Consider the following 126,501-nt stretch of genomic DNA (forward strand, 5'->3'; position numbering starts at 1 on the left):
AAAGATGATTAGGGGACTGGAGGCTAAAACATGTAAGTTGCTGGAATTGGGTATGTCTACTTTAATGTAGAGAAGGATGAGAGGTGACATCATAGCAGTGTTCCAATATCTCAGGGGCTGCCACAAAGAAGAGGGAGTCAAGCTATTCTCCAAAGCACCTGAAGGCAGGACAAGAAGCAATGGATGGAAACTAATGAAGGAGATAAGCAATCTAGAACTAAGCAGAAACTTCCTGACAGTTAGAACAATTAACCAGTGGAACAACCTGCCTCCAGAAGCGGTGAATGCTCCAACACTGGAAGTTTTTAAGAAGAGCCTGGCCAGCCATTTGTCTGAAATGGTATAGGGTTTCCTTCCTGAGCAGGGGGTTGGACTAGATAACCTCCAAGGTCCCTTCCAAATTATTATTATTGTTGTTGTTATTGCCTAAATGGAGGACTATTTCTCATCACTGACTGCATCTTGTTGACTAATGGTTAACACTGTCAAGATCCTTCTGAATCTTAAGTCTATGTTCCAAATTCTCCCTAGCCTAGCTCTATGTCATCTGCAAATTTGATGAGCACCCCTTCAATCTAATCATCTAGGTCATTTATGAAGATGTTGAAGAGCACTGCACCGAGGACAGAACCTTGAGGAACTCCACTGCATGCTTCCCTCCACATAGATGTAATTCCATTAAGGACCACACACTGAATCCATTTGGTTGGTTGGTTTCTTTGTTAACCACCCATCTCCTTCAAGAGTTGGTTAGCCAACTGCAAATTCATCTTATAGTGGTATTGTTTATCCCACATTGTTCTATCTTACCAAAAAGTAGGCTATGGTCTGCTTTTATCAAAAGCCTTACAGATATCCAAGTATGCTATATCCACAGCATTTCCTTGATCTACTAATTTAGTCCCTTTATCAAAGAAGGCAATAATATTTGTTTTGCATCACCTATTCTTAATAAACCATGCTGGTTTCTAGTAATCACCTTGTTCATTTCTAAGTGCTCACAAACCTGCTGCTTGATTGCCTTTTCCAGCATTTTCCTACATATTGATGTCAGGCTGATTGGTCCATAGTTTCTCTCTGAATGATCTCTCCCACTGATACAATAGAGTTAGCCATCAATTTGCAGTTTTATTTCTTGTTCCTGTGACTGGAAAGATGGATGAGAATGCCACCCAATCCTGCAGGATCTTCCTGCCTAGGTCAGTAAAGGTCATGGTGATAGTTTTACATGTTCTTTTTTATGTGCTTTAATGCCACTTGTATCAGCTAAACTTTTGGAGTTGTTCTCTCACACCCCTGTTCTTGGCTGACAGTGTACTATTCAAACTGATACTCTTAAGAATTTGAACAAAACACGTTACTTAACGAATCATCATGTTCTGGCCTACAAATGTGAATACAGAAGTCAAAAAAAATAAATATATGGCAACTGTTTCTATAAGTTGCCAAAAATATATTACAACATACTGAAAGGAGCATAAATGTCTAAGGATTCTGTTATATACAATAATGGGCAGCTGGTTTGTTTTTGACTTAGTATGTCAAATGAATACTGCAACTGTTGCCACTGTAGTTCGTAAATCTTGATTTATAAATCAGTACAAAAATGTTCAACTTTTTCTGGCTGGAAGATAGATATTCTCTCCCTTTAAAAAAAATGGCCTTCAAGGATTGCAGAAGATACATTGACAAAAGGGTATGGTACTTGGATGGATAGTTTTTAAAATCCTAAAATAAATGCACTAAGCCTACTAGAGTTTAATATCACTATTGTGACGTTTTTGTCTTTAACACTAATTTTGAGAGTGTTGTATTAGTTGCCCGTGGGCTACCAGGCCTGTTCAAGATGTGGATATTAGTCTGTAAAGCCTAAAGGATCTAGACCAAGTACAGAGTCCTCAACTTACAACCATTTGTTTAATGACTGAAGTTACAATAGCACTGAAAAAGTGACTTATGTCTGGCTTTCACATGACCGTTGCAGCATCCCCATGGTCACATGATCAAAATTTGATGCCTGGCAACTGACATGTAATTATGAGAGTTGCGCTGCTCTGGGTTATGTGATCACCATTTCCGACTTTCCCAACCACCTTCCCACAAGCGAAGTTAATGCGGGAAGCCAGATTAGTTTAACGACCGCATGAATCACCTAACAACTGCGGTGATTCGCTTTAATGCGGGAAGCCAGATTAGTTTAACGACCGCATGAATCACCTAACAACTGCGGTGATTCGCTTAGCAACTGTGGCAAAAAAGATCATAAAATGGGGCACAACTCACTTAACTGCTTTGCCTAACAATGGAAAATTTGGGCTCAACTGTGGTGGTACGTTGCAGACTATCTGTATTTAAAAAGAAGGCCTCTCTGAACACCATCCAATGTATGCAGTATGATCAGCTAGAGAGGCTCTGCTCATAGTCCCTTCACAGTGACAACTCCTTAATTTTGTGGGTTTCTCCAAAGAAGTTCAGCTGTCCACTTTTGGAAAACAAATGAGAACATGCTTGTCACCAGGTACTTGAACAAGTTCTGTAAGTGGACAACAAATAGTCCAAGACCAGACTACTTACAAGTTTGTCTTTTATTTCTTTTTCCTGTTATTAAAAAAAATAAACTTTGCTTCTATTTTTTTAATTTTATTTTAAAGTACTGCTTTTGTTTTTGTAGTCACCACTAATAACTTGACAGCCCAAACCAGTGCTGACTCAGTAATATGACCTGCATAAAATTCTGCTTGAAATGGGCCAGTAAGATTCTTGGCTGATAGAAAAATAAGAAACGAGAAAGGACAACTCACCCAAAATCTAGGACAAAATAAAACAGGAGATATTGGATAAGAAATGGAACCAATCAAAGCATCACATGAATGGATTTTAAAATATTACGAGGATAGGTACCTTTCGGAGAATCTAGAAGAATGTCTGTCATAAGAGAACAAGTCTAGTTAAGAATGCCAAAAAAGGAAGAAGAGTTATGAAAGGGAAAGAAGGCAAAAGATTCAAATAAGTTCTGAAACTTATTGGGTTACCATTTATTCAATAACTGAAGAAAACAAAAAAACCTAGAGAAACCTGGGGTAACAAAAACAGCAAGTAAAGTCTTGCAAAGGATGGAAGCCGAGAGTGCTTAATTTCTTCTGAAATCATTGCATTAAATGAAGAGGAACTTTAAATAGCAATGTGTAAAAAATATAAGAGGCCAAGACATAGCAAAAAATGTCAAGGGGACTTGGCTTGAATAGATGTAAAATTTTGGCTTATTCCAGTAGTGCAAAAAATGAGTAACAGCTTTATGAAAGGAATCACTATAGTCAGCAAAGTATTTTCTATTTTTCTGTTCTACTTTATCAACATGAATTTGAAAATTTTATAAGTTTAGTGTCAGCCATGGATGAGAATTATTTTTTTCAGGTAGACTTTTTAAAGGGTGGAATCCAAAGATCAAGCACAGATCAAATGGCAAAATTAAAAACCGTTGTCAGCCCCTCGGGAGATTCAACTTCAGATAAAGTCAATTGAGAAGAAAGAAGAGCCAATACTCTGTCATAAAATGAACATAGAGAGAAGGGGATAGATATAGTCAAAATGGTTGATGAGTTGGAAAGGCAGGGTATAGCAGAAAAACAATAAAATGTTCAGATTGGGTTTCTTTGAATAAACAAATTATGAAATTTCAGCAGTAAATCCCTAGTTAATTTCAAAATGTTGTCCGGGAAATGTGTGTGAGAATTTCTAACATCTTTAGGTCAAAGTTTAGTGGACATCCTTACTAAAATTAGAGGAAATATTAGGGTGCTAATATCCCCAAACATTAGTACCTGGGCATCTAGCCTTAACATTCAAGAGCCATGAGGACAGTTGCTCAACAAACTAATTATTAGGGCAAGCTGGATGAAATACAATAGTACTTCAGCAATGGGAATAATGTCATTTATTAATTTCAGTTAATAGGAATTTAATCTCAACAACTATGAATGCAAAAGATAAGTGTCAAGAAAGGTTTTTTAAGAGACACGTTGGCAACAGGTTTGTGGAGGAACTTCCTATTATTCCCACTCTATTTGAATTCATAAAATGTAGTATTAGTTTAAGGGAGAGATTGCAGGGTAGTGGCTAGTTTCAAATATGGTCAAAAGATAAAAGTAAACAAACAAACAAAATCCCTATCTTATTTCTGTTCAATGGTGAAAAAAGTAAGGTTCTACATTTAGGCAAGAAAAACCAAATGTACAGGTATAGTATAGGCTGGGGGGGGGGGCGGTTACCTTGCTCAATAGTACCAGCTGTGAGAGGGATCTCGGAGTCCTAGTGGACAATCACTTCAATATGAGCCAGCTGCCAAAAAAGCCAACACAGTGCTGGGCTGCATTAACAGAGGGATAGAATCAAGATCCCGTGAAGTATTAATACCACTTTACAATGCCCTGGTAAGGCCACACTTGGAATACTGCATCCAGTTTTGGTCACCACGATGTAAAAAAGATGTTGAGACTAGAAAGAGTACAGAGAAGAGCAACAAAGATGATTAGGGGACAGGAGGTTAAAACATATAAGGAACAGCTGCTGGAATTGGGTATGTCTAGTTTAATGAGGAAAAGGACGAGGGGGGGACATGATAGCAGTCTTCTAATATCTCAGGGGCTGCCACAAAGAAGAGGGAGTCAAGCTATTCTCCAAAGCACCTGAAGGCAGGACAAGAAGCAATGGATGGAAACTAACCAAAGAGAGAAGTAACCTAGAACTAAGGAGAAACTTCCTGAAAGTTAGAACAATTAACCAGTGGAACAACCTGCCTCCAGAAGCTGTGAATGCTCGACACTGGAAGTCTTTAAGAAGAGATTGGAGAGCAATTTGTCTAAACTGGTATAGGGTTTCCTGTCTGACCAGGGTGCTGGACTAGATGACCTCCAAGGTCCCTTCCAACATTATTATTATTATTATTATTATTATTATTATTATTATTATTATTATTATTATTATTATTATTATTATTATTATTATTATTATTTCTAAGGCGGCAGCTCCCAACCTTTTCTATACCCCACACCGCTAGAACGCTTCTGATATATTCTTGCACCCCTTACAAAAGTTTGAAATAACAGCAACGAATTACGCATATACACTATAATTTTAAAAACCCATACACCCAGTTGGGAACCCCTGTTTGAAGGGGATGTACAATTAGTATCATGAACATCCCTAAAGAAATTGATAGCATCTTCCCTTATATTATTTGGATTCAGAAATGTAATTCTCCCATACAACTTAGCTTGTGTTGTTCATGCTATTCTTATTAAAAAAAATGTTTCCCTTTCCCTTTTAATTAATAAACTCTTAGATTTGTTTTAATCTGTTCCGGTTTAAACAGCCTTTTGACCATCCCCTCAATCCCATTAATCTATGTTTTCACACCCTTTGCTGTTCCCTCTCTGTAATTACCAATTAAATCCCTGCTCATTAATTACTGCCCTATCAATGCGTTCGCTGGTCTCTAAATACACCTCTAATTAACCTGCCTCTGTGTTCAATATTAGCCCCTGCTATTTATCAGGGTAGCAATTCATAGGAATACCTATTTAATTAGTCCTTCGTTTCCCATCAGCAATGAGGTGCGTATTAACGCTCCCCTCCTGTTCCACGGCTCAGCTTCCCCCTCGGCAATCAATGGCTCGCCTTACAACGGAAAAGCCCCCATTTATTCATCGATGAGGCGATCAACCGGTTAATAAACAACCCCTCGAGTGCCTCCAGACAAGTCCGCTACCCGCCATAAAAAAAAAGAGAGGCGGCGCAGCTCTGCCTGTATCAAGCAGTCCTTACGTCAATTCGTGATCCCTCATTGCTCCCCCCAGCCCCCGTCCAGCCAAAAGACGAAAAGGCAAAAAAAAGACGTATTGCACACACACACACACATATATATATGTAATATGACCCCCCCCTCCCTCGCATGCCAGTCCGGGGATGAAGCCCCTCGAAAAAGCGCGCAGATGTGTTCTCCTTGCCCGCGACTGTCACCGTCGCCTGCCATCCCGTCCGGGCTCCGGGAGCCGCTTTTTCCCTCCCGTCTCCAGGGCTGCCCGGCTCATAGTTGAGCAGGGGGAGGAGGAGGAGGAGGAGGAGGAGCGGGATTCATCAGGCCCGGCCCTTCGCCGCGCCTCGTTGCTCTTCGCTTCTCCGCCCTACGCTCCGCCGCCGCCGCCACCGCCACCGCGGCTGCTGCTTGTTTGGCGGGGGTGGCTTTGGCTACAGCGGGAGGCTTCGTTGTTTTTGTCCACCCGCGACCCGTGAGGGAAAGGAAGGCGGAGGAAAGGCCAGGCACGGCTGGGCGCGCTTGGCTGCAGGAGGAGGCGCGGCGGGGCTGTTTTTGTTCCCCGCCGACGGACCCACCGACCGACGGACCGACCCAAGCAACGCCGTCCCAACGCTCCTGTCAGTCGGTGACTGGCGCGGGTAGGAGGCGGGTTCCTTCTTGCCCTCGCTGGCGGGTATGAGAAGGCCCCGCCGAACGGCAGCAGCACAAACGGCGGTCCTGCAGAGCCTGACGCAAAATCGGGCCCGGAGCCTCGACTGCTCCTGACAGCTCAGCCCACAGCCGCCGCCGCCGCCGCCTCCTCGCCATGCGGTGGTGGTCGGGGCCGGCCCTGGCTTTGGCCTTGGCCGTAACTCTGGCTGGGATGGGCACCTGGAGCCTGGCCAAGGGTAAGTGCCAATGAAGAGGAAGGGGGTCGTGGTGGTGGTGGTTCGGGGTAGCATTTTTTGGAGCCCTACTTTGAATAGTAATAGCGGCAGAAACAGCGGAGGCAATAATATGCATGTTTTTTTTTAATTCCATTTATATCCCGCCCTTCTCCGAAGACTCAGGGCGGCTTACAAACTTAGCAGCATGTGTGGGTTGCTGGTTGTGTTGCTGTGGTGCAGCCTTTATATCACTTACTTGGGGTGAGGTTATTTGGAAGCGCTTACCTAGGGCTGCCAAAGGTATGTCTCTTGGTAAATAACTTGTTTGTCGGTACAAGGGCAAGTGTTCTGGGCGTCTGAGGGATGTCTGTCTGTCTGTCTGTCTGTCTATCTATCTATCTATCCATCTATCTATCATCTATCTATCTATCTATCTATCTATCTATCTATCTATCTATCTATCTATCTATCTATCTATCTATCTATCTTATCTCTCTCTCTCTCTCTCTCTCTCTATCTCTCTCTCTCTATCTCATTTTTACATCTCTCATCTTACTTAAGTGACTCAGAGGTTTATAGGATGTTTTGGAGTTTTTCTGACATTCGGGTTTAAGTTGAAAACTAGGCACATGTTACATATACTAAACAATTTCCTTCATGGGAGTGTGTGCTTTGAAAGTTCTCCAGTGAAATGTTTTGTCAGTGCAATGGCACAGTTACAGAGGTGGGGGGGGGGGGGTTAACCTATTGAATGAGACTAAGGCTGGGTTTTCTAGTCCATTTTTTCTCCAGAAGTATTTGCTCTGAGGCTTCTGTGGGTGTTTTATATTGTTATTATTTTGATCATTGTTACTGTAATGTATTGGTAATTTAGTATTACTAATATTACTTGTTAAGGAACTGGATGAGCCCTGTGTGTGTGTCTCTTTTTGCTTCCTAAGTAGAATGTGATAGTAATATGGACATCATATCCTCAGCTTGTGAGTTTTATGGTGGCAAAAAATCTTGTGACAATTAGTCAACTAACTTATTGTACTTTATAGTAACCCTATTCCATGCAGTTTGTAGAAAGTTTAAAACAAGAAGTATCTTAACCTGACACTGGCTTAATAATATCTAATATTTATTTACACTAAAATTTTATAGTTTAGTATCTTTTACTAAGAATTATTTAGTGTGAATCCCCTTCAAGCTTTTTCAAGATAGAAAAGAGTATATTGTCACTATCAAAGAAAAACTTTACTGTGTAAATTGTGATTGAATTCTGTACAAGAATTACTTTTGTATTTTTTGCTACTCTAAAATAAGCAGAAGTCTTAAAAGTGTTTATTGGATAACACCCTGGATGTGTAAGTATACTTATTTATTTCAATGTGTTTATATTCTGCTTACCCTCCATATAATCTAGATGTTAACTATTGTAAATATTGCCCTTAAACACATAAAGGATCACTTAAATGCAGAATAAATCCTCAGACTAAAAATGCATGTAACATTCTATTCTGAATATTTTTGCCATTTGATATACCACAGCATATATCAACATTAATATTACTCTTATTTAATCATGTGTTTTCTTAGGATTCATATTTGGGCCTTTCAGTGGTATCTAGTTCAAGCAACAGCTTTTTTTTTCAAGAAGTATCCTGGCTTAGATGGAATAATAATTTTTAAAATGTTACGTTATAGTCCAAAGTAGATCATTTGGCAGTCGATTTCTCATTCAAGAATGTTAACAACTCTACTGTTTATACTGTTGTTAATAGTAACTTACTGACATTAGTATTTATGACATGTTATGGTAAAGAAGCATTCTCTGTGCCCAGGATCTTGCATTTTCTGGGTAAAATTGGCCAAAGGGTGAAGCATGCATTTTTATCTTTTGCTACAACTGAAGAACATCATTGATTGCCCCAAAGGTGCTTTATTTCAAAAGGCAACTGGACTTTCTTCAAGCAAAACAAGAAAATCCAATTACCTTTTGAAAGCAAGGACCTTTGGGTCTCCTTGGTGAGCATAACCCAGAATTAAATTAGATTACAATAGTAGCGGTATCACATCATGCTTTTCTTCTTCTTTCCTTTGAACATCAGGAAGTAAGAAGCAAGAATATACATCTATATTTGAAATTGCAGTACTGGTTAGGAGTTCAATAATGTTTTCTGTGAAGTAGTGAAATTGTTTATTTTAATAGCTGTGTTTGTTATGATATGCGTACATGTATGTACCTGTGAATAGCATTAAAGACTTTTGCAGTTTTATTAATTCTTTATTTTCCACCCATTCTTCCAATAAATATTTCAAGGATTCGTAAAAGTAAATAGTATTGAACTGGATTACTTCCATAAAGACATGGAATTATTCATTGAAAATTTGTTCTTTTATGGGTCCACACCCCTCTCTCTGTCTCAATTAGCTTCCTTGTCTGTTATAATGATTATAAATTTTCTATTGTGAGGAAGTAAATGGCAGATTTGCTTGTCACAATGGGACAGCAAATTGTGCCCCCCCCCAATAAAGGAAGGGGACATGATGGCTCAGTGGTTAAAGACACTGAGCTTGTCAGCTGGAAACCTGACAGGGTGAGCTCCCATTACTTGCTCCAGCTCCTGCCCACCTATTAGTTCTAAAGCATGCAAATGCGAGTAGATAAATAGGTACCATTTCAGTGGAAAGGTAACAGCATTCTATGCACCTCAATGTATAGTCATGTTTGCACATGATCACTGAAGTATCTTTGGACAATGCTGGCTCCCTCAGCTAAGAAACAGAAATGAGCACTGCACCCTAGAGTCCGACATGACTGGAAACCTTTACAATATCAATTACTATAAGCTAAACCATTGGTGTAAGAAATAACGTGTTATGGTACTTTTATTTTTCTATGGGTAAAAAGTGCATCCTTTTTCTGGTTTCGTTGATTTGTATTGTGTTTAGGAAAATGAGCCAATTAATATGAGAAATATATTTGGCAATGTTAGATGGGACTAAAACTATTTATTCTGGAATTTAACCTAGAGAATTTTTGCATGCTGTGAATTGCGTTGGGTAAAAAAATAAAACATAGCCTTTTGCTTGGAGAGGCCTTCTATTTCAAGATGAAGTCTTTTTTTTCCTAAAGAAAAAGCATTGAGAGTTATTGAGGGAAAGTTCAAGGTCCAACAGGCATTTGAATATGATATGGTTACAGTTCTTTTGGCATTTTAGAGCCACTTTGTTCCCAATGTAAGGAAAACATTAAATCCAAATTTGTGTGTGTGTGTGTGTGTACATACACATACAGACACATTAAATTTAATGTTGGTTGTTGAAACATTTCACTTAAGGTTGACTACAATAATTCCAGGGCTTACCCAGACTGTTTGAATTCTACTACTTTTAATGTTTTGCCACAAATATTTTGAAATGGGTCCTAGTTTCTCCTTCCCAATGTTTTTAATTTGCCTTCTGCATCAGTTTCTAAAACTGTTTCTTTCAAATGTGGCATTGGGAACATGCAGAGGTATAATTGTACAATCCCTGTCTATATATTCAGGGCTGGCTATATATAAAATAGGAGGTCAAAATGACACTTTGCCAGAGAGGTTATGTTAGCATTCTTTTATGCAAAGTGCTGGTTAGCATTCTGGGTTTTTGAGTTGTGCCAAGAAAATACACAGTTCCATCTTAAGGGTTGTATATCTCTCTGAACACATACACAAAAACAAATATTTTACAGCATTTGCCAGCTGGTACAAAGTAACTTATTTTTAATGTAGTAAGCATTACCTTTAAATAAACAAAATATGTTTGTGGGTAGGTATTGGCATTTAAGCAAAATGAGGTAAATGAAAGAAACCCAAACACGTTCCTGCAGAAAATAATAGTAGTACTACTATAGCATTTGATGGCAGTTTATTAACTGAATTAGATTTATCTGTTCTATGTTGGAGTTTGGTATTTTTCCCCAAGCAAATATTAAGTTTCTTTCTAAAACTCAAAAGTCTTTTAAACCAGTCGACAGGCATGCATTTCCTTAGTTTCTCCAGTAATATCATATATGTGATTCCTTAATTAGAAATTTAGATAATAAAATGTTTTCCCTACTTCAAAAAAAAAAAGCCTTGTGTATGGAGAAAAGTCTTGATAGATCTAGGCTTAAATCTGAATTAAGATGACTCACACTTCTTCCAATGTTAGGGGTTTAATTATTATGACTTTGAAATATGTTAATGGAAAAAATGAAAAAAAAATGAAAACAGGCAATATGCTTCTCAAAAGGTTTTAATGGCCAGTGCATTTGTTTGTAGCTTTAGTGTAGTTTAGTAAGAATTTTTTTTTCATATTACAGAAGGAAAGTATAAATGATCAGGCAGGAAACTTGCTTTCTTAAAATAATTCCTTATTAATTGGATTTGTATGTGCATTTTGGATTGCAGTGAATTTACCCTAATTTTATTTGAATTAACCGAATGATAGGCAGCTTAACATGATGGTATTTGCTGGCAAGTGAAATTATAAATATCTTTCCCCCAGAATATTTTAAATATAAATAAAAGGTGTGCTTTGAGATGTTCATAGCCTGAGGTGTTCTGTTCCCTGTCTCCAGTGCTCCTCATACAAAAAGCCAAAGCTTTTTGAGTCATGAAGGTTTCTTACTCAGATTATTTACTGTAAACATACACTTGCATTCCAGAATTGCCCCAGCAAAGGGCTATTTTGATTTTACTCTTTGATAGCTGAAGGATATACTATCAGATTAGCTTATATAATAAATTGTGTCCCTCCCCCTTTCCCAGTTTCACTTCATGACTTTCTGGGCTTTCCAAGGGCTATCACTTCTATAGTTGAGTTGTATTGACAGACTTTGAACTGGATTCATTTTATACCCAGAGATGTTGTCCTGCTGATTCTGCTTCATTTGTTGCTCACAATTCAATATTTCTGTACAGCACAGAGATAATCTTGGAAAGAAATTATATAGGTTTTGCTCAAGGTTTAGAAAGTGAGCTTCGCTTCGCGTTAGACAAGTTAACCAGAGTTGCTTTGCAAGCATATTGTTTGCCTGCTATTTGAATTGGTTTGGCATTTTGGAATTGTTGGGGTTTTTGTAGTGTGGCTTGCACTAGGATAGAAACCCAGGCTTGATTCCTTTGGTTCCTTCAATATGTGCATTAGATTTTTGCTCGTTTAAACTTTTGTAAATCTGAAAGACATATGAAATTGGTCTGTATACCTAATTCAAAAAGCTTACACAAACAGATTGGGTATAAATTCAGCAATACATTATTTTAACAAGAAATTCATTACAGACACAGGGATTTTCATCCATCATTTATTTTTTCAGGTGGGAAATGTAAGTTAAACCTCATTTTGAACTCTTACTCTGCAATAACTTGGTTTTGATATAAAGCACCCTAGCCAAATAACTTTGTTTGCTGATTGGCTTATTTTTTTAACCAGCGAGTATTGGGGATGATCAGGGAGTGTGAACACAGTGAGAGAAATTTGTGTGGCCTAGTATTTCTAGAGATATCTTTATTTCCTTTTAAAACAGGTTAAAATACTAATAGTATTCACATTAGTATTAGTTAAAGACAATGAAGACAATGTGAGGAAGTGTTTTTTCAAATTAGAGGATCTGTTATGGGATTAATTTAATTTTGTAGCTATATATGCAATATAAAAACTTTATGTACCATTGATCCATTTATTGAGTACTTCTATTATTTATTGATAATGTATGCATTTTTCAGATGTATACCCAACGAAGTCCACATATGTAAAAAAAAAAGAATTACCAATTGGGTTTGGCTACTCTAAAGAAAAGAAGAAGTAGGGATGACATGCAGTATTCCAGTATTTGAGGGGCTGCCACAAAAAAGAGGGGATCAAATTATTCTCCAAAGCACCAGGAGGCAGGACAAAAAACAATGGTTGGAAACTGACCAAAGAGAGAAACAACCTGGAATTAAGGAGAAACTTCCTAACAGTGAGGACAATTAACCAGTGGAACAGCTTGCCTTAAGAAATCCTGGGCACTCTATCATTGGAGGTTTTTAAGAAGAGACTAGACCAGTGATGCTGAACCTTTTAGAGACCGTGCCCAAACTGCAACCCAAAACCCACTTACGTATCGTCGGGTGCCCAGTGGGAGTGGCCCATTGAGTGGGTGTGGCCAGTTGGTTGGGTGTGGCCAATTGGATGGGCGTGGCTGCAGTGGGATCTTTGTGAGATCTTTTTTTTTCCCACGAGAAGTTGAAATTGATTGATTGATTGAACCTTTTTTTTTTGCACATGGCGGCAAAGGCCTAAAGCTAAAAGGTTTTATAAAACCCAGCTGAAGGCCTAGGACTGGGGCGACGGCCACGGTTCGCCACCATGGGACTAGACAGTCACTTGTCTGAAATGCTATGGGTTCTCCTGCTTGAGCAGGGGGCTGGACTAGAAGACCTCCAAGGTCCCTTCCAACTCTGCTATTCTATTCTATTCTATTCTATTCTATTCTATTCTATTCTATTCTATTCTATTCTATTCTATTCTATTCTATTCTATTCTATTCTATTCTATGCATTGCATTGCATTGCATTGCATTGCATTGCATTGCATTGCATTGCATTGCATTGCATTGCATTGCATTGCATCCCATCAAAATAATCACTTCAGAATCTAAAGAGATATTAATAGTGATAGGTAAATATTTATGTAAATTAAAGTTAAAACATTGTAAAAACAAAAAATATACCCCATAGAACCAAGTTTTCAGGATTCTAGTACAAATATATAGACTATTACAGACTCAGCCGCACAAAACTTTTAAAGAACAAGTAATCTTGTCATATACAGTAGCATTTACTTAAGCACCTCTTTTGTATAATTTAGCTTTCAGTTGCACTTCTGTTAACACATAAAATGATTTGTGCCGAGTTGGAAATGAAACCTGAAAGAGAAGGAAGCAGATCATGACTTTTTGGGTATGTGTATGGAGAGATCCAAAGAAAGAACGAAATGGATGATAGGCTACTGCACTTTATGTCAAGCAGAGCTATCAGAATTATCTGCTGTTCTAATAAGGATTTCTTGGTTAGCGATCATCACTTTCTTAAAAATCATGTTTTGTTTTTTTTCATGCGTCATAATCCAGTTTCAGACTTGTTTATGGCCTTCTACCAGTTGCCTTAACAAATTTAAAAAGGAAAGTAAAACATTAAACTTATTCATTACTCTTGAAAGCTGAGCAGAACTGTCTTGATGAACAAATCCTTGAAGAAAGCACACTCCTTTTATCTAAGGAGATATTTGGTTCTGCTAGTGCACGGGTCGGCAACCCGCGGCTCCGGAGCCGCATACAGCTCTTTAAGCCATCTCATGCGGCTCCCAGGCCTCCTCTGCCGTTCTGTAAAAAAGTCCCATTGAGAGAATGGGGTGGCGGAGGTTTGGAGAGCTGATGCCTTTCGGGGCCAAAAGAAATGCAAACGAAGGCAGCAGCTCTCCAAATGGGGCAACGGCGGTTTGGAGAGCTGCGCAGCTCTCCAAACCGCCACCATCCCGTTTGCAGAGCTTCTGCCTTCATCCATGTTTGACGGTGGCAGCAGATCTCCAAACGAGCGGCGGCGGTTTGGAGAGCTGCACGCGCAACTGTCCAAACCTCAACCGTCCTGTTTGCAGAGTTTCCACCTTCGTCAAACATGATCTCCAAACCGGCGGCAGCAGTTTGGAGGCCCTGGGGGGAGGGGCAGGGCGCTTGGGCGGCTCTGGTGGTGCCCGGGCTGACAACGGCACCGCGACTCAGCGCCCGTCGGCAGGGAGACTCGCCGCCGCTGCCGCGCAGGTGCCTCCCAAGGCTGCAAGCTTCACATGGGAAGCCCGGCGTCCGGGGAAGCGGCAGCGAAAGGGACGCCTCCCTTTCCCCCCCCCACCCGGCTTCAGTTGGGAGTTTTGTGCTCTCGAAGTTGGCAAGGACTTTTCAGGCTAGCTAGCAGAAGAGAGGCCGGGCCCTTCCTCCTCGGGAGCCATGAGCAGGTGTGGGAAGTGGTGCAAGCGCGGCCTCATGAAATTTGCCCGCACCCTCTTCAAACTCATCACGGGCAGGCTTAGCAAAGGTAAAGGCGAGGAGTAAAGGTGACGTGGGAATGGCAGGCGGCAGAGGGAGGGAAGGAAAGGAGCGAGAAGACCAGCCGACGCCATTCACCAATCGTTGGGTTTAGGGAGCGGAAGGGTTCCCGATTCCCTTCGGAGAGGGCGTTTGCTGTGCTTGTGGCGTTTTGCAGGCCGAGAAAGGTGTGCTAACTGGGTCACTTCTGGGCGATCACGGGGGCCCTGGACGATGTGGGGTTTTGCAGCAAAGCCTGGTAGGAAAAGGCTTCATCAGGACACGTTTTCCTGCTTAGGGGGCTTCTGAAGCTACGAATCGCCCTTTCCAGTTTGCAGCAGTAGTGGCAGCAGCTGGAAGGCGGCATGAAAACCGGTCCGCGAAACTCTTGTTTCTTGGGGGGAAGAGTTGGAGCCTGTTGTTTTGCGCATGCGGGTGCATGCGCACACATGCGCACCCTTCTTTGCGGCTCCCAGTTTTTTCTTTTCTGAGGGAACCGGTTCCGAATGGCTCTTTCACTTTTTCGGGTTGCCGGCCCTTGTGCTAGTGGAATAGATTGCAACAACATCACTTCCTGATTATTTACAATTCCTTTAGTTGAACGTTTGGCTGTTCTGATGTCCTAATTCTTTACCATCTTCTTAGTTGTAAGGAAAGCTTTGCAAAGGATCTGGCCAGCAAAATTTACAATGTATTACATTTTTTGATGCCCTCTTTTCTTGCCAAGTAGACTGGTGAATAACATATTTCTTTTCTCCGAGTCATATTATGCAATTTTTAGTACATCTGGGGTTGGTTTTTTTATTTATTTATGTAAGTTGTATCACATACAGTAGTTCATCAGGGATTTCCCCCCCTTTCTTTTATCTCCAATATAGTCTTTACTATTCACTCTTTTGGAATATTCTGAAGAAATAAAAGTGATTAGCTACAATCTTGGTTGTCCCACCCTCTCTTTAGAGCAGGGGTGTCAAACTCAATTTCATTGAGGGCCGCATCAGCATTGTGGTTGCCCTCAGGGGGCCGGGTGGGTGTGGCCAGGGTGGGCGTGGCCTACTGGGTGGGCGTGGCTAGAGTGCGTATGGCCTACGCATCAAGGTGCCTATGGGGACCTGGGCAGGAGTGGGACAGATCTGAGGGTCTCTGGCGGAAGGAGGGTCTCTGGGCCAGGGCCAAGGCAGAGGGGGCCGTTCCCTCACTGTTTCCAGGATGGCTTCGCAGGCCATATGAAACCACTTCGCGGGCCGCATCTGGCCCCCGGGCCTTGTGTTTGACATATCTGCTTTAGAGAGAACCATAAATCATAGATGCTCCTCCCAAAGGATGTTAGACAAGAAAACCACATCTGTCTCCTTTGCCTATCAGCAACTCTGTGCTGACCTGCCTATTTTATAAATCAATTGTTTAGGCGGAAATACCTAGTCTTTCTTTTAGGTATTTTAGTGAATACTGTGGATGAAGCTTGACAAGTATATGTTGTTTGTTATAGGTTTGTTAAAATATTTAGGATAGAATAGAGCTGGAATGGACCTTGGAGGTCTTCTAGTGCAGCCCCCTTCAGTGATGGAGGGCCCAGGCGGCACTGAAGGCAAGCTGTTCCACTGGATAATTGTCCTCACTGTCAGGAAGTTTTTCCTTAATTCCAGGTTGCTTCTCTCTTTGGTCAGTTTCCAACCATTGTTTCTTCTTCTCCTTCTGGTGCTTTGGAGAATAATTTGACCCCCTCTTCTTTGTGGCAGCCCCTTAGACACTGGAATATTGCTATCATGTCACCCCTATTTCTTCTTTTCTTTAGACTAGCCTAACCCAAGTCCTGCGGCCATTCTTTATATGTTTTAGTCTCCAGGCCTTTGATCACCTTAGTTTCTCCAACTTTTTCCAAAGTCTCAACATCTTTTTTGTAGTATGATGACCAAAATTGGTTGCAGTATTCCAGGTGTGGTCTTGCTAGGCTTTTATAAAGCAGTACTAATACTTCACATGATCTTGATTCTATGCCTCTGTTTATACAACCCAGGATTGTATTAGTTTTTTGGCTGCTGCTGTATACTCATATGGCTCACATTCAAGTGATCCTCCACTAGGACTCCAAGGTCCCTCTCACAGTTACTGTTTCTGAGCCAGGTTTTTTCTTTAAGGTTTTCCATTAAGAAAATATGGATGACTTTAAAACAAGACTTGGAAAGGAGAATGAAGTCCAGTAGACATAATACCTGTGAGCACCAGCTGCAATGGCTACTTGTGGACTTCAGGAGCATCCAGTTGGTCAAAAAGGCAATAAAATGCTGACCTCTAAAAGGGCTTTGAAGGCTCTTTAATGAGAACAGGGCTGTTCTCATAGGCTTAGGCAGGCTTGGATAGAGGATGGAAGGTACTCTTGTTAACTGTGTTGGAACTGTGGTGCTAGGGTGGTTATTAGCTCTTGGGGTTTCATTTGTTTTTTACTATTGTTTTTTACTATTGTTTAACTGTATACCTACCTTACTCTGTACACCGCCCCGAGTCCCTCGGGAGAAGGGCGGTATATAAAAACAAATAAATAAAATAAATAAATAAAATAAATAAATAAATAAATTTCTTCTCCAGTGAAATTGCTTGTTTTTTGTGCTTTCTATTTTTTTTATTCTTTTTTTTTAACGCTGCGGAAGCCACTCAAAGTTGTCTGGTGGCTTTAGAATGTGATCACATTAAGATTTAAAATGTTTCATTATTTAAATCCAGGGAATCTTAGTCAGTTTTGATCTTATTACATCATTTGCTGTATAAGAAATCCATAAAATAATTACTATTTTGTCATCTCTATGTTTATCTTTTACAAAGTTTAAGCAGAGACAGTTATTTGTCCTGAGACGCTTTCCGTATTGCCTTTTAAGGCACCCAAAGTACGCTGTGTTGCTTTAAAACAGAGTAAAAAATTCCGTTGATGATTTATGAGACAACTTAGCTATAATGCCAGAAGAATCCTGTTGAGCAACCATATTGTTCCAGATTTCACAGTAATGTTGCCAAGTTAATATTTTTTTAATTAATGGGTCTTAAATGATTACTCACAAAGTGGCATTTGTAATTTAATTATGCTAGTATGCATCTATGAAGCTAGCTTTGCAATATTCAGAAAGGCATACTTAAGACTATTGATAAGAAGGTTGTACGTTTTGTGTTGTGCCAGTAGGGCTCCTGTGGTGGAATGAAGTCTAAATCTGGTCCAAGTTGCAGACTCAGCACTGAAGAAGCCAGGTTGCTAAATGTTTTGCAGTGACTGAGCTTATGGGCCCATTTCTGCTAGGAAAGTATTGTTTTCTTACGTGGCTTCTGTTCCCCCCCCCCATTTGTGAAAAGGGCGCATAGGACAGTAATCTAGCTTGTTAGATCAGGTTGGCATTGGCCACAGTGATGGCATTTGTCAGGACTAGGCATAAATGGCTTTTGTGGATACTGTATGAGGGAGTTTGGTTGCCTTTATTTCCCTTTCTAACTTAACTTATATAGCGCTAAAAGTTGATTTTGGAGTCAGAGGAGCTTGTGCACATTTATTTTACTTGTGTTTAATCAAGTGTGTTCTATTAAGTAAGACTCACTCATAACTAAAAGAACGTGTGAACTGACTCTTTAATATTCTATGTTTTGCTAGTCCCTGCTGTGAGATTTGTATTAGGGCCAAGATATACATTAAAAAGAGACCCAGAGTGTTGTAGATGTAATTTAACATTCTCTGCTGGTACATGTAATTCTAGCTTTGAAATTAATTAAGAAAGTTCTCTTTTTCAGTCATTGGAATGGCTGTTCTGTTGCTCCTGATTGCTCTTAGGCAAGCAACTGCAGTGCTTTCTGTTCCCTAAGATGACAGGAGGCTAATATGACAAATGGACATGTTGCTCATACTGTAGTAATGTAGATATTCAGATCTTCCTTTTGCTGCTTAAGAAATGTCCTACCGCCTTCTCCCATTTCAGTCAAATTGATGCAGGGCCCTTTGTTCCTTCAGTGGTAGAATGGATAGCACCAGCAACTGAACAATTGATTGGCTGCCATGTTACACACACATGAAAAAGTGAGCTCAAAGTGCATTCTTAATGCCTTGAGGCTCTTTCAGTTCATTTGAATGGGTTATAGTGCTAGATGTATCTTAGTTGCATACAGGGTTGTTAACTGAGATATTAATTTACAGAAGAGCAATTATGGACATCACTCTGTTAGGCGTTAAAATGGATGTTGTGGAAATATTAATCCCTCCCATCTGTTTACCTTTGTGGGTTTGATTGCATGTGATGAAATAAAATTCACATCAGATCTGAACTGTTCTGTTTACCTAGTGTAGGATCTTGTTGCTTCATGAATCGAATGCTACAAAAGTCTGTGGTTGTCTTACTAAAAGATTGTAACCTCAAGCAACACCGCAGAATTATGGTTTGACCTATATACTTTACCTCAACTACAGTGAATACATACTGTACACATTCCAAGTAATTGTAATAGTGATTATTTTGACAGTGAACATAATAGTCTGAGTAAGCCCCAAGTTGTAAAATCATAGTTTATGAATGTCTCATTCTTGTCATGAGGCAAGTAGGGTGTGTGTGTTTATGTATGAAATTATCACTAATTTTATATAATTTTATAGGACAAATAGCCACATTCTTCTATCCCCTCTGGACACAAATATTGTAGACAAAAATATTGTAGAGCTTTTTCTTGGATCTTAAGGAAAAATGCCATGTGTGTGATCAAACAAATGCTGCTTGCCATACTTGCCATAGGCCTGGAAGATAACATAATCTTAGTCTTCGATAAAAAAAAGCCTCTCTCTCCTACAGATGAATGTGCCTAAATTGAATTACAATGTGCCACTAAATTGAATTACAATGTGCCACATGGGGCATTGGGCCAGACATTTCCATGAGTGTCTGCAAGTGAGTGAAGTAAGAAAAAATAGGATAATTGTTAGGGTTATTAAGTATTTTAAGAAAGAGGATTAGTTGATCATCCCGATGATTACCCAGAACATATGCATTTCTAAGAAAGACAAGAGCTTCCCAAAACGTTTGTACCTTGGGCTCAATGTTTGGCATCCTGTTGATCACAATAAGAAGGGGAACACATAACTGGTGATTTCTACTCCCCGCCCCTGTATGTGAAGAGGAAAGGAGAAGCTGAAAGCAGTCAAATTGTTTTTTGCATTCCATGATTTGTCCTTTGGACTCAGCTACTGAGAGAACATGAAAGACCTGGCCCTTTTCTTTTTTATTTATTTTATTACCGCGGTGAAAAAAAATCAAGCAATAAAAGGATATATATTAAATCAACAAATTCATTACTTCATCAAAATATTTCTGCCACAAAAAAGTAAGCCCTATTAAAATCTCTTGTATACATGGATTCTCCTATTTTTTTTTAAAGTCAGTGAGTTATTAAATATGTTATTTATCTGTAAATCATTGAATAACCTTTACCCTAATCATAAACAGCATTTTAATTATTTACATGCTGTTTTTCAAATTGCATTTCCCAAACCTGTTTGTGTAGAATATTAATTGAAATCAAAGTCTGTGTGGTAATCTGATTTCTCTATTCAGACAAACAATTTGCCTACAAGGTAGCAAATGAAGCATGCTGGACATCTAAATATTTTCCTGCTTATACCAATATCTTCTGCTAGTGCAAATGATTGGTGGCTTTTGCCAGCAAAATCCTGCAAACCCTGTCATTCCCACTTATCCTTATTAAGACTAGGGATCATAGTTGTTGTTATACAGGCAGTCCTCAACTTAACAGTCATTCATTTAGAGACCATTTGAAATTATAACACCACTTTAAAATGTGACTTACAACTAGTCCTCATACTTAAACTGTTGCACCATCTCCAAGTCATGTGATGAAAATTTGGGTGCTTGGTAAGCAGCGTATATTTATGACAGTTGCAGCATCCCAGGCTCAGAAAGCTATCTATAGATTTTGCATAGATACTAGGTATCCTGGAGTTGCTTTTTATGGCATTGTAGTGTGTGTATAGGGATACGGTGGCTCAGTGGGTTAGGACGCTGAGCTTGTCGATCAGAAGGTCGGCAGTTTGGCAGGTCGAATCCCGAGTGCCGCATAACAGAGTGAGCGCCTGTTACTCGTCCCAGCTTCTGCCAACCTAGCAGTTCGAAAGCACATAAAAATGCAAGTAGAAAAATAGGGACCACTATGGTGGGAAGGTAACAGCGTTCCGTGCGCCTTTGGCGTCTAGTCATGCCGGCCACATGACCACGGAGATGTCCTCGGACAAGCGCTGTCTCTTCAGCTTTGAAATGGAGTTGGAAACGACTAGCACGCATGTGCGGGGGAACCTTTACCTTTACCTTTAGTGTGTGTATGCATGTGTATCTATGGAAATATGTGTGATGCTTGTGTTCTTAGAAATGGAATTTGTAAACTGTTCATTTGAAAACATTGAAATATGTAAACTTAGTAAAATAGATCTGTGGAAATTGGATTTTAAAAACTTATATCAAGTTCTTCAGCTTTAGAGATCTAAAAGCTTTATAAATTGAAAAATAGATAAGGCTATAGAGATAAATCTCAAATGCACCCTATATTTGTTAGAAGTTAAAACAAGAAGGTAATAAAGTGTTCTGTCTAGATTAAAAAGTAGGCTTTAAAAAAAATCCTCAGATTTCTTCAATCTTAAATTTACAACTAGCAACATATGGAATGAGAGCTAATTAGGTGTGGTTTCCTTTCTTGAAGATGGGAACTACATCAGCTTTTTTCCCATCCACAGGTACTTCCCCAGTACTCCAGGATTTTTGAAGGATATGGCACAATGTTTCTGAGATAACATGTGCCAGCTCCTTCAGTACTCTGGGATGTAATCTGTTGGGTCCTGCTGATTTGTATACACATCAAGACTAGATAGGTGTTCTCTTACCATTTTCTTGCTTATTTTAATTTTTGTTTCTAGTTTGTCTTTTGCAGTAAGGTTTTTTGGTATGTTGGGCTATTATTTCTCTTTGTGTGAGGACTGATGCAAACAATGAGTTAAGCAGCTCTGCTTTCTCCCTATTGCCTGTTACTTCCTTGCCATCTTCTATCTTTAGTGGACCTATAGTTTCCTTGACTTTTTTCTTGTTATTAATATGTTGAAAGAAACTTTTTAAAATTATCCTTGATTTCTGTTGCAAGTCTTTGTTCATTCTGAGTCTTTGCTTTCCTATCTTTGTCTTTGCATGTTCTGGCTGGCTGTTGATAATCAGCCTTAGTTATGTGTCCCTCTTTCTATTTTTTGTACTTGTCCTTTTTGTCTTTCAGTTGTCAGAGAGAGCTTTGTGCAGCCATGGTGGTTTCTTCTTGACTTTCTTGTTTTTCTTTTTCAGTGGTATTGTGCTGGACTGGGCTTCAATGATAGCATTTTTCAGAGTTTCCTACGCTTCTTGAGTTGTTTTCCCCTTTAGGATTGTCATCCATGGAATCTTTCCTAGGTTCTCTCTGAGTTTGTTAAAGTCAGCTTTTTTGAAGTTTAAGACCCTGGTTGAATTATTTTCTAAGGCCCACAATTCCCAACAATTAGAGACCACATTTATTTAGTGATATGTTAATAGTCAAGTTAGGAGGTATTTGTAGGCTGTATATGATGATCTATGTTTTCTGTGTGCAAATTATTTCATAGGCTTCAAATATCTTAAAATTATACTTCAATTCTAATACATTAGCTGTATATGCACAGCTAATGTACATGTACAGGGCTATATCAGAAGCATGGCTTATTAAAAACTATAATTGGCCAGCTTCCTACATCAAACAAACCCATAAGCAATGGTTTCTAAACCAAGTGTTAGAGCTACACTAATGCTAAGAACAAATCAAACAAATCAAAATAAATCTTAGTATAATATTTGTATCCATTTATTCAAACCAGGGAAAATAGATTTTTTAAGGTTTCATATTGTCACATACACATTCAGTAATCAATCATAATAAGATTGCCTTTTAAAATGTTGTTGTTGTTAGCTGCGAAGTCGTGTCCAGCCCATCGCGACCCTATGGACAACAGGCCTTCCTGTCCTCTACCATCTTCTGGAGTCCATTTAAGCTCACGCCTACTGCTTCAGTGACTCCATCCAGCCACCTCATTCTCTGTCGTCCCCTTCTTCTCTTGCCCTCAATCTTTCCCAGCATTAGGCTCTTCTCCAGTGAGTCCTTCCTTCTCATTAGGTGGCCAAAGTATTTGAGTTTTAGCTTCAGGATCTGGCTTTCTAAAGAGCAGTCAGGGTTGATCTCTAAGACTGACCGGTTTGATCGCCTTGCAGTCCAAGGGACTCACAGGAGTCTTCTCCAGCACCATAGTTTAAAGGCCTCAATTCTTTTGGCGCTCAACCTTTCTTATGGTCCAACTTTCACAGCCATAGACTGCAACTGGGAAGACCATAGCCTTGACTATATGCACTTTTTTTTGGCAGGGTGATGTCTCTGCTTTTTAGTGTGCTGTCTAGATTTGCCATGGCTTTCCTTCCCAAGAGCAAGCATCTTTTAATTTCTTGGCTACAGTCTCCATCTGCAGTGATCTTGGAGCCCAGGAAAATAAAATCTGTCACTACCTCCATTTCTTCCCCATCTATTTGCCAGGAATTGAGAGGGCCGGATGCCATGATCTTGGTTTTCTTAATGTTAAGTTTCAACCCAACTTTTGCACTCTCCTTCTTCACCCGCAACAAGAGGCTCTTTTGTTCTTCTTCACTTTCTGCCATTAGAGTGGTATCATCTGCATATCTTAGGTTGTTGATATTTCTTCCGGCAATCTTAATTCCAACTTTTGATTCATCTAGCCCTGCCTTTCTCATGATGTGCTCTGCATATAAGTTAAATAGGCAGGGCGACAGTATACAGCCTTGCCGGACTCCTTTCCCAATTTTGAACCAATCAGTGCTTCCGTGTCCAGTTCTCACTGTTGCTTCTTGGCCCACATATAGGTTTCTCAAGAGACAAATAAGATGGTCTGGTACGCCCATCTCTTTAAGAACTTGCCACAGTTTGTTATGATCCAAACAATCAAAGGCTTTAGCATAGTCAATGAAGCAGAAGTAGAAGTTTTTCTGGAAGTCTCTAGCTTTCTCCATGATCCAGCGTATGTTGGCAATTTGATCTCTAGTTCCTCTGCCTCTTCGAAATCCTGCCTGTACTTCTGGTAGTTCTCGATCCACATACTGCTGGAGTCTAGCTTGTAGGATTTTAAGCATAACTTTACTAGCATGAGAAATGAGTGCAATGGTGCAATAGTTTGAACATTCTTTGGCGCTGCCTTTCTTTGGAATTGGAATGTAAACTGATCTTTTCCAATCCTGTGGCCACTGTTGAGTTTTCCAAATTTGCTGGCAAATTGAGTGTAGCACTTTTACTGCATCGTCTTTTAAGATTTTGAATAGCTCAACTGGAATACTGTCACCTCCACTAGCTTTGTTGTTGCTCAGCTTTTCTAAGGCCCACTTCACTTCACATTCTAGGATGTCTGGCTTGAGGTCAGTGACCACTTCATTGTGATTATCAGGGATGTTAAGTTCATTCTTGTATAGTTCTGTGTAATTTTTCCACCTCTTCTTAATCTCTTCTGCCTCTGTTAGGTCCCTGCCATTTTGGTGCTTTATCATGCCCATTTTTGCATTAAACGTTCCCTTCATCTCTCCAATTTTCTTGAAAAGATCTTTGGTCCTCCCTCTTCTATTGTTTTCTTCTATTTCTTTGCACTGTTCATTTAAGAAGGCATTCTTATCTCTTCTAGCTATTCTTTGGAATTCTGCATTTAATTGGGCATATCTTTCTTTTTCTCCCTTGCCTTTTGCTTCCCTCCTTTCCTCAGCTATTTGCAAAGCTTCCTCAGACAGCCATTTTGCTTTCTTGCATTTCTTTTTCTTTGGGATGGTTTTGGTTGCTACCTGTTGTACAATGTTGCGAACCTCTGTCCATAGTTCTTCAGACACTCTGTTTATTAAATCTAATTCCTTAAATCTATTTGTCACCTCTACTGTATATTCAACAGGGATATGATTTAATTCATACCTGAGTGGCCTAGTGCTTTTCCCTACTTTCTTCAGTTTAAGCCTAAACTTTGCAACGAGAAGCTCATGGTCTGAGCCACAGTCAGCTCCTGGTCTTGTTTTTACTGACTGTATAGAGCTTCTCCATCTTTGGCTGCAGAGCATATAGTCAATCTGATTTCTGTGTTGACCGTCTGGTGATGTCCATGTGTAGAGCCGTCTCTTGGGTTGTTGGAAAAGAGTGTTTGCTATGCCTTTTAAAATACGTAAGGTAATAAATGTTTTATGGTAGTGCAAATGGCCTGGATATAGCAGGCTATTTCAGTTAGGGCAGTACATTAGAAGAAACAGATGCACTATGCTCTTTCATTCCACATTATCTGAGGCATTGAGGGAGAAGCAGAAATATGTTGATTTATTGAATTAAGTTGCTGGTGCTTTGTAAGTGAGGTTGGAGATTAAATTCCTTTGTAAATTTTAATATGGTTTTTATATTTAGAAATTGATAAGGACTCAGAATTGCATCCAAATACAGGACACTGGTTAGAGTTATTTTTTGTCAGGAAAAGACTGGTATCCTCCTCTCTTGAAAAGTTTGCTCTCTGTGGCCATGTTCACAGAAGAAGTCTAAGTTTGTAAGCACACATGGAAGTTTCATGTTGTTTTATTTGTTTATTTATCATATTTGTATAGCTGCCCACCTCACATGAAAATGACTCTGGACAACGTACAGCACTTAATTAAAAAAAATCAATTTATTTAGAAATAAATATTAAAAAGGCACACAAAATAGGAGAAGATTATATTAAGCACAGTGATCATAGCTATTGCAAAATCTCCCTGGCCTGGATGACAAAGCCATGTCTTGAGGGATCTGTGGAATGTTGCGAGGGATTGGGCCAATCTTCTTTGGGAGGTGGGGGTCCTCAAGGTGAGTGTCATGGCAGAGAAGGCCCACTTCCTGGGACAGCCAGATGTAATTCCCTGGCAGACAGGACCCACAGCATACCTTTTCGGGCAGACCTGATGGAGCAGGCAGATGTAATTGAGTAAAGGTAATCCCTCAAGATAACCCAGTCCCATGCCATGAAGAGCTTTAAAGATCAAAAGCAGCACCTTGAATTGAGTCCAGAAACAAACTGGTAACCAGTGCAGATCAGTAAGCAGAGATGTAACGTGCCACTTTAGAGGCCCACGTAACTGCCCACGCCACTGCATTTTGTACCAACTGAAGCTTCCAGATATTCCTCAAGGGCAGCCCCACTTAGATCACATTATTGTTTGTTTCTTCCATCCCTTCTCCATCAGTCCATCCAATTTCTACATAGTGTATCTCATCTAAGAGATTCTTGCTATAAAGACATACAGTTATGTATATACCCACAAAAATCATAGTTTAAAAAAGAAAGATAAAAACAGAATGAGCAATAAGGGTAAAATACTGTTTAAAAAAGGTAAAAGGGGCAAAGGGAATGCCCTCGAGTGACCAACTACCACCAGGGTTGCGTATCGCTTTTAGACTCCCAGGAGTCTAAAATGTCTTGATGCTCTTCTGGAAAGCCAGAAGACTGGAGGCCTGCCTTATCTCTGGGGATAAAATATTTTATAAGGCAGCTGCAATGGCAAAGGAGGCTGTCTTCCTGGATCTCACCATTCAACATTTTCTGACCAATGGATTCCATAACATACTCTCCCTATCTGAGTGGGTGGAATGGGTCAGTACAATTGGGATGAGAATCACAGCATTACAGAAGTTCAAATGGGAGGCAGCAAGGGAATGAGTGCTAGTTAGCAGAGTCCGCTGATGTAGGAACGAGTAGGACTGATGCCCGACGCAAACCTACGAGAAGGCCATATTTAAATTTAAACAGTCAAATTTGGGGAAAAAATGTGTACAATAAAATATTTAAAACGTAAGAAGCAGTATTTAAATTTTTTAAAAGGCAAGAGATGTTAAGAATTAATTAAAAGGTGTGGGGATCTGAATGTATCTTGATTTGTTATATTAGAACATCCAGATGACTTGAAACTGAAAGTTGTGATAAACTGGGAAATGGCGCTACGCTACGGTGTGTTCCTCAGAGACTTTGTAGGGAGGCTCACTCCCTCAGGGGAACTTCCTAGTACATGTACTTTAGTCTCCATCTAAAAGTTGAAAGTATAAGCTGCCACAAACTACTAGCCTCTGCAGTGAGAATCAAGCCAAAATGTTCATTCCTTTTTAAACAGTGTATGGTACATAGCACATCTACTGAAAAAAAAGAAACAAGAATTATGTATTTTTGCATGATTTCATTTGGTTTCATTTACAATATTGGGCACTGGCATATTACTGTATTGAAACTGTAAATCCCTGAGATGTTGGTTGTTATATTACTTGTTTGCTATGTTGTCTATCACAGAGTTAGCAGAGTGTAGTGAATTTAGTAATATCTTAAGTGTTACTACCTGACTTTACAAGAAAAATTGTAATTGAAGTTCAGGTAATCCTTGACTTATGACTGCTTATTTAATGACCACCTGTAGTTACAGCAACCTCATAGAGGATGATTTATGGCTTGTAAAGCACTTCCAGGCGTCATAAGGTTCTGCCCCCCACCTCCACCCATGTGATCACATAATTGCATTTCAGGCCCTTGGAATCAGGCTCACATTTTTACTTAGTTGCAGCTTTCCGTTATCCTATTACTGTAATTGGCTTTCTTTTTTATGCTATTTTCCCTCTTTTTTGTCAATTTCCAGCAAAAAATGCCCATTCAGGAGAATGGATTCGGACTTATGACAGCATGATTTGCTTAACAACTACCATAAAAATGGTTGTAAGTTCAGATCCAGTCATGTAGGTGCTTCAGCTTATGACTGTCATGACTTATGACCGAAATTCTGGTCCCATTTGTAGTCGTAAGACAAGGACTACCTGTACCTTGTCTTGCAAAGAAGCCTTTAAATGAGTAAGTTTGGATGGGTGGTTAGTTGTAAAGATGACTGTAACATTGAAAACAGACAAATCAGTGGAATATTCGTCAGTTTGAAAATAATACTTTTTTCTTTCTTTCTTCCAGTTTGCCCAAGTATAGATATCCGGAATAACATGACCAATTTCAGCATGCTTGAGAATTGTACTGTGATTGAGGGACATTTGCAGATCTTGCTTTTGTTCAGAACTAAGGCTGAGGATTTTCGAGATCTCAGCTTTCCTAGGCTGTTGATGGTAACCGAATACATCTTGCTATTCCGGGTCTATGGTGTGGAGAGCTTCAGGAAGCTTTTCCCCAATCTTACTGTGATCCGTGGGACTCATCTCTTTTTCAACTATGCTTTGGTCATCTTTGAGATGGTTCATTTGAAAGAGATTGGCCTTTACAGCCTGATGAACATTACCCGAGGGTCCGTACGGATTGAGAAGAATCCTGAGCTCTGCTTTTTGTCAACCATTGACTGGTCTCGGATTTTGGACTCCGTGGAAGATAATTATATTGTTCGTAACAAAGAAAACAACGAGTGTGGAGATGTATGCCCAGGAATAATGCAAGGGAAAAGCACCTGTCCTCAAACTGTGGTCAATGGTGATTTCACTGAGCGCTGTTGGAGTCATGCCCATTGCCAGAGAGGTAAGTGACGAATAACAAAATTCAGGCTATTGCTATATGTCATTTCTTTTGAAAACAACTTGTTTTGTAAAATGTTTTCTTAGTGGTCTCCCAATCCCAGCTGTCTTTGCCGCAATTCTAATCTCTTATTACCAGATACTGTATTTCTGCTCTACAGTTCCCTTCATCCTTCATCATGGGCCATGCTAGCTGGAGGCTGCTGCAAGTTATAGTTCCAACAATTTTTGGAATGCTATAAGTTGTGTGCTAATGATTATGCTAAATCTCTGAACCCTTTCCATCCTACTGCAAATGGATGTACTTCATCTGACTTTGAAGAAGAAATAATTGCATCCTGTGTGGGTAATATAGGATAAACATTCAGATTCTGTAGTTTTCTATCTTTAGCTGGAAGGATCATCTAATAAACCCTTGGAAACACCTTCATCTGAGATGTTGAAGAGTTGTAATAAATTAAATATCTTAAATGCTTGGGTTGATGAACAAATGTTATGACTAGCCCAGGGGTGGGCAACCTTGGTTCTTTTATGACTCATGGACTTCATTTTTAAAAATCTAAAAATTTTAAAATTTTAAAATTTTTCATTTTTATTACCATGCCACAGTGTCCTTTCCCCCAGTTTTAGCCCTGCATGTATCCACTGGGAAAACGATATCTATTCTGAAAGAATGAACATTCAGCCTCATTTGCCCACCTTATGTTTTTTGAGGTATTATCCTATGTATTTTATTTATTTATTTATTTATTTTAATTCCTTTTATATCCCGCCCTTCTCCGAAGACTCAGGGCGGCTTACAAGCTTAGCAGTAGCCTTCATTCTATGTATATGCCTGCTTATTAGGGCTTTCACACACACCCCAAGCGGCATTATTACAAAGTCAGCTTAATTGCTCCCAACAATCTGGGTCCTCATTTTACCTACCTCGGAAGGATGGAAGGCTGAGTCAACCTTGAGCCTTGTTTCAATTTCTCTAGTGCAGGGGTTTCCAAACTTGGCAAGTTTAAGACTTGTGGACTTCAACTCCCAGAATTCCTCAGCCAGCCAATTCTGGAAGTTAAAGTCCTCAGGTCTTAAAGCTGCCAAGTTGGAGACCCCTGCACTAGTGTAAAGACAACCATATGCTGAATTCATGGAACAGGAAGAGGAAATGGTCTACAAAAAACCCCTGGAAGAATAGAGTGATTGAGTGAATTGTTTCTACTTGGAAACCACTTCTGGACTTTGTGCTTGAGGTGGGGAAAAATGATACTGTGATTTTTTTATTTTACTGCTTAGATTGATTTTTTGATATAGAAATGGCTTGTTCATGCTACTATGGAAATGTAAAAAGTTGAGGTTCGATGTTAATGCCTTATTTTACTGCAACAGAGGGAATCTGTTTCCCTTTTCTTCCCCCCTTTCCACATTTCTCTTTTTCCCCTTCCCCTACCTTTGTTTTCTATTATTTGCTCTTGTATCTTTGTATTGTATTGTATGCTATAAGTGGATAAAAATAATAAATTTAAGAGAATATTCACTGTATTCAGGGCATTGATCTTTGAAGTCTGTGAGGAAGCTTTTGCCTTCTAGCACAAAAAGAGTTTCTAGCCCACATGATCTTAAATAGGCTTTCTTTGGTGAGTTTATAACTCTGGAAAGTCCTTCTTTGGTGGGTTCATAACTTTGGAAAAATTTCTGCTTTTTCTACTGACTTGTTTTTTAGAAAGTGACAAAGTTCAGAGGTGTGTGTATGTGAGAAACAGTGCTTTGTATTGTTTACTTAGGTAGAAATATTACTTAGCAACTGTTTCCAGTGACTTCTTGTTCTTTTTCTAAATGTCCTGGGAATTTCTGTAATCATAGGCCAAGTTTTATTGTATATGCTACTTCCGTCTCCCACCCAGCCCCGTCCACTCACAGTATGAGAAACCAAACTTAATGATAGCACTAAATATTTGTGATATTTATTAATCCTTTTGAAGCATATGCAAATGTATCCTGTTACTGGTATCGGAGGAAGGAAAAAGCATGTTTACTTTCACCATGAAAGTCAGATGAAGTACTTTCTAAGAGTTCTCAAGCAAACACTGGTTTGATGATGGAGAAGCCTCATTTGCTTTTTCCAGACCAGTACTTCTGTATTCACCTCTGTGTATAAAGAAATGGGAAGTAGCTCATTTCTCTGTGTGCTTTATGTTTCTGAATTAGGATATATTTGGATATATCAAAGAAGGATGCCTTTCTCACGGATGTCATATACCACTAAGGATATATTCCAGGAGAAAATCAAGCCTTTGGTTGAAACTTCCCATTCCTGCTGAAAAGCAACTACCATTTCCAACTAATTGATAAAGGAGAATATTTGTAGCTCAGGGTTGAAATGAAGGGTCCTTGTGCTCTCTAAAAAGTTAATTTGTTTTCTTGCAGATGTTTCATTGTGCAGTTTTGGTTACATCATGTTACCTAATGAATAGGTAATGAAATGCCTGCAATAAAACAACCAAGCTCAGAGAGCATCAAGGACCCATCACCTTACTAATCAATTCTATCCTATGTCGAAGATGCTTAGTCTTTATTTGAAGAATGGCACCTTTGGAAGACTGCTGTACTCAATACAGCATTTCTGATTTGTTTATCATAACAATCCAACAAGCTGAAAATTACTCTAAAAGTAAATTTCAAATTTTGACTTTGCATAATAGAAAACATAGCCTTGAATGTCAGAATACAGCCTTGGGTGAATTTTTATTCTTGCTTGTGAGCCAGGTATTCTATGAGCAATTCATAGTTTTGCAAGTTTTGGAAGCTAGAATGTGGGGAATGTGGAAGTGTGTGCTTTAATTCCTTTTTGCTGGTACATGTACTGTAATCCCAAATCTTGGCTTGGCATTAATATTTGGATTCATTTACAGTAATTTTTTTATGATAAAAAAGACTGAAAGCAATGAAGGAATTAGCATTATGGATCTTAATGTTTCATGTGAAGCTTTAGAAATAGTTGGTTTTATAAAAAAAAATATAGAATATAAAGGAACATTTTACCATATATTCTGTATATGAAAGAGTAAGCTGCTTATCTTAAAAACTATTCCTAATTATTAAATGGAGTGGGGCGTGGTCCACTATAATTAAACAGAAGAAAACTTACTGGAGGAAAAGTGAACATAATAAAATCTAACAAAACTGGAAAAGAACGGGAACAAAACACTGATCAGCCTTTCGTTCTCTGTGTTGTATGTATGTACCATATGTATACATGTATGTATGGTGAATCTGTGTGTATACGCATATACAGACATAGGGTACATACATACACACATACATATTCAGATTGCTTTTAAATGAATCAATTTAATACTTTTGCTCTTTTCCATGACAGCATAGGAGGACAAGTGTATATATATCAGTGAAAACTGGTGTTCTATTGAGATTACACAATTTTAATATACGTTTATTGGGACCATCCTGAAAGGCAGCTTCAGGCTATCAGAAAGAATTATGGTTGCCTGTTTGTTAATGACAGTCTTTCTTGAATCATGTCCTTTTCATTCTGAAACTAATTAGCTAGTGTGCCAGTCTATTTTAAAGCTCAGTTCTAAGCATTACTTTTAATCTTTTTAAAAAAATTATCATATTTTTAATCTGCAGACTCCCAGCAAGCTAGCCTAATGTAGTATAAGGTAAAGGTAAAGGTTCCCCCGCACATGTGTGCTAGTCGTTTCCAACTCTAGGGGCCAGTGCTCATCTCCGTTTCAAAGCCAAAGAGCCAGCGCTTGTCCGAGGACGTCTCCGTGGTCATGTGGCCGCCAAAGGCGCACGGAACGCTGTTACCTTCCCACCGTAGTGGTCCCTATTTTTCTACTTGCATTTTTACGTGCTTTCGAACTGCTAGGTTGGCAGAAGCTGGGATGAGTAACAGGCGCTCACTCTGCTACGCAGCACTCGGGATTCGACCCGCCAAACTGCCGACCTTTTGATTGACAAGCTCAGCGTCCTAATCCACTGAGCCACCGCGTCCCTTAATACAATAATTAATAAAGTTAATAAAACATATAATAAAAGCAATGCAATGAATTAACAATAAATCACATTTGTACCAAAAGAGTCATCAAATACAAGTCATAAATGTAAAGTATCAATCAAAAAGATGCAGCAGTTTTATAAAAACAGGTTTTCAAATTTCTTTCAAAAGTATTAAAAGAAGATGAAGCCTGTATCTCAAGGAATTCTATATTGAAAATGCCTCTGTTGAGAATGCTTTGGATCTGTTCTGTGAAGTACCTGAAGAGACCTGAATGGAACTCCTAACTCTTGAAATATTGTGGAAATCATTTAGTTAGGCAATATCCAAGTTGCATAAGAGAGGTATAAGTCAAAACTAGCACTTGATTTGGAAAATAATAGGAAGGCAGTAAAATATAAGCCAGAAGTGGTATTATATGTTCCAGCTAAGAAATAACAGAAACCTGGTCACTATATCCTGTTTTATTTATTATTGTTGTTGTTGTTCTAAACTTCTGGGAATTCTTGGGAGTCTGCTGCTACATAAATGAGAGGGAGAGGGGAGGGGAGGGGAGGGGAGGGAGGAGAGGAGAGGAGGAAGGCATACTGTAGCCTCTGGCTTTACCTCAGAGTATCCCCAAGTAAAGTGCGTTACAGGAATCTCTTTGAGAGATTACCATGACTTACAATGGGCAGATCAGAACTATTCACCAATGTCTGATAGTAAGTACAATAAATGCTTTAGAAGTTTCCCCTCAATTCCTCTCATTCAGGGGAATATAGCAGAGCAAGTAAAGTCCCACCAAAAAATAAAACCAAAACAAATAAAATGATACTCTCAAATGGCTTCATATAGATATTGATGAGTATGAATACGTGAATAGAACCCTATGGAAGTTTGCCACCGAGAGGCTGCAGGGTCGCCAAAATTACCATTTGCACCTATGCCCTTCAGAGCAGGAGTGGAACTACAACAAAGCCATGCCTCTCTTTTTCAAGTGGTTTCGGCAATTTAGTAAAATACTATAAGTGTTATCAAAGGCCAAGTGCTTGAGGAACACAAGCCATACATTCTCAACATATTGACCAACAAGGTGACCAAAATTGTTTCCATGTTACTCCTTGGTTTAAAAGCAGATTGAGAGAGCCCTAGATAATTAGGAGCATCAAGAGTTGCTAAATAACGTCTTCCTTTATGCTCACAAATAGGGAGGGGTTTAAGTACACTTCCCTCAATGGATACCTCCCAATCTGAACTACCCAGGACTGAGTTAGGTCCAGTCACCAAGTAATAGCTCAACCTTGTTCAAGCATCTTTTCCAAATACTCAAGGGAAACAAACAAATTGACAAATAGGACAAGCAAGTACATTGACTATCTCCCTGTTGTCATAATTAATGACATCTTCCATATGACTGTTGATATGGCTGACTTTATCTGCAAAATATTTCACAGAACCTTCACAGATCATCCTCCAAGGACTCAAGAAGGACTTCTCCAATTTTTACAGTCTCTGTCAGCATCTGAACCATCCAGAATAGCTTCCTCTGGTGATTTTCTGCAGATGCAATGACAAAGGAGAAAAAAGCTCTCTCTTTTTTTTTTACCCCCAATGCCAGAATGTAAGCTAGGCTTGGCCATAGTTACTTTGGATTTCCACCACTTTTGCTGTAGCCATCTGTCTGCCTACTTCATACAGTATTTTATAACTCCTTATACAAAGAAGATTTACACCTTGGTGGGAAGACAGAAATTGCTTAGGAGCCAAATAGTCTACAATCTAGACTGAGAACTGGAGATTTAAATCTGCCACCAAGGCCTCCAGCCAAACATTTGGTGCTGCAGAGGACAAATTCACCAGCAAATTTCTGGTAGATAGAAACTCAAAATCATCCCCTGTGCAACTCAAAATCATCCCCTGTGCAAAGGTGGGATATACAGCATTAAATGTACTTTAATTAAAATGGTGAGCTGCCCATGTCAAAGGATTCAATTCTAGCTTCTCCAGCTATGGGGTGTTAATCATGATGCAGGAAGCCAGATGTGCCCCACTTGATGAGTACAGCAGGTATCAACTGTGACAGGACAGGGTAGTTATGGCAGCCATGAACTCTTGAGCAGATCTTAAGAGGCTGGCCTTTAATAAATTGCCCTCTAGTCAGGATCTCAGGACGTACAGTATCTCTTGCTGCATGAACACCTTCTTCCCCCAAATAGCGTCAAAAGTCATTAATCATCTTTGTGTCTATGTGCCTAATTTCGATATTTCAAATTGGTCTGATCTTTTTGGGATCAGCTTATTGCTCATCATGCTTCTTGTAGAAGAGGGATACTTGTATGTTTGTTGTATTTTTTTTTGGATTGCTTGTTAATTTGTGATGTCACCACTTACATACTCTGATGTTAACGTTATGAATTTTAGAAATATTAGGAGTATAAAACATGGTAAGCAATATCTGTATGATGTATATATTCACATTGGAGGAGAGGATTCTGAAATGATATTAATAAATGTACCAAATTTTATGCAGCCCTCAAGTACATATATTTTTATATATGATAAGAGTATTTGGTTCTTGTTTGGGATAACCACGCAGGGCTTGAAGGACCATTTTATCCATTTAATTAATTATTTACCTCATAAGTTCTAGCATCAGTTACTGAAAAACTAGGCTCTGTAGCCAAGTAATCTCTCAGAGGAGTAGCTTGTGTTAGGCCTTTCAGCTGCTTTCCCCCCTCATTCTATAGTTTGTACTGTATCTGGCCGATAGTGCAAATTAACAATAGAGAGATTAATAATATGATTGATGTGCAATTCTCTGCTTCAGGGATGGTTTAGCGCATTCTTTATTCTGGTTTTCTTTGCAGCCTCTGCAGAATAGTGCCCATCACATACTTTTCTACTTATCCGAACATATATTTTATCACTCTAAATTCCTCTTGCTTGTATTACAGCCTGTTATTCTGTAATTCTTGTGGAATGTTGGTTATGTGGTCATGCTGGAATCACTCAGCCACAATGTGAGGCTATGTAATTGTCAGCTATGAGAAAAACTATGGCTTTTCCTTCTTTAAACCTGTGAGGTGGAAGTTCTGAAATTATTTGGCATCTAGTTCCTTAACATATAGCCGGAACAAATGAGACAAATTTGATTTAGGAGTCTGGATTGGGCCCTACAAGTTGTCTCCAGTGCTAAAGCTTGGGATATACAGTAAGGGAAGAGGAAGGCTTTCAGATTAGGAGAACTGGTTGTTGTTGGGGGTTTTTTGAACAAATGAGTTGGAACTGTTCTTGTCTTATATACAGCAATAATAGTCAGAGAGGGACCCAAGATTGTTTCATGTTTTGCAGACAAGCTATCCCCCTTTATCCACATAATAAGCATTTTTTAAACAAAGTAGGCTAAGTCTGAGACCACATTTCTACCTATAAAAGTCACTCATAAATCACTTTGCTTTCTATTTCACAGTAACTTCGAGAAAGCCTTTAATTTCAAGGTAAGCTTCAGTAAATGGCTGGTTGGTAGCCATTCTTCAAGATTTCAGGCACAGATAGGTTTTTTTCATCACCTGCAATCAAAGTTTGCCTTAACTGGAAATATTGGGTATTGCACTGAGGCCTTCTTAACCGAAGGAGCCGTTCTTGGATTAGACGCCTGTGCACTAGAATGTAACCAAGTGATTAATGCTTCCAGTGTTATGGAAAAGAAATGTGTTTGGCATTTAGTAGACCCAGAGGGATTTTTAATTAGTTTTAAGATATGCGGTAGATTATTGATGGAGATTAATAAAAATAATTGTTGATGCTTATCATTTCTTCATGCATCCTTGCTTGCGACGTGGATCTTCTCAGCTAAAGCATTAAGATTGCCAGGAAGTTTATTCTAAAATGCCTCCAATTTTAGAAAAAAATGTTCCGTAACTGCTTGGCCTTAGGTCAGTTGTTAAATTGCATTAATAAAATCCTTGAGGGGGACGCTGATGTAGCTTTGGCTTCTGATTCTTGTGGCTTTCTGCTGCTGCCTTCTGTGTGCACATGATTCTTTTGGCAGCAGGATCCCAACACATACTCTACAGGTCCAGTTCAAGCAGAACAGACCAGATGTTGTTTTGGAACTGTGTCTAAACTCAAGTCAGATCCAAAGTATAAATGCAGCTCTTTGAGGATAAACATTGCTTAATGGATTTTTCAGAATGAGTTGAGGAAAAATGTGTGCAAACTGGAAGAATACAATGAGGAAATTTCTTCATTTCTCTTTCAAAAGGATAGAATTTTCACTTGTTACAGAACCATGTGAGGAACATATGGAACTGTCATTCTCAAAAAAAGCTAAACTAAATTCAATGAAATAACTGCTGATATTTCAACTATTCTAACTCCCATGATTGCAGAGCCTTTCACTTGCTTGATTTTGCAATTGCACTGCATTGCATAAGAAAAGCCATTTATTTGTAAACTCTTAGTATTTTCCATAAAGACAGGTAGTCCTCGACTTACAACCACAATTGGAACCAGAATTTCAGTTGCTAAGCAAGGCAGTTTTTAAGCACACTGACTTTACTATCTTTTTTCCTACGGTTGTTAAGTGAGTCACAAGATTATTAAGTAATCCACAAGTTCGTTAAATGACTCTGGCTTCCCCCATGGACTTTGCTTGTTGGAATCCCGCTGGGAAGGTTGCAAATGATGATCACATGATTCTGAGATGGTGAAAGCCTCATAAATAGATGACAGCTAACAAGCAACTGAATTTTTATCACATGACTAGGGTTGCTGCGACAGTCGTGTGAGAATCAGCCGTATACTACATTTTTCAGTGGTATTGTAACTGAGCAGTCATTAAAGGAATGGTTGTAAATCAAGGACCACCTGTACTGTCTAAACCAGGGGTCTTCAAACTCGGCCCTTTTATGACTCATGGACTTCAACTCCCAGAATTCCTCAGCCAGTGCGCCTGACTGAGGAATTCTGGGAGTTGAAGTCCATGAGTCATAAAAGGGCCGAGTTTGAAGACCCATGGTCTAAACACTTCATTGAATGCAATGCAGAAAGCAGAATTGACATTTTCTGTTAGAGACATGTAAGAGTCAACAATAGGGATAGAGAACTGTTCAACATAGTATGCAGGTCTTCCCCAACCTGGGACTTTTTAGTTATTAAGACACTGTCAGAATTCATATCAGGGTCTGCTGGCTAAGAGAGTTGTAATTCCAAAGCATCTGGAAGGTATCAGATTGAGGAAGGCTACAATAAGTTGTCCATATGCAGTTCACCTCAGTCTTGAATATTTTTTTTTTTTTTTTTTTTTTTATTGAAAAGTTTTAAAAATACAGTTTTCCTTTAAAAAACCCCCTTCCCCCTCCCTACCTCCCCTCCCTACCTCCCCCCTTCCCCCCCCTCCCCCCCTCCCTCCTCCCCCCCCACCTCCCCCTAACCCCCCTCCCCCCCCCGGACTTCCCAGAGCTAAATACAAGGTATATATATATAAAAAGGCAATCATAAACAACCATATACTAACAACTATAAATTCTAAAATCCATCACTCTCTAACTTATATAGGATCAAACAAAACTTAGCATTATTAAATATATATAGAAGACAAAATAAAAAAAGAAAAAAGAAAACGAAAGAAGACTTATTCAAATGCTAGATAAAACTTCTTAACCCTATACTTATTCTGGATAAACTCAATCCATTTTCTCCATTCCATAATATAATGTTCTTGCGAGTAATCTTTCAAATAGGCCGAAATCTTCGCCATCTCTGCCAAGTCGGAAACCTTTAAAATCCACTCTTGTATAGTCGGCAGTTCCTCTTTCTTCCAATATTGACCTATCAAAAGTCTTGCTGCCGTAACTAAATTCAGCATCAACTTAGAGTCCACAACTGTAGCGTCAACAATTATTCCCAACAAAAAAAATTGCGGACAAAACTTTATCCTCCGTTTAAAAATCTTCTGCATATTCCACCAGACTTTTATCCAAAAAGCCTTGACCTTTTTACATGTCCACCATATGTGAAAATATGTTGCCTCTTCATCACCACACCTCCAACATTTAGGCTGATAATTCGGATACATACTTGCAAGCTTTTTAGGATCTAGATGCCATCTATAAAACATTTTGTAAAAGTTCTCTCTTAAACTTTGAGCTTGAGTGAATTTTACATTCCTCACCCAGATCTTTTCCCACGTGTCCATTGTAATAACTTCCTGAATGTTTTGGGCCCATTTTATCATACAATCCTTAACAAGCTCTGTTTCTGAATCGATCTCTATCAATGCAAGATATATCCGTTTAATATGTGCTGGTCCTTGATTTCTAATTTGCTTTATCAAATTTTCATCAGTCGTTGCAAATCCATTTTTTTGGTCTTCTTTCCACCTGGCCTGTAACTGAATATATTGAAACCAAGTCTGAACAACCTTCTCTTCTCGCAAGAAACTATATGATTTCAAGCACCAAATATTCCTTTCCAAACTTAAAATTTCCTTGTAAGTAGTCTCATCATGTTTGAAACCAGCATGTATATTTTCTATTGCGTGTTTTGGGATTGCCCACAATGGTATCTTGCTGCTTAACTTATGTCTATACTTCTTCCAAACTCTCAGCAATGCCTGTCTTAAAATATGCATCCTAAACACAGTATCTACCTTCTTATCATACAACAAATATGCATGCCAGCCAAACAACAGATCATGGCCCTCAAGATTTAATAACCTCGATTGTGTCAAATTAATCCAATCACTTATTCCTACTAGTGCAGCAGCTTCATAATATAATTTAAAATTAGGCATTTTAAGGCCACCTCTCTCACGAGTATCCTGCATAATCTTAAGTTTAACTCGTGGCTTTTTCCCTGCCCACACAAATTTATTGATACCACGCTGCCATTCCTCCAAGTTAGAGTCTTTCTTAAGAATCGGTATCATTTGAAATAAGAATAAAAATTTGGGCAGGACATTCATTTTCACTGCTGCGATCCGTCCCAACAAAGACAATTGCAATTTTTCCCAACTCTCCAGTTCTTTTTGAATTTTCCCCCATAACTTTTCATAATTATTTTTATATAGCTTTGTATTAGAGGGCGACAAAATCACCCCCAAATATTTAACCCTTTTAACAATCTCAAATCCAGTTAATCCTTCTAAGAGAGCCTTCTGCGAAACTGTCATATTTCTAGCCAAAATTTTAGTTTTCTGTATATTTACTTTAAATCCAGAAACCTTCCCATATTGTGTTATTATCTCCATCAGGTCCACAACAGAGTTCTCTGGCTGGGTCACTATAACAACCAGATCATCTGCAAATGCTCTCAATCTGTAATCCTGATCTCCAACTTGTATCCCCTTAATTTTTTCCGAATTCCGAATCTTAACCAATAGTATCTCTAATGTTAATATAAATAACAAGGGCGATAGCGGACAGCCTTGCCTTGTGCCCTTCTCAATATTACATACTGTTGTCAAACTATTGTTAACTATAATTCGGGCAGTTTGTTTTTGGTATAATGCCCTAATCGGTTGTAAAAATTTTTCCCCAAAATCCATTTTGTCTAAAACTTTCAACAAAAATTGCCAGTTCAATTGATCAAAAGCCTTTTCAGCATCTAAAAAGATTAGCGCAGCAGAGATCTGGTTGTGCCTTTCCAAAAACTCTAACACATCAACTATATGTCTCACATTGGTTTTCATTTGTCTTCCACTAATAAACCCCGTTTGGTCCCCATGAATCACCTGTTGCAGAACCCTCATCAGTCTATTAGCCAAAACCTTAGCAAATATCTTATAATCTGTATTTAAAAGCGATATCGGTCTGTAATTTTTAACTAAAGTAGCATCCTGGTCTTCCTTCGGAATCAAAGAGATAAAAGCTGTTCTCCAAGACGGGGGCACCTTTCCCCCCCTCTGGATTGTCTGGAACAGTTCCTTTAACGGTTTTATCATCTCTAATTGTAAGTTTTTATAATAGGCCGCAGTCAAGCCATCAGTGCCTGGTGCTTTATCCACCTTCAGTTCCTTAATAGCTGTAAAAATTTCTTCTTCTGTAATCAGTTGGTTAATCCCCTCTTTTTGTACTTGCGTAAGAACCGGGATGCTAGCCTTCTCCAAATACGTATCAATATCTTTTGCATTAATGTCCTCTTTAGTATATAATTTCGAATAAAAATCCACAAAGGCATCCTTAATAAGATTCTGTTGATACACAACCCTTCCTTTATGCTCAATCTTATCTATATTAGATGCCCTTTGTTTTTTCCTCAGTCTATAAGCCAACCATCTGCCTGGCTTATTAGCATTGCAAAAAGTATTATGCCTAGCAAACCGCAGATTGGTCGCCACTTGATCAGCCATTAATTTATCAAATTGTCCTCGTAACAGTCTAATAGCCTCCTTGATCTTCACCTCCTCTGGGTTCAAAATCAAAGCCTTTTCTTTTTCCTTTATTTCATTCTCCAGTTCTTTCCTTCTAGTTTCCACTGCACGTCTATGTCTATTATTCATATATATCAACACCCCTCTCATATAGGCCTTGCTAGCATCCCAAACCATATCCATAGAGGTACCCTTATTCATATTCATCTCAAAAAAATCCTTCATCCGCTGTTTGCATTCTTCCACATTTCTCTGATTTCTAAACAAATTCTCATTTACGCGCCATGAGCGTCTATCTCCTCTTTCCTTATCAATCTCCAACCACACTGGACTGTGATCAGAGATAATTCTTGCGCAGATTTTCACCTTTTTAGTTCTCAAAAGAAGATCATTAGTCAACAAAATAAAATCAATCCTCGAAAAAGATTGGTGTCTATCAGAATAAAATGTATAATCCTTCTCCCGCAAATGTCTCTCACGCCAAATATCTCGCAATTCCAGGTCATCCTTCATTTCAAAAAAAGATTTAGGCAGTCTAGCGTGACTTGGAATGCGTTTAAAGGCTCCAGCCTTATCCAACTGTACATCCATAACTCCATTCCAGTCCCCCATAAAAATAAAGGATTTATAATCCAACTGGGTAAGCTTTGTATGAAGTAAACTAAAAAAGTCAGCTTGTTGTTGATTTGGAGCATATAATCCAACTAAAAGCGTCTTTTTACCTTCAAACAACAGCTCGATCATAACATATCTTCCATGCTTATCTGCTTCAATTAGGTCCGCTGTTAAGGCACTTTTAACATAAACAACCACTCCATTTTTCTTATTCTCTGCAGAAGCAACAAATTGCGTACCCAGCCTCGAGTTCAATAAATACTTTTGATCCAAAACTCTAATATGCGTTTCTTGCAGGCATATAACATCTATCTTAAATTGTTTTAAATATTGAAAAACTTTCTTCCTCTTCTGCGGTGAGTTTAGTCCATTAACATTCCAGGTTAAAAATTTAGTTGCCATGTATATCCTCGAAAAGCTCTTGGACCACAGCTTTGATAGGACTGGTTACTTTAGGCCGTGCTCCTCCCACAGCTTGGCTATGAATGCGATGTGAAGAATCTGAAGACTTTTGCTGATCTTGTTCTTTTATTTTCTTTGCTCGTTTTAAAGCAGCACGCGTCACTCTTTGCTCTCTAGGATCATCCAAAGAGATTGTAGCTTGATCTCCTCCAGCACCATTTTCCGCTTGGGCGGCTGAAGGATCGAACTCCCCCGAAGCCTGGGTTGCTCCCAGCTGGCCGTCGTCTCTGCTCCGAACTTCCTGGAGCAGAGCCAGGCGTCTGCGAACCAGCCCTGCCTGATGAAAGGACTATGATTTAAAGGAGCAGGCAGAGCGGTACAAGAGGAAAAGGTGAAGAGGACTATTTTATTGTACTCTCTAACTTGTTGGACTTTTTAAACTTTAATTGAAAGTGCGTCATAATTGAGGATTAAAAGATGGCGGCTAAACCTCCCTCTAAAACTCTTCGGAGTGGAGGATCCTCGCCGGTGCAACAATCATCACTACAGGCATTGCACCCTCCTGAAGTGCTGACATCGAAGGATTTGCGAGATGCCTTGGATAAACATGCCCAGGTACTTTTGGAATCAATTAATCAATCAATTGCTGATAAATTTGCACAGATGGAGGAGAAATTGGAGAAATTTGAGGAAAGAATGGAAGAGAGGATGGAACAGAAGTACAGCGTGATGAAGGTAGACATTTTGACTTCAGTGCATAAAGTGGCGGAATGTGTGGAAGATTTAGATGAAAAAGTGGATGATTTGGCTCAAAGGAATGCTATACTAGAAGTAAAAGCACGGGAGAATGAAATTGAAAGAGGCAAGTTGGAAAGGGAGTTAAGCCATGCCCAACATTACCAGATGCAGTTTGCTGTCAGAATTAGAGGCTTAAAAGAGAATGTTAAAGAAGATTTAAAGCAGCTGATCTCTGAGGCTCTCGAAGGGGTATTGAACCAGCCAGCATCTGAAATAAGAGCAGCTATGGATAAAGTGTTTCGGGTGAATTCATGGATTGCCAGACAGAGAAAGTTGCCTAGAGATGTGGTGGTTTATTTTGCAAAAAGAGAAATTAGAGATCAAGTTATACAAGCTGCCTATGATGTTAAGGTTGTGATTGCTGAACAAGAAGTCTTGGTTTTAAAAGAAATTCCTCCAAGGATTTTAAGGGGAAGAAAGGACTATACATTTCTTGTGCAAGAGCTCAAGCAAAGAGATATAAGGTTCAGATGGGAGATTCCAGAGGGGCTGATGGTGATGTATGAAGGTAAAAGGTATAGGCTGACTACTGTGAAACAAGCACGTGATTTCTACAATAATGTCTTAAAAGCAACCTCATTAACGCTCTTGGAAGCTGGAAAGGGATCTGGAGAAGAAGAACAACAAGAGGAGGAAACCTCAGTCTTGAATATTAATCCATAAATAAAAGAAAGTCTCTTATTTTGTGTTTGGAAACAATGTTTTAAGGATCCTCCATGGCCATTAAACAGAACCAGTCCTGGAGCAAAGGCACCTGTGTGGAATAAATATATTAGTTTGGGGAACTGCTATGTCTGAAGAATTGGCATCTCTTTTTGAGATATAATGAAAGGTTTGGAAAAGTTGCTGGCAGGGAGTTGCAGATTATTTTTCCCTTTAATAATCAAACCACTTAAAGCAGCCCAGTAAATTCTTGATTTACTTTTTAGCTTATGGAGCTAAGACTAGTTCATCTATTCTATTTTTACTTTTTCCTTCTCTTGAAATGAGAAGATTTTTTTTGTAATCCAAGGAATGTATTTCTTTTGATTGTGCTTGTTTTATTCTTGCTTTGTTGTCCCTAGCTCATTGAGCAATCAAGAAGATGATATTGCTAAATTATTTCATTCCCTTGTGCTTTGTGTTGTCCTGTTTTCAGTTTGTCTTGTGACAGAATTCAGTCTTAAAATGCAATTATTGTGTTAGTGTCCTGTGTAGACTGGCAAAATTCTGTGAATCTCTTTAAGGATGGTGTGTATTTTAAACAAACAATTGTTTAAGTGTTCAAGCCATTTTACTGTTTCTTGTTCATCACATTTAAGGGTTTAATTCTGAATTAAGTGCCTTTTAATAGAAGCTTGAATTGTCAGTTATGTATCTTGCACTTGAAAAGTGCGGAAACTTTGCTGAGACAATGAAATAACAATATGCTTATTAAGCTTCAAGATATTGCTAAGCATAGAGTGTTCACATTATGTTATGTTATATAATGTTCTATAATTATATTCTACCATTCCTTTAAGATATCAAATTGATACATACAATATAATATTCCTTTCTTCAGTTTTTCCCCATAACAGCAATGGTGTTAGGCTAATGGAGAAGCTTAAATCAGTCAATGAGCTTCCATAGATTTCAACCTGAGACTTCATAATCTAACATCTTAATTACTATACAGGTAGTCCTCAATTTACAACCACAATTGCGCCCAAAATTTATGTTGTGAAATGATAAATTTGTTAAGTGAGTTTTGCTCCATTTTTTTGACTTTTTTGCCACATTTGTTAAGCAAATTACTGCAGTTGTTAAATTAGTAACACATTTGTTAAGTAAATCTGGTTTCCCCATTGACTTTGCTTGTCAGACGTTCTCAAAAGAGGATCACATGACTCTGGGACACAGCAACCATCATAAATGTACATCCTAATGTAGAGCTCGTGACCATGAGGATGCTACAGCGTTCATAAGTGTGAAAAATGGTCACAAGCAGTGGTGGGATTCAAATACCTGAACATCCGGTTCTCTGCATGGTTGCAGGCTTGGGCCTCCGAGGCCTAGAATGGGCTTCCGGAAGTGACATCAACGTACTTTCTTTGGGGTGTTCTAGGCCTGGGAGACCTCCTGGCTTTGGAGGCCTGATGTTAGGGTTTTAATGGGTTTTATATTGTGATTGTTTTAATTGGGCAATTATTTAATCCTTTTTTAACTTTTGTATTTCTATTTATATGCCCTGTTCACCGCCCTGAGTCCTCCGGGAGAAGGGCGGTATATAAATTTAATAAATAAATAAATAAATAAATAAACAGACTTCCAGAAGCAGCATGGGTTCAGCCGGTTCTCCAAACTCAACAAAATTTAGCTACACCGGTGCGAACCGGCTGAATTCCACCACTGTTCACAAGTCACTTTTTTTTAGTGCCGTTGTAACTTCAGATGATCACTAAATGAACTGTTGCACTACCTGTACCATTTGATTATAATTTAAGAGGTTTCAAAGCAGTATGGAAGTTTTAAATGCTACTTTTTATTGGAAAAGGTTCAGAACAAAGTCCCATTTAAATCTTCACATTATATTGGTCTGTAGTTTTAAATTTGCTCAAATGTATTCATTTTTAATATCTCCTAAAACTTTTTAATTATTATTGGAATACTGGTTTGTTTTTAATGTATTGAGATTTTTAAATTTTTCCTGTAATGGTTACTCTGTACTCTTTGAAATGATAAGAATTTTCCTATTTCTTTATGAAAACAAGACATTTTCTTCAAATCTTCCAATTTAGACATCAGCCACTTGATGCCAAATATAAAACCTGGTTTTAAGAAAAGTTCACCGACAGTTGTGTGTTCAGATCTGATCATCCCAGTTGAAGAAGGCTATCAGTCAACTGGAATATGCATGGAAGGAGTTGCACAGTATTTCACAGTATAAGAACTCAGGCTGTGTAAATAAAAGTTCAATGAAGAGAAGTCAAGGTGGCAGCAGGGTCCTGGAGAAGAATCTATTAAGAAGTGATGTGATAGCTTGCTTCAGTTATGGAGAGAGTTAACTTAAACGATTTGAGCAAATGTATCTTTGCTATTTTACGTATGTGGTAAGTTTTGAATCAGTGGCCTTCAAACTAGAAGGAGTTTTGACGTTAACTTTATGAAGATCTTCTTGATAATATGACCATTGGACAACGCACACTTATTTTGTAATGTTCTACATCATTGGACACTTTTAAACAATTTGACTGAAGGCAGTTTATCAGGGATGCCATATCTGCAGCCTTTATGCACTACAATAAAGTGACTTCTTTATGAGTTGAATAAGTGGTCACCGGTTCAAAGAGCTTTGTGGATAGCAATAGCAAAGCTCAGTTCACCAGCTTAACTTCTTTAAATTCTAAGGATACTCTCTAACTTTTTTCTAATGCTAGTTGCTAGGTAAAGTTTAGCCTTCAGCCCATCATATGATGCTTCCTAGGGAGTGAATAGCAGGTGCAAACAAAGAACCACTGCCTATAAATCTGATTGTAAGAGAGATGCTGCCAAATAGCCATATGATTCTTTTTATTTTCACTACTATATTTATTTTCAATTTCATGTTTTGACATGGTTAGATTGGATATCTTGTCTGTACATCCTGGCATCTTATTCTCCACCAGCTGACTCTTATATTCTTGTCTTGAGAAATAAATGTTACCCCCTAACTTTGGATTTTCTTTGGCTGTCAGATATGTTGAGGACTGTGATGCCAAGTAGGTTCAAAGGCCATCTTGGCTACTGTGGGTCAGTTTGTTTTGAATATCAGTTCCAGAGCGCTGGCTTTTCCTTCCCTTTATTTTTAGCAGGGGAACTCTAAAGAAGCCAGGCTTCAAACATTGCTTAATTAGGTCGTGACAGAAGATTAGGCAGATGTTTTTCCTTTTGCCTGATACAAGGTTACATTCTTGTGAAGAGGCTCCATTAACATCAACCTCTTCTTTTGATGACTTGGTGATGAACATGTGTGAGAAGAAAACTATTGGGCTTTCTTCCAGGACAATCTTGTCAATTTAACATTTTAATTCAGCTCTTCAGACAATAACCCGTGCTTTTGCAATTCCCTTTTATTGTTTACTTTAGGGTATGTGTATTCCCCCTGTGCAATTGCTTTGAGGAAATAATATTGTCTACATTTAGCAAGACAGTGTAAGAGAAGAGACAAGAGAAAATGGACATATACATTTCCCCCATCTATTATACTTGCATAAATCTATAGAGTTTGCAGTGAACTTGCAAATTACATAGTGGGTTCATAAGAACAAAAGTATGGTTAAAAAACAACAAAAAGAATGCCACATACCAAAGGGCAGACATGTCAAACTCGCGACATCACGTGACATCGTGCGACATATCAGAGCTTTTTCTCCATTGCTGGCAATGGGGTGGGCATGGCTTCCACGTGACACATCTGGCCCGCGGGGCGGCAGTTTGACACTGCTGCCGAAGGGGATTTAGTTTATCAGAAATAAAACTGAAATTACACTCATTTAAAAAGAAAAATATTTGACATTTACCATTTCTAATATTTTGTTTTCTCAACATTAGTATGATGTAGACAACTCTTAGCTCTCTCTCCTAATTCAGTAGCCACGAAGGATTGTATAGAAGCCTTGCTTAAAAATTCTTTTAAGAATAAAGGCAATTTAATACAATGTAGTATGTATTAGACTGTGGTATGACTTGGTTTAAAAGCTATGATTTCTAAGATAACTTCTGCTAATCCACTGCATGAAGTTTACCTTTGCATTTTTTTAAACCTTCAGACTATCTTCTTTCTCCGTCTTTCTCAGTCCATGGAAAAATAATATCATTCTATCTTGCTTGCCAGTTCTTAGTAGAGACCTGGACTAACATTTTGCTGCTGCACTACTATATTGTTATATACACTGTTATATTCTATATTACATTGGTATAGAATTGCGATGGGTGTTAGTATTTGCATCAGAGCATCTTGTTGTCGGTGTTGATTGCTTGACCTGAAATATTTCTGTGTTTAGAACTTTCTCCTTACTATTCCATTTCTTGACAAACTGATCATCAGATAAATATGATTGTTTTTGTGTCTATATGTGCATACTTTGATGTTTCTCGGCTTTGCCATTATGCGTGGAATTCATGTTTTCAAATAACTTTAATAGATCGTAAATCAGATAACACCCTGCCCCCCCCAAAGTCTTGATATGCTGCCTCATCATGATGGTGGAGGTATTCCTGGGAAGGATTAGAAAAGAATGCTGGGAATATACACCAAGAGTATGTACAGTGCTCCCTCCAGGGTCATTTAAGCATGAAGGTTATTCCGGCTGTCCAGTTAAGCAAGCAGGCATCTATATCAGAGAGCAATAACTTTTCTGAAATTTAATAAACTTTTGTTTAAAAAATGCTGGAGGCAGATAAGCTCTTCATTAATAACGACAAAGGCATTTAATATTGTGTGGGAGAGGGAATGGTAAACTACTCCTATATTTTATCAAGTAAACTACATGGCCAGGCAATATAAAGTGACGATACAGAGCTAGATGATGAGCCTTTCAAGTCAGATGGCACTCTATGTGCTATTGAGGAAGAGCTGAGTTGTTTTTTTTTTCAGAGAACCAATGGTATTTATTATATGGCTAGTTTAAAGCCTTTGGGGCATCTCTTTGCTGATGTTATCATGCAGGGAAAGAAAATCTGAACCAGAGGCAAAATTACTATGGAAACATGGAATGCAAGGGGCATGAGCATGGAACATCTTAATACAGTGAAAGATGAAATGAATCAATTATGCATTGACATCTGAGGCATCAGCAAATTAAAGTAGACTAGAATTGGACACTTTCAGTAAGAAGAAACATACATTGGACATGAAAAACAAAGAAGGAATGGAATTGCTTCCATTTGTCAGGAAGGATGTAATAAAGATAATACTTGAGTACAATACAGTCAGTGAATATGTAATTAGACTTTGCATTCAGCCATTTAATATGGTAATTATTCAAGTTTTTGCTACAGCCAATGATACAGAATAAATGATATATGAGTTTTATGGTCAAGTGCCATCAGAAATGGACAACATGCATGCAGGACATGTTGCTAATGTTTGGACTCTGGAATGCTACCAGTAAAGTTGGAAACAGTTAGGAAGAAAATATAGTGTAAAATATATGGATTAGGAAACCAGAACAAGGTAGAAGAATGACTTACTTTCTGCAGATTCATTGATTTCTCCATTGCTAACACATTCTTCAGGCAATTAAAATGATGCTTATATATATGGACATCATCAGTTGAAGCACACAGAAATTGACTATATTCCAGGCTGATTCTGAAACAGACTACAAACTCATGCAAGTTTGAAGTCACCCTGAAGGAGAAGAACAAAGGGAGCTAGTTTTCATGATATGATCTTGAGCCCATTTCAAAAAGAACACCAGGAATTGCTTTGAAGTCCTGACCATCATTGTTAGGGAACCATAAGAACTATGGAATCAAATCAGATAAATGGTTAAAGATGAAAGTGAAAATAGACTGACAATACACACACCCAACCCCAGAAAGGAGCACACTGGATATCAGAATATGTGGTAGAAATTGTCAAGAAGAGAAGAGAAGCCAAAGCTAAGAGAGAGACTGAGATCCAAGGAAGGAACTCAAAAAAGAATTTCAGAGAATTGTTAGAGACAAGAGGAAATGTTACAGTGACATTTGTTGAAGGTACTGAAAAAGGAAATACATACAGAAAAAACAAGGCAAATCTTCCAAAAGATCTCTGACCTCAGAAGGAGGTGCCAACCTTGAATTTATATGTTAAAGGGTAAGTGGACCAATAGTAACCAATACAAAGAAAATCAAACAATGGTAGAAGGAGTGTACTAAAATTCTGCACAGTAGAAATGTCAACATCTGAATCATTTGTAAACATATTGAACAGCATTGGGCCCGGAACCAAATCCTGAGGCACTGCATATCTCTCTTCAGGTATAATAGATCTATTACTGACCACACATTGGTTCCCATTATCAAAGACTATGATCAACTTAATCAAATGCTGTATTAAAATCTAGGTATACTACATCTACAGCAGGATTCCCAACCTCTGGCCCACTATTCGACTTGTGCAAGGGGCAGGCTGGCACACAGGCACGTGTGCTCGCAGTTTCACTTGTCTGAGTAGTGGACTGGCATACGCGCCCGTGTGCCGGCCTGCTGCTTGCATAGGCTGGTTCCCCTCTGCCCCTCCACCCCACCCCGCCGGGCCACCAAGCCATAAAGGTTGGGAATCACTGATCTGCAGCATTCCCTTTGTGCACTAATCTAATCAGTTTGTCAAAAAAACCCACTAAGATTATTCTAGCATGACCTAGTTTTAACAAACCCTTGCTGGCTTCTAGTAATTACCTTGTTTCTTTTTAAGTGCTTGCAAATCCACTTTCAAGCAGTAGGCCCAGTGTTCTTGGGAGTAGCCCACCTCTGGGTTCTCACTATATTTCCCTCTGCCCATTATCCTCATTTCCCCCATCCCCATTTTCCATGTGTTACATCTCTCTCCCCCTCTACGTATAAACAACTTAATCCCGCCAATGACCAACCCTATCTCACCAGCCACCCAAGCCCACAATCTGCCAGGGTACTTGGCAGTCTTAGGGACGAGGAATATTCCAAACCCAGTGGGAAGAGACCACCACGTCCTGACCACTCCTGAAACCCCTACAGCTAAGCATGTTCCTTAGTGATGAAAAAACAGAGGGACTCCACTGTCTGGAATCTGCCAACATAGAAGATCCAGAGCAATTAGGTCCACTCGGCTAATGTCTGGGGTGGAAAGCAGCAGAGAGTGAAGTCCAAGAGATTTCCTCGCCAGCTCCCTGCTCACCACAATGCTACGGCCTTCACTAGACTCCCACAGTTTTCGTGGGATGCTTCATGCACACTGAACTGTCAGCCTATCAAGCTCATTGCAATTTCTTGCTGGGCCTAGCAGTTTTGCTGCAATCTCTTGAGGTTCAGAGGCTTCGCCGCTGTTCTTGGTGGGTCTGCTGGGCCCCTAGTTTCACTGCCAGCATCTGGTCCGGTTGCCCCACCACACCAGCTTTGGTTTTCAGATTACAATGTTGTCCTCCACAGGTGACTCTGGGCAGATTAAATTAAAATACCACAATAATTTATAACCCACAATGTTCTGGCTAAAACAGCAATCACCAAACCCAAAACGCCATATTATCAGCAGATCTGACCTAACCTCCTGGCCCAAATGCCTGGGGGATAATGACAATACAGTAGGTATAGGAACCAGTCTTGGAATTGACAACTGTGATATTGAAGTGATAGATAGGTTCTGTCTTTTAGGATCAACTGTCAGCAGTAAAGTATCTATATCTGTAAAGTTCAGAATCGCACAGGCAATTGTTTTTTCTGCAAGGTTTCATACAAATGAAAGTTAGACTTTGAAGGAAGAGGATAGAAAGAGTATTGATGCTTTTGAATGTTGGTGTTGCAGAAGACGATAGTCAAGATAGCCAAGAAAACAAACAAATGGCTCACAAAACAAATATGTTCAGAGTTCTCAGTTTAGGCACATATTACCAAACTCAAATTGTATTTTGGACATAGTCATGGGGAAGGTAGGCTACAGATTCCCTTCAGTCAAAGAATTTTGACTAGCGAGGTCTACGAGGAGGAGAGCATTCTCTGCTGCTGCCCCTGCACTGTGGAACATCCTGCCCTCAGAAGTGAGGAAAGACCCCAATCTTTTGGCCTTCTGCAAAGGGGTCAAAACGTGGCTGTGTAGCCTTGCAAAGGAGACACAGAGACCCACATAACCGTGTGGCAGGCTGGTCCCGTGAGAACCTTCCCCCCTGACAGCGGAACAGCTTGCCTTCAGAAATCGTGGGCGCTCCATCACTGGAAGTTTTTAAGAAGAGACACTGGACAGCCACTTGTCTGAAATGGTAGGTTCTCCTGCTTGAGCGGGTGGCTGGACTAGAAGGTCCCTTCCAGTCCTGTTCGATTCTATTTACAAGTTAATCCCCTATCTTGGAATTCTTTTACCTTCTGAAATCATCGGGGTTTTTTTTATTTAAAATGTTGTGATTTTATAATTTTAAAACTTTTAATTTTACTGCTGATATTGTACACCAGCCAGAGTCCCTCTCTGAGGGAGATGGATGGTTAAATTAAATTAAATAATTAAATTAAATTAAATTAAATTAAATTAAATTATTAAATTAAATTAAATTAAATTAAATTAAATTAAATTAAATTAAATTATTAAATTAAATTAAATTAAATTAAATTAAATTAAATTGATATTATATGAAGACCTAGCTTTCTTGAGAAGTGTGTAAGGGGAAAGGGGAAAGAAAAGAGTGTGGCCAGCAGCAAGGTGGATGGACTCAACAATGGACTCAACAAATTTTAATAAAATTAAATAGCATGATGAGTGCACCGTTCAAAACCCTGAAGAACCCTTATATGTTGTGGAGATTATCTGTCCTCACCAAAGTTAACACTGACTTGATGGCTTATGATCAGTCATTCAGATCAGATAACAATTTAACACAGCAATTATACCAATCGAAATTAAGTAATCATGGATTAGGATATGTCTTATAAAGATGCAAGCGCCTTTACCTGTTGTATATTTTGTCATCTAGCATGTTTACTTTAATCTAAAATGTGAGCCTACGCCTTGTACATTTTTTTAAGCAGCTCATAGGATATATATCAGTTCCATACAGGCTAGTACCTAGAGACTGAATAATAGTAGATTAGGGAAATATTTTGGATCAGACAGCTTCAAAGGATATTGGTCCAATTAATTATATCCGAATGATTGCTAGCTGCTTGTTTGTTTATAAATTATTTTAAGCTCTGGGAAATCAGTTTGCAGAAACTGACTATCTCACTGGACTGTCTTTCTTCTACATTGCCATAGAGAAGAAGTGCGGTAGAAGAAATTTTCTGATGGCAGTTGAAATATCTTATAAAATTGATCCTGATGTACCGTCTCAATAAAATGTCAACTGAAGGTAAAGGATGACAAAAATAAACCTGGGCACTTTAAACACTACCACAGTATTTGATTTACAAAGTTTTCAGTAAACCAAGAAAGACTGCCTAGTTTTCTCTGTTTTCTCCCATAATCAACACACATACATAGATCTTCATGGACATACACAACAACAACAACAACAACAACAACAACAACAACAAAAATCCCACAAGGCAGTGTTGTGGGATTATAAGGCCCTTCTGAACTGCTAAAGGGTAATTGTAGTACAGTATGCTTTGCAAATTGACACTGTTGTGCCGAAGCTGCTGGGAGCTGCAGTTGAGCAACATCCGGAGAGCCATGAGTTCTCCACACCTGCTTAGATCTTCCGGAGCCAATATCTTTCCAACTGTCAATTAGTCCAAGAACTACAGATACTTGTGCTGTTCTGTGAATTTTAAAACATCACTGGCTGAATCATAAGGGAGAAAGAAAAATAATATTTTCTTACGATTGTTTGCTGGGCTTACACAATTAAAAACTGTTAATTCTGAGCAGCATATAAGCTCTCAGTAAGTAATTGTGATTTAAAACCATACATTCAAATTAAAAAAAAATGACTAGACTTATATATAGTCGCTCTTTTACTGTGTCTCACTACTAGCATAACTATGTGGCTCTGAACCTTTCCCCTCTGCTCTTAAGCCAGGAGACCAATATGGTCAATCTGTCTACTGTCTTGCCTCCACCGTTGTGATATGTTTCATGAAAGATAACATGCCTTCCTAGTTAGATACTGCCCAAGTAAGTATCTTACGAATTCTACCACTTCTTGGCAATTTTCTATGTGTTGCCTGCTTTTAGGCAGATAACTTAATGCATAATAATGCACAATGTGCATGCCATTATATGTAATTTCCAGAATGACTAACAGAGAAAGGACAATGGGAAAGTACCACAACTGAATCTTAACAGTTGTTTCCATGGAAGTAGAGCTGTTTTTCTTTTATCAGGATGCTGAGGATACTTCAGTGGTCAATGGAATAAAAAGGTTGAGATCAGAATAAAATCTCAGTAGCAGCCAGGCAGTAGATGGCTGAATGCTGAATACAGTAGGCTGCTTTAAGAATGCAAAAAAAGCCATTATGTGCTACTGTATTTAGTGCCTATCAGAAAATACCTGCTTTTACCTGGGGACAGTAAGTAGTATGTGTTATAGCCTTTGCTGTTTCACAGTCTTTTGTTACTCAATTTCTCCTTTCCCCAATCACCATGCAGTAGCTGGATCTACTTGGTAGCTGTCTTTTAAACAGAGCAATTTTAGTTCTCCTGCAGTTCAGGAGTCAGCAGAGCAGGCACGATGGAAAAACAGCTGCATAATTGGAACATGTACCATAGTATCTTGCATAGGATACAATGACACAGAGGAACTTTTTCTGGTTTGCACCTAACCATGGTACAAATGTGCACTTGCTATTTATTTTTTCTACATGTCTACATACTGTCAGTCAAAAGTTGGAATTAAGATTGCCGGGAGAAATATCAACAACCTAAGATAGGCAGATGATACCACTCTAATGGCAGAAAGTGAAGAGGAACTAAAGAGCCTCTTGTTGCGAGTGAAGAAGGAGGGTGCAAAAGTTGGGTTGCAACTTAACATTAAGAAAACCAAGATCATGGCATCCGGCCCTCTCAATTCCTGGCAAATAGATGGGGAAGAAATGGAGGTAATGACAGATTTTATTTTCCTGGACTCCAAGATCACCGCAGACGGGGACTGCAGCCAAGAAATTAAAAGACGCTCCTCAGGAGGAAAGCCATGGCAAATCTAGACAGCACACTAAAAAGCAGAGACATCACTCCGCCAACAAAAGTGCATATAGTCAAGGCTATGATCTTCCCAGTTGCAATGTATGGCTGTGACAGTTGGACCATAAGAAAGGCTGAGCGCCAAAGAATTGAGGCCTTTGAACTATGGTGCTGGAGAAGACTCCTGCGAGTCCCTTGGACTGCAAGGCGATCAAACCGGTCAGTCCTAGAGGAGATCAACCCTGATTGTTCTTTAGAAGGCCAAATCCTGAAGTTGAAACTCAAAATACTTTGGCCACCTAATGAGAAGAAAGGACTCACTGGAGAAGAGCCTAATGCTGGGAAAGGTTGAGGGCAAAAGAAGAAGGAGACGACAGAGAATGAGGTGGCTGGATGGAGTCACTGAAGCAGTAGGCGTGAGCCTAAATGGACTCCAGAAGATGGTAGAGGACAGGAAGGCCTGGAGGAATGTTGTCCATGGGATCGCGATGGGTTGGACAGGACTTTGCAACTAACAACAACAACATACTGTCTTTAGCCTGACCCTAGCCATTGGATGAGTCAGGTTTAAGTTGCCCTTAAATTGTCCTGTAGTGCTGTCATTTTGGAGGGAAATCAAGTGAGTGCAATGAATGGAAGGGAATACAGTCAGAATATATAGGCTATGGAGATAGAAAATGTTATGCTGGTATAGTGTAGGTTTTTATTTGCTAACTTAAGGTTGGGTGGAAAATACTGCAACTCAGCAGTGGGGAAAGACCAAGAATTTGCAAGAGGTGCAGATACAACTCTGGGCTAATTAAGGCAGCAAGTTGTCCCATCCTATTTTAATTATTTTTGTGTTCTATATTCTTGAGTCTTCCTTGTGGTTGATGGTTGCCTGCTTGTTTTCTCCAGGAAGATTCTAAGTGAAGATCAGAGTACTGGCAAATCAAGTTTGGAGAGTCATTATTATGATTATTTTCAGTAATGGCATCTTTACTAGTTAGCAGAGAAAATTTGATCTAGCATTGGAGTTCCACACAGTCATATAAACTGACCAGAGAAACTGAAGGAAAGAATAGTGGCAGGAAGTAGTGTAAAATGACCTGAACTTTAAAGAGTTAGTAAATTGTATTCCTCTACTGTGAATGTTACAATGCAGGCCTCTGGATGTAGACTCTTTGGCAGAAATATTTTTCCATTACATGTATGATACGACACCCTGGAAACAGGATCTTGATGTTGTTAAAGAAAACTTCAATCCAGTCCAGTAGGAATATTGGATTGAGAACAATTGAAAATAAGTAGGGTGATGAAGACTTTTCCTTCAACAACATTTGTGGGAAGTCAGCCCCCCAGAGAAGGAAATATTAAATGGGCAGAAAAATATATTTCCTCGAAGGATCTTAAAGAGGCAGAAAAGCATGCCCAGTTTTTCTTAATAGCCCAAGTCTCCCTCCCCCAAGCAGAAACCAGCTCTATAGAAATGCAGATGTAAATCATCCAGGAAGGTTGGAAGCCCCCAGCTAGAAGATTAAGAAGACAAAGACACCTCAAATCTGCATACCCCACCCAAACTCTAAGACAGGACATAATAGGATTAACCCACAGATGCCAAAGGGCACACCCAGACTCAGATCAGAATACATGACACAGGAAATACAAAGCCTCAAACAGGAACAGGAAACAACTCCAAACAAAAGGCTCCAGAGGGTATAAAAACCCACTCCCTACATGTGCACACTCTCTTTTTTTCCAGAGCCATCTTTCTGTCTGGCTCTCCTCTTCAGTAAACTGCAACCTTCTTCCCAAAGCAGTTGCCATGTTGTTTATCCCTGGCTTGGACTGAACCATGATGAAGATTTTTCCTTCAACAAGGGGGTAACCTGCAAAATATGTCTACAGTGTACTGCATAAAGCGGTTCTTCTTTATTCAGCTGTGGCCTTCTTCTTAACATACAATTTAATTTTCTTTTCCCACTTTTTGGAGTTTTCTGCCAATAGCCAGTTGACCAAAAGTGTATCCAGTTTTCTGAAACTTCATTTTGGGGTCCTCTTTTTTACATTCTTTTCCTCAGTATGTTTTTGGGAGGGATCTAGCAATTCCTAAGATTGCTTGCCAGTACTGTAGATGGTGCAATTTTATCTGTTTAAGCCAGACATGTCAAACACAAGGCCCGGGGGCCGGATCCGGCCCGCAAAGTGGTTTCATGTGGCCCGCGAAGCCATCCTGAAAACAGTGAGGGAACGGCCCCCACTGCCTTGGCCCTGGCCCAGAGACCCTCCTTCTGCCAGAGACCCTCAGATCTGTCCCACTCCTGCCCAGGCCCTCACAGGCACCCTTGATGCGAACAATGTAGAGCTGGCCATGCCCACCCAGTAGGCCATACACACTCTAGCCACACCCACCCAGTAGGCCATCCCCACCCTGGCCATACCCACCCGGCCCCTTGAGGGCAACCACAATGCTGATGCGGCCCTCAATGAAATTGAGTTTGACACCCCTGGTTTAAGCAATAACACTTTGAGAACTGAAAGCTGCGTAGGTCTTTCAATTGAAGATCACAGCTCTTCTATTAGAGAGGAGGGGGATGCTATTTACTTTACTTGTAAGTTGTCAACTCTGGGAAAGAGACACCTGCTGGGTTAATCTTGTTGTTTTCTGAGTAAACATGAAATGTTTTTTTTACACACAATTCAAAAGGATCATGGTGTTATGTCCTTAACATTTATAAATAAAAATTACTGCCTGAGAATGAAAAAAAAGGTTCCTGAGGGGTGTTGTTTGTTTTACTAAAGTCTGTACAGAGCATTTTGACATTTTGGAAAATGTGCAGAAAGATTTGAAGTAAGCGTGTGGGTAGGAAAGCTGGAACTGGGCAGAGGGAGGATGTAGCTTCATTAAGGAATACCTAACAAATCCAGAGATCTGCTTGTTTGAGGTATTTTTTGCATTAGGCTGGTTTCAAAGACCTTTTAATCAGTTGTAATTTTTATGTGAGCTCTTAAACATGACAGAAAATTGTGGTTAATGAAACTGGGCCCCATTCTTTGTGTTTTTGCTGAAGAAACTTTGTTTTACTGGATGCTTCTCTAGTTTTGCAACTGGATCCCTGAATCACATAATAGCCTTCTTTTCCTTCTCACCATTTGTCAGGGCTTGTTTGTTTTCGTAATGTTAGTATAGATCCAATTTTGGCTTAGCTGAAGCATGTTGCGGTCCCAACAACACAACTGCTATCCTTCATAGCAACCATCTAGGTTTATTCCAAACTCACTTTCCCCCAACTAGAGTGCCTCACTTGTATACACTGGTTTCTTGTGATACATATTTGAAATTTCTCTGAAGTATATATCAACCTTTCCTGACATGCCAGGTTGCTTCTTAATCTTTACAAACCCCTAGTAATTCCAGACATAACCCACATACATAAAGACAGTGTTCTCTGTTGATTTTGTTTTGAAAGCCCATTTGAAAACAGCAACATGTACTGTTCTGTACATATCTGGACAGATTTCTATTAAGGAAATGCAGACATAATTTACATAGCCTGATGTTCATAATTCAATATGTAAAATATTTTGCAGCAACAGGAAGTCCTTCCTTCCTTCCTTCCTTCCTTCCTTCCTTCCTTCCTTCCTTCCTTCCTTCCTTCCTTCTACAGTGGTGTCCAAAACCTAAAAAGTGAAACTATCATCCGTCATCAAAATTTTCTGTCTCTTAATTCTCCTGCTAATACTTTTTCAAACTATCAGCAGTCAGAATGGCATCTAGCATGACTACCGTATGTTTTTTTTCTGGATTAGAAGCAAAAGTGCCCTAACCATTGGAGAAACTCATCCTCTAAAAATGCCTTTTGGTATGATGGGATTAGAGTTTTCAGGTGGACAGACAGGGATGCTAGCCAGTAAGATATTCTTTAATAGTCAAAACTAAACTTTTCACATGTTCTTCTGAATTTTTAACAAAAGGGGAATTCATAAAAGAAACTGTTACAATATTCTATAAATCATATTTTTCTTCTCTGCATCAATGTTGTGATTGAGGATATCTCTTGTGCAGTAAAATCTCTGAGATTTATGGAGGGTTACTTTTAAAGAGTTACTTACAACTTCTGTATAAAAATCTGACAACAGAAAACTTTAGAACTTTTTGTTTATGTGTATTTGTCATTGTCCTACAAATTATTCCGAGGAGAGACTTTGTGTTAATCTTAGAACTGACTAAAGTAAACTTTGTGGCTACAGCATTGTAACTCACACATTCAGCCTGATGAAACAGTTCTGGGGAATTGAAAGGTTGGCTTATTTTTATTATTTGGTAATGAATAATAATAGTACTTGCCTGAAAAACTTGAAATATTTCTTATAATCTCACCTCACTGTGGGGTCTTTTGTGTGTGTCCATCAGTTCTATGTATCTGTTAGACTTGTGGGTTATATCTTGCATTGTTGAAACAAGGCAGTGACAGAAGTTGCAGTAATTTATTAGAGCAAATAGTTTGTGGCGTGATTGGAAAGAGTTGTGCTTGCTATTTTTTCAAAACACATCTAGAGATATAAATGCTGCTTTTTCTGACCCAGAGCCAAATATTTTTTTATATTCCACGGCAGCAATTAACCTTTAAAAAACATTGTGATGGTGTCATTTGCTAGCCAGGATAGGAATGAGGGCTGCTTGTCTCCAGGCTTTGTCTACTGGAGGCAAACATGGCAAAGCATGCATTTCTTCTGACCACCTGCTGTTGCTGCAAGCCTTTCAGAACAGGAAAATTAATGTTATAACCACAGTACGGTAATATTTTTATTGGAGCCAACAAAAAGGATCAAAGTAGTGGGTAAGTGAAGTTTATGCTTGGATGTTGAAACCCCAGAATCCACTACTTTTAACAGCCTGAAGCTGGAGCAGGGAAATGTTGTTGTTGTTAGCTGCGAAGTTGTGTCCGACCCATCGCAACCCCATGGACAATGTTCCTCCAGGCCTTCCTGTCCTCTACCATTTTCTGGAGTCCATTTAAGCTCACACCTACTGCTTCAGTGACTCCATCCAGCTATCGTCTCCTTCTTCTCTTGCCCTCAACCTTTCCCAGCATTAGGCTCTTCTCCAGTGAGTCCTTCCTTCTCATTAGGTGGCCAAAGTATTTGAGTTTCAATTTCAGGAGCAGTCAGGGTTGATCTCCTCTAGGACTGACCAGTTTGATCGCCTTGCAGTCCAAGGGACTCGCAGGAGTCTTCTCCAGCACCACAGTTCAAAGGCCTCAATTCTTTGGCGCTCAGCTTTTCTTATGGTCCAACTTTCACAGCCATACATTGCAACTAGGAAGACCATAGCCTTGACTATATGCACTTTTGTTGGCGGAGTGATGTCTCTGCTTTTTAGTGTGCTGTCTAGATTTGCCATGGCTTTCCTCCCGAGGAGCGTCTTTTAATTTCTTGGCTGCAGTCCCCGTCTGCGGTGATCTTGGAGCCCAGGAAAATAAAATCTGTCATTACCTCCATTTCTTCCCCATCTATTTGCCAGGAATTGAGAGGGCCAGATGCCATGATCTTGGTTTTCTTAATGTTAAGTTGCAACCCAACTTTTGCACTCTCCTTCTTCACCTGCAACAAGAGGCTCTTTAGTTCTTCTTCACTTTCTGCCATTAGAGTGGTATCATCTGCATATCTTAGGTTGTTGATATTTCTTCCGGCAATCTTAATTCCAACTTTTGATTCATCTAGCCCTGCCTTTCTCATGATGTGCTCTGCATATAAGTTAAATAGGCAGGGCGACAGTATACAGCCTTGCCGGACTCCTTTCCCAATTTTGAACCAATCAGTGCTTCCATGTCCAGTTCTCAGTGTTGCTTCTTGACCCGCATATAGGTTTCTCAAGAGACAAATAAGATGGTCTGGTACGCCCATCTCTTTAAGAACTTGCCACAGTTTGTTGTGATCCACACAATCAAAGGCTTTAGCATAGTCAATGAAGCAGAAGTAGAAGTTTTTCTGGAACTCCCTCTGCCTCTTCGAAATCCTGCCTGTACTTTGATCCACATACTGCTGGAGTCTAGCTTGTAGGATTTTAAGCATAACTTTACTAGCATGATAAATGAGTGCAATGGTGCGATAGTTTGAACATTCTTTGGCACTGCCTTTCTTTGGAATTGGAATGTAAACTGATTTTTCCAATCCTGTGGCCACTGTTGAGTTTTCCAAATTTGCTGGCAAATTGAGTGTAGCACTTTTACTGCATCGTCTTTTAAGATTTTGAATAGCTCAGCTGGAATACTGTCATCTCCACTAGCTTAGTTGTTGCTCAGCTTTTCTAAGGCCCATTTCACTTCACATTCTAGGATGTCTGGCTCGAGGTCAGTGACCACCCCATCGTGGTTATCAGGGACGTTAAGCTCGTTCTTGTATAGTTCTTCTGTGTAATTTTGCCACCTCTTCTTAATCTCTTCTGCCTCTGTTAGGTCCCTGCCATTTTGGTCCTTTATCATGCCCATTTTTGCATGAAACGTACCCTTCATCTCTCCAATTTTCTTGAAGAGAACTCTGGTCCTCCCTATTCTATTGTTTTCTTCTATTTCTTTGCACTGTTCATTTAGGAAGGCATTCTTATCTCTTCTAGCTATTCTCTGGAATTCTGCATTCAATTGGGCGTATCTTTCTTTTTCTCCCTTGCCTTTCGCTTCCCTCCTTTCCTCAGCTATTTGCAAAGCTTCCTCAGACAGGCATTTTGATTTCTTGCATTTCTTTTTCTTTGGGATGGTTTTGGTTGCTACCTCTTGTACAATGTTGCGAACCTCTGTCCCTAGTTCTTCAGGCATCAGATCTAATTCCTTAAATCTATTTGTCACCTCTACTGTATATTCAACAGGGATATGATTTAATTCATACCTGGGTGGCCTAGTGCTTTTCCCTACTTTCTTCAGTTTAAGCCTAAACTTTGCAACGAGAAGCTCATGGTCTGAGCCACAGTCAGCTCCTGGTCTTGTTTTTACTGACTGCATAGAGCTTCTCCATCTTTGGCTGCAGAGCACATAGTCAATCTGATTTCTGTGTTGACCGTCTGGTGATGTCCATGTGTAGAGCCGTCTCTTGGGTTGTTGGAAAAGAGTGTTTGCTATGACCATCGTATTCTCTTGACAAAATTCTATCAGCCTGTGCCCTGCTTCATTTTGTACTCCAAGGCCAAACTTGCCTGTTATTACGGTTATCTTTTGGCTTCCTACTTTAGCATTCCAATCCCCCATGATGATAAGGACATCATTTTTTGGTGTTAGTTGTATAAGGTGCTATAGGGCATCATAGAAACGGTCAATTTCATCCTCTTCAGCACCGGTGGTTGGGGCATAGACTTGGACTACTGTGATATTGAATGGTTTGCCTTGGATTCGAACTGAGATCATTCTGTCATTTTGAGGATTGTATCCCAGTATTGCTTTTCCTACTCTTTTATTGACTATGAAGGCTACTCCATTTCTTCTGAGGGATTCTTGCCCGCAGTAGTATACCTGATGGTCATCTGAATTAAATTCACCCATTCCTGTCCATTTTAGTTCGCTGATTCCTAAGATGTCGATGTTCAGTCTTGTCATCTCTTGTTTGACCACATCCAGCTTGCCTTGATTCATGGATCTTACATTCCAGGTTCCTATGGAGAAAAAATCTTTACAGCATCAGACTTTCCTTTCACCACCAGATACATCCACAGCTGAGCGTCCTTTCAGCTTTGGCCCAGTCGCTTCATTCTTTCTGGCGCTACTAGTACTAGCCCTCTGCTCTTCCCCAGTAGCATATTGGACGCCTTCTGACCTGAGGGGCTCATCTTCCAGCGTCATATCGTTTTGCCTTTTGGTACTGTCCATAGGGTTTTCATGGCAAAGATACTGGAGTGGGTTGCCATTTCCTTCTCCAGTGGATCACATTTTGTCAGAACTCTCTGCTATGACCTTTCCGTCTTGGGTGGCCCTGCACGGCATGGCTCATAGCTTCATTGAATTACGCAAGCCCCTTCGCCACGACAAGGCAGTAATCCATGAAGGGGAGGGTACTGTTAGGTAGTTTAATTGGATCAAACAATATAACTACATTCAGAAAATTGTTACACAGCAAACTGGAACAGCAGTTTTATAAACTGGCATGTAAGAGGAATTGCCTCTTCCTGCTCTACATGCAGCCTAATCCAGACCTTGATCTATTTCATGTCTTCGGAGCACTGTGTACAGTAAACATGTGGCAATTCATTCCACTGTTCTTCCCACTTAAGAAATATTGAAGACAAATCACCTGTTTTTTTTAAAGGTTTTTTAAAAACAAAAATTAGAGTCTCTTTATCTTGAAGTATAATAGCAGTTCAATATTTTGTACTATGGAGCGAGCAGTGGGTTCACTTTCTTTCAATAATAGAGCAACATGAAGTCCAGAGAACAGTGTTTAATAAATGAGAAAAACCTTACAGTATATTTCACAGAGGGGCAGATTTATTGTAACAGAAAATGTTGTGAATTAGAGGCAACGTCATGTACTACATTCTTTGTTTTGGCATATGTGATTTTCTGAGTACATATATATTAATTACTCCTTCCTCTCATTTTTCTCTGTCATGATGATCTTATGAGATAGGTTGGGCTGAGGGAGAAGTTATTAAAGTTATCCATTGAATTTCTATTGTGCAGGGTGGTCTTCACTACCAGTCCAACAGATTAACTGAAATAACACATTGGTCAGTCTTTTAAGATCTGTGGACTGCTCTCTTGTGTATGTAACAATAGAGAAATTTTCCTTACTTGGGAAGGCTATTTAATATTGCAAGATTTCTTTTATTCACAAATACTCTAGTTTTATCATCTGTGAGACTGGTACTATGATTTCTCTTGTAAAAATATGCTTGGCTTCCCTGCCAGTTATTGAATTGGAAAACTGGTGTGTGTGTGTGTGTGTGTGTGTGTGAGTGAGGGGGGCGGATTCCTAACCTAGTCCACCTTCTGCAGCAATTTTTTTCAGAAAAATTCATGATTTTAGAAAATGTGCCTTGGAGTGCATGTAAAACTTAAGTCATAAGAAAATGAAATAAGAGTTAAGTTTCATGAAAGTATTGAACGATATAATTGCAGCAAAGGAATCAAATATTGGCCACAATAAACAGATTTTGGAAGTTGTTGCTCAAAAAGAGGCCTAAGAGTCATCAATAACTTATATGGAAGATTTAAGTATAGTTCTTGAACATACTTTCCAACACCAGGAGTCAGTATGGCATAATAGGGGACTGCCCCACCCTTATTTCAGTCAGTATTACACAACCAGCTGCATTAGATCTTTCCTTATGCCGAATGCATCAATCCTGTTTTTTCCTCTCCACACATGTTTTTGTGTTGAATTACTTGCTTTCCTGGAAGCCCCGGCAAACCTCTCTTGGTCTGTTAATCTGCTTCACCTCTTATAGAAAAAACAAAACAAGCTATCTGGATTTTTATCTTTGTAAATATATAATTGAGTGGAGACTCAGAATAACACAATAACAGAAAGACAGAGTTGGAAGGGACCTTAGAGGTCTTCTAGGCCAACCCCCTGCTCAGGCAGGAAGCCGTACACCATTTCACACAAATGGTTGACAAATCCTTGACCCAGAACCATTTTAAATGTCCAAGACTGCAGTTCAAGGCTAGGAATTCATTACTGTACAGAGCATAAAACACTGTCCCATTTGTAGGAGAGTCACTTGTCTTCCAGGCTTTATAGTACTAGTTGCATTTGCAGAGCATTTTTAAATGCAGAACCCGGGACCGTGGTTGGAAAGCGTTTGGTGAGTGAGAATGGGGCTAAAGCATTTAGGTCGATGCTAGTGAAGACTTGTCACATGCAGGAATTGCACTCAAGGAAATTGTGTCCACAACTTGGAGAATTTAGTTTCCACAGGAACTGTTAACTTTGAGGGGTGGGGTGGGGTGGTGGTGGAGGATGGCCCAGACATTGTTTCCATATACAATAAATAAAGCAAGAGAAAAAGACAAGGGGGATTTCTCTCTTAGATGCAGTCTACAATTCCTACCACAGCAGTGCTTGATTAGAACAGTACGTACAGAGTCATCATTCTGCCTGTGGATATTATCCAAAGGAAGCTGTTGCAAGCAAATCGAAAACTTTCAAGCTTTATTTATTTATTTTGCTCTCTTTTTTTGCTATTAAGCTTTCCCACCCCTGTCAGAACTTATGTATTATTGTCACAATGCAACGTGGCTTTAATTAACATTTCTCCTCCTCCTCCTCCTCCTCCTCCTCCTCCTCCCTCCCCCCCCTCTCTCTATATATATATATCTATATATCTATATCTATATATCTATCATCTATCTATCTATCTATCTATACATATATACATACACACACACATAGACACACACACACACACACACACAGAGAGAGAGAGAGAGAGAGAGAGAGAGAGAGAGAGAGAGAGAGAGAGAGAGAGAGAGAGAGAGAGAGAGATATTTTAAAGTAGGAATCACTTTTTTCCAGATTGTATTAGTCTGAAAGCCTGTAGAGAGGGCTGCTTTTTCCTTCTCCTGTGCCTGGAAGGGGTTAAGTATCTGTTTGCTTTGTGCAAAGATAGAAAAATGTGTTGAATGGCTTCCTACCCCAAGCAGGCAATGTATTGGCTAAGGGTGAGGGCGGTTCTGTTGTCAGAAGCATTTCCTGACCTGGATTTCTAAGGATCTGGAGTTTTAAAATGTTCTGTTTTCTTGTTTGCAGTCCAGACAAGCCTAGTTGCTCTCTTGTCCAGGCTGCTCATGGTTTATCTGCTTCTCTGACTTGGTCACTCTTTCCTTATCCAGAATAATGGTATTTAAACAAAAATAGGCTTAAATTGAGTAATGGTATTGTTAAGAACATTTCCCCGAAAGCTTTTCTTTCCTGAGCAGGACCCCTGAATCTTTGACCAAGTGGCCTAATGCTTGAATAGTTAAATAAATAAAATTCCATCAGCATGGGCCAAAATAATCCCAGTTTATGGATTACCAGAAAGTAATGCTGCTGAGAGTAAAGAGTAAAAGGCTGAATGATCTTGGCTAAGTGCTCCCATGTGCACACAGGTGTTTTCTAAATTATTGTTCTTACTATAGCACTTTGCGGGGTATCAAATTCATTCCAGTCAGATGTTCACAAGCAATATGGAGTGGAGCTAGGGAAAACCTACAGTATAAAGTTCTGAAATGTAGGAATGCTTTGCAATTTAGGAATCATTCATAATATGCCTACTAAAACTTTGCCTATTTGATCCATATTTCTCTCATTTGAGGAAGATGCCTCTGCGTGAGCAACCATAGATTTATCGTTAGAGCTTCACCTCTCCTTTATTCAATGTAGGCGTGATTTTTTCAAGCATATAAATGGATATAACAGTTTGTGTGGATGGAGGAATACACCATTGTTCCGCTAACAGATCTCTGATCATCTTTGTGATTTCTGTGTACTTTAACAAGGAGAGATTGTGTCTGTGCAAGTAAGACTGCACAGACACTGCTCAAGACATTGGTTCTAGGTATCTGGAATTTTGAATGTAAAGTTAAGTTTCCCCAAACTACACTTTATCCACTGACCTACAACATGAGTACAATAGAAGATATCACACTGTCTTCTAAGAAAATGAGACTACGGTATGTGTCCTCACATCTAAATATGGGACTGTTGTCAAATACTTGGAGTTGCTTTCATGCACTGATTATTTGTGAGTTCGTTTTGGCAGTTCTGTGTTCTCCAAGTGATATGCCATCAAACTCTTACTGACTCTTAATGACCATGTGGATAGTTTTTTTTGTGGCTTTCATATCTTCCAGTGATGCCCCCATTGCCATTATAACTTCCATAGTGAGCAAAGTCTTTGCATAATGTGTCCAAAATAGGATAATTTAAGCCTCCTGCATCAAATGAAAACCTCTGCATTGATTTGTTCTAGGATCCATTCGTTTTCCTGGATCTCCATGAAATTCTCAAAAGTCTTCTCCAATATTAAAGTCCAAAAGCATCAATATTCTTCCTATGCTGCTTCTTTAAACTTCAACCTTTGCTTCCATAGAGTATTCTCCTAGTATCACTTAGATATTTTTTAGTAATAGCTGGAAGAATTCTTCACATTAACTGAAAGGCATAAAAATCCTGTTCAGCTTGCTATTCCAGTCACTGTTCTGATTTCAGGCAGACTGCAGAAAAATTGGTCTTACTTGGGGGAGGGATCTCTGTAAAATGGACATCAAAGATGATTGGGGGACTGGAGGCTAAAACATATAGGGAACGGTTGCCGGCATTGGGTATGTGTAGTTTAACGAAGAGAAGGGCGAGGGGTGACATGATAGCAGTGTTCCAATATCTCAGGGGCTGCCACAAAGAAGAGGGAGCCAACCTGTTCTCCACCTGAAGGCAGGACAAGAAGCAACGGATGGAAACTAGTCAAGGAGAGAAGCAACCTAGAACTCAGGAGAAACTTCCTGACAGTTGGAACAATTAATCAGTGGAACAGCCTGCCTCCAGAAGTTTTGAATGCTCCAACAGTGGAAGTTTTTAAGAAGAGATTGGACAAGCATTTGTCTGAAATGGTACAGATTTTCCTACCTGAGCAGGGGGTTGGACTAGAAGACCTCCAAGGACCCTTCCAACTATTCTATTCTATTCTATTCTATTCTATTCTATTCTATTCTATTCTATTCTATTCTATTCTATTCTATTCTATTCTATTCTATTCTATTCTATTCTATTCTATTCTATTCTATTCTATTCACAGTGAATATTTACAGTTGACTAAAATTAAGGGACGCAGTGGCTCAGTGGGTTAGGACGCTGAGCCTGTCGATCAGAAGGTCGGCAGTTTGGCGGGTCGAATCCCGAGTGCTGCGTAACAGAGTGAGCGCCTGTTACTCGTCCCAGCTTCTGCAAACCTAGCAGTTCGAAAGCACGTAAAAATGCAAGTAGAAAAATAGGGACCACTATGGTGGGAAGGTAACAGCGTTCCATGCGCCTTTGGCGTCTAGTCATGCCGGCCACATGACCACGGAGATGTCCTCGGACAAGCGCTGGCTCTTCGGCTTTGAAACGGAGTTGAGCACCGGCCCCTAGAGATAGCAAACCAGACTTCATCACATGTTCCATGTACCACAAGTAAAAACAGAAACCTTTTTAGTGTTTAACTCTTTTTGATTTTGTGGTATATCTTGGTAAACTTGATTTCCAAGACTGTGCTGTAAATGTCTTTACATACTTTTGGGGTGTTAGGTGGCTACTGTCTTGCCTTCTTAAATCTTTCCCAGGGTTTGACTACTTTTTTGCTGCACTATGCAAAAATATATATATCCATTCCTCTACTTAAGTTAAAGCTGAATTTTGTTTGGTGGAGTAGATAGGGATGGCTACAAACTAATCTCTTGCTTCAGCTATTGACACAAACTCTTATTATCTGTCTGTTTATTTTTTCAAAATGTTATGTAGTGCCCTGTTTCCAAGACTCAGGATTATTTTAAATAATTTCCCCCTATCCAGTTATTTGGATATGCTGGAATTGCAGCTTCCCAAATTCTCAGCTAAGATGGCCAGAGAACTGGCTGGAAATTCTGGGCAGGGCACAATACATTTTGAGGGTACAAAGCTGGGGAAAGGTTGTTTCAAAGCAAGGCAATTCCTGTTGAAAAGTGGTCTTTGCTGCTGTTTTTTTATCTTTGGTGCTGAATAAAGAAGATAAAGGTGGTTGTGCTGGATCAGTAAGTTCTGTTAACTTGCATTTGTTATTAATAGCAGTCAGCCCTTATTCTTCGAAAGAATTCAGAGAAGGAAGACGTGCAGGAACCATCTATTTCCTATTTGTTTCCATGAATAATCAAGGATAGACTTCTTCTAGATATAGAAGTTCTATCTTTCTGAGTGGACAGCATCTGCCTAGATTTTGGAAGTATATGGGCATACTTTGCTTAATATGGGTATCTGCTAGCCCCTTGTAATCATAAACAGCCAACTGAGCTTTTATAGCTCTTATTTAAATATCCAGAGAAGAACGCTGTTGGTGTGCTTCTTTAAACCTCAGAGATGGTATTTTGTATTGCTCTGAAAATATTCTTATTTGTGGTTTCTCTCTCTCTCTCTCTCTCTTGTACTTCCAAACCAACAGTTGCAACAAACATAATAAGAAAGTACGAGGAAATTGCCTATTACTCTCACAGGGCTGGAAAATAAATCAATTAAGCTCTTGTTGTTTATAGACTACTGTCACTTTCCAGGCTGAGTCATTTTGCAGTCATAACTGCTCTGACTTTTCATGACTCTTTCTTGGGACCGTAGGAACAGAATATTGGAATGAAAACTGTATTCCACTTTTCATTAGTTAACTCTATTAGTGGTTTGAACTACCACAAATATATTTCAGACTACATGATCCTATCAAGATCACTGTAAAAAAAACAAAAACAAAAGAAGCTGCTAGAAAACAAACATATACATATGTTAATTTGCTTTTGCATTATAATTGACATATCATAGAAGAAGTGAGAAACTCAGTGCCCTTCCTGCTCTCAAAAGCTTCATGGTTTCAAAAGATCTATTTTTAAGCCATGTGAGGCTGTGAATCCAGAAGCTTGTGGCTCTGAGATACATATTTTGATCGAAATCTGCCTATTGGCTTTAGATACCCAGTAGTTTTCGCTGTAAAACAGGTCTCTTTTGTGGCCCTGAGCTTACTGTATGTTACCTCTTCACTTCTGGAGAGTAGCAACTATAAGGTAAGAGGAGTAGTTTTGATATTTTCTAATGGTGATCCCCCAGCGACTTTAGAAAAAAATGCTTTCTTCCTGATTATCATTTTGCTCAACTAAGGACATTTCAGAGCTAGATATTACTTAGCTATTTCAGTTCCTTATTTTGTCTGTATATCTTACTCCAGCCTTGCCCATAGGACTTGCTATTCGCTAGGAAGTAGAGCAGAGTCTCCAACCTTTCTGGCTTCGAGGACCGGAGGGAAGGAGAGCAGTTTCAAAATCGGTGTGTGCGCACACAGGGCCATGCACACTGGTGCCGCACTAGCAGCCCCGTTTGCCCATGCGGCATACACTGGTGGCATACACATGCACGAACAGCTGTGCACCCCCCACGGTGCCTAGCGGCGCATGTGCAAACGGGCTGCGAACACCCGCCCCACGCTAGCATCCCCGTTCGCGCCCACGCACATGCTCAAACGGCCTCAGGCACTAGCGTGAGGGGGGGGAAATGCGCACTGACATGTGCCAGCCAGCCATTTCTGCAGGCCAAGCGCCCGTGGCCCTCTCCCGGGCCGCGGACCATAGGTTGGGGACCCCTAGAGTAGAGCCTTCTGACAATGAACTGGCATAGAGAATAGCATGTGATTCCTTTCTTGCATTGGTGGGGAGGCGGCTCCATAGCCATTTAGCAAAGAAGCAGACACTAGCTTCTCTATGGAGAGATTCTGTCCTTCCTCTGAAGTCTACAGTTCTGCTTGTTTTGTACATTAAACTATGTATGTTGCCATTCCACCCCCTCCATACGTGTATCACCAGCTTTTCTGAGCTGAAAGAATTAAAGTTGAGTAAACAAAATTAAGGCCGTGCCAGTCTAGATTCTAAAAGGCATGTTCCAAAACTGATATTAGTGTGTTTGAGTGGACTCATAATAAAAGTATAACAAGCATCACAAAGAAGGAGGTCCTGTGGGAAGGGGCTGGTGGAATGAAGGTAGAGTTTTTTGGGAGAAACAAAATAGAAGAAGCCTTTATAAGTTAAGAATGGATGGTGAATGGTGTGGGGTCAAAAATTAAAAGTTCATGTTTGTACTTGGGCTGAACTGAAACACATGGAATTTGGTCTTGTGACAATAAGATGCCACATTGCAAAATTTTAAATAAAACTAGATGTTTAGACTTGGGATCTTGGGGTCTACCACATGGTCCTAATGGTATCAATATGCCCAAGGATACCTCTTTTGCTGCTTGCCAAATAACATGTCAACTTGACTTTTTATATTTTTAAAATATAATTTTTTAATATGTTTATTATACTTACAGCCATGGTGGCGCAGTGGTTACAGTGTAGTACTGCAGGCTAATTCGGCTGACTGATATCTGCCAGCAGTTTGGCAGTTTTGAGTCTCACCGGCTCAAGGTAGACCCAGCCTTCCATCCTTCTGAGGTCGGTAAAATGAAGACCCAGATTGTTGGGGCAATGTACTGACTCTGTAAACCACTTAGAGGGGGCTGTAAAGCACTGAGAAGTGAGAACAATCAACCAATGGAACAGATGCCTTCAGAAGTTGTTGGTGCTTCATCACTGGAGGCTTTCAAGAAGAGACTGGGCTGCCATTTGACAGAAATGGTATAGGGACTCCTGCTTGGGCTGGGGGTTGCACTAGATCAGGGGTCCCCAACCCCTGGTCCATGGACCACTACCAGGCTGCAGCATGCCAGCAACCGGGCCGCACAAACAAGCAAAGCCCCATCTGCAAGATGCAGGCAGCACACAAAACTTTGCACCCTTCGGTCCGCGGAAAAACCTCTCTCCACGGAACTGGTCCCTGGTGCCCAAAAGGTTGGGGACCTCTGGACTAGATGATCTACAAGGTCCTTTCCTAGTCTAGTCTGGTCTAGAATTGCTATTTGAAAAATAGGAATCCACCTTGCTGTAAAGAATGAGCCTTTTGTATCATCATGATTTAAAGAATGCCTCTTGTCTTTAGCTACGATTCCTAAGCTTTCTTAGAAAATAAAAATGGCAAGTGATGCAGCCCACTGTGTTCACTGGAAATGCACTTTACTGTTTAGAAAAAGGGCAAAGGTAAGCAGAAGTAATAAAATCAATCTGCTGGATGGTGGGAGTGGCAATTGACATTCTGGTAAATAGCCATAAAGTTCTCATTTATGGGGGAACTCTCGTGTGTCTAGTATACTTTGATGAAGCAATAAAGGCAGTTTTCTTTGAGGTGAGGAGCATCTCCTTCTAAAAGTGCCTAGTAATCATCTCTTCTTGTTTCTCTTCTCCAGTGTGTCCTCCCACATGCAAGTCTCAGGGCTGTACCCCAACTGGCAAGTGCTGCCATACAGAGTGCCTTGGCAACTGCCTTGAGCCCAACAATCCACGCAAGTGTGTGGCGTGCCGGAATTTCTTTTTGGATGGCAAGTGTATAGAAACATGTCCACCTAATTACTATCGCTACAAAGGCTGGCGGTGTGTGACTTTTGACTTCTGTCAGGAGCTGCACAATAAATGTAAGATGGCCCGCAAGTCTGAATGCCATGTTATCCACAATGGCGAATGCATCTCTGGTTGCCCTTCCGGTTACATCTTGAACTCTACCAAGTGAGTTCTTCTTTTTTTATCTTCTCTTCTTACTGCTGTGTAGAAATAGCTGGGTTTTGAGAGGTATATCAGGATTAGTAGCAAATAAATTACAAATGAGAAATAAAGAAATAAAGAAGGGGGGGAAAATAGCATTTTGTGCCAAGAAATAACAAAGAAACTTGGAATCCAAAATACCGGGAAGTTTTCAGATTTGTAGTGTTGTCATAGTTCTCAATAAGAATAGAAATGCTCTTTTTCTCCCTGTAACATTAAAGTCAAGAGTAGAGCTAAATCATGAATACTTACTCTCTAAGTATAGCTCAGATATATTCTGCACACTGTGCTAGTCATTTTAGATTAGGCAGTATTGATTGGAAATATACTTAATGTATGCATATATTATTTAAAAGCAACTTAGTACTTCTGCAGTTTATGGAATTGAATGAAATGATAAATATATATGCACACATATATGCTCATATTTGTGCTGTCTTCCAAATCCTTGGAAAACATTCCTTGGTTTTCAGTATTTGGAACTTGCCTCCTTCCAGCTCATCATAAATTTTGTAAAGAGACTGGATTTTCTGATTCATTAGTTCTTATGTTGTAAAGAGGGGGGAAATGAAGAGCAACGTATCCCCAGGGAAGAGGAAATGGACAATTCGAAGCATTCTCAATTAAAAAAAAAAAGATAACTGGCAATTCAATTGTTTATCACAGGAGAGCTTGTTTCTATTTCTATTTTATTTCTATTTTGGTTCTTAATTTTAAGCTGCTCAGAGTTGTATGAAGATTGTGTAGCCTGTAAAATAAAATAAATCAGATATTTTTCTGAATATTAGTATTAATTATAATATTTTTCAGTTCATTCATTCCAAGGACTTTAAACTAATTTGGGGTTTTGAGCCTGGTGGCAGTTTTCTTTGCTTTTCTGCAAATAAATGCATCCTAGTATGATAGCGTTGTGCTGGCAATATACCAACTATGTTATCTGCCTACCTATTTCACCATCATAGATTTTTTTTAAAAATCCTACCAGATGATTGAACCCAGTGCAAAAATCATGTTTGAAATTTGAATTATTAAGAAACCAGGAAGATAACAAACCAACGTTACCATGGGGACAGGATGGTAGCTATATTGTCAAATCCTTCATCCTGGTTGAGGCTGGAAAAAAATGGCCGGAAGAGATTAGCTAATTATTAAGGCATCACCTGTTCGCAGATTGTAGGTTCTTCTAATAGTGGCTATGAACTCTAGAATCCTTTCCTAGATTGGAAAAGTTAGTATTTTATTGCGCCATTATCCCTTATATTAAGCATTCGATAGCTTGAATGATCTCCTCTGGTATTTTCTTTTTCAGCTTGCTTTGCACACCCTGTGCGGGTCTTTGTCCAAAAACATGTGACGTGGGTGAAGAAAAGATCATTGATTCGGTTACCGCTGCACAGGCGCTCCGAGGCTGCACCATTGTGAATGGAAGTTTGATTATCAACATTCGTGGAGGAAGTGAGTGTCTGCATCTGGTTTTACTTTGTACCAATCAAGAGAAAGTGTAAACATTTTTTTCTGTCCAGTAACCATGCCTTGCCCACAAACATGGCAGTGATGAGCAGGGACTAAAATTGCAACTTTTTTTTTTAAAGTTTGGGGGAGGGATGATGGAGTATCTGAAGTTAGGCTTGGAGGATATTCCAAAATTTTAATCCATCAGAAAGCCACAATTTGGGCAGTGCATTTTCAATAATGCAAATTTGCAGAGTTTGGGAGTGTAAAAGTGTGGCCTAAGGGCCAAATGTGGCCTGCTGACATCTCTTTTTCAGGGTACGTTAAAGAGGAAACTGGCAGATTTAAATCTTGCAAAAACATAAGGAATCTATTTCATCTCTTAACATTCCTCCCCCCCCCCCCTTTGCAGATCCTATTCACTTCCTTAATGCAGTTCTCAAAAGCTTGACTGTGGAAGTTCTGCACTCCTATCATGGGTAGTCCAACCCAGGCCTAATAAGATAAACAAACACATTAGTAAAGGACAAAGGAGCAATGCCTGAGAAAGACATATGGTTGCCTTGGGTCATGTCATTTGCCTCTGTTGTGGGCCATGGAAGCTACTTGCTGATGGGTCATCCTCGGTGGTTGTAATGGTGACTTTGGCTGCTTCGCATAGGTTAGGACCCAGTATAAATAAGCAGCTGTTCTTCATTCATAATTTTGTGGCTTGAATGGCTGATGTTTCATCCTCCTTTAGCTAACATTGCTGCTGAGTTGGAAGCCAACCTTGGTTTGATTGAAGAAATCTCAGGTTATTTGAAAATCCGTCGCTCCTATGCCCTCGTCTCTCTCTCTTTTTTCCGCAAGCTGCACCTGATCAGAGGACAGACTTTGGAAGTAGGGTGAGTTCAGTTCTTCAGAGATATCTCGAACCCCTGAAAATACCATTGAGAGCAATGGTATCTTTCCCCACTGTTGCATCATTATAAAATATCACAAGCAAGTCAATCTGCTATTAAAGACACAGGGGGTAGGACAAGTGACAGTAGCTATGGACCTCCTGTTCTTTGGTCCCTACTATCGTTTTGAGGGGGATTTAGAAATGAGAGCTGATTACAAAAGAGGCAGCTTGGCAGTCTCCTCTTTCTTTTTTTGGCATTTGTTTTCTTCATGTCCTTCTCTTTCTTATCCAGAAATTATTCATTTTATGCCCTGGACAACCAGAATCTCCGCCAGCTTTGGGACTGGAGCAAGCACAATCTCACTATTGCCCGGGGGAAGCTGTTCTTCTATTACAATCCCAAATTGTGCCTGTCAGAAATCCACAAAATGGAAGAGATCTCAGGAACAAAAGGGCGCCAGGAGAAGAATGATATTGCTGTCAAGACCAACGGTGACCAGGCTTCTTGTAAGGATGAATTGCTGCTATCCAAGGAATAATAATGAATAATTCTAAAATGATACGTCTTAATTATGGATGAGCGGAGGCTGAACATTATCTTACCGGTTAGGATGCCCATAGATACACTCTTGGTGTATCTGTGTGCATTTATGTACATCTTAAGTAAGGTTTATTATTTCACAGCCTCTAGTTTTTGGTGTTCATTAGAAAATTATTATTTTGCATTAAGACTTAGGGGTCAGGCAAAGGCAAAAAGACATATTTCTCTCAGTGACTTTAGGAATCATGCTACTATTCTCACTTTGCTTTGGGGTCAGTAATTGCCCACTAGTGTGGTTGAAGCTTTATTTTAATCTCAGAGCAATGAGGAGAGGAAGTGGGCATTGGTCCAGAACCATACATTTGTTGTGTTTTGGCTTTTGTTTCCTTCTGGGAATGTTTCTGCATTCAGAGATGTAGCTTCCAAATTGGTAACATCCTGTTTATGTATGCTATGTATTTTCCGACTCACTTGCAAAGCCAATCCAGCCCTCTTTTATGAATTTCTGCCAGGCTGGCAAAGCACAGGACAATTTGTCCCCACAGCCTCCCTTAGCAATAGCACATATGTGTGTGAGAGGCTCTCTGTCTTCTCTCCATAAATCAGAGGGGCTTGATTTCTATGGCCACGGCTGCCTGCATTTTATTAATTCAATGGAGGATGGGGGTGGGGTAACAACGATCATACTTCCCCCTCTTTCTCTCCCTCTACCTCCATTTTCAGATTTATTTTTTTTTAAAAAAAAACAACCCAGTCCCTTATTTCTGATACTCCAGTGTGTTCTTCATGTTCTTCTGATTCAAGCCAGTTTGGTCTAGTGGTTGAAGGCACTAGGCTAAAAACCAGGAGAATATGAGTTCTATTCCTGCCTTAGGCATAAAAGTTGGCGGGTGACTTTGGACCACATACATCCTCTCAGCCCAACTCACCTTGCTGGGTTATTGTGGTGGGGAAAATAGGAAGGAGTATTAGGTATGCTTGCCATTATTTATAAAAAATAATAAAGGCAGGATATAAATAAATACAATGAATAAATAAGCTATTTCCCATGATGGCTTTTTCATTAACACCTATTTTGGTCTCTGACTGGTTTACCATGATATTTCAGCCCTGGTTTTCCATGATATTTCAGTTTCATTTGATAGTAACCCCCAAAATAGGTGGGTACAAATCGTTGGGTACAAACAGTGAGATGGGTCATATATAAATTAATATATGAAGGAAAATTCCATGCTCTTGACTCTCTCTTCTAATTCACCATTACTTTTCTGTTGAACTAACATCACTTCTATGGGACTCAAGAGTATGGGACTTAATTTTCTGGATACAGTATGAAATACTCAATTTGGTATGGTCGTACCATTGTTTTTTTTTATGTACAAATGCTTACTGATACAAATGTGATGTCATTCTCTGCAGGTGAGAATGAAGTGCTAAAGTTTACTAAGATAAAAACATCCAGTGACAAAATTGTACTGAAATGGGAGCCATACTGGCCATTGGACTTCCGTGACCTTTTGGGCTTCATGGTGTTCTATAAGGAAGCGTGAGTAAAAACAAACCCTGTTAAAATTAGGTTCCCAGATAGTGACGCCTACATTGTGCAGTGCCAGAACAATAAGGCTGAAAAAGGTTAGTGGTCATATAGACAGCAATCTAGAAAGTACCGGAGTTGCAGTAAAAAAAAGCTAATACAATACTGGGTTGCATAAACAAGATCACGCAAAGTATTAGTACCGCTTTATAAAACCCTACTAAGACCACAGCTGGGTTATACTACAAAAAAGATGTTGAGACTTTGGAAAAAGTTCAGAGAAGAGCAACTAAAATGATCAAAAGCCTGGAGACTAAAACATATGAAGAATGGCTGCAGGACTTGGGTTTGGCTAGTCCAGGGGTAGGCAACCTCGGCTCTTTTATGACTCATGGACTTCAACTCCCAGAATTCCTGAGTCAGCATAGCTGACTCAGGAATTCTGGGAGTTGAAGTCCATGAGTCATAAAAGAGCCGAGGTTGCCTACCCCTGGGCTAGTCTAAAGAAAAGAAGAAACAGGGGCAACATGATAGCAGCATTCCAGTATTTGAGGGGCTGTCACAAAGAAGAGGGGGTCAAACTATTCTCCAAAGCACCAGAGGGCAGGACAAGAAACAATGGTTGGAAACTGACCAAAGAGAGAAGCAACCTGGAATTAAGGAGAATTAAGAATTGTTTAAGTGAGGACAATTAACCAGTGGAACAGCTTGCCTTCAGAAATCCTGGGCGCTCCATCACTGGAGATTTTTAAGAAGAGACTAGACAGTCACTTGTCTGAGATGGTATAGGTTCTCCTGCTCAAGCAGGGGGCTGGTCTAGAAAACCTCCAAGGTCCTTCCAGCTCTATTCTAGTCTATTCTAAATTATTACTCTTATGCTTACCTTTAAAAATCCTTCACATTAAAAGAAATAACGGCAGCTCTGTCAAAACATCAGTTATATGTTCAGTAGGCAAAAAACATCATGGCCTCAGCTTGTGTTTATAACTCAGTGGAGGCTATCAAGTTGCCAGAGGGAATAGCTTCGTGTAGTATTGATGCACTTCTCCTTGAGTGCTGGGCTTTACCACCGTATTACACCAAAATTGGCATTCTTTCTTTGCTTGGCCTATTTGACCATTTTAGGCTGACATGATTCTCTGCACACCTAGCGCTCACTATCATTCGCCAGTCCAGTTAGAGAGAAGAGTTCTTTCTCCTCTCCATAATTTTGCATTTGCAGCCATTGACCTCATTTAAAATGAATAGCATATTTCTTCCTATGTGCACGTATTGCTTGTCTGAAACAGCAGCTAGTGTCCTTTCCCTTCCTTTTTGGGCTAGTCCCTTCCGGAACGTGACGGAATTTGATGGCCAGGATGTTTGTAGCTCCAACAGCTGGACAGTGGTAGATATTGACCCTCCTTCCCGGTCGTCTGAAGCCAAAGCCAAAGAACCTGGGTATCTGATGCGGAACCTGAAAGCCTGGACTCAGTATGCCATTTTTGTGAAGACACTGGTCACTCATACAGACGAGCAGAAAATCTATGGGGCAAAGAGCGAGATCATATACATCCGAACTAACGCTTCTGGTGAGCAGTGCGACCGTCTTGCAATGAACAGGAACCGCCAGTCAAAACAGTTCTTGGGGGGAGGATGGTTATAATTGATCCCCTAACTTAATAATGATATACTATGTAATTATTTTAATATATTGCTGCAGAGTTGGTTGGAAAAGACTTGTAGGTCATTTAGTGTGACCTCTTTCACAGCAGAAATCCAGCAACCATCTTCCCTTAAATAGCCCCAGCTCCTATTTGAAAATCTTTATCAATTCTTAACACCAGGAAATTCCTTATAATATTCATCTGAATCTCCTTTCTTTTTTAATTCAGTTTCATTGGTCCTCGCCCCACTCTTTCTTTTGGCAAAATAGGTCCACTTTTGTATGTGGCATCCTTTTAGATATTTATAGATTTCTATTTATAATTATAATTTATAATTGAGTGAGCGCCTGTTACTCGTCCCAGCTTCTGCCAACCTAGCAGTTCGAAAGCATGTAAAAATGCAAGTAGAAACATAGGGACCACTACGGTGGGAAGGTAACAGCGCTCCGTGCGCCTTTGGCGTCTAGTCATGCCGGCCACATGACCACGGAGACGTCCTCGGACAAGCGCTGGCTCTTCGGCTTTGAAACGGAGATGAGCACCGGCCCCTAGAGTCGGAAACGACTAGCACACATGTGCGGGGGAACCTTTACCTTTACCTTTTAATATCTCCCCTAAATTTTCTCTTGCAAGCCAAACTTGCCCAGATCCTTTAACTGCTCCTTATAGGGCTTAGTTTCCAGACCCCTTATCATCTTGGTTCTCCTCTGAATCTGTCTGGCTTCTCTGTGTGCCGTTTAAAGTTCATTATCCAGAAGCGGACATAACATTCCAAATGCAATCAAACCAGCCCAGAATAAAATAGGGACAATCAAACAGCCCAAAAGGAAGCAAAAACACCCCAAACGCCTCCTCACCAGCAATCAGCATTCAGATGAGCAGAGATTAACATTAAACCAACAATCAAGTAGTAAGCAGTACTTGAATATCCCCAGCTACTAACTCAAACAAACAAGTTAACAATAAACAACAGCCCAATCAAGGAACCACGAAGACCACTCCCACTGACAGTGACAGGGCAAGCAACTAGTATATAAAATGAGAGCAGACCCCAATTCCCTAACAGCACTGATGATATTACCTGGTTTGTAATAAAACATCTGCAAAAAAAAAACAAGCTCAGAGACTACCAGGGGCCCACAGCTGAATTATGAGCTACAAATATTCTCTTCTATTGAGACCCTCATTGTGTGACTTGATGAGGTTTTTGTTCACCTTGTTCCTATTTTTTCGATGGTGTTATATACATACATATTTTTCTTCTCTCCAGTGCCAAGTGTCCCCCAGGATCCAATTTCTATTTCCAACTCTTCATCACAGATCATTCTGAAGTGGAAACCCCCTTCTTATCCCAATGGGAATATTACACATTATATGGTGTCCTGGGAACAACAGAGTGAAGACAATGAACTCTATGAACTGGATTATTGTCAAAAGGGTAAGGCCAGGCTAGCTGTGTTCCGCTCTTTCCAAATGTAAATTTCTGATATTTTCAGAGCAAGTAGGTTGGTTTGCTTATTTAGTCCACTGTGATTCTGTACTCCACATGGGGTTGCCTTTAAAAAGCATCTAGTACTTCTAATTGATAGAGAATGTAGCAGCCCAGATGTTCAGCTGGGCCCTATGGCACCTGTATTGTATCCCTGCATTAGTTCCTGGTAAAAAACTTCAGGTGCAGTTTGAAGTTCTGGTGTTAACCTATAAAGATCTTTACGGCTTGGCACAAGGCTGCTACCTACAAGGCTATATCTTCTTACAGAATTCTGCCCAACCCTATGATTATGCCAGGAGCATCAGCAGATTATTCCCCACTTTCAGTAAGTCAGGAAAGTGATATTCAGAAAAAAAGTTACTTTTGGGTGGCACAAGCCGTTTAGGTTGGCCTTTCGCTTGAGATTAGATTTCGCTTGGCCGTCTTTCAGAAGATGTTGACAACTGAGCTGTACCAACAGGCATTTGGATTACAACACCTCTTTGTTGATATTGTTTTTGTGGGGTTTAGTTACGCTTGTATTTTTGTTTAATTCTATCTGTAAGCACCAAGAGTTTCTCGATTACAATAGGGTAAAAATCTAATAAACTATCTCTGGCTGCATTAATTTAATGTAGTAAACCAAACCAAACACTTTATGGCTTAGCACATGTGTATACTCAACTATTATCTGAAGTTTCCCAAAAAAAAAGTATTGTATTCAGACATATACATCTTCCTTGTGGTTCCATAAAGCCTTCTATCTCAAACCTGGGGTTTTCCATACACAGTTATTTCTATAAACACGCAATCAACAATCAATAGCTATTTTGGCTGTGCAGCGCTGTTGATTTAACCCTAATTAAGCTTCCTTGATTAACCTGGAAGGGATGGTTTGAGCAACCCTATGCTAACAGCAATTAGCTAAAATGTTTCAACATAACTGGTGTCTCCTACACATGCTGTGCCAATGTTCTCATAATCTCCTGACCAACAGGGTCAATAGGCTATGTAACAACAGGCTGCCTAACCCTTTGATGTGAAGTAAGAAAAGTGTCGAGCACGCAGAAACAAATACTACCTATTTGCAAATCCTTAAATCAAGCATATATTTTTCTGGGATTATACAACTTCTGAGGGCACCTACATGGTCCTGGGAGAAGGAGTAGCTGTTTTAACAAGTTGTAGTCAGGTACTACATTCAATTCCCAAATATATTCAATTGAAGAGTACCTTGCTTGAAGTGTAGCTTCTTTCCAGTATGAGTTGTCATTACTTATTCAAAAACACGATGACCTTGAGGCTGTAGTTCCTTTACTGAGCATCAATCTTTTAGGATCATGAAACATAAAAGCTTTACTGCCCATCTGTCCTGCAGGCTTGAAGTTACCCTCTTGGACATGGTCTCCCCCTCTAGTAGAAGACCACATCAAGCACAATGGGACTGAGGAGGAAAAAAAACCTGAAGATTGTTGTACCTGCCCTAAAACAGATTCTCAGATCCAGAAGGATTTGGAAGAATCTGCCTTCCAGAAGACTTTTGAGAATTACCTCCACAATGAAGTCTTTGTTCAGAGGTAAGTTGCTGAGTGTGGATTTCTTCTGGCTTTAGTGAGGACACACCTCCTTTTTTGCTATCAAGTAGGAGATGGAAGTATATTAGAGCAGGGGTCCACGTCCTGGTATTGTGCCATGGTCCGTTGGGAACTGGGCCGTGCAAACAACGGACAAACACGAACGTGTGAAGCTCCATTTGTGAAAGTGGCGGGCGCATGCAAAGCCATCCCTTCTCTTTCTCCCCCCCCCCCGCCACCGCTGCTTCTGTTGCTGCCAGTCCACACAGCTGAAAAGGTTGGGGCCGTTGTGTTAAAGTACTTAGTTTATAGTACTGAACAATATTAAAGCTACTTATGTTGGAAAACACAGCTATTTCCTTGAGAGATTTTACAAATACTCAATGTAACCGTAATTGATTTTGCTTAAGAATTTTTCTTTCTTGGCCAGGCAAGTTTCTAAATTATTCTTTACTTGTGGTGAATATAAATTCCTACCAAATGCGTAACAACAACAACAATAATATTTTGGAAGGGACCATGGAGGTCTTCTTGTCCAACCCCCTGCTCAGGCAGGAAACCATATTCCATTTCAGACAAATGGCTGTCCAATCTTTTCTTTAAAAACCTCCAGTGTTGGAGCACCTACAACTTCTGGAGGCAGGTTGTTCCACTGGTTAATTGTTCTAACTGTCAGGAAGTTTCTCCTTAGTTCTAGGTTGCTTCTCTCCTTGACTAGTTTCCATCCGTTGCTTGTTGTCCTGCCTTCAGGCGCTTTGGTGAATAGCTTGACTCCCTCTTCTTTGTGGCAGATATTGAGATATTGGAACACTGCTATCATGTCACTCCTAGTCCTTCTTTTTCATTAAACTACACATACTCAATTCCAGCAACCGTTCCTTATATGTTTTAGCCTCCAGTCCCCTAAACATCTTTGTTGCTCTTCTCTGTACTCTTTCCTAGAGTATGTGTACTGCTTCGTTGAGGAAATGCAGGTGCTACCCTTTAAGTGTTTTTTCATCCTCCCACATCAGCAATTAATGTCATAATACACCTAGTCCTTGACTTATAACCATTTGTTCGGTGACTGTTCAAAGTTGCAGCGGTGCTAAACAAAGGGACTTACAGCTAGTTTCCTAAATTAGGGCTGATGGAGCACCCCCATAGTCATGTGAACAAAATTCAGGCTCTGGCAGCCTGCCCTGATTGACAGTCACGGGGGCATTATAATTTCCTCCCCGTGTCCCCCTGTAGTCCACAGCCCCTTTAAACCTGGCTGACCATTGCCATGTTCTTGCTACCCACTGCTAAATAAGCATACCTGGCCTGGTCCTTGGTGAAGCAGCTGCTGACCACATGAAGCTTTCTTCCCAAAGTCGTGCATGGTGGTTTGGGGAAGGTGGGGAAGGTGGCTTCACATAGGGCCAGCAGTAGTTGGAGAAGGTGGCTTCACATAGGGTCAGCAGCAGAGTTGCAGAGGGCCAGGCCAGGCTTGCATGGTTAGCAGTGAGAGTAAGAAGACTGCAAAGATCAGTTGAGGTGGTATAGTGCAGAGTGGCAGGGGATTCTGAATGCAGAACAGCAGGGGAAGTCTGGCTGGGACTGGACTGGGGCAGCTGAGGCTTTCCAGAGCGGCTGTTGCTTCCTAGACCAGGGCTTTTCACCCTTTTCACCCATTGTACCACTTTTAGGGTATGGCAACATCCGAGTACCACCAGTTGCCTAGCAAGGTGTCAAAAACGTGATGACCAAAAAAAAAAAAAAAGGAAAAAAGTGATGAAGTACAGGTAGTCCTCGACTTACAGCAGTTCGCTTGGTGACTGTTCGAAGTTGCAATGGCACTGGAAAAAGTGCCCCCCCCCAAGCCACAGCCGAGCAAGACACCTGCCTGTCCGCCCGGCAGTTCCCTTCCTCCTGTCCGAGGTTTCCATTGTTGTGAGCATTTCTGTTGAGGATTGGGGGTAGGGTGGGGGGGTATTTGGTTTTTATTCCCCCCCCCCATCTGCTGGGTGATTGCAGCAGGTTTTGGTCACTTCACATAACCTTGGGACACTGTGACAGTCATAAACATGAATCAGTTGCCAAGCATCTGAATGTAAATCACAAGACCCTGGGGATGCTGCAACATTCCAGCTGATTGGCACTTCTTCTGGGCTCAGCAGAAGCACCAGAATCAGTGCTGAGCTCCAGCTGGCACTGATCCTGGCGCTTCCGCTGAGCCCTGACAGCCCTGCAGCTCCAGCCATCTCTCGCTCAGGCTTGTGTGGTGCTGCCATTCCCCTCCCCAGCTACCACTTTTCTAGGATGGTCACGTACCACCTGCCAGGTGCCAATGTACCACAGGTGGTACCCGTACCACTGGTTGAAAAGCCCTGCTTTAGATAAACCCCAGCGTAGAAGACAGTCTTCTCCCCAATTATTCTCCCTCCAGTTGTATTTATTCATCAGAGATTAGTGCAGTTTTCAGAATTCTTAGGCAGCGTAGGGAAGGACTGTCTAGAAACCTTAGGAAATGTAGTCTGACCATATCCAGAAGGAAATCACTTTAGAGAAGGCTGGTGGTTTTTTTAAGCTAATCAGATATAGACAGTCGGGAGGGAATCAGACAGGAACCATTCTATAAGCATGTGGGATGGAAACATTCCTGAAGACCTGGAAAACAAGGTAATATTTGGAAAAGACTCAGACAGGCTCTCTCCTGAGTCACGGGGATATAAGAAGGAAAGGAGGTAAAACAGAACCAGGCCTGCAAGATTCTGATATTGTAGCCTATCTCAGTTAAGTACAATTCTAGCCTTCCGGTGGAGTTTGTTGTTCTGCTTTTGTCTACATCAGAGGATTGACAGCAGTTTTCTAATTTGTACCTGGAAATGAACAGAAATTAAATGCAGATGACAGTGGCCTATTGTGCAAATTGGAATCTCTGAATAATCTTTAGAGGGATGTGTTCTGTACCAGCCTGCTACTGGCCCTGCAGAAAAGGCAGGGACAACCCCTTTTACAAGAAGGCAAGAGACTGGAATTACGCCTGCCAAATTTATTGCTACAAAAACAAATAGAACAAGACACAAACCAAGAAACAGGAGCTTTTCAAGCGGTTGCCTTCAGCAAACCAGCCCTCCCACGCATTCCCCCTTAAATACAGTTCAGGGCGTGGCTTCTCTCTGCCTCCTTCCGAGGAGCCCCATTGCCTTCCTCTGTTTACTCCTGATTGACTGCCTCCTGCGTCGGGCATCCTTGAACAGGGCCAGCTGTGGGTCATCTTCATCCACGCTGTCAGGCTCACACAGCTGGGTCTGCGTCGTGACCAGATGAGAGGGGCCTGGCTGAGGACTCTCATCAAGCTCTTCAACACCCCCCTCCTCCTCCTCCTTTGAGTCATCCGACCCAACTGCCGAACCCACAGGCTGACCCTGAATCACAACAGGATGCTCCATTGAAGAGCACATTGAAGTCATCCAATCGAAGGTGCAACCAGACATGAGTAACGATGGTCAAATTAGAATGAATCAAGAAAATATGTAGAAGGCACACAAGCCAAAATGGAGGGATGGCCATAGCTTCCAACTGGGCCTGCAAGGAGCTATGCCAGGTTAGGCCAAAGGGTACTTCCAGACTGCAAGGCATGGTCCTCTTGGTCTGTGCAGCCTTCCGCAGAACAAGTATGTCACATCAGACCTAAATTAGTTCTCTTACAAACTGAATGTGTATTTGACATGTCCAGATTAATCCTGGACTTATTAGCCAATATGAAGATCACCACACCCACAATATTTAAGGATCCCCACAACTCTTGTTAAATGGCATAAAGGATAAAGCCCAGTGATAACCCGTTCACAAAAGCTGTGTAACAAATCTACAATTTTTAGGAGGACCAGCTGGTGTCAAAACCCACTGAACTAGCAAGGACGTTTCCCATTGATTTTTCTGCCTTAAAGGACAATGCATATTAGATCTGATTTTAGATACAGCAAGAACGAAACTTACTTTAGGGCAGCAATTGTTTCTAAATTCACTGTATCACAGAATATTTAGTCAGGCTTTGGTGGGATAGTTTTAGAAAGAGGACACATTTACATCTGGATTGCTTCCTTTTTGGGAAAAGGTTAAGATGTTACTGTTGCTGTTATTGTGTTGTATGTGTTATTACACACCTACCAAGAAACAGCATTAAAAACTCCCTCAGTAATTACAATTATTATAACTCAATGCAATGAAGTTTGCTCAGAGCCTAACAAAAAATATTTTCAACAGGACAGTGCATTTAAAACAGAGTTCTGAGATAGACTGGATGTATATACAGCTGCAATCCGATGCTTACCTGGAGGTATTCACTAAAAAAGACTCCAACAGTGAGACCCTTCACATACCTACTAATCAAGTAAAGGGCTTATATAATCTTAAAGGCTGTCAAATTTCCACAGAAGCAGAAGGAGAAGGGAGGAGATTATTGGCTTGTCGAGCCAAGTTCTTCAAGGTCTGAAACCTGGAGACTACAACTGTGAAACAAGAACTTGAAAAAAGATCCTGCTGAAGTGATCATAAGTTTGTATTTTAAAGCTCTGGTCTCTGGCTCAGTTAGGTAGTCCATGAAGAGCCAAAACGTAGACCAGCACTCACATGCACGTACGCACACACACACACACACACACACACACACACACACAATCTTTTGGGCACCAGGGACCGGTTCTATGGACTGGAGGGGGTTTCGCATACTACCTGCATGCCAAAGATGGGTTTCAGCTGTTTGCATGGCCCGGTTTGTGGCATGCTGCAGACTGGGGCCAGTCCACAGACCAGGCATTGGGGACCCCTGACATAGACCAACCTGAATGGTATTATCATTTAAGAGAATTTTTTTATATCATGGGTACATGACACCTTAGAAATTATCAAAAATGTACAAAGCTTAAGTCACTGTTGGAAATGTGTAAAACACAGAGGGATATTTTGCCATTTACCACTTGTAAAAAAGCCAAGAAATTTTGGATACAAATACATACAATGATACAAAGAATGTTAAAGATTAATATGCCAAAAGAGAAAAAAAACCACCTTTTTATTGGGAGTTAAGTACACTGAACTGGAAAAGACTCAGGGATCATTTAGTTTTGTAAATGATCAGAGCAGCAAGATTATTATGTGCACAAAGGTGGAATTCCCACAATGGAGGAATGGATCATAAAAATGTCAGAACTAGAGGAAATGGCAAATCTGATCAGGGAGAAAACAAGTGCTTTTTTATAGACTGGAAAGTTTTTGTGGATATCTTCCTAAAAGAAGAAAAAAAATTGAAATGATGATTTATGGTTTAAAAGATTGAAACAGATGAGATTATAGGTTTGTTAATATTTACTGAAGAGAAAGTTGGAAGTTATTACATTTCATAACTTTATTTTTTCCTTTCTCTTTTTTCTTTTCCTGCATTTCTTTTTCTTTAGATTTGCTTTTTTACTTCATGTAAAATCCTTAATACATATAAATAAATCATAAATAAATAAAGGAGCAACCTAAATGGTACTGTTCTGGACTAAGATCCAGTAATAGAGGCAGAAATTGTGAACAACTGCCAAGGAATCTGTTACAATACTCTTTAAGTGGGACAACTAAGGACATAGCAATAACACTGATCTAAAAGATCACCCTGTATTCTATAAATATTCAATAAGTGAATATTAGCAATCTACCTGTAGAATAAATACATTAGTGCAGTCAGAAGACAAGTGGGCAGAGGAGACAAATAAGAGGGAAGACTTAATAGAGAAAGAGAAGGATGATCAGATTGAAACATGACAATCTCAGCCTTTTTCATGTTCTACTTGAGGTACTAGATGGACATCCAAGAGAGAAATGCCTGTAAGATAGTCTGTTACAGTTGAATGTGCATTGTCATCAAGTTCTACAAAAAACCAATAAATTGAATATTAGCATAATAATGATACTGGAAACCTTGATTGTGGATCAGGAGACCCAAAGAATGAGTAGAGACAATAAAATAGTAGTCAAGATTGATTCCTGAAAGGCATTCCCTGTAAGAAGAAATTCCTAAGGCTTAAATCTCTAGTGCAGTATTGCAAAACAACAATACAAAAAAGATGCAAAACAATCAGGTGCACCACCAATAATGCCAAAGACTGTGACTCTGTATAACCTAAACAACAGTGTCACACAATCAAGTGAATCAGATGCTGCCATCAGATTCAAAAGGATTGACATTGATGCAAGACGCTAGGAACTTGCCAGAAAAGTGTTGTTCAGAATTCAAGAAAATGCAATCTCAGTTGAATGGAAAACTACCAGTAGTTAATGAACAGTTCACTTGGAATGTGATACAAGACAGGAAAATGGGTTAGAAGATAGCGTAAAGGAATCCCTCCATGATTTAGTCTCCAAGACAGGGATAAATTCAAAAGCGAGAGAAGAAATAAAGGGGTTGGGGGAGAAGGACTAACAAGAGGAAAAGAAAGAGCAACATTCACCACTTTTATCAGGGAAAAATTTTCCCAGATCCTCAGGGAGCAGTTGTACCTCCCAGCACAGAAAGCTGTCATATCACGAGTCAGATCTTTGAACTATGTAGTCCTGCATTGCTGATGTTGACTGGTAACCATATTAAGTGAGTCAGTGTTTTCAACAAAGAGCAGCCATTTGATATGGAAGATTTATAGTGATCTCTTTGCATCATTTGTATGTCAGGAAAGAACATAACAGGATCCATAAATACATCATCATATATATAACATACCCATGGTCTATATTAATAGACTTCTATACAGTAGATAAAAGAAAATATACTCAAGTATATTCAACAAGTATGTCTTGGGAGGTCCTTGATCTAAGAAGATTCTCTGTTTTAATGAATTGAAATCCTCTATAATTTATCTCCAAAAGCCAAAACAGGGAATTTGGGATGGTTTTTTTTTGTCATTAGGAAAAAGATTGGAAATAAATTATCACCATAGTACCCTGAATATAGATATACAGGGAGTTTATATATTCATCTAAGGCATATAATAGGGCATGGGTTTGGTTGTATTACCTTGCTTATATCTCTGATTAGAGAGATTAACAACAGTGTGTTGATTTGCAAAGTAGATGTTGGGGAATTGCCAGCTAGACTGGAGGAAGAGGTCAAGAGAGGACTTAGCTTATAATTGTTGCATAGCCACAAACCACATAAGCATGACTTCCCCCAAACTCTATGAAGCCTTATCTAGTTATTTCCAGGGGAAGGCAAGCATTCTGGTGAGATTCTTCTAACATAGAAGAAGAAACAAAGTTACAACCTGAGGCTATTCACAAGTGGTTCTGCTTGATTGTGTCTGACAGTGGTTTCTGGATTAGACACCAACCTTATCTAGAATCACATGAGCAAGTTTGGGGTAAAACTAGGCTTTTGGTTGTGCTTACAGTATGTTGGCCATAAACTAACCAGTGGCGTGAGTACATTAAGGCCAGTTAGCTTGGTATACATCTTCTCTACCTTATTAAAAACCATTATATAAAAATCTTGGTTGAGCTAAGTCATGAAGAAACTTAGAAGTCAGTAGCTGTGGATCCCTTTAAGGATGATCATGGCGTATAGAAGATTGCAAATTGCAATGTAAGAATAAACGGCAAAAAGCATAGGTTAACAATAAAAATAAAAGAAACAAAAATGTTATGTTTCCGTAATACTAATAGAAAGGGGAACAATATATTGTAGTCAGTCTGATTAAAAATGGGTGTAATTTTGTCAAGCATTGTTAATTAATATTTACTTGTTTATTTATTGAGTATATCATGTTTATATCCCCCCACAATTATACACAGGCTTTTAGTAGCTTGCAACTTGAAAGAAAAATAATGTGGTGTGGCTTTATGCCAGTTAGGAGGAGTACAACACAAATCTTTGTTTGTTAGTAAATCATTCAGGAATGTATGAATGTTTAACGCACAATAAAACGTAAGTTTGTCGCTTTAGAGAAGTGTATAACAAATACAGTGGAATTAAGAAATAGTTTGTGCAATATGAAGTTTGTTTGCTGAATGATAAGAGTGGTGTATGTTGGAAATCCAGCATACATGGAAACAAATAGAATGCTTCATGCACAGTTCAGTATAATGATGATATTTAAGGAATGCTTGTGATGATGATAGTGTACTTTGTATGCAGGTGATGTGCTCTGTAGTTGGCTTAGCTCAAAAGCTTTATGGTGAATATTAGACATATTGTAAAATGCAAAAAGGAGCATGAATCTGAAAAATAATGTATCAAAGATCAAGGTGTTTGACGGGAAATATGCATTGAATAATTGCACATTATGCATAAAAGGCCCCAAACCGGAGCACACAGATCACTTTGTACACCTTGATACTACTTGCTAAACATGAGGAATTGGGGGGGGGGAAACTATGAAGATGTGCAAATACTGTTGTTGTTGTTAGCTGTGAAGCCGTGTCTGACCCAACGCGACCCTATGGACAATGTTCCTCCAGGCCTTCCTGTCCTCTACCATCTTCTGGAGTCCATTTAAGCTCACGCCTACTGCTGCAGTGACTCCATCCAGCCACCTCATTCTCTGTCGTCCCTTTCTTCTTTCCCAGCATTAGGCTCTTCTCCAGTGAGTCCTTCCTTCTCATTAGGTGGCCAAAGTATTTGAGTATTTGAAGAAGGAGAGTGCAAAACTTGGGTTGACACTTAACATTAAGAAAACCAATATCATGGCATCCGGCCCTCTCAATTCCTGGCAAATTGATGGGGAAGAAATGGAGGTAGTGACAGATTTTATTTTCCTGGGCTCCAAGATCACTGCAGATGGGGACTGTAGCCAAGAAATTAAAAGATGCTTGCTCCTCGGGAGGAAAGCCATGGCAAATCTAGACAGCACACTAAAAAGCAGAGACATCACCCTGTCAACAAAAGTGCGTATAGTCAAGGCTATGGTCTTCCCAGTTGCAATGTATGGCAGTGAAAGTTGGACCATAAAAAAGGCTGAGCACCAAAGAATTGAGGCCTTTGAACTATGGTGCTGGAGAAGACTCCTGCGAGTCCCTTGGACTGCAAGGCGATCAAACTAGTCAGTCCTAGAGGAGATCAACCCTGATTGCTCTTTAGAAGGCCAGATCCTAAAGCTAAAACTCAAATACTTTGGCAAATACTGGTATAATGCATAATGTGTGGTCTATTGTGAAACATGAATGTTGAAAGAAGCAAAAATGGTCCTGTCTAAAAATGGCTTTCTGCTTATTTGTTATATGGAAGTGAAAGCTGTGTCAGAAAAACACCAAAACAGCTTCAGTATAAGTGTAATCCTTGACTTAAAACAGTTTATTTAGCAACCATTCAAAGTCACAGCAGCACTGAAAAAGCAACTTATAACTGTTTTCCCCACTTATGACTATTGCAGCATCCCCATAGTCACATGGTCAAGATTCATATGCCTAGCAACTGACTCATATTTAGGATGGCTGCAGTGTCCCGGGGTCACGTGGCAAAGTGAACGGGGAAGCCAAGTTCACTTAATAACTCTGTTACTATCTTAACAATTGCACAACTGTTGCAAGAAAAGTCATAAAATGGGGCAAAACTCACTTTACTGTCTTGTTTAGCAACATAAATTTTTTGCTGAGTTGTGATTGTAAATCAAAGACTACCTGTAATAGGAATCTTTTAAGGCAGACATGTCAAACTCACGACATCACGTGACGTTGCGCAACGTATCGGAGCCTTTTCGCCATTGCTGGCAATGGGGTGGGTGCGGCTTCCGGATGATGCATCTGGCCTGCGGGCCAGTAGTTTGACACCCCTGTTTTAAGGAGAATCTGTGCTGAAACAAGACGAGAGAGGTCAAGAAGGCACAGGTGCTGAATGAATGTGGACTGAGAACAAAAGTTGAGTATTAGTGAAGAGCGTTCAGCTGATTTGGTCATGAATGACCATTAAATCGCAAAACAAATATTTATAGGAAGTGTGAAAAGGTGCAAAGGAAAATAAAACCTGAGAAAGGATATAGTTAGGCATAGTTGGTAAGGTCCTCTGAAATACAAAATTGAGAAGTGTAAAGAACACAAGGCAGTGTAGGTATGACTATGGTAGAAACAAGGAAAATTTGCAAGATAGAACAGTATGGAAAGATACAATGAATAATGTTAACAGAAAGTAGATTTAGCTAGGGTATATGTTTTCCTATCTCATGTCTTTAGGTTATATGACTACTATTACTGACTCTTTCTGCCCTTTGCATAACATTGTTTACCCCAAAAGGGAATAGCACAGAAGATACACATATGTGTAACACTAGCAATAGCACTTAGACTTATATACCGCTTCATAGTGCTTTTACAGCCTCTCTAAGAGCTTTACAGAACCAGCATATTGTCCAACATATTATCCAACAATCTGGATCCTCATTTTACCAAACTCAAAAGGATGGAAGGCTGAGTCAACCTTGAGCCCTTCAGGATCGAACTCCTGGCAGTGAGCAATGAGTTCGCCTGCAATACTGCATTCTAACCACTGCGTCACCACGGCTCTAGATAATTGAATGTAGAGAATTGAATGCAACTTTGTGCAAAGAATAATAGCTGGAGAAGTTGCCCAAAGTCATCTTTCCATCTATCTGTCTCCATCACTCCTCCAAGAATACACAGAACCAATGTGAAACTTATTTCTGTGAAGACAAAACTCAACAGCCCTGGTAAAAAAGAGGCTTTCCAATCTTGTGATTCCAAGGTGCAAGTGTAGTATTTTAGTAGAACGTGCATTTAGGCACTGGGCCTGCTTATATCACTTAACTCTCTTCTACCACGCATTGTCTAGATTAGTGGCCCCCAACCGTTTGGGCATAGGGACCAGTTCCACGGAGAAAGGTTTTTCTGTGGACCGGAGGGGGCGTGGTTTCGCATACTGCCTGCATCCCATGGATGAAGTTTTGCTTGTTTGCACAGACCACTTTCTGACATGCCACGGCACGGTGAAGGTCCACAGACCGGGGGTTGGGGACCCGTGGTCTAGATCATGATCTGCTGTCTCTTCCTGTTAATAGTGGCTCTCTCAAGAAACAGGGAGATGCCTTTCTCAGCTAAGTTACCCTTTTAGCTGGAGATATTAAGATTTAACCCTGGGATATTCTGAACAAAGATTCTGCCGTGTATCATTGAACTACTTTTTCCCATTACCTTTTCAAATGTGATACATTCTATAGGCCAGCGGAAGGATCAAGGAGGCGGCGAGATCTTGGGAGAGTTGCTAATAGCACCATGCTGGCTCCAACCACGCTGGGCTTGCTAAACATGTCTACGACAACACCAAAGACCCCAGAGGAACCAAAGCCTTTTCAGATGGCAGTTTTCAAGGAGTCAGTAGTCATATCCAACTTGCAACACTTCACAGGGTACCGGATTGAGATCCAAGCCTGTAATCGGGAAGCTCTAACCGTATGCAGCGTTGCAGCCTACATCAGTGCCAGGACCATGCCAGAAGGTGAGAGAGCATTTCCCAACTGGGTCCTATCTAATCAGCATGTTTACAAGACAAAGCATGAAGCAGACTTGCTAATTTGCAATGATTGGCTTTTTGTCCCCTCTGTTCTTTATCTATTAGTGAAAGCAGATGATGTTGTTGGGCCTGTGACTCATGTGGTAAAAGACAAAAATACAGTCCACTTAAAGTGGCAGGAGCCGAAGGAGCCAAATGGGCTGATCATCCTCTATGAAGTAAATTATGGACGCCTTGGAGACTCGGAGGTGAACTTTCAGCCCTTTACACTTCTTTCCTTGGGTGCTGTCTGCTTTTTCCCCGTGCTTTCGTGTAACATTTTTTTAGGAATAAGGGGGATTGAATTCTAATAGTCTTTTCCTAGTAAAACAACTATCTCTTTCTCTGTGTATAAGAGAGAAAGATCATGCACGCTCATCTCTTAGTTCTAACTGTACCTGACTCCAGACCTGAGAAATTAGAAACCTGTTGTGAAATGAGTTGTACTGCACATCAATACTTATTCGTCCTGGATTACACAACTGCCCACAGGTTTTTTGTTTGTTTGTTTGTTTGTTTGGGTGCACAGAACACATTTCACACGTTTAGCTCTTCCTTAGTTCATGTGGCACCTCTTTTGGGCAACAGAACACCCAATTATCTCTCATCCACCCTTTAGGAACAACGCCATTGTGTATCTCGTCGAGAGTTTACCAGTGAGCAGGGCTGCAGGCTGCAAAGGCTGCAACCTGGCAACTATAGTGTGCGCATCCGAGCTACTTCATTGGCTGGAAATGGGTCATGGACAGAGCCCATCTACTTTTACATTTCTGATTATTGTAAGATGAATATTTCTTGGCACTCTGAGTTTCTAATTGCTTGCTGGGTGGGGGAGGTGTCGGGAGCATGAGGAAATGGCTGGGGTCTCATCCCTGCCTCCACCGTGTTGTGCGTTCTCATATCCTATCCTGTGAGAGGAACGATTAGCTCTGACATCAGGCTAATCTTCAGAAATAGTTCTTCTGGATGTTACGGAACACGGACTCGGAGGAAAATCCAAGATCCTGTCTTACATTGTACTGTATACTTTCTTTCTTTCTTTCTTCACTCTAGTGAATCCTCCCACCAATCTTGTAGCCATCATCGTCCCAACCATTTTTATTGTCTTTTTATTCATGTTTGTGGGAGGAGGTTATGTCTTTATCAAAAAAAGGTAAGTGTGTCTCAGCTTTCTTTTCAAAATATTGCCCTTTAACAATGATACAATCAATTGACTACCCATAACAGACATAGTTAAATTTAATTTGTACTTCGTTGCTGCTGACAGAAAAGTATGCATGTGTGAATAGCTTCTTCTCATCAGTAATAATTTTGTGGGTATGTTTCTTGTTTTTTAGACATACGGTCATACGTTCTTCTTTACTATGTACCTCCCTTCCAGTGTTGGATTTATGATTCCAAACTATTAAATTCCATTTGGATTTTTAAACTTATTAGTCTAGGAATTTGCAATTTGCAACAGTGGTGAATATCTGTTGCTCAGGTGTAAGATGAGGGTGAAGGTTCGTCCTGCGAGCTTGTGGGTTGGTTTCCGAATGTTTTGTTACTGGGCTAGGTAACATCTTCAGCCGAGTTTAAGGGATGTCAGTGTCCGTGTTCTTCTGTTTATAAGGGCTTCAGGTGTGTGTGTGTGTGTGTGTGTGTGTGTGTGTGTGTGTGTGTGTGAAGCCCTTATAAACAGAAGAAAACCTACACTGACATTCCCTAAACCCTGCTGAATATGTTACCTAGCCCGGTAACAAAACATTTGGAAACATTCCTATGACTGGAATGGTAGCCTTCTGTTTTAAATATAATTATTGTGGGGTGTGTGTGTTTTTTCTTTCTTTCTAATCTCCTATATCACTTTGAACAGCGGCTTTGCCAGTAGCAAAAGTTTCATGACAAGCGGTGCTTGTTGGTCTTACTTCCCTCTTCTTTTCAGGCAAACCGAAGGACCAACAGGACCACTTTATGCATCTTCTAATCCAGAGTATCTCAGTGCCAGTGATGGTGAGAAGCACCTTGGTTTCCATCGTTGACTTTTTTGATTCCCTCCCCCCCCCAGAGATTGTGACCAAATGTTTCAACATTTTTAAAAAGTTCTCGTTCCCCCTAAGTGGGAGCCTAAGATGATTTGTGACAGCATTTGTCATTCTTCACTATTTACTTTAAAGAATAGGAAATGAGGTGTCACGTGGAGTCCCACAGATTTGGTCCTAAGGCTGGTAGTTTCCGGCATTTCATTAATGGTTTGGATGAAGAGCTGGAAATTTCTCATCGAAATTTGCAAATGGAATAAAACTGTTGGGATATGTTTTTTTCAGTAAAAGGCAGGAACAAAATTCAAAATCCTAGATAGGTTGAAGAATTGAGCTGAAAATAACAAGGAAAATTAAGAGGGACAGATGCAAAATTCTTTATTGTACCTAGAAAGCAGAAATCCAGTGCTCAAGTGTAAGATGGGGGATAGTTGGCTTGGCAAAAAAGCTCATATGAAGGGAAGGACTTGATTGGTTGGAAAGGACTCGATAGGCTACAGGTCCTTTCCGATTCTGACTCTGCCTTGTGAAAAAATGATTTAAAAGGTCAGAGAAGGAAGCCAGGAACGAGAGTAGAATGAGCAACATTGTAAGTATTCATAGTGAAAGGAGAAAGGGATGGATTTCCTGAGATACATTCATGTTTTAAGGCCTTATAAACTCCCCACAGAAGGAAATTTGGCTAGGAAGCACATATAGTCTTCTGAGGCTGGTGTGTAAAGGGAACACAATATTCCTTTTACTTTTTCTTTGTACTAATAAAGTGACCAGAAACCAGGAGAGTGCGAGTTCTAATCCCACCTGTCTGGAAGTTTTAGTTGTAATGAAGACACTTTTACAGGATGATAACAGTTCTGTTTCCCATTGTTCAGCCTTCTGCAGGATACAGCAATGTGAGAAAAATAATTGTAAATTAACATGGGAAACTCCTGCCTTAAGGGAAAACTCATTTTAGTTTGGAAGAGGTTTGGGCCTAGCTTCAATTGTGGGATTGTTGTTGTTGTTGTTAGTTGCGGTCGTGTCCGACCCATCGCAACCCCATGGACAACGTTCCTCCAGGCCTTCCTGTCCTCTACCATCTTCTGGAGTCCGTTTAAGCTCACACCTACTGCTTCAGTGACTCCATCCAGCCACCTCATTCTCTGTCATCCCCTTCTTCTCTTGCCCTCAATCTTTCCCAGCATGAGGCTCTTCTCCAGTGAGTCCTTCCTTCTCATTAGGTGGCCAAAGTATTTGAGTTTCAACTTCAGGATCTGGCCTTCTAAACAGCAGTCAGGGTTGATCTCCTCTAGGACTGACCGGTTTGATTGCCTTGCAGTCCAAGGGACTCTCAGGAGTCTTCTCCAGCACCATAGTTGAAAGGCTTCAATTCTCTGGTGCTCAGCCTTTCTTATGGTCCAACTTTCACAGCCATACATTGCAACTGGGAAGACCATGGCCTTGACTATACCATTTTTGTTGGCAGGGTGATGTCTCTGCTTTTTAGTGTGCTGTCTAGATTTGCCATGGCTTTCCTCCCCAGAAGCAAGTGTCTTTTAATTTCTTGGCTGCAGTCCCCGTCTGCAGTGATCTTGGAGCCCAGGAAAATAAAATCTGTCACTACCCAATTGTGGGATAGGATCTACCTTCTTATCTGCGTTTGAGATCAACCAGATTGTGTATTGATTCTTTTCTCCACTTCTCCCGCTCCCCAGTTTACATCCCTGATGAATGGGAGGTCCCACGGGAGAAAATTGCCCTGCAGCAAGAGTTGGGACAAGGCTCCTTTGGCATGGTCTACGAGGGAATCGCCAAAGACATTGTGAAAGGCGAGGCGCAGACACGAGTAGCAGTCAAGACAGTAAATGAAACTGCCAGCCTGCGTGAGCGTATTGAGTTCCTCAACGAGGCTTCTGTGATGAAAGGTTTCAGCTGCCACCATGTGGTAAGAGGGGAAGTCTGCTGCTGCTTGCTGGCACATATTTATGGTGTGTGGGTGTGTGTGCATGTGCGCGGTGGGGGGTGTTAGGGAGGCCTGCCCTATTCAGCTTGCATTGAGAAGACGTCTTTGTGTTTTTATCATAACTTCTCAATTTGGGGGGGCATTTTTTTCAGTATGAACTACGAGGACATAGATGGTGAAAGGCGGTTTTGGTTAGAACAAGAAATTTCTTTGAAACTGCTTTTGTTATAGAATAAAGCATATACTTTGTGTTGAGGCAGCAACTCACTAAGTATATCTTAAAATTGGCCTTTATATATATATGTACTTCTTTCATTAGGTTCGTCTCCTAGGAGTAGTATCAAAAGGGCAACCAACACTAGTGGTTATGGAGCTAATGGCTCATGGAGACCTGAAAAGCTATTTGAGGTCTTTACGGCCAGATGCAGAGGTAAGAATTTGGTGTGACTGTGTTTGTGTATAGAAATGAGGGGATGGGAAAGATGAAAAGTTGACTGGGTTGTATCTGAATGGATAATAATAGTTTCCGCTTGGCTTTCAGAATAACCCTGGCCGCCCCCCTCCAACTCTCCAAGAGATGATTCAAATGGCTGCTGAGATTGCTGATGGCATGGCTTATCTGAATGCCAAGAAATTTGTCCATAGAGATTTGGCAGCACGAAACTGTATGGTGGCTGAAGATTTCACAGTCAAAATCGGAGGTATGGTCACCTTCTAGAATACTTAGGTTCTTATGGAAACAACAGAACATTTTTGTGTGACTCTTAATTGGACTCGGTAGGACCACGGAATCAGTGAATAACACTTCCAGGGCAACTTGCAGCTAATGGCTCTGATAACATTCTTGGTGGGAATTCAGCCTCTTTCCCGTGTTATTGCTTGAAGCTGTAGCTGTTTTCCAAATTAATATTTCATTGCCACATTCTTTTTTCGTCAGACTTTGGCATGACCAGAGATATCTACGAGACAGACTATTACCGCAAAGGAGGGAAGGGACTGCTGCCTGTGCGCTGGATGGCTCCAGAATCATTGAAGGATGGTGTCTTCACAGCCTGTTCAGATGTGTGGTAAGTAGATACCTGTTGTTTCAAGTCAGCCAGCCAGTCCTAGTCCTGTTGTTATCGTCTCTCTTTGAACTAGATGCTCGACTTTAACTAGAGTAGAAAAAAAGAAGAGGTGCATTGATACCAGCCTCCAATCAAGATGGGACAAAAGGACTACATTCTTCTTGTTTGGTTCCGCTGCTTTACTTGCCCTCTTTTCAGCTGTTCTGTGGGTGGCATGAAGAACCTCTTCAATATCTCACATTCCTTCCTTCCTGTTTCCTGCAGGTCTTTTGGCGTCGTCCTTTGGGAGATCAGCAGTTTAGCAGAGCAGCCTTACCAAGGACTCTCCAACGAGCAGGTCCTCAAGTTTGTCATGGATGGGGGCTGCCTGGAATGGCCAGAAAACTGTGCCGAGAGACTGTAAGTATCCGGAGTCAAAGTCTGTTTTTGCAAAAGTATACAGGCTAAGAAACTACGCATCAGATTTGTATTTCATTAGAATAGGTGGAACACAGTCCACCACTTGTATTCCACTTGTCTTAAGGAAATACAAGTCAAATGCAGACAGCTTTGGGTGGGTGGGGAGGCTGCGTAACGGTATGTAGGAAGGATCTTGGGAGGTAAGACTCAACAAAAAAGACTAAAAAGTAACCTTAGCCCACAGCAGAGATGTAAACAGGGAAAGCGGCTCAGAAGAAACCCTCCCTAATTTCTCCAGCTGTAAAGGGGATGGAAGAAGCAATATACTTTTAGGTTCTTTTTCCATTCCAATGTGGGAAAGAGCTTACATCAGGTTTCTTAGTGATCTAAATAGACCAAGTGAGAAAGGTTATGTGCAGATTCCTCCTCTGCAGCACGACTATTCAACAGAGAGAGAGAGAAAGAGACCTCAGCTCCGGTGAGGAAGTCTTTTATGTTTTAATTGGGGCTGAGGAAGCAAGATCCTGCAATGGTTTGCTACCAGGCTGGACAAAACCTAACCTAGTTTGCTTGCAATTCCAGCCACAACCTCATGCAGATGTGTTGGCAGTACAATCCCAAGATGCGCCCCTCCTTCATCGAGATCATTGAAATGCTGAAGGATGATCTTCACCTGACTTTCCGAGAAGTCTCGTTTTTCTATAGCGAGGAGAATAAGCCACCGGAGACAGAAGAGTATGAGCTGGACTTCGAAAACATGGAGAGCATCCCTCTTGACCCAGCCTCTTACTCCCAGCGGGATGAGATCCTCGGGCGGGACAATGGGCCTTCTCTAGGGTTCAAAGGGAACTATGAGGAGCACATCCCTTACACTCACATGAATGGTGGCAAGAAGAATGGCCGCATCCTCTCCCTGCCTCACGCAAGCCCATCCTAATAGTTCCCTTGGCTTCTTTTCCTCATGACACAAAATCTCAGGACTTGGCAGTATTGCTGGTACAGCGTTTGAGACACACCGACTTACTTTCTGTTCAGATTTTTAATCATCCAAACAGAACGGCCATTTGGGGTAGGGGAGGGTGTCTTGTGTGTTTCTGTTCTTCTTCTCCTTTTTTTTGGTGCAACAGTTCACTTGCTGTCAACGGACTTTTATCTGTGAAACAAATGGACAATTCTGTGGCTGCTGATCTCCTCGTGCAAACTCTGATTTCGAGGTAGGAAGTAATTTCACACAACCACCTTGGAAAAGAGAACTTCTGTCTACACCCTTGTACTGAGCAGAGGGACTGTGGGTTCTTTCTACTACTGCAGGGAAGGGAGCCTTGGACTGGATCGTTCCCAAGCCGAACCTGAAACTCTTCTCTTCTGCCAGCCTCTCTGGAGAAATCTCGTTTGTGATTTTAGCATTTTTTTTTTAAAGACTGAAGGATCTTCAGGATGTGTGGAATGTGGTCTGTCTTTTTTCCTTTGATTTGACCAACAGCTGCTGCTTTTATTCTTAATGGATTAACTAGTATGTGTGCCCTGAATGTGTATGTGTGCGTGTATGGAGGCACAGGTGAAAATGGATAAGTCCTTTTGTACATAATAGTTTTATCTAACCACAGAGGTGAGAAGGTACCCCCTGTCCTTCCTGCCTGGCCCAAATTCCTCTTGACACAAATGAATTTTGAATACATTATTTTTATACTGAAGAACTCTTTGGGGGATTGGATCTCCTCTGCCATTCAGAAGCAAAACGAGGTAGCCAAAGTGGTAGCCAATATTCTGTTTAGGATTTTGTGAGACATTACAAGACTAAACAAGGCAAAACAAAGCCAAATTCTCTCCCCTCCGTCTTACCGACCTGCCTCATGACTCTGGAGCTCTGTCTGGTTAGCATTAAGTGTATATGTTTGTTGTGACATATTTAAATCATAGATAGTGAACCACCATATAAATTATTGACACCTTCCTTGATTTTGTTTGTTTGTTTGTTTAGCTTTTGCCCTGTCGAGGGGAAAAGAGGAGGGGCTTGCTTGTTTGGTCTTTAAGGGGCCTTAAGTGTGTAAGCTGATTCAGGCAAGTTAAGCGCTAGGAGATAGAGTGCACAAACCTGTACTTTAACGTTCAAATAATAGAGTGGCATGTGCATATTAATTTTTCAAAATATTTCACAACTCACCATTATGCAAATTCTGAAACAGTTGGTCACCAATGGTGAAATCAAGCCTTAGCAGCTCTGACGGAGGTCTCTTAGCTCTGAAAGTTACATGAAGCCTGCCTACATTTTACTGGTCTCTGTTACTCTTCCCCTTCCCAATTTGCGGGGGTCGTTTCTGGATGTGCCCGGACCAGAGAAGAGCTACTTAAATCTGTCAACTAGAAAACGTCCTAGCTAAGGGGGAAAAAAAGAATCAAAACAGCTCCTTCTGCTTACATATGGAGCAAAGTGATTGTGTAGAGTTCTGGAACCTCCACGCACAGTCTTTGAGTCAATGGTTGCGTTTTTTCCCTTGGCTTCCTCCTACCATTTCTGCTTCGTAAGCACGGTGCCAGAGAGTAAATATCCAGTGGTATACTGACCACCCCCAATTCACCTGCACACCCTTGCATAAAATGAACAGAAGCAATGCAGGCACCTTCCCCAGATTTGCAGTCAAGCTTCTGCGGAAGAGCTGTGCGGAAGAGGGTAGGATTTTCCGAGCTTTATCCGTTCCAGCATCTTGTTCTATCAGTGTCAACCAGTTCCCGAGTTGGGAACCTCCAAGGAAAGGCAGCCTTGCTGGTCCCAAAACAATTGATGCTCTACAATTACCTTCTGGAGGATACGGGGCTTGGAGGGTCGATACCGTAGTCCGGTAAGAAGTTATCTTGCCCACTTTTAAAATCTTGTAGAGCCAAAGACTGCTAGAAGATGAATTTTAAAAAGGAAAGCAGAGAAGGATGGCGTATCTTTAAATTTTCCCTGTTAGGAAGGCTGTAATCTTTCTACATGTGTGCCAATGCTATCGTTGTTTGTTTCTCCATCAGTGTAGATTATGTATCTCTGTCCCCATCAGCACAAATTATGTGTTTGTAAGTACTTCTCTCTCGGTTTTGAAGTTCAGAAGCTTCTGAATTTAGTTTTCAGACAATGTCTCTCCAACCTCCAGTGCACTTTAACCTTTCCGTTGCCTGCCCACGCCTTGCCCCAGTCTGACCCATAAATGTGTGGGTTCTGTCTTAGTCATTCATATCTCTGAAGTTCCAACTTCACATTTCAAGTGCTCTTCAGTGCAAGATGAATCTGTTCATCTGCTGAAAAAGGACCTCACCAGGAGCTTTCTTTACCTTAGTTTTCCTGCCTTTTACATAAGCTTTTAATTTTTTCCTTATAATGTGAATTTTTATGGAAAAAACAACAACAACACCAAAAGGGTCGTGTTATCATTATTTTAAAAAAAGCAAATTTTAGGAGTTTGGGTTTCAATCTGTGTTAAAACCCTAAACCCTTGAACTTGTCAGTGTTTTGCATCTAAGCCTCGCAGGCTAGCAGAGATGGTGTGTAGCTCTTCTTATTTTAGTCCAACTGTTTTCCCCAATTAGTTGGCATGGAAGAAGGTCTCCAGGGATTTTCTCTTTTTCACTTCCCTATTTCATCCTGAAGTGCTTCTAGATTATTATTTTTTTTTGGGGGGGGGAAAGCAAAACATTGTTCACCCGTCGTTTGAGAGTGATCATCTCACCTACATAATTGCTTTATTGATTTGGGGGGGGAGGAAATGGGAAATTAAAAACTGATGAGTTGTCTCAAAATCCTAAAACAAGCATTTCTAGAAAATTTTGTATCATCCAACTGGATATCCTTACATGGAGAAGTTTGAACTAGCATCCCTGTGGTTGAGAGCACGAATGTGCCAGTGCTTCGCGCCTTTGAGGGAGGAGAGCAGATTTGACCATCCCAAGAGGATTTCTGCTCTTCTTGTAGGCATAGCAAAAATGTTGCCTTAGAAGCCAGTCAACTTCCTCCCAGTTTATGTGCGTATATGATCACAGAACACAGTTTTTGATTGTTGGGTTTATCCTCTTGTTTTAAAATAAAGGATCAACATGTGCCATGGTTTTGAAAAAAAAAGAGAATATACTCACTTGATTTATTTTTTCAGTGCTTTCATATAAGAGCCGAGCAGTGATATGTACAGAGAGTATCTTTGAATATAAAAGTGAAAATTTGCTGTGTGTAAAATATTAAACAATTAACTGTTTATATTAAAAAATAAATAAATTCTGAATAAATTATCCAAGGATATATCTAAGAGACGAGTCCTTTTGTCCTTTTTGTTCACTGGCGTCCATTGTTTAGGAGTAGAAAAAGCGCTGTGGAGCATCTAGCTGGAGACGCAAAGCATTTGAACCCTAAAGACGTTCTCACAGAAGTTCCTTTAGATTTGAATATGCTTTTGGGATCAGTCATTTGAAAGCTGGCCAGCATTCTCCACATCCCCCGCCCAAATTCACCCATTTCCTTATCTTTGTGTTTCTTTAAAGATGGCCAAGAAATTAAAAGACGCTTGCTCTTGGGAAGGAAAGCCATGGCAAATCTAGACAGCACACTAAAAAGCAGAGACATCACCCTGCCAAAAAAAGTGCATATAGTCAAGGCTATGGTCTTCCCAGTTGCAATGTATGGCTGTGAAAGTTGGACCATCAGAAAGGCTGAGCACCAAAGAATTGAGGTCTTTGAACTATGGTGCTGGAGAAGACTCCTGTGAGTCCCTTGGACTGCAAGGCGATCAAACCGGTCAGTCCTAGAGGAGATCAATCCTGACTGCTCTTTAGAAGGCCAGATCCTGAAGTTGAAACTCAAATACTTTGGCCACCTAATGAGAAGGAAGGAGTCACTGGAGAAGAGCCTAATGCTGGGAAAGATTGAGGGCAAGAGAAGAAGGGGACGACAGAGAATGAGGTGGCTGGATGGAGTCACTGAAGCAGTAGGCATGAGCTTAAATGGACTCCAGCAGATGGTAGAGGACAGGAAGGCCTGGAGGAACATTGTCCATAGGGTTGCGATGGATCGGACACGACTTCACAGCTAACAACAACAAAAGATGGCTTTAGGAAAGTTGAGACTAGTTATATTTGTTTTTGTTTTTTTAATTCTGTTGGGGGGGCTGTTACCACAAGTCTTTGGCTTCCCAATCTTTGTGATTTTCTTGGCTACAGCTGGAAATGTGGTTGCTTCAGTTTCTTTAGTTAAAAGGTCTCCCTTGGCAATTCTTTTGCTCTTGAAATTTGATCAGGGGAGTGTGAGTTTAGACCAATAAAAGATTGTGTTTTCATTTAAATGTCATTGCAGTTTCTTTGTTGTTAATTTCCTTCCTTGCCCTTAGATGGGTATTGCATAAGATAAGGGTGGCTAAGATGCCATACTTACACTAATGCTAGTATCCAAACTCATCATGGGGTCCAGCCACAAAATTACTGCGAAAAATGTCTTGTGAGACGTGAATGAATCAACCATGGGAGGAGAGTAAGACAGCAGATGTTGCCCAAGGGAAAAGGAAGTGTTGTGTTTAAAGCTGTTTTGTCACCAAGTTTATTTTGAATGCGCAAGGAGAAATAAGTGGCACAGGGAGGCTTTCAAGGAGGAGACGCCATGGGGCAGATATTCTGGGTAAGTCCCACATAAATGTGGCTTTGAACTTTATTCCATAACTAACATGTTAGAAAACAAATGTTGAAATCCAGAACTGTTCTTAAAGGAAGATTAAGCAAAAGAAAAAGGAAGTGCCATCGTAGGTATTTTATGGCTGGCACAAAACACAGCAGCAATGGCGATTTTGAACAGAACTTGAATCTAGGGCTTTTCTGCAATTGCACCCTTCCAGTATTTTGCTTTATGCTTAAATAATTCTGGAAATTTGGAACCTTCTCCACTGTACTAAATTCTAATGAACGTATTATATTACTGGCAATTCTGATTACATTTCTAATGAACTGGCTGCATTTTTAAAATGTAAATTACATTAATTATATACTCTGGCTAATAAGGAGCTGTTTCAAAGGTACGTTTCCAGGAAGAGGAGACCCTGAGGCCATTCATCTTGCTTGTTCTTTGCTTTAGGTGTATTAATAGTTTTAATGCAAGCTGCTAACTAAATATGTTGCGTTTGAGGTTGCAATGGTTGCATAACAGGCAGAACATAAAAAGAGTTTGCTCAAAATTACTTAATTGCTCTCCCTATGGAAGTTAATTAACTTGGTCTGTTGCAGCAAAGACCTGTTAAATAGGCCAATGTGGTATAGCAATTAAAGAATTGGACTAGGGCCAAAGAGGCCCAGATTCAAATCTACCTCATTGACTTCGCCCTTCTGTCTTAGCCCAACCTACTTCACAAGTTTGTTGTAGATAAAAATTGGAGGATGTATACCGCTTTGAACTGGAGAAAAGGAATACAATACAATACAATACAATACAATACAATACAATACAATACAATACAATACAATACAATACAATACAATACAATACAATACAATACAATACAATACAATAGAGTTGGAAGGGACCTTAGAGGTCTTCTAGTCCAGCCCCCTGCTCAGGCAGGAAATCCTATACCATTTCAGACAAATGGGTGTCCAGTCTCTTCTTAAAAAACTTCCAGTGTTGGAGCATTCACCGCTTTTGGAGGCAGCTTGTTCCACTGGTTAATTGTTCTAACTGTCAGGAAGTTTCTCCTTAGTTCTAGGTTGCTTCTCTCTTTGGTTAGTTTTCATCCGTTGCTTCTTGTCCTGCCTTCAGGTGCTTTGGAAAATAGCTTGACTCCCTTTTCTTTGTGGCAAACCCTGAGATATTGGAACACTGCTATCATGCCTTCTCTTCATTAAACTAGACATACCCAATTCCAGCAACCATTCCTTATATGTTTTGACCTCCAGTCCCCTGATCATCTTTGCAGCTCTTCTCTGCACTCTTTCCAGAGTCTCAACATCTTTTTTACATTGTGGTAACCAAAACTGGATTCAGTATTGCAAGTGTGGCCTTACCAAGGGATTATAATGTGGTATTAACACTTCATGTGATCTTGATTCTATCCCTCTGTTAATGCAACCTAGCACTGTGTTGGATTTTTTGGCAGCTACAGCACACTGCTGGCTCATATTTAAGTGATTGTCCACTAGGACTCTGAGATCCCTCTCACAGTTACTCTTATTGAGCAAGGTACCCACGTATGCTATATCTGTGCATTTGGTTTTTCTTGCCTAAATGCAGAACCTTACTTTTTTCACCACCGAATTTCATTTTGTTAGATAGTGCCCAATGTTCAAGTCTGTCAAGATCCTTCTGTATCTTAAGCCTGTCTTCGGAGTGCTGGCTATTCCTGCCAGCTTGCTGTCTTCTGCAAATTTGATGAATTCTGCATCTATCCCCTCATCCAAATCATTGATGAAGATGTTGAAGATTGCTGGGCCCACAACAGAGCCTTGGCACAATATAAATGTAATATAGGCAGTCCTCAACTTACAACCGGTCATTTAGTGACAATACAAAGTTACCATGGATTATCCAAAAGCTACTTATGAGCCAGTCATGAAGTTCCGATGTCACCCACCTTGTAGGCACATGACCAGAGTTTGGGCACTCCACACCTATGGCCATTCGTCCTGCTCCACACTCGTGACTTGTGAATTGTGATGGTTTTGCTAGAAACTGTCATTTACCTCCAGTTACTGGCAAAAACAGCCTGTAGCGAAGAAGAGGTGGACTTAATGATTGTGGTATTCACTTAATGACCATGACATTTGCTTTACAACTGCCGCATTTATTTAATGTCTGCAGTGAAAAGGATTGCAAAATCGGATGCGACTGCATGGTGACCCACTTGATGAATATCACAACTTGCCACCGTAATTGCCAGGTTCAATTACAATTGTAACTTGAGGATTACCTACAAATGCATATTCTAAACCTGCTAATATGTAAGATCCCACCACCTGCTTTGCTTTTTATTTTAATAAATAATTTGAATAAAATCCTCTGTGGTTTTTTTTATGTGAAAAAAGATATTTGTAGCACCTTTTCAGCTAATACATGATTAAAAGGCATCAGCTTTGCAGCTCATGAAAGCTGATGAAATTTAATAAAACATATTAGTATAAAAAGGTTCTACCAGGTTCCTGAATGTTTGCCACAATAGACTCACACAGCCCTCCTCATTCAAGAAAACGGATTAGAGCACTTTAGTGACAGCTTAAAACTGAAGGCAGAGACTGGCGATCTGGTTCCTTCAAGAGAAATCCCTGTGACAAGCATTACAATTGTATTTTTAAATATGGCATTTGTGTACAGGTAGTCCTCGACTTACAGCCATTTGTTTAATGACAATTTGAAATTACAACGGCACTGAAGAAAAGTGACATGATCGTTTTTCACACTTACAACGGTTGCAACATCCTCATGCTCACCTGATCAGAATTCTGATGCTTGGCAACTGGCATGTATTTATGATGGGTGCAGTGTCCAGGGATCATGTGATCACCTTTTGCAAACTTCTGTTAAGCAAAGTCAATGGGGAAGCCAGATTCACATAGCAACCATGTTTCCAGCTTAACAACTGCAGTGATTCACTTAACAGGTGTGGCAAGAAAGGTTGTAAATGGAAGCTTTTGAGTTCAATTGTGGCTGTAGGTGGGGGCTTACCTCTTTAGATGTGTGGGCTAAGAATAGTTAAGAGAGAAACTATCCATTGGGTGGCAGTATAGCACCCAAAATAAAAATCAAAATAAGAATTAAAAGGGGAGGGAAAACCGACAGCCATCTACTTGGTCCATTCTGGGCTCTTATAGCATTAGGCTCTTTTATACTAACAAGAAAACCAAAAACTGCAGAGATTATACCAGATTATACCAGATTCTATACTGTGAGCTGCCCGGAGTCATTTGGAGTCGAGTAGTGCCAAAATCAAATTAATTAAGGTGTAGTACCATGACATCGTTTCAGGTGTAAGTAATGGCTCCTCTATGCCCCAGAATTATTGATGGGATGGAACTGGAGAGTTGTGAAGGGTCACTGATCAGTTTCTTCAGCAGCAGAATGTTTGACACTGCCTTCCAGGCCAAATTATTATAGTCCTAGAGACCAGCCTTCAATGGTAAGTTTTTTTTAATAGACATTTGGTATAGAGTTAGGTATTGATACCTTTTGCCTTTCAGAACAGGAAAAGCACCTCTTACCTAAATAGAAAGTTGAACTGAAGGAACAGAAGTTATAGATAGTATCTTTCTGTGCCTTGTTAGGTCTCAGCTATCCATAGAAAGAGAGTTAGAAGGCTCTTACAGAGATCTTCTACTCAACCTTCTTGTTCATTGCAGGGATCTGCTAGAACAGGGGTCCCCAACCCCCATCTGTGGACTGGCACTGGGCCACAGTCTGCCCACAACCGGGCTGCACAAGTCAGCAAAGCCTCATCTGCAGGATGCAGGCAGCACACAAAACCACACACACGCCGGTCCATGGAAACATCTTTCTCCATGGAACCGGTTCCTGGTGCCCAAAAAATTGGGGGCCACTGGGCTAGAGTATTGCTGACAGATGACCATGCAGCCTTTCTTGAAGATCATTAAGGAAGGAGAACTCATCACTTCATGTGGCAACTGTTGCCATTGCTTACGAGCGGGATGGCCGCTTTAATGTGGCTGAGCAAGTCAAGATGGCGGCTACAATGGTGCGATTGAATACAGTCACATGATTGGGGCTGCCCTCTGGACTTTTGACCACCCCTTTTCTTTGGAGTGTCTTCTGCTCAGATATTTGAAGACTGATGTATCACTCCGCTTTTCTTAGGCTAAACGTACGCAAATCCTTTAACTGTTCATCATGAGGCTTGATCTCAAGATCCTTCATCGTGTTGGTGGTTGTGTTCTGAATCTGCCACTGTCTTTGTCACATTTTTATCAGTCATTTCAAAGAGGAGCTAGGGGGACACTTTCAAGTTTGAATGTCCATGGAGATTTTATGAAATCTATGGAGATTCCAAGTTTGAAGATGGCACAACTGTGGTCCCTGGAATGAGACCCAGTAGTCCAGATCAGGATCGAGCAGGATGGAAAAATGACTTCCTATGATTTGTTATTATACTTCTGTTAATGCATCATAAGATAGCATTAAGCCTGGGGAATTCTGAGAGTTGAAGTCCACAAATCTTAAAGTGGCCAAGCTTGAGAAACACTGCTCTAGATGATGTCTTTCTGATACATTTATCTAGCTTCTGTTAATCATAGCCTGCTTATTCAAGCGCATGTTTGACTGTTTGAAGACTTTGTCCTGTGTAGACCTCAAGCTGGCTGATCCGTAGTTTTCCAAGTCTCCCTTTTCTAAAAATGAGGAAGACATTTCCCTGCCCCCTCTCCAACTGTCTGGGATCTTACCAGTTCTCCAGTTCCCAAAGATGATCAAGAATGCTTTTGAAATCACCCCTGCTACTTCCTTTAGTACCCTGTGATGTAATCCATCTGGTCCCAGAAGTTGAATTTGTTTATTTTAGCTAACTTATCTCTAAATGTCTCCTAATTTATCCTGAATAGTCCCACCCTTCACCCTACCTCCCAGCAGTAATATAATCATAACCAGCCCGGCTCCCTTTCGCTTTGGAGAGGAAACAGGTGCGAAATAAGAGTTACGTTCTGTCTTCTCACCATAATTCTGACCACCCTTTTTGGTTTTCCTTTTATTTCTAGCATATCCAGGAACCCCTTCTGGTTGTTTTGGGTATCTCTTGCAAGTTTCGCTTCTTTCTTTCTTTTTCTTTTTATTTAATTTTTTTATTAACTTATAAAATACAAAATACAAAAGCAAATAGTAGGGAACAAAGGTAAGGGGCAGGGAAAAAAGAGAAGTGGGGAAAAGAAGGGAAAAGAAAAAAAAAGCGTTGACTTCCAACTCCCTCTGTTGCAGTAAAATAAGGCATTAGCATCGAACCTCAACTTTTTACATTTCTATGGTAGTATGAACTAGCCATTTCGATATGAAGAAATCAATCTAATCAGTAAAACCCAGATCATTTTTTTCCAACTCAAGCACAAAAGTACTTGTATTCTTTTCCTTTATCAAAACAGTCAATTTAGCCATCTCTGCAAACTCTATCAACTCATCGATGGTGGAAATCATCAAAACATTCTTCCATTTTTATGCGTAGAGTGGTCTTGCTGCTGTCAACATATATAAAATCAGAGTTCCAATTTTTCCCCCCCCAAGTCTTTTTCCATTAGAACCAGAAGAAAATTTTCTGGTTTTATCTTTACGTTCACTTTAAGAATTTGCTGCATTAGAATATCAATCCTATTCCAATATTTTTTTTTTTTTGCTTTATCAGATGTCCACCAGAAATGATAAAGAGTCACTTCTTTACGTTTACATTTCCAACATTCATTTGAGATACCTCTATACATTCTAAATAACTTATCTGGTCTTAAGTATCAGTGATACATCATCTTATAAAAATTTTCTTTTAAATTATAATTTAGTGCTGAATCACACAATGTTTTACATGTTCACTTTCCAAATTCAGTTTCAATAACGTTTTGGAAAACTTAGCCATAATATGTCATCGCTACCATATAGTGAAATTTTCAATTCGTTTTTAACAAAATCAAGCCTGTGATTCTTTTTATCTACTTTGAATCTTTCTTTTGTTTGTAAGTATGTAAAGCGGTGGCAGACATGACCTTTTAATTCTAACTCTTGCTTAGATTTGAGAGTAGGGTCACCAAAATTAAGAGAGATTATTTTACCCCTCGTCTACCAGTCTGGCTTCATTGCCATTTCTTTTCTAAAAAAAAAACTTCATGGGGGGACAACCAAAGAGGCAACTTCATAAAAAAACAGAAAAAAACCCTTTGTTTTATATTTATTCCAAACTCTTGATATGGCACTTCGCTTTCTTCTGAGCTTCAGCCTTTTCTGATAGGATTCCTATATTTCTAGATTCTATCATGTATTTTTCTTTGGCTGGTTCATTTCCCCCCCCCCCTTGTGTACAGTGCAAAGCACCATCATTTCTACGGGGTCTGTTCCTTCTGTTTGTAGCCTTTTTCTATACCAGGGGTCTGCAACCTTGACAATTTTAAGACTTGTAGCTGGCTGAGGAATTCTGGGAGCTGAAGTCCACAAGTCTTAAAGTTGTCAAGGTTGCAGACCCCTACTCTATACCAATCATGAATATCATCCTTTCAATTTCAGTGGAATAACTTATGGCCACAATTAGGACTGGAACTTCTGTCGCTAACTGAATTCCATTATATATTCAAGATGGACAGTATTTAATATTTATTTGTTAGGTATAGGTAGGGGTGTGGGTCTATACATATGTTGTATATAGTATGGTTAGGTGTGTGTCATGTATGTGTTTCACTTTGAGAGCAGGCAACTAAATTTCATTTTTGATGTGTGCCGTTGTGCCCACAGTAAAAAAATGACAATAAAGGTTATATCTTCTCTTCTCTTCTCTTCTCTTTTATCTTATCTTATCTGAGTTGCACCCAATTTTATGACCTATTTTGCTGTGGTTGTTAAGCAAACCTGGCTCCCCCCTCCATTGACTGTGCTTGCCAGAAGCTCCCTGGAAATGGCGATTTTATGATTGCAGGGCTCTGCAACTGTTGTAAACACATGCCGGTTGCCAAGTGTCTGCATTTTGATAGTGTGGCCGTGGGGACACTGTGAAGTGTGAGAACCGGTTGTCACTTTTTTTCAGCAGAGTCGTAACCTTGAATGGTCTTTAAATTAGTGTAAGTCGAGGACTGCCTGCAGTGCCTTGAAAGTTCGGTGAAAAAAATGTAGTTAAATTCAGCAAAACACACAATCTGTCTTCTCTGGTCTTAATACTTTCCCCCTTCATTTTAGAAGAGACAGAGCCCAGTTCTGCGGCATGTTGTTTGGAACAGTGTTTGTGGCAATGAAGAGACTTCGTGTTTTTTTTTCTCCTTAGGCTCAGATATTCAGGAAATAACCATCTGGCCCACCTCGTTCAAGGCAGGTTTTCTCCAGCTGCTTTTCTTTGCAATGTTGCCCTTCCACTCCTCATAACTGTTAACTAGTGTATTTGATTTACATTCAATAGTCCCCTGATTCCAATTTCAAAAATATTGAATATATTTTCCATTTTTTGTGTCTGGAATTGGCAGAGACTGACCCTGAGGGTTTTGGACTTGAAAATCAGGTATTCTGTGACTGATTTACATCTCTTCCTCTCAAAGTTCAGATTGTCACCATTTAGGTTTTGTTTTAGGAATTCTACTTTGAAAGACAAGGTCAACATGGAATGACACTCATGTAGGCAGACGTAGAAAAATCTCCTATTTCATTTGAACACAGTATCTGCCATTAACCATGAAACTCTCTTCTTTTGGTCCACATGACACCCCAAACCATACATTTACCACAGAGATTAGATTTGAATGACACACTAGGCTAAAATGTGGTTGTCAAACTTATGATATCAAGTGTGGTGCGAATAGAACTATAATTAAACACTGGCCCACAAAAGATGGCCACTTCTTATGTCTGATCCATACTAAAATACACAGGGTTAAATAAAATGGTTATCTTTTAAATACAGCAACAACAATCATCTGCAAGTAAAGTAGATCTCCTTTATACAGTATGTCAGTCCCCCTCATCAAAGGCATTGCTTGGCTTGGAGAGAAAGCAGGCAGCTGTTGCGGCTGTCATTTGGTCTTGTGCTGGAGCAGATCTGGCTAATTCTCTCTCTGGCTCGCGCTGCTGCCTTCCCTCAGCTGATGACTTTGACAAAGCCCTTGCTTGCTGCCTCCTCCACTCCCTCTGGGTCGGAGCTCCAGAGGAGTTGCTTTTGTCTGTCCTCCACTTTTCCCCGGGCAGTCCAGACGGAGACCGGCTTCACCATGGCCGACTCTCTTCTCAATCATTCTTGGCCATCCTTCTCCAGGAGGTGGATGAAGAGATGGTCGTTCAAGCGAGGTAACGTGGCAAGGGCCCATGTTTGGAGACAGCTGTCACCAAGGGATGACGAGGCAGAACAGGCTGAGTTGCCTATGGATTCCACAGCCACTGAGAGGCGGTTGCCATGAGGGGAAAGTGGGCCCGATGTAAATATATGGCTGTGCTCTTCTGCCCGAGTGATTTACACCTTGGGTATATTTGGTTCAACCACGGCTCTTTGGACGTGCATGTGTGTGCATGAGTTTATACTTATAAAGGGGAAGCTCTGTTCTTCTGAGTTGATTTATCCTAGAAGGAGATTGTGGCTTTCCAACAGAGCCTGGCTAATAAACAGAAGTATATTACTTATAGAACCAAATTTTTGGAGCGCTTGCTGAATTTTCCAAAGAGGAACAGCTGCTGTTGGGGGTGTCTGGAAGGGAGATATTCTCTTTCAGGTATATACCCAGGATTCCATCTATTTGTTTTTAGTTCATTTTTCTCTAGGACAGGCATGCCTGTGTATCGGCTTGGCCACATATATGGGTTTCAAACATAGGATATAATTCTTGCCACAGCCGTGGTGATGCTTTCTAATTGCTCCACAACCCAACACACACGGTGGAGCTTCTTCCCCAGGCTGTCATTTTGTTTAGTACAAGAGCCATAACCTTTTATGGTTCCTGCCAGGATGTGTGATAGGCAATTGCTGAATATGTTTAATGTTTCTTAGGGCAAACGGTATTCTTTGGGGACTGGCTGCATTTTGCAATCTTTAGGACTGTATTTTTCCTGTGTCAAACTGTACATAGATCAATGAGCAAGAGACGCACCAAGTCTTATATTATTCAGCATGATTTAATATGGGTGTCAAGGAATAATATTCCTGCCTGAGTTCCCATGATAGATGTTTTCTGTGGAGGAAGGTTACCCTTTGGGGTTTTAGCTGACCGGCCAATTCTGATTGGTGTCAGTCAAACCCAGATGAAAATTAGAGATTGTCTCTTTCATTCTCCGGACAGAGGTGGAAGGTTAGGATGTCCTCATAACAGGTCAGTCACATCTCTCATCCTCTTCTTACTTCCATACCTCTCCAGACATTGACATGGGGATAAATTGGGTTTTCACCCCAATCACAATAAAATTTTTAAAGTGTTGTCCTGTCATTGTAAAGATGGCTGACTAACCAGAGTTAGTTTGCTGGGTCATTTGATATTGGAGTGAAGGCTGAGATATCTATGATTAATATCATAAAACATTCAAGGTACTGTGAATTTTCTTCTAATTTTTTTCCCCTTGTAACCTTGTTCAGCTGGAAAAAAAGACTCTCCTAATTTTTTCCAGTGAGATTTATGACTGAGAGAGGCTTTGAATGTGGACGATTGGATCCTACTTTGCTCTGGCAGACTGAAAACAATCTGCATGGCAAACCTAAGGCCCAGGCTTCTTGGTAACTTAATGTATTGAATAAATGCAGCCATTTGATTAAGTTCAATGAATTCAGGTTAGAGAGAAAATTGGTCAGTCTAACAATCAGGTGAAGCGTATTGCATTAATGTAGCACGTACAAGTAGTCCTTGACTTATGACTGGTTACTTAGTGTGCTTACCCCCCAAAGATACTTATGATCCATTTCTGAAGTTCCTATGCACACATACACACACACCGCAGTCATGTGACATTTCACATGCTTGGCAACCGTCTGCAGTGTCTTGAGCTCATCTGTCTGCAATTTATGACTTTTTCTGGTGTTTACATACAGTTTTCAGCAAAAACCACCCATAGTGAACAATGGGTCTACTGCAGTATTCATTAAATAACTGCCATAAAAAAGATAATAAAATTGGGTTAGTCACGTAGGTTACCCGTTTACCACCATCATGGCTTATGACCATAATAGGCAGGCTCCCTTATGGTTGTAAGTCAAGGACTGCCTGTCTTTAGAGAAACCCAAAACTTATATATTGTCCCACTTGCATCAATGAGCCTGTGAGCTGCAGGTATGAAAACAAATGTCTAAGACCAGCACGTGAAGATCCCAGGATAGACTAAACATGTATGAGATAATCTTAATTCATCAGAGATGAATCTTGGATTAAACCGCCATCAACATGTCAGTTGCCTTAGGACAGAATCTGACTAGGGTGGGTTTTAAAAAATATCTTCACTCCTTTTAAAAAAACAAAAATCTTATTAGACAACTGCCTTGTTTCCTGCAAATATGTAATGGCTCTGCATAACACACCGATGGATACCAGTATTTTCAAAGCTTGGTGAAATGCTCCACTCTACCCTCTTGCCTTTGAATGTGCTCTCCTATCTTCTCATCACCATAAATAAAGTATGAGGATGTCTGGCCTCTCCTTCCCCCTCATTCAGTGTTTTGGCAGAGTTTGTCTCTCTCCATGGTACCACCTGGAAATCACTCAGCCACTCTGAAGTAAGGCCAGACAGCCAAAGGGGAGCATGCTGGGGGAAAGAGTTTGGCATCCCCCAGTCTCCTGTTAGAGGTCTGCACATTGCCTAAAATGGTCTCCCCACACGGAGCCACCTCTTCTGTGCACAGCATGTTCCAGAGTTTACGGGGACTGATTTATCGTGTATTGAGGCTGGATTGTTTGAGGGAGGGAGGTCAGATTTGAGGATAAGTGTTAAGAACTCTGGGTGGGCCTGGGACACTCTGGGCAACAACGCCACTGGCTCTGTTCCCAGGCTGGAGTGTCACTTCAAACTAGCGATGACAAGAAACTGTTAGCTGGTTTTGTCTTTTGCAAAACAGGAGGAAACCTGGAGCAACAGCAGCCCTGATCTGAATCTAATTTAAGATGTTCCCGCCTGACTTCTAGAATGTGTCTCTGTGTGGGGGGGGGGCCTTCACTAATTTGTCCAGATTTAAGAGCAACGTTCCCTGTGCAACAAATAAAAAATGCACGCTGCATTTTAGACAGCAGCTGTTAGACATAAACACACTGGCAGAGTGTGATGCTTTCTGAGACCTAAAGATTTAAAGTGACTCTCTCAAGTTGCTTGGCAGGTTCATTTAAAAAAGCAGGATGTGCCTAGGGCAGAACTTCTAAAATTACAAAGATTTAAATGTATAAAATAAAGAATAATATAAATCTTTCAGCATACATTCTAGATTTTCACCCGAATGAATGCTTGATTTTAAAAATGTATTTGGAAGTGTGTGCCCTGGTTTGTAGTAGGCGTCCATCAATAAGTATCAGATTAGCTGTGCAGTGTTCCCAAAGTATACGGTGGCAAAGCAATGCAACAGACTTGGAATAAGATTTGCTACGGTAAGGAAGCTGATTCCAAAAGAAAACGTAGCGGCTACATTTCTACTACACGTGTAGATAATGAATTGGCACGTCAGAAACGGCATGTAGATTTTAGTACAGTATGCTAAACCAAAGACCTCATGCCAATAAAATCAACATTATCTCAATACTAGATCATTAACTAAGAGCTAATAGTAATACTAACAATAGCTGGTCCTACATTTCATTTCAACAATGCAATGGGGAATCAGAAAGATACTGTAGGAAGAGTGAAGGCAAATGCTGTGTTTTTCCTACACCGTTGCAGTTATTTCTGTATCCTTCAGCTGGTGGAGAGATAAGAGGCTGCTTCTTCCTCTGGCCTGCAGCCTTCCTGCCTTGTAACCGGGTCCTTCTGCTCCTTTCACTCAGGGTCAGACTGCAAGCGAAGCGCAGATTTCCCCAGCACTCGCGCTGCCTCCACCTCAGGGTGTAACAGCCCCAACACTTTGTCCCCATCCTTGATTGCTGAGGACGAGGTCTTCTTTGGCAGCATGGCAGAGGAGAGGGTGAGTACATTAATTGCGGTCTCGTAACTGAGATGGAAGGGATTTAGATTTTTAGATTTAGATTTTATTAGATTTATATACCGCCCTTTCCCGAAGGACTCAGGGCGGTTTACAGGGCATTTTAAAATCATATCAATATAAAATACAAAGTTAAAAGAGAATTAAAAGATTAAATTATCCCTGAAAATAAAACCCCAGTTAAAATTCTCAGCCTGGGTCAGAGCTCAAAGAGCCAAGTCTTCAGGTCCCGGCGGAATGAGCGTAGGTCAGGGGCAGTCCTGAGCTCCACGGGCAGCTGGTTCCAGATGGTAGGCGCACCCACAGAAAAGGCCCTCTCCCTGGGTGTTATCCGCCGGCAATCTTTTACTGGCGGCACCCTGAGAAGACCCTCCCTCTGCAAGCGCACTGGACGAGGGGAACTTGATGCTGGCAGCAGGTGTTCCCTCAAATATCTAAAATTACAATGATGCGGTGGCTCAGTGGGTTAGGACGCTGAGCTTGTCAATCAGAAGGTCGGCAGTTTGGCGGGTCGAATCCCGAGTGCCGCGTAGCAGAGTGAGCGCCTGTTACTTGTCCCAGCTTCTGCCAACCTAGCAGTTCGAAAGCACGTAAAAAGGCAAGTAGAAAAATAGGGACCACTATGGTGGGAAGGTAATAGCATTCCGTGCGCCTTTGGCATCTAGTCATGCCGGCCACATGACCATGGAGACGTCCTCGGACAAGCGCTGGCTCTTCGGCTTTGAAACGGAGATGAGCACCGGCCCCTAGAGTCGGAAACGACTAGCACTCATGTGTGGGGGAACCTTTACCTTTTTAACTGAGATGGACAACCTAACTGTGTGTTTGGAGGAAGAAAGTAACCTAGGTCTGTGCCGCTCTCTGATCAGACTATAAACTGGGTACTTAGGAAGGCGACCTAAGGATCCTTCCACTTACATGTATTTGTGGAACTATTTTTAGATGAAACAATGTGGCATTAGAGGAACAACCCCTTCAAGGTGGTAATTCCAAAAAGCATTTAAATTCTCACTTCAGTCAGAACTAGGTGTCTTCCACAAGCTGTAAAGATGTTTTTTTTCCTCCTTGATTGGTGAGTGAATTCCCAAGCAGTGGAACAGTTTTGTGTATCCTATATGTATCGGAAGCTGCAAGGGAGCATTTTCAGCAGTGGAAATTTTGTTTGTGAACTTCTTGATTTGAAACTGTCTCTCCAGACACTGGGTATGTCATTCTAAGAAAAGCTGCAGAATTCAGTGGCAGAGTACATGGCTGGTGTGCTGAAGGTCACTAATTCATTCAACTGCAGGCTACAATCAAGGGATAGAACCAAGGGACAAAATCAAGATTACATGAAGTGTTAGTACCACTTTATAATGCCTTGGTGAGACCATACTTGGAATATTGCATCCAGTTTTGGTCACCACACCATATAAAAACAGAGGTTGAGACCCTAGAAAGAGTGCAGAGAAGAGCAGCAAAGATGAGTAGGAGATTGGAGGCTAAAACATATGAAGAACAGTTGCAGGAATTGAGTATGTCTAATTTAATGAAGAGAAGGACTTGGGGTGACATGATAGCAGTGTTCCAATATCTCAGGGGCTGCCACAAAGAAGAGGGAGTCAAGCTATTCTCCAAAGCACCTGAAGGCAGGACAAGAAACAATGGATGGAAACTAATCAAAGACAGATCCAATCTAGAAATAAGGATGAATTTCCTGACAGTTAGAACAATTAATCAGTGGAATGACTTGCTTCCAGAAGTTTTTGGTGAAGATTTTTAAGAAGAGATTGGACAACCATTTGTCTGAAATGATATAGGGTTTCCTGCCTGAGCAAGGGGTTGGACTAGATCAGGGGTGTCAAACTCAATTTCATTGAGGGCCGCATCAGCATTGCGGTTGCCCTCAGGGGGCCGGGTGGGTATGGCCAGGGTGGGCGTGGCCTACTGGGTGGGTGTGGCTAGAGTGCGTATGGCCTACTGGGTGGGCGTGGCCAGCTCTACATCGTTCGCATCAAGGGTGCCTATGGGGGCCTGGGCAGGAGTGGGACAGATCTGAGGGTCTCTGGGCCAGGGCCAAGGCAGTGGGGGCCGTTCCCTCACTGTTTCCAGGATGGCTTCGCGGGCCACATGAAACCACTTCGCGGGCCGGATCTAGCCGTGTTTGACATGTCTGGAGTAGAAGATCTCCAAGGTCTCTTCCAACTCTGTTATTCTGTTGCCAGCCTCTCTCATAAGAAAGTGAGTTGGATGAGACTGTGTGAAAATATCTGTTCTCGATATGCTGACCTGGAGAATCAGAGAAGATAATGCCCAGACAACAAATGGACTGTAGATAATACACAACAAAGGTCAGTTTTAAAAGGAAGTCTCTAGTTAACACAGAGGCTTTTTTTTTTTTAATATGCAGAAGATTCAAACATTAATCCCAAGTAACAGGGCTGAGATTTAAAAGACATAGACCAAAAACCAGATGTTGTTTGTGTGTGTTTTCTTTAAAAAAAATTGACACAACCATCCTTGTATCCTTTTGTATCTCATATGATTTTGTCTGAATTACTCAGTTTTCAGTCTGTTCAAATACCTTCCTAAATAGGTCTGGAGAACCTCCATTTGGAGACATTTTCACAAGGGAGGCAAGAATATTATCTGAAATCCTCCAAGCCCAAAGAAGAAAAAGCCACATTTGCAGGGTTTTTGTTTTGTTTTAAATCTTATCTTTGATTTTCTGGTTGCAGGCAATATATTTGTCAACCATGATTTATCAATTAAGGCAGAAATAGGTGGATTCACTCATGCTGAATATTAACCACAGCACTCAAATACTTTGGCCACCTAATGAGAAGGAAGGACTCAATGGAGAAGAGCCTAATGCTGGGAAAGATTGAGGGCAATAGAAGAAGGGGACGACAGAGAATGAGGTGGCTGGATGGAGTCACTGAAGCAGTAGGCGTGAGCTTAAACGAACTCCAGAAGATGATAGAGGACAGAAAGGCCTGGAGGAACGTCGTCCATGGGGTCGCGATGGGTTGGACACGACTTTGCAACTAACAACAACAACAATGAAGCAAAACTATAGAGTCTGGTTTTGCTAAGCCAAATGTGTACAAATCACTTTATGGGTTAGCATGATGACTGAATTCAATCTGCGGTACACTAAGCTGTATTCAGATATGACCCAGATTGTGCTAGGTATTACACAATAGGGGAAAAAATACCATCAGAAGAAAAAATTACCTCTTCTTTTATACAACTGCTGCTTACTATTAAATCTTCTTTGTACAACTCAAGGTAGTGTTTCTGCCCCCTATTTTCCCCACAACCACAGCCAGGGAAGTGGGTTGGGCTGAGAGAGAGAGTGACTGGCCCAAAATCACCCACCCAGCTCTCGTGCCTAAAGTGGGACTAGAACTCACAGCCTCCTGGTGATTGGCCCAAGGTCACCCAGCCAGCTTTTATGCCTAAGGGAGAACTAGAACTCACATTCTCCCAGTTTCTAGCCCAATACCTTAACTACTAAACTAACTCTCTCTCTCTCTCTGTGTCTTTCTACTGTATGTCTCCATCCATGCCTTACCCCCCTTGACATATTTAATTATTCCCTCCCTCCTTTGGCAGGAAGATGCCTCTTCTCCAGAACAGGACACACTTCCATGTATTGTTGACAGCAGCACAGAAGATCTACTCTCTATAGACTCTGCTCTCCAGGGATCAGAGTATTATAAGGATCTGGAATTTCTTGCACCTACAGAGACGAACAGTAACATGTCCTTGCGGCTTGATTGGACATCACAGGAAACTCCTGGTTTTTGCTCATCAGCGAAAAATTCCACAGGTTGTGAGGAGATACCTGCCAGTGCTCAGAGCTTGGATACACCTGCCAGTTTTGAGATGTCACATCACTATTTGGAGGAAGTCTGTGCTTGTCCATGCAGTTCTGAGAACCAGGGGAGCTTGGTCAAAGGTGAGCAGGAACAGCCACTGCATGATGAGGAAGGCTTTCCAGTTTTGACCAGGTCTATGTCTACATCACGGCGGCACAGCTGGGAAAGTCTTCAGTCTCCAACAGATGCCCAGCGTAGGTGAGTCTGTCCTAGGAATGGGAAAGCTGAAAAGGCTGATATTGGAGGAGCTGGAATAAAACTAAAATTCCACCATTTAAATTGCATCTTTCTTGGGACTTCTCTTTGCTTTTCTATATGCAGTAAAGAGATGATACACCCAACTTAAGCAACTTAAGCAAAAGAATGTGAATGAACTACTTTAAAAAGATAACAGCCACAAATGTATTCATTTATATCCCCCGTTCATTTTTATAAACAGTTCAAGATTGCAACCTACGGTACCTATTACTTCCTCTTCCTCCTACTTTCCCCACAACCACCACCCTGTGGAGGTGAGTTGTACTGAGAGAGAATGAGTGGCCCAAAGTCACCCAGCTGGCTTTCATGCCTAAGTCGGGACTAGAACTGACAGACTCCCAAGTTTACAGCTTGATGTCTTTAACCACTCGACCAAACTGGCTACTACTGCAATTTAGGCAATTACTCAGGTATGAGGAATAGGATTTATACATATTCACAAACTTTTCATATTGACGCCTCAGCTCTGCTCTAACGTACAAGATCTTCTGGAGTTTCTTTGATTAAGCGAAGCTTATTTTTCTTCTGAGCTGCTCTTAAGTTGCTACTACTTTTCAGGCAAAAGAGAGTTTCAAATAGCCAATTTAGGATCTACGAATTATAGGAAGATACTTTCAATAAATATGTATGCATGAATGTATGTACTGTACAGTATGTATCCTTGCCAGCTGATTTACCAACTTCTTTTTTGACTGGAATAAGGGCTTTCATATTCCAACTATTCTTTTGAGGGCATAGTGATAAATCAAGTTATTTTCTGAAATTATCTTATTCTGTGTAATCCTTGATGCTTTCTGAGCTTGGCTCTCTAGGTAACATCATTAATGCTAGTAAGCGTGCAGTTTGCTCCCTGTTTATACACTGTGTGGGTGTCATTGTCTCCTTTGTAGTTCTTTGAGTAGGATATTGTTTTCTGCTTGATTTTTTTTTTGATCTGGTGTCAATCCCTGCTTATCTGGATGTTGGCTGCTGGAGAGGCTGTTTTCTGTCTTTTCGTTTCCTTCTTAGCTTTTATACTGACCCTTTTGAATGGTGTTTAAATGTGGTTTGTCTCTATTGATGACTGATTTGTCTGAGTGCCAAGCTTCCAGGAATTCCCTAGCGTTTTTGGATTTGGCTTGATCTAGCATGCTAATAAGTTTCCCAATGGTTGAATCTGTCCATGTGTTATGAGATTAAGGGGTTTTCATTGGTGTCTTTTGACTGTTAATTGGTGTTCATGGATAAGCTCTGTTAGTCTTTTGCCTATTTAGCCTACATAGTGGCTGTTACATTCTTTACAATGGATGTTGTAGATGACTCCTGTTTTGTGTGTGTGCTATGATCATACCATGTGGTTGTAATAATCTGTTGGTTGTTTCTGAGATATTGCTGTTATACAGTAGTATTATCTGTTTCATAGCCTATGTTGGATATGCTGTAGTGGGTTGAGTGCTCAGTACTAGGCGCAGTTTATATCTATTGAAATAAAACCCCAAGAAGATCTTATCGAACCTATAATCTTAAATCACCACAAGATCTTGTTCATTTTAATGAGTGGCAAGTTTCTGCAACCTACTTTCCAAATGTACTTTCGTGATCATGTTCCTGCTGGGAGCTGCTGGATTACGTTAAGTGTGATATGTATTCTATTGCTTGAATGGTATGGTCTTACATCACTCATACTTACATGACTCTTTGCTGAGCAGAGATCTGGATTTAATTGCTTGTCTGGAGTGAATAACCTGCAAATATTGGTTCTGAATACAAGAAACATGGAAAACTGGGTTTAAACTCCCTTAGTCATGTGGCTCATTGGGTAATAATTGTTTCAGTCACTCCATCCCTTCTGGTAATTTAATCCAAGAATATAAAAAGAATAAAAGGTAGCAAAAGATACATTTTTTTTCTTCCTAGCATTTTCCCCCTAAGTGCAGGGTTTACTTTTTTTCTTGGATCAATTCGTTGATTCAATAAAGAGTGTTGTATCCAAACACAAGATACAGATGTATTCTGTGATCATAAACTAAGTTAATTTCTGCATCTCCTAAAGTTATCCAACTATTGTCGTGCCGAAATAACAGTACTGTGGACAGGCTTTAATATCACTTCAATAACAGCGAAATGAGGCTATGAAGATGCCGTAAGTTGTTAGGGAAGAAATGAACTTTGTGGGTTTGCAGAGCTTACTTTAATAAACACACAGAATTTGCAGAAGATTCTCCTTTTGGAGCTCATATTTCAAAAGACTTACCTTTTGATTTACCTATCCTATGAAGTTAGTTTGTAAAATGTTTGGCTTCATTTGTACCGATTCGGGTTTTGTAAAACTTAATTCTGATTTTCTAAATGCCCGAATTCTTGCTGGTATCAACTAAAGTGTCTCTTAACAGGTATCTGCAACATGCCTTTCAAAAGGAAAGGGGGGCTCTAAAATCAATACTGTGCTGCCTTAAAAAAAATCAGAATTGCTATCACCCCTTATAAAGTGTAAAAGCTGTCAGGTGATGAATGAGAATAATATTTGTTGAATTGGGGTGTGTGTGTGCAACTAACGCTGGGCATTCCTTTTTAAGGACTCAGCTGTAAAAAAAATCTCACGAGTAGATGCCTCCCTATTTCACTGCCAACTTTGAACAAGCAGTATTGATTTTAGAGCACAGCCAGAAGACGGGCTATTTTAAACTCTCTCCTCCTTATAAGGTGCCTGAGGAATTATCTCCTCTTGGGATCTTGGCAAAGATTTCTGTCACAGGCACTGGACTTCTCCTGTCACTAAGCAGACTTTATGCCAGGTGTAAAAGAAGGGGTTTGGGGCGGGGGAAGGCTAATCACGTCTGAGAGTCGTACCTCCCTGCTAAATCTCACAACAGATCATCAGAGATTCAGCGATCGCTTTTGTGATCCAGGCTAGCAGAAACAACCCTCGTGTTAATCGATCTAGTTATTATGCCCCATTAATGCTGAGACTGGTCTTCAAGAGCGACTCATCTTCTGTGACTCCCTTTCTCTCGAACACCTCCATCCACTCTCAAAAGATGTTCTTTAAGGGAAAAAAAATAGAAATAAATAACGTGATCTTCTATAACTTGTTAGAAGAACGTGCCAAACACAGCAATTCTCAACTGCTGTCCCAACAGCCCCTGAGTTATCCTTGTGTAAATGCTATAAAAGCAGTGTAAATAAATTTGACAGGGAACCTGGCATCTTTACTCAGCTTAAGCAATGCAAACGAAGAAGTGTATAGTTAAATGCTAATTCTGCATGCAATAATTTTGCTTGAAACTTTAAAGAGTTTTATTTGCAAACAAGAAGGATCAGCTAAAAATGAATATCCCAAAGGTGCTTTTCAAAAGGCAACTAGACTCTCCTGGTTTTTTCCCTTGAAAATATTTCGCTTCTCATCCACGAAGCTTCTTCAATTCTTCAGTTGCCTTTTGAAAAACATCTTTGGGACAGCCATGACCTGGATGATTAAGAATCTCCAAAGACATTAAGGACAAATACATTAATAGATGTGTTAGGCCAGGGGTAGGCAACCTCGGCTCTTTTATGACTCATGGACTTCAACTCCCAGAATTCCTGACTCAGGAATTCTATGCTGACTCAGGAATTCTGGGAGTTGAAGTCCATGAGTCATAAAAGAGCCGAGGTTGCCTACCCCTGTGTTAGGCCATATTGGGTGAGGCAAATTCATTAAATATCAAGATTGTAAACAAAAAGTATAATAAACTAAAAATTACCTTTCTGTACCTTAATTTACAGCATGCTTGCTTAGCTTAACTTTCCCGCCCACCAGAATTCTCGGGCAGTAGGACTAAAAGTTTTCTTCTCTTTTCTTTTTGTAGGTAATGAATTTTCAAAGTCGTTCAGGGTATTATTATAAGAATAATATTACTATAATAATTGAAGAAATACAGCAGAAAAAAGTAATTGCACTTAATCATATCACAGCAATGGAGAATTTACTTTCCCTGCTGGTTTTAAAAAGAGTTCCTGAAATGCTTAATTCTGCATTTTAAGGAATCAGTACAAAAAAAATAAATAAATGAGAAAACCCCTTAAAACCCCTGGTATGTCTGGGTAGAGTTAAGACTGCTGTGTCCTTGAAATGTTTCTTCTCCTGTGATCCAATTTTATTCCCCATCAGGTTCAGCCTGGATGCATCAGAGCTAGGGAGTGACACAGAAAAGGAGGAAGAAAAAGAGACGAGTCTCCCTCATTTCTCCTCACCTCTGTCTTGGTCAGGACTAGAGACTTGGCATGGTAGCGGTGTGATCAAAGCGGAGGCTGAGCCTTTGTGCCAAAACGTGGGCCTTGTGGAAAAGCCTGGGAATGTGGTGAGTCCTGGCTGTTTTGTTGGCTGCCCTGCATTATGGAGTGGATGTAGCACCCACCTAACGTGGCGATGAGAGCATGGCCAGATTAGCTGTTTGCTTCAGTCGGCTGCTTCAAGTGCCTCCTAGTCCTCTTAAAAAAAACAACCAAAAGCTAGTTAAGCCCATGGCCTGAGGCTTTACCAAACTATATTTATGCCTATGAGGTAACTCAGACCTGGTGACGTAGCCATTAAAAGAAGACACTAAAACTTAATGCAAAAAGTCCCAGGTGTCACCTTCTGCATCTCCAGATAAGGATTAGCTAGCAAGTAACAAAGGTCCTTTGTCCTTTGTCTAATATCTAAAAGTGCTGTCAGTGGAAAAGGCAATCCAGGCTAAGCAGACTGACCACCTAATCTGTGAAACAGACAGTAATTCATTTTTGAATTGGGACCTCATTTTCTCCCAGCCTTAGAAAGTTGTATGGTGGTACAAAATAAAACAGAACAACTAACAACACCCCCCACCCCACCCCCCTTACAACAACACAATATTATAAACCAATCCAATCAGACCTCAGTATTTTTAACATAAAAACAACCAGTCGACACTGATGTATTTAAAACAATACCCTGAAACAGAACCAAGTGTATGTAATTTAAAACTATTGTTAACCTGGAAGGGTCCGCTAAATTTGAGTAAGGTGGGACAATCAACTCCTCTGTTAAGTAAAAAAAAAAGGTATTTAAACCTCTTTTAAAGGTCATCACATTTTCACAACTACGAAAAGAGCTGATTTCAGAGTTGTGGGATCAGGTCCCTCAAGGTGTGGAACCTGGAAATGAAAACCAAAGGCAGGGATGTCCTGTTCTAGGGCCTGGAGGCTGGGGGGGGGGTCTGGATGGGAAAAACAGGCTTCAGTTGAACCTAGCAAGACAGAATGGCTTTGGGTGTTGGGGGTCTTTTAAAATCTGGGGCTTCACCATATTTGGTACCGGATGGGGCCCCAAACAGATCCTGTGTATACTATCTGGAGGTCCTTCTGGACTTACAACTCAAGAAGCAGGTGTAGCAATCAGGGCCAGGAGGTGGCAATCAGGGCCCATTTTGCCTTGTAGATCAGCCGTACCTGTTCCTGGATCATGAGGCTCTGCTCACAGTTATCACGTTATCTCCTCCTTCAGAGCCTCCCTAGAATCGATGCTATAAGCCCAGGGGTCTTCAAACCTGACTCTTTTATGACTTGTGGACTTCAACTTGAAGCCCACAAGTCATAAAAGGGCCACATTTGAAGACCCCCTGCTGTAAGTGCACATCAAAGCGAACACTCGCATCCCTGAGCGTAGAATCAATAAATGGGGGAAAGGTCAGCTGGTCTTCAAAGGTGGCAGGTGGAGGTAACTGGGGGAAATCCGGAAGCCCATTTCGGAGAAAGGATTGGAGGATTTAAAATTGTACAATAGGCCTGTTAAACTTTGCAGAGGTTTAACACGCCTATTTTTCACCTTTTTCAGGCAACAAACTGGAAACTGTGCTGCCAAAAAAAATATATGATGGTTTGGTGCTAAATCTGAGGTGTGTTCTAATAGCTGCCAAATGGGGGCTGCCTCCTCTTGCGCTAAAAGAACGAAGTGGAACAGAGTGTCCCAGGGTTTAATGAACGCATTAGCATTGCATCACCTTAAGCAAAGAAGGGGCCGGGGGCTGATGGTGGCGGAGATCATGAACTATTCATGCTCACATTCCAAATTAAGCTAAAGTGAAAGAAGGAAGCCAGCCAGTTTCCACACTATGAGCCTGACCATATCTTGACCCACCATTTACAAGGAGAACATCACAAATCACTTGGAAATCCTGAAACCCATTGATCAAGAAAGAGTGGGATTTGGGACTGGGTTAAGAAAGTTGCTATGAGAAGAGACTGCCAAAGACCAAGGAAAAGAAGAAAACAAACTGGGGTGTTAGAACAGAGGATGAAAGAAAGACAAAGTTCTCAGGAAGGAGTTTGACCAAAAAATATTAAGAGAGCTGTTCGAAGAGGCAAAAAAGCAGTAGGACAACACGTGTAGAGACATGACTTCAAAAAGGTCTCTGAACTCAGAAGATTTCAACCTGAAATGTGTATGTTAAAGGACACCAGTGGACAGATTCCAAGAAGAGAAAACAAAGATAGAATATACTGAAATCCTGTCCAGTGGAAATGTCAATGTTTAAGATACCTTAAAAAGTATTCCCGTATTTACAAGAAGCTCTAGCACAGGGGTCTTCAAACTTGGCCCTTTTAGGACTAGTGGACTTCAGCTCCCAGAATTCCTCAGCCAGGCACTCTGGCTGAGGAATTCTGGGAGTTGAAGTCCACAAGTCCTAAAAGGGCCAAGTTTTGAAGACCCCCCCACTCTAGCATTATAAGATGAACATAGATCAGCACTCTGGTCATTGCCAAATTAGAAAGCTAAAGGAATTGCAGAGCAGCTGCAGAAATATAGCAAGAAACAGAAGGTGAATCCATAAAGATTCTAACTAAACTCCAAACAAATCTGCAGAATGGCACAGTGGAAGAAGCCAACCTACCTATCAATATCAAAGAGAGGAGAGTTAATAGGGTGTG

The 126,501-nt window shown here is 40.5% G+C and overlaps 1 protein-coding gene across 1 annotated transcript; it reads left to right on the plus strand.

Moving 5' to 3' along the window:
- Positions 1-6,156: 6,156 nt before the first annotated feature.
- On the plus strand, positions 6,157-99,121 carry INSR (insulin receptor). Its single transcript, XM_081314028.1, has 21 exons — positions 6,157-6,702; positions 27,825-28,373; positions 71,325-71,640; positions 72,986-73,131; positions 73,871-74,015; positions 74,307-74,521; positions 75,975-76,101; positions 77,413-77,660; positions 79,006-79,173; positions 80,585-80,783; positions 91,949-92,226; positions 92,347-92,489; positions 92,900-93,059; positions 93,334-93,433; positions 94,205-94,272; positions 95,996-96,225; positions 96,563-96,673; positions 96,785-96,944; positions 97,181-97,310; positions 97,575-97,709; positions 98,292-99,121. Exons 1-21 carry the CDS (start codon positions 6,621-6,623, stop codon positions 98,644-98,646), a joined length of 4,065 nt encoding a protein of 1,354 aa, XP_081170154.1. The 5' UTR covers positions 6,157-6,620; the 3' UTR covers positions 98,647-99,121.
- Positions 99,122-126,501: the final 27,380 nt, after the last annotated feature.

The sequence above is a fragment of the Vipera berus genome (assembly GCF_964194415.1).
Source record: "Vipera berus genome assembly, chromosome: 1".
Taxonomy (NCBI): domain Eukaryota; kingdom Metazoa; phylum Chordata; class Lepidosauria; order Squamata; family Viperidae; genus Vipera; species Vipera berus.

Bases quoted from the DNA above. Each gene is read 5' to 3' on its own strand.
- INSR (XM_081314028.1), top strand. From the start codon at position 6,621: ATGCGGTGGTGGTCGGGGCCGGCCCTGGCTTTGGCCTTGGCCGTAACT. The intron at 74,522-75,974 runs GTAAGGATGAAT...CATTCTCTGCAG, and splicing joins CAACGGTGACCAGGCTTCTT to GTGAGAATGAAGTGCTAAAG. The intron at 80,784-91,948 runs GTAAGTTGCTGA...TACATTCTATAG, and splicing joins AATGAAGTCTTTGTTCAGAG to GCCAGCGGAAGGATCAAGGA.